At 41.6% G+C, this 110942-nt stretch overlaps 2 protein-coding genes and 1 long non-coding RNA gene across 6 annotated transcripts; 1 reads left to right on the forward strand and 2 right to left on the reverse strand.

The window, feature by feature from the left end:
* Positions 1 to 3929: 3929 nt before the first annotated feature.
* Positions 3930 to 31736, reverse strand: ESCO2 (establishment of sister chromatid cohesion N-acetyltransferase 2). Of its 2 annotated transcripts, XM_005209856.5 has the most exons (11): positions 31681 to 31736; positions 30261 to 30321; positions 28685 to 29510; positions 26497 to 26590; positions 23410 to 23467; positions 19984 to 20110; positions 18722 to 18853; positions 17567 to 17656; positions 16748 to 16891; positions 8271 to 8446; positions 3930 to 5192 (listed from the first exon to the last, which is right to left on the reverse strand). In XM_005209856.5, the coding sequence occupies exons 2-11, from the start codon at positions 30311 to 30313 to the stop codon at positions 5060 to 5062; spliced, it is 1833 nt and encodes a 610-aa protein (XP_005209913.1). In that variant the 5' UTR covers positions 30314 to 30321; positions 31681 to 31736; the 3' UTR covers positions 3930 to 5059. The 2 variants fall into 2 exon arrangements, with proteins under 2 accessions (XP_005209913.1, NP_001094652.1); NM_001101182.2 differs by lacking the exon at positions 31681 to 31736 and having other exon boundaries at positions 30261 to 30323.
* Positions 31737 to 34287: 2551 nt separating this feature from the next.
* On the forward strand, positions 34288 to 67479 carry CCDC25 (coiled-coil domain containing 25). 3 transcript variants are annotated; one of them, NM_001035044.1, is given in 9 exon segments: positions 34310 to 34389; positions 39613 to 39660; positions 42858 to 42897; positions 46285 to 46336; positions 52115 to 52190; positions 56366 to 56469; positions 56661 to 56863; positions 60283 to 60328; positions 64264 to 64385. In NM_001035044.1, coding segments are annotated over 9 exon segments (627 nt in total). In that variant the 5' UTR covers positions 34310 to 34361; the 3' UTR covers positions 64294 to 64385.
* A 6473-nt stretch (positions 67480 to 73952) lies between these two features.
* On the reverse strand, positions 73953 to 74421 carry LOC132345922 (uncharacterized). The gene is made up of 2 exons (XR_009495510.1): positions 74179 to 74421; positions 73953 to 74101 (listed from the first exon to the last, which is right to left on the reverse strand). It is a non-coding gene; the product is annotated as an uncharacterized lncRNA (long non-coding RNA).
* Positions 74422 to 110942: the final 36521 nt, after the last annotated feature.

Genomic DNA, 110942 nt, shown 5'->3' on the forward strand with positions numbered 1-110942 from the left:
GGGTGTGGACAAAAGGGAGCCCTCTTACAATAGGTGGGAATGTAAATTGGTGCAGCCACTATGGAGAACAGTATGGAAGTTCTTTAAAAAAAAAAAAGATTTACCACCTGATCCAGCAATCTCACGCCTAGGCATATATCCAGAGAGGAGAAAAACTACTTAAAGACAAGCACCCTAGTGGTCACTGCAGCACTATTTACAATAGTGAAGACATGGAAGCAACATATATGTCCATCAACAAATGAATGGATAAAGTATATATATATATCATTTTATGGTATATATTCATATATGAAAGCCATAAAAAACTGAAATAATGCCATTGGCAGCAACATGGATGGACCTAGAGACTATCATACTATGTCAAAGAAGGAAAAATATATCACTTATATGTGGAATCCTAAAAATGGAACACGTGAACTTCTTTAAAAAACAGACACAAAATACAGATTTATAGTTACCAATGGGGAAAGGAAGGGGGATAAATAAATATGAAGTAAAATACATACTCCTATATATGAAATAGATAACAAACAGGGACTTCTATAAAACACAGGAAGCTATATTCAATGTCTTGTAGTCTATAATGGAAAAGAATCTGAAAAATATACAACTGAATCACTTTGCTATATACCTGAAACACTGTAAATAAAGTGTGGGAAAGTTGCTCAGTCGTGTCTGACTCTTTGTGACCCCATTAACTATACAGTCCATGGAATTCTGCAGGCCAGAATACTGGAATACTGGGTAGCCTTTCCCTTCTCCATGGATCTTCCCAACCCAGGAATCAACCCCAGGTCTCCGGCATTGTGGGCAGATTCTTTACCAGCTGAGCCACAAGGGAAGCCCAAAATCAAGTATACTTTGGTAAAATAAAATGGGAAGAAAGATTTAATAAAAAGTAAGAACTAACACCCAAAAAAGATGTCCTTTTCATTATAGGGGACTGGAATGCAAAAGTAGGAAGTCAAGAAACACCTGGAGTAACAGGCAAATTTGGCCTTGGAATACGGAATGAAGTAGGGCAAAGACCAATAGAGTTTTGCCAAGAAAATGCACTGGTCATAGCAAACACCCTCTTCCAACAACACAAGAGAAGACACTACACGTGAACATCACCAGATGGTCAACACTGAAATCAGATTGATTATCTTCTTTGCAGCCAAAGATGGAGAAGCTATACAGTCAGCAAAAAGAAGACTGGGAGCTGAGTGTGGCTCAGATCATGAACTCCTTATTGCCAAATTCAGACTTAAATTGAAGAAAGTAGGGAAAACCACTAGACCATTCAGGTATGACCTAAATCAAATTCCTTATGATTATACAGTGGAACTGAGAAATAGATTTAAGGGACTAGATCTGATAGAATGCCCGATGAACTATGGATGGAGGTTCATGACACTGTACAGGAGACAGGGATCAAGACCATCCCCATGGAAAAGAAATGCAAAAAAGCAAAATGGCTGTCTGAGGCGGCTTTACAAATAGCTGTGAAAAGAAGGGAAGCGAAAAGCAAAGGAGAAAAGGAAAGATATAAGCATCTGAATGCAGAGTTCCAAAGAAAAGCAAGGAGAGATAAAGCCTTCCTCAGTGATCAATGCAAAGAAATAGAGGGAAACAACAGAATGGGAAAGACTAGAGATCTCTTCAAGAAAATTAGAGATACAAAAGGAACATTTCATGCAAAGATGGGCTCAATAAAGGACAGAAATGGTATGGACCTAACAAAAGCAGAAGATATTAAGAAGAGGTGGCAAGAATACACAGAAGAACTGTACAAAAAAGAGCTTCACGACCCAGATAATCACGATGGTGTGATCACTGACCTAGAGCCAGACATCCTGGAATGTGAAGTCAAGTGGGCCTTAGAAAGCATCACTACAAACAAAGCTAGTGGAGGTGATGGAATTCCAGTGGAGCTATTTCAAATCCTGAAAGATGATGCTGTGAAAGTGCTGCACTCAAATATGCCAGCAAATTTGGAAAACTCAGCAGTGGCCACAGGACTGTAAAAGGTCAGTTTTCATTCCAATCCCAAAGAAAGGCAATGCCAAAGAATGCTCAAACTACTGCACAATTGCACTCATCTCACACGCTAGTAAAGTAATGCTCAAAATTCTCCAAGCCAGGCTTCAGCAATATGTGAACCATGAACTTCCAGATGTTCAAGCTGGTTTTAGAAAAGGCAGAGGAACCAGAGATCAAGTTGCCAACATCCGCTGGATCATGGAAAAAGCAAGAAAGTTCCAGAAAAACATCTATTTCTGCTTTATTGACTATGCCAAAGCCTTTGACTGTGTGGATCACAACAAACTGTGGAAAATTCTGAAAGAGATGGGAATACCAGACCACCTGATCTGCCTCTTGAGAAATTTGTATGCAGGTCAGGAAGCAACAGAACTGGACATGGAACAACAGACTGGTTCCAAATAGGAAAAGGAGTACGTGAAGGCTGTATATTTTCACCCTGCTTATTTAACTTATATGCAGAGTACATCATGCAAAATGCCAGGCTGGATGAAGCCCAAGCTGGAATCAAGATTGCTGGGAGAAATATCAAGAACCTCAGATATGCAGATGACACCACCCTTATGGCAGAAAGTGAAGAGGAACTCAAAAGCCTCTTGATGAAAGTGAAAGTGGAGAGTGAAAAAGTTGGCTTAAAGCTCAACATTCAGAAAACTAAACTAAGATCATGGCATCTGGTCCCATCACTTCATGGGAAATAGATGGGGAAACAGTGGAAACAGTAGCTGACTTTATTTTTTTGGGCTCCAAAATCACTACAGATTGTGACTGCAGCCATGAAATTAAAAGATGCTTACTCCTTGGAAGGAAAGTTATGACCAACCTAGATAGCATATTGAAAAGCAGAGACATTACTTTGCCAACAAAGCTCCGTCTAGTCAAGGCTACGGTTTTTCCATTAGTCATGTATGGATGTGAGAGTTGGACTGTGAAGAAGACTGAGCACCGAAGAATTGATGCTTTTTAACTGTGGTGTTGGAGAAGACTCTTGAGAGTCCCTTGGACTGCAAGGAGATCCAACCAGTCCATTCTGAAGGAGATCAGTCCTGGGTGTTCTTTGGAAGGAATGATGTTAAAGCTGAAACTCCAGTACTTTGGCCACCTGATGCGAAGAGTTGACTCATTGGAAAAGACTCTGATGCTGGGAGGGATTGGGGGCAGGAGGAGAAGTGGAAGACAGAGGATGAGATGGCTGGATGGCATCGCTGACTTGATGGACATGGGTTTGAGTAAACTCCAGGAGTTGGTGATAAACAGGGAGGCCTGGTGTGCTGCGATTCATGGGGTCGCAAAGAGTCGGCCACGACTGAGCGACTGAACTGTACTTGAACTGACTGAATGACATTATCAATGTGTAGATTATTTTAGAATTTTTTTATATACTTTTGTGTGACAAAAATAAAAATTTATTTTGGAAACAAATTTCTAATCAAAATAAAATACTATTAAAGAAATAAAGTTGCAAGATTAGAAGGGGGAGCTCTCATGCATGCCCTATTAAGACAGATGAGCCCAACAAGAAGCGGACTTTCTCTCCTAGCAACTGCTTAGCCAATGAGACAGGGTCACAACTCACCCAGCGCTAAGTGCAGAACTGTTTACTACTGCCCTCCCACTTCCTCTTTCTCTCTTTAAGAGTTCTCTCCATGTTTTTGCTGAGGACTTGAACATGGTCAAATATGGCTGCAGACCCTGAATTGTAATTCTTTGCTGATCTTGAATAAACTCACTTTTGCTAGAAAGCTATGTGGCAGTTTATTTGTTTTAGGTCAGCAGCTGCTATAAGTATCTGTGCAGGTTGTTGTGTAGATATAGTTTTTTTATAAAGAGCATGTACTACTTTTACAACCACAAACTAAAATGAAAATCAGTGCATTCAACTGAATAAGAGAATAGAAAAATAATACAGAAAAGAATTTTAATTGATTCATCATAAAGGCATCGAGCAAAGTAATGTTAATGAAGTTTTAAAATAAAATATTTCAGACAATTTTTAAACACAGCAGTACAGAAACTAGCATTAAAATGTTTGGAAAATTTACACACATTTTAACACTTTCACAGTCTTTTGAGAAACCAAACTTTAAAATTTTAGAACTATTAACTTAAAGGCAAATAAAAGAATGTAGAGGAACAGATTCTACAGAGTTATGACCTGGACACTACTTCCCTAGAGTCTTACTGCCAGAGTGAAGCTACATGACTTTATAATAATAAAAAAAGCTGAATAATTCTGTTTTTCAAAGTATCCATGAATTATATTAGAAAAATGTATCCATATTTAGGTATATTTACATAAAGTCATCATGTTCTGTGGCCCATCAGCCTAGACATATTTATTAACCTTGGTTCTGTTAAATTTTACATCTGTTAGGTTTAAAATCTAACCATATGAATCATCTAATCCAAATGGGTATCCATTTTGTTAGACACCAATCACCAGTAATAAGTTCACTAAAGAAAAGTAGCACAAACACCAAAAATTAATGACAATAGTGCAATTACAAAGTTTAATTATTTCTGAAGTGTGCTTTCTGAATAATGATTTTTAAAATGAAAAGTATTTAGCTATAAATTCTGTTCTATACAAAAGGACATCTGTCCCCGGTACAAATTGGGAATTCAGAATACTTTAACTATACTCAAACTGAGTTGCTACAGCCAAGTACCTATAAAATGAGAATTTTGTGTATGAAATCAGGCGTTACTTTTAAAAAATGGTGATGGAAATTTGCCTATCTTTAAACTTTCTGATCAGGCATGAAGTAATTCTGGCCTCAAAGTTTACTTTATAAATAACTGGTAAAATTTCTGTGAAAAACCAATGTTCTTACACAGAAGAGAAATAATTTTCCAGCTATAGCTACAAAGTTTCATAATTAAGGATTCAGAGTGCTAGTCAGTATACATTAAAGATTTTTCCTTTCTTTGTATCCCTAGATACTTGCTATTTGTTAAATAGTTTGTATTTTATGATAATAGGCTGTCAGAACTCATTCACACAGTAACTGTTCTATAGTTGAAATTGGTTTCAATTATTAAAATTGTATACAAGGAAATTAGGTGTGTTGCAGTACTTGGTTGCAAATAACTTGCCATCTGGTGTTGGGTCAGAAAATGCTATTTCATTAGTGCTGAGAAAACAGCCAAACATGAAGCAATTCCTAAAAAAAGAGGAAAAGACAATTTAACAATGGAACCAACTTTAAATTTTGATTAAACATGAGCACAGTATTTTAAAGCAATCTAGTTAAAAAAACTTCAATCTCTTTGTTTTTCAGTCACTAAGTCGTGTCTAACTTCTTTGCGACCCCATGGACTGTAGCCCTCCACGCTCCTCTGTCCATGGGATTTCCCAGGCAATCCTGGAGTGGGTTCACATTTCCTAATCCAGGGGATCTTCCTGACCCAGGTATCGAACTCTTGTCTCCTGCACTGGCAGGAATGAGTTTTGTTTTTTTTTTTAAAACCACTGAGTCACCTGGGAAGCCCCTCAATCTTTTTAAATATTCTTAGTTAAAATTATTTTATTAAGTGGTAAAATGACTCAATGTCTTATATTTCAGGGGGTGGAAGTTTAATGGTATCATTTCACAGGTGAGAAAACTAAGGCCCATAAAAAGTTCTGCTGAGAGGCAAAGAGAACCATACAAACCATCCAGTTGACTCTAGGTGATCCATGGTAATAATAAGCTACTGATATGAAATAGTATTGCTAACTAAAAGCCACAGATAATTACAAAAAAAATATAACACCAACAATTTTAACCAATAACTATCTTCTTTTTAACTACATCACACATTCAGAGCTTTAAGAAGGCAAAACCTAATTTTGCCTTTTGACTACATTTTGACTGCATTTTGACTACAATTCTCCTTGATCCAGCTCAACTGGGATTAAAAGCAATAAAGTGAAATAGCTGAAAGAATTCAACAAAACTGAGGGATATTCTATGAAATAACTGGCCTTAGTCTTTAAATTCGTCAAAGTCCTAAAAGACAAAGAAAGGCTAAGTAACTTACAGGTTAAGGAAGATGAAGACTAAAGAGATATTATGACTAAAAGCAATGTGTAATCCTGAAGAGAAAAAAAAAAAAATGATATGAAGGGCATTTGAGACAAATAACAAAACTGAAGTATGAACTATACTGCTGCTGCAAGTCGCTTCAGTCGTGTCTGACTCTGTGAGACCCCATAGACGGCAGCCCACTAGGCTCCGCCGTCTCTGGGATTCTCCAGGCAAGAACACTGGAGTAGGTTGCCATTTCCTTCTCCAATGCATGAAAGTGAAAAGTGAAAGTGAAGTCACTCAGTCGTGTCCGACTCTTAGCGACCCCATGGACTGAAGCCTACCAGGCTCCTCCATCCACGGAATTTTCCAGGCAAGAGTACTGGAGTGGGGTGCCATTGCCTTCTCCAATGAACTATACATTAGATATTAAATATCCTAAATTTGGTAACTGAGCTGTTCTTATATAAGAGAATATACTTGAACATACTGAAAAACTAAGGGGGTAAAGAGGCATATTATATGTAACTTACTTTAAAATAATTCAGGAAGAAAATAAAAAAGAATCTGGACAAAGATACTGAGGGTGTTCTTTTTACTATTCTTCCTATTCTTTCATATGTGAAATTACTTCAAAATAAAAAAGAATTGGATTCAATGAGAAGTTAAGATATCCGCTTCAAGTATACTTACTATATAATTGAATAAAAAGTGTATTGCTATATATACTAGACTCCAAAGCAAAATATTGATTAAGCAGTTCTCTTTGCTTCATGAATGATGGTATGAGCTACAGAAAAAGTATTATTAGATCTGTGGCTTTGAGTCCTAACTCTCCTTTTACTATCTCCATCAGTGTAATCTGTACTAATAATCCTATCTGAGCCTCAGCTGCTTCTGATGCAAAACAATTAGGAATAATACTGTTCACTTGTGAGGATTTAAAACATACATTGTCTGTAGAGAGAGATGATTAGGCTCCTCACATACAGGAGAGCTGCCAATTACGTTACCTGTATCTCCAACCCAAGTGTGTGAGAAGATATGTTCTCAAATGATTGTTTTATATTTCTCCTTTGCAACTTTATTTTTATCACTGCTTACAATCCATTGCCTTAGTATTCAAAGTATTACCTATATACCAGCAATGTTCAGCATCAGCCAAGAGCTTGTTAGAAATGCAGCATCTCAGGCCCACCCCAATCTACTGAATCACACCTGCATTTGAGCAAGATCCCCAAGTTGGTCACAGGCACTTTCACATTTGAGAAGCACCGGACTACTGCCTGGTAGAACCAGGTTAAATACTGGTATTCTCCATGGCCTTCCGTGGTGGCTCAGATGGTAGAGTGTTCCTACAATGCAGGATACCTGGGTTCAATCCCTGGGTCAGGAAGATCCCCTGGAGAAGGGAATGGCTAACCCACTTCCAGTATTCTTGCCTGGAGAATCCCACGGACAGAGGAGTCTGGCGGGCTCCATGGGGTTGCTAAGAGTGGGACAAAACTGAGTGGCTAACACACACACTTTCTCTCTCTCCATACCAAATTTATGTATCTCAATAAAAAATAAAGAAAGTGGAGGTTATTTCACAATTAACTACAAACAAAAATCTTCATAGACACCAACTTTTCTCACTGCTCCCCTTTTAAGGTATGTGTGAGTGAGAGTTCTCTTATATATGTTAGATATACTGGACTTTTACTAATTAGATAAATGATTTATAAATAACTATTCTCTGGGTTGTCTTGCTAATTCACTTTTACATTTAGTTACATTTGTGTTACAGTAAGTCTATTAATCATCTAGTCACACATCAGTAAACATACAATTTCTACAATTCTTTTAAACCTCTCTTTTGTTTTTATAGGTTATATTTATTTAAATTAATTTTACATCTGTTGAGTCAAAAAGTTGGACTTGTATTTTCCATTTGTTTGCCTTCTATTTCCTAGCAATTTATCTTTACTTTATCTTATTAATGTGTTGGTCTATAACAAAATCCAGTCTTTGACTACAGGTAGTTTGAAAAGCAATGGTCTAGAATATTTCACACTTGGAATACTGTATGCAAAATTGAGTACACCTAGTACTTTTTTTTCGTTTCAGTGTCAGCACTCCCTCAGCCTGACTTTGGTAGTATTTACACAGACCAACATCATTCCCTTTGGCTCATGAGTGAGGAAAGCTTCTGGGAGAGCTAACCTGGGTCTGACCAATTGTACTTCTTACCTGAGCGTGTCTACCAGTCGTCGTGCAATGCGCTTTCTTCTTTTCAGTCTGAAGACCCAGATTCTACTTATCCCACACACTGCAGGTTCTGGTACATCTGAACATTGCCAAGCCCTCTGACATTCTTTAGAGCTTGGGGTTTCTGGGCCAGTTGGTTCAGACAGGACACGGAAGGCCTGCAGTGATGCAGAGGCATTAGAGCTAATGGTACAGCTGAGTTCACATTTCTTTTTAAACAAAACTTAAGTATCTAAAATAAATCTTATTCCACCTTCACAAAAATGTTTAAGTTCTTTGCTATTTCTTGAATTCTTGCCCAATTATATTCACTTAATGCAGAAAAATGATAGTAGTGTTGAGATATTCCCACATACTAGTGTATTATACTGGAGAAGGCAGTGACAACCCACTCCAGTACTCTTGTCTGGAAAATCCCACGGACGGAGGAGCCTGGTAGGCCGCAGTCCATGGGGTCGCTAAGAGTTGGATGCGACTGAGCGACTTCACTTTCACTTTTATGCACTGGAGAAGAACATGGCAACCCACTCCAGTGTTCTTGCCTGGAGAATCCCAGGGACGGGGGAGCCTGGTGGGCTGCCGTCTATGGGGTTGCACAGAGTCAGACATGACTGAAGCGACTTAGCAGCAGCAGCAGTGTATTATACCAATGTGAAATTTCCTTCTTTTATTGATTTAAAAAAATGATAAAATTCAGACTCTTAATAAAGCACATAAGCTTCTCCCATTCTTTCCATCCTAAAGTGTATATAAGATACCCTAAAAAAATTAATAACACTAAAGGTTTTTGCATATAAACTATGAAATTGGTATTTTAATTCTTATTTTGAAATCATTGTAGATTCAGAGGAAGTTGACAAATGGCACAGAGAGGACGTGTATCCTTCACCCTATTTCCCCCAATGGTTACATCTTCCATAATTGTAGTACAATACCAAAACTGAGAAGTTAACATGGGAACAATGTGGGTAGGACAGTTCTGTGATAATTCATCATATCTGAATATTGATTTAACCATCACTACAATCAAAATATAAAGCTACTGCATTATCATGAAGCTCTTCCTCTTGTACTTCTCTATAATCACACCCATTTTCTCCCCTCCACCATTGCTAAGCCGTGCAACCACAATCTGTTCTGTCTAAAATTCTGATATTTTGAGAATATCATATAAATGGACTCATACAGCATGTGATCTTTTGAGAATGGCTCTTTTTCACTCAGCAATATGCTCTTGATAACCTGTCCAAGTTGTTGCATATATCAACAGTTTGTTCCTTTTTATTGCCAAGTAACATTCCACTGTATGGATATACTAGCGTGTTTAATTAATCACTTACTGAAAGACACTTTGGTTGTTTCCAGCTACCGGCTATTACAAATAAAGCTGCTATAAACACTCAGCTACGGGCTTTTGTGTAGACATAAATTTTCATTTCTGGAATAAATGCCCAGGACTATGATTGCTGAGTCATATGGTAAATGTATAATTAATTTTTTAAGAAACTGCCAACCTGTTCCCAGAGTGGCTGTAGTATTTTACATTCCCTCCAACAATGAATGAAAAAACCTCATTTCCCTGCACCCACACCAGCATTTGCTATTGTCACTGTTTTCCACTATAGCTGTTCTTAGGTGTATGTGAAACTTTAACTTCCATCAAGAACACTTTGCTTTTGAAATGAGAATGAACAGAAGAGTACATGTAGGAGTCAGTTGGCTATACAGATCTTCCTCAACTTACAAAGTTACATCCTGATAAACATAGGTTATAAGCTGAAAACACTATACCTTGAAAAGAAGTGCACTTAATACACCTAACCATCGAACTTTATTTTTTTGGGCTCCAAAATCACTGCAGATGGTGACTGCAGCCATGAAATTAAAAGACGCTTACTCCTTGGAAGGAAAGTTATGACCAACCTAGATAGCATATTCAAAAGCAGAGACATTACTTTGCCAACAAAGGTCCGTCTAGTCAAGGCTATGGTTTTTCCTGTGGTCATGTATGGATGTGAGAGTTGGACTGTGAAGAAAGCTGAGCGCCGAAGAATTGATGCTTTTGAACTGTGGTGTTGGAGAAGACTCTTGAGAGTCCCTTGGACTGGAAGGAGATCCAACCAGTCCATTCTGAAGGAGATCAGCCCTGGCATTTCTTTGGAAGGAATCGTGCTAAAGCTGAAATCCAGTACTTTGGCCACCTCATGTGAAGAGTTGACTCATTGGAAAAGACTCTAATGCTGGGAGGGATTGGGGGCAGGAGAAGGGGATGACAGAGGATGAGATGGCTGGATGGCATCACTGACTCAATGGACGTGAGTCTGAGTGAACTCCGGGAGTTGGTGATGGACAGGGAGGTCTGGCGTGCTGCGATTCATGGGGTCGCAAAGAGTCAGATACGACTGAGCGACTGAATTGAACTGAACTGAACCTGCGAAACCTCATAGTTTAGCCTAGCTTACCTTAAATATGCTAAGAATGCTTACATTAGACTACAATTTGGCAAAATCATCAAACACAAAGCCTAATTTATAATAAAGTGCTGGAACTTCCCTGGTGGTCCAGTGTCTGAGACTCTGAGCTCCCAATGTAGGGGGCCCGGGTTGAATCCCCGGTCAGGGAACTAGATTCCAGATGCTTTCACATCCTGCACTGAAGATCCCTCATGCTACCACTAAGAGCTGGCACAGCCAAATAAATAAATATAAAATTGATAATTAAAAAAAAGGAAAAAAAAAGCGCTGAATATCTCATGTAATTTACTGGATACTGTACTAAAAATGAAAAACAAAATGGCTGTATGTAGAGAACGGTTGTTAAGTATACTGTTTGTTTACCCTTGTGATCGCCTAGTAGACTACAGCTGCCATTCTTTGCTGCTGCCCAGCATCACAAAAGTGCATATGGCTAGCCCAGGAAAATATGAAAACTTGAAGTAGTTTCTGCTGAATGTCTATGGTTTTCACACCATTGCAGAGTTGGTAAGTTGTAAATCAGAGACAACCTGTATTGTCTATTATCACTACATAAACAGCGCACTTAAGATCAAAGAAAGAAAAGGCCAAATTGATTACTTTTAAAGTCCGTAATACAAACCAACTGCTTTTCTTTCTCTACTCATATATATGTATGAGATGAAAAGCAGAAAAAAACAAAAAAGGAAAATAAGAAAAAGATGGTAGAAATGAAGGGGGAACAGGGAAAAGGGAGGCATCTATAAAAATGAGTAAGAACTGGAGAAGGAAATGGCAACCTACTCCAGTGTTCTTGCTTGGAGGATCCCAGGGATGCGGGAGCCTGGTGGGCTGCCGTCTATCGGGTCGCACAGAGTTGGACACGACTGAAGCGACTTAGCAGCAGCAGTGGCTATATAACATCCAGCTGAAGACTAGCAGAGGGGTACTCTTTCTGCCCCCTTCTGATGCCTATGTCAGAAGCTTTCTCTGTCTTCTTTATACTTTAATAAAACTTTATAACACACACACACACAAAATGAGTAAGACCAATTTATGCTAGCATCATTTCAAGATGTCTTAAAACAGGTAAGTATTTTTAAAAGTAAAGGGACATAAGTGTGGGATATTACAAAGTCAGGTTAAAAGAACACATTTGAGCTATAATTCTCTCTAGCTTAAGACTACTCTGTAAGCTCCTTGAAGGGCAAAAACTATTATCTCTATTTGAGAAGAAGGGTTGGCAAACATTTTCTGTTTGGGACCAAACTGTAAATACTTTAGGCTCTTTGGGCCATGTGGTCTCCGTTGCACCTACTCAACCCTGCCACTGTTGCACAAAAGCAACCACAGATAATATGAAGAGGAATGAGCATGGCTCTGGGGCAATAAAAATTTACAAAAAAGAGGAAGGCCACACTTAGCCCATGGGTTATTATTTGCTAACTCCTCTGCCAGAACACTGCTAATTAGTATCCAAAGTAGATTCTAATTACCAGACAAGTAACAACCTTTCCAATTTCCTATTGATGGGTGGGGCTGTGCTCCCTCCCTGTTGTTTGACCTGAGGCCAAACTATGGTGGAGATAACGAAGATAACCCTGACCTCCTTCAAAAGGTCCCCTGCTGCACTGCTGTACTCAATACGTCCAACTCTGCAGATCACCACCAATCCAGCCTCTGCAGAGACTCCTGGACACTTACATGCAAGTCTGGGTCAGTCTCTTATGGGGTTACTGCTCCTTTCCCCTGGATCCTGGTGCGCACAAGGTTTTGTGCAAACAACTTTGTTTGCCCAGTCCTGTTTTAAGTTCTGTAATCAAATCCCACTGGTCCCCAAAGTCAAAATCCCTGGGGCTTCTCATTCCCTTTGCCAGATCCCCAGGTTGGGCAATCTGTTGTGGATCCTAGAACTTTCTTAACAGTGAGAGAATTTCTTTGGTGTAATTGTTCTGCAGTTTGTGGGGCGTCTGCTCAGTGGCTCTACGGTGGGGTTAATGGCGACCTCCTCCAAGAGGGCTTATGCCACAGGCTGTGTGACCTAGGTCTGCTGCATGCAGAGCCCCTGCCCCTGCAGCAGGCCACTGCTGACCCGTACCTCCACAGGAGACACTCAAACACCCAAGGGCAGGTCTGGCTCAGTCTCTGTGGGGTCTCTGGATCCTGGTGCGCACAAGGTTTTGTTTGAGCCTTCCGAGCGTCTCCGGTGAGTATGGAGTTTGCTTCTAAACATGATTTCACCCTTTCTACCGTCTTGCTGGGGCGTTTCCTTTGCCCTTGGACATGGGTATCCTTTTTTGGTGGGATCCAACATTCTCCTGTCGATGGATGTTCAGCAGCGAGTTGTAATTTTGGAGTTCTCGTGGAGAAGATGAGCGGATGTCCTTCTACTTTGCCATCTTTACTGAGCATGGCCCCACCCATCAGAACAAGACCCAGTTTGCCCCACAGTCAGTTTCTCCCATCAGGAAGCTTCTAAAAGTCTCTTATCCTTATCCATCAGAGCGCAGGCACCCACAATGAAAACCATAATCACAGAAAACTAATCAAACTGATCACATGGACCACAGCCTTGTCTAACTCAATGAAACTATGAGCTATGCTGTATAGGGCCACCCAAGATGGACAGTTCATAATGGAGGGTCCTGACAAAACGTGGTCCACTGGAAAAGGGAATGGCAAACCACTTCACTATTCTTGCCTTGAGAACCCCATGAACAGTATTAAAAGGCAAAAAGATATGATACTGAAAGATATGATACTGATCTCCCTAGGTCGGCAGGTGCCCAATATGCTACTGCAAATCAGTGGAGAAATAACTCCAGAAAGAATGAAGGGATGGAGCCAAAGCAAAAACAACACCCAGTTGTGAATGGGACTGGTGATGGAAGCAGGGTTCGATGTTGTAAAGAGCAATACTGCATAGGAACCTGGAATGTTAGGTCCATGAATCAAGGTAAATTGGAAGTGGTCAAACAGGGGATGGCAAGAGTGAACATCAACATTTTAGGAATCAGTGAACTAAAATGGACTGGAATGGGAGAATTTAATTCAGATGACCATTATATCTACTACTATGGGCAAGAAACCCTTAGAAGAAATGGAGTAGCCCTCGTAGTCAACAAGAGAGTCTGAAATGCAGTATTTGGGTACAATCTCAAAAACAACAGAATGAACTCTATTCGTTTCCGAAGCAAACCATTCAATTTCATAATAATCAAAGTCTATGCCCCAACCAGTAATGCTGAAGAAGCTGAAGCTGAACAGTTCTATGAAGACCTACAAGGCCTTCTAGAACTAACACCCAAAAAAGATGTCCTTTTCATCACAGGGGACTGGAATGCAAAAGTAGAAAGTCAAGAGATACCCAGAGTAACAGGCAAAAATTTGGCCTTGGAGTACAAAATGAAGCAGGGCAAAGGCTAACAGTCTTGCCAAGACAATGCACTGGTCAAAGCAAACACCCTCTTCCAACAACACAAGAGAAGATTCTACACATGGACATCACGAGATGGCCAACATTGAAATCAGATTGATTGTATTCTTTGCAGCCAAAGATGGAGCTCTATACAGTCAGCAAAAAGAAGACCGGGAGCTGACTGTGGCTCAGATCATGTGCTCCTTATTGCCAAATTCAGACTTAAATTGAAAAAAGTAGGGAAAACCACTAGAGCATTCATGTATGACCTAAATCAAATCCCTTATGATTATACAGTGGAAGTGAGAAATAAGATTCAAGGGATTAAGTCTGAAAGACAGAGTGCCTGAAGAACTACGGATGGAGGTTTGTGACATTGTATAGGAGGCAGGGATCAAGACCATCCCCAAGAAAAAGAAATGCTAAAAGAGAAAACAGTTGTCTGAGGAGGCTTTACAAATAGCTGAAAAAAGAAGAGAAGCTAAAGGCAAAGGAAAAAAGGAAAGATATACCCATTGAATGCAGAGAACAGCAAGGAGAGATAAAGCCTTCCTCAGTGATCAATGTAAAGAAAGAGAGGAAAACAATAGAATGGGAAAGACTAGAGAGCTCGTCAAGAAAATTAGAGATATCAAGGGAACACTGCATGCAAAGATGGGCACAATTAAGAACAGAAATGGTATGGACCTAACAGAAACAGAAGATATTAAGAAGAGATGGCAAGAATACACAGAACTATTAAAAAAAGATCTCATGACCCCAGATAACCACGATGGTGTGATCACTCACCTAGAGCCAGACATCCTGGAATGCGAAGTCAAGTGGGCCTTAGGAAGCTTCACTATGAACAAAGCTAGTGGAGATGGAATCCCAGGTGAGCTATTTCAAATCCTAAAAGATGATGCTGTTAAAGTGCTGTACTCAATATGCCAGCAAATTTGGAAAACTCCGCAGTGGCCACAGGACTGGAAAAGGTCCGTTTTCATTCCAATCCCAAAGAAAGGCAATGCCAAAGAATGTTCAAACTACCACATAATTGCACTCATCTTACACACTAGCAAAATAATTCTCAAAATTCTTTAAGCCAGGCTTCAATAGTACATGAACCATGTACTATTTTCCAGATGTTTAAGCTGGATTTAGAAAAGGCAAAGGAAGCAGAGATCAAATTGCCAACATCCACTGGATCACAGAAAAAGCAATGGAGTTTGACAAAAACATCTACTTCTGCTTTATTGACTATGCCAAAGCCTTTGACTGTGTGGATCACAACAAATTGTGAAAAATTCTTCAAGAGATGGGAATACCAGACCACCTAACCTGTTCCTGAGAAATCTGTATGCAGGTCGAGATGCAACTGTTAGAACCAGACATGGAACAAGAGACTGGTTCCAAATTGGGAAAGGAGTTATGTCAAGGCTGTATATTGTCACCCTGCTTATTTAACTTCCATGCAGAGTACATCATGCGAAATGCCGGGCTAGATGAAGCACAAGTGGGAATCAAGATTGCTGGGAGAAATATCAATAATCTCAGATATGGAGATGAAACCACCCTATGGCAGAAGGCAGGGAAGAACTAAAGAGCCTCTTGATGAAAGTAAGAGGAGAGTGAAAAACCTGGGTTAAAACTCAACATTCAGAAAACTAAGATCATGGCAACCGGTCCCATCACTTCATGGCAAATAGATGGGGAAACAATGGAAACAGTGGCAGACTTTTATTTTGGGGGGCTCCAAAAATCACTGCAGATGGTGACTGCAGCCATGAAATTAAAAGACGCTTGCTCTTTGGAAGAAAATTTATGGCCAACCTAGACACCATATTAAACAGCAGAGACATTACTTTGCCAACAAAGGTCCATCATAGTCCAAAGCTATGGTTTTTCCCAGTAGTCATGTATGGATGTGAGAGTTGGACTGTATAGAAGCTGAGTGCCGAAGAATTGATGCTTTTGAACTGTGGTGTTGGAGAAGACTCTTGAAAGTCCCTTAGACTACAAGGAGATGAAACCATTTAATCCTAAAGGAAATCAGTCCTGAATATTCATTGGAAGGACTGATGTTGAAGCTAAAACTCCAATACTTTGGCCACCTGATGGCAAGAACTGACTCACTGGAAAAGACCCTCATGCTGATAAAGACTGAAGGCAGGAGAAAGGGATGACAGAGGATGAGATGGTTATATGGCATCACTGACTCAAGGGACATGAGTTTGAGCAAGCTCCAGGAGTTGATAGACAGGGAAGCCAGTCCAAGGGGTCACAACAAGTTGGACATGACTGAGCGATTGAACTGAACAACCATTTTGCCAATATATTAACCTGCAGTAAGCCACATGTTCAATAACTGAGCTTGCTTAAAATACTATACTTTATAGTTCAAGTATATAAAAGACTTATATGAACTTAAGACTGACTAATCCTGCTGATATAAGCCAAAATATCAGACATAATAGAAATAAATGACTTCAATTATCTAGATGGTCAAGGATATTTTAGAAGGAAAATGATCATTAATGGTAGCCTTCTTAAATGCTTGAGACTTCTCCTGACTACAATTTTGCAATTTGTAAGACAGCATACCATACCTGTTTGATGGGCTCTGCAATTAAACACCCAACTACTTTCTTTTCATCAGAGATAAAGAGCAAGGTTTTGGTTTTGTTTGGATATTTGGGAACAACTTGCTGGAAGCCCAATTCATTATCAACAAGTTCCTGGACATCTTCAACCTAATGATGTCAAAAACCGAAAGAGATAAATTTGTTTTTAAAAATATAACAGAATATATATATATATATATTTACACACAAAAGTATGCTTATCAGTTTAACCTCTTTAGTCTCTATTTCTTAAATTTTCACAACCCCCAAATTATTCCACTACTGAGGAATGTTTCTGCCACTTCGGAAACAGGGTTTTAAGAAACTATTTTAAACATCACTTTCAGCACCCTTGAGTGGAACAGGGAGTAGGAAGATTCTGTTTCAGCTTTATCCCTTGTCTACTGGGGCGAAACATCCAGCCTGAGAAACAAAGGCAATACCAACCTAAGAATTAGACCCTGGAGCTGTTAATTTCTCAACCTTATAAAGTTTATTTTTCACAAATGGAAGATGTAGGCAAGCAATACAATATGGACTCTTAATCTGTTTTCTTTAATCTCTTTTTGACACACCTTTACTTGTTTTGTAAGTTTAATTTTGTATGAACTACTTTGAAAGTCATCCTAACACCTGTACCAATGTACAGTGATTATCTATAAACAAAGGTGTTTTATATAATACTTCAATATAGGTCGATTTTTTGGTGGAGAATGGGGAGAGTAGAAGGAAAACAAAGACTGAAAAACTAATATTGTAAAGCAACTATACTTCAATTTAAAAAGAAAAACTAATGTTTCATACCTTTCTGATAGCATAACTCGGGTCACGTGGCAGGACCAACACAATTTTCCCATCCCAAAACTCTGCTACAACACGTTCTTTTTTCCAGCCCTGCCAAAGGGGGGAAGAAAATCACATTTTGATCTAAAGTGGAAAAAAAATTAAATAATGTGGTCTGGAGAAGACAAAAAAGATGAACAAATGAATGATATAAAAAAGATAAAATTCAACTACGTGAATGTGGCAAAGGAAATAAAAGATGACTGAAACAAAGCTCCTGTCTTCAAGGGGCTGACATACTGTTGGGAGACAAATAATCTATTATAAAAGAAAGTGAAAGTTGCTCAGTCATGTCCGACTCTGAGACCCCATAGTCCATGGAATTCTCTAGGCCAGAATACTGGAGTGGGTAGCCTTTCCTTTCTCCAGGGGATCTTCCCAATCCAGGGATCAAACCCAGGTCTCCCGCATTGCAGGCAGATTCTTTACCAGCTGAGCCACAAGGGAAGCCCGTTATAAAACAAGACGAAGTCAAATAAGAGCCCCTTGTAGGAACACAGAGAAAAAAAACCATGAATTAGCAGTGTGAAAGTGGGGGAGGGGCAGGATAAGAAGAATTTTAATAAATCAGGCTAAAAATATTATGAAGGCATGAATTACAGCAATAAAAACATGAAAAACGGGGATGCATTTGAGTAGCAGGTACAATCATAAAGATAAGGCCAACAACACGCTGTATATGGAGTAGGAAGGTATTTCATGAAGGTGCTTCATGAAGAGTAAAGAAATACCCTGGAGGAGTCAAAGAAAGCCGTTTTTCTAAGGTTATCTAGAAAGAAGAAACTGGAGTGAGAAAAGGGGAAACTCCTCAAGTCTTTGAGTTTTCTACCATGACTGCTCATCTCTGCTCCAAAAGCTAGAGGTAAGGATGCACGGTGTTCATTCAACCAAGAGCAGTAACTTCTCTTATATTAGCACATGAAGTTTGAAATGGCACATCTATTAAAACTAAAATACCATCAGTCTCAAATATTAAACACACAACAAAATTACAGATGATAAAATATTTCTGGATATGTAAACCTTTCTATATTTAGGCAAAAGGAATGTCTCTTTTAAAGCATTTTCACTTTTAGAACAAATGGAAACAACCCTTTTTTTTTTTTTAATACTTACTGTATATTTGATTCCCTCCACAAATCGGTGGTGATGCTGAACATGCTGCAGTTCATCCTCGGGGTTGGAAGCAGCGTAGATCATGCCACAGGACTTACACATGGTGGCTCCGAAATGTTTCTGACCTGCATCCTACAATTGGAAGAGGGAAAATAGCCCATCTAAACACATCACAGATAGCTCTACATTTAGTTCATGTAAATTTGTCCATTCATTCAAATTTGTCCTTATTTTTCTTTTATGCTGGTATAGGTGAAACATAAATGAAAGTCTGGTTACTCTTTCTCTCTACCCATCAACAAAATAGAATAAGAAGAGCCTAACATGCCATCGTGATAAAAGTGAAATTGCCTCTTTGAATGGACAGCAGAAAAAAAACACACCAAGATTCTTTAGCTGGACCCATAGTTCTAAGAAGGAATAAGATGCAATCATAAATATTACAGCTAAGATGAAAAATGCAACATCCTTACTAAGCTCTTATATGAGAGGCCTAAAAAAGCCTTATTTCAAAGAAGCAGAGCAAAATTTCAGGACTTATATAGCATTAGATAGCATTTTTTCCTTAAATGGTTAGGAAAAATTAATTTAAATTAAATATTAAATAAATTAAATTAACATATTAATAAAATTAAAAAATAAATATTAAAATTCTTTTCCCCAAGAGTTGATGAAAATTAAGTACAATGCATAGTAAAAGTTCAAGAAAAGCATTGATAAATTAATAGAGAATTCAGGGATATTCAGTGTCAAGGCTTATTAATTCCTATTCTGTCTCAAGGCACTGCTTAAGGCTACTGATAACACCAAATTTTGAACTGTCTATATAGGTGTTTGCAAATTTTCTGCCAAGGGCCAGATAGTAAACATTTTAGGCTTTGCAGGCCACATATATTCTTCTCCTTTTCTTCCCAACCTTTTAAGAATATAAATGCTATTAGCTCAAAGGCCATGGTCCAACTTTGGCCCACAGGTATCATACGCCAAACCCATATCTAATGCAGTGTAGCTCTTCTCGTTAAGTCTTTTTGATTCCGAGACAACTCATTCATCAACATTCTACTAAACTGCCAGCACTCCCCAACACTATCTGTTCAAAAATATCCTTGACTAGCTTTAAATGCTGCCACAACAGCAAAGGTAGCATTTACAAACTCAGAACATCTGTAACTCCTGGTAACTAGGCTAAGACCACACGTCAGACTTCAGGTTCTATACATGAGACCCACGTACAGGAGGAGCTTTGTTTTAAATTTACTCACAATGATGAGCTGGTCTTTTGTTTCTTTGTTTGAATCTCTGGTATTAGTACTCTTCTGTATGTTGACTTGTTTTAAGAAGTTAGTAGATGTGGTGGATCCCACAGAAGACTGTTCTTCAACTAGAGATCTTGAAATAGAAAGGTGGTAATTGTTATTTAATAATTTTAACACGTTTGATAAATTATAATGAAAAGAAAACATATGTAGATAACATTTGCAGAGGACTTTGCAATTTTTAGTGCTTTCTATCAGTAATAACTTGAAGTAATAGGGCTAGAAACAATGAGAAGCCTGAGGCCCACTCAGACAGGATAGGTAGTCAACTCAAGATAAAGTAACTAGGGAAGAATGATGGAAAGACTCAAATTCCTGTCTTCTAACTCCAAGTTCAAAGGATTTCATCTATAGTATCAGATGCATATGGGTTTCCTAGGTGGCTCACAGGTAAAGAATCCACCTGCTAAGCAGGAGATGCTGGTTTGATCCCTGGGTCAGGAAGATCCTCTGAAGAAGGAAATGGCAACCCACTCCAGTATTACCTGGGAAATCCCATGGACAGAGGAGCCTGGGGGCTACAGTTCATGGGGTCACAAAGCATCAGACATGACTTACTGATTAAACAACAACAACAAATCAGATGCATATACATAGGATTTCTTCATAAGTTGATGTCACCTTTAAAAATTAATCTTTTCTTGCTTTTTAAATCTTAAGACAATATTTACCCATGCAGGCATAAAGATATTCATGGAATGCCATAGCAAATAAGTAAACACTATACTGGATCTCACAGACCCACAGGAAGTCAGTCACCAGCAACCAGCATATTACAATCCAACAACTTTTTACTGGGGCATGGGGAAGTGAGTGAGCTGCTGCTGTTACTGCTAAGTCGCTTCAGTCGTGTCCGACTCTGTGTGACCCCATAGACGGCAGCCCACCAGGCTTCCCTGTCCCTGGGATTCTCCAGGCAAGAACACTGGAGTGGGTTGCCATTTCCTTCTCCAATGCATGAAAGTGAAAAGTGAAAGGGAAGTCGCTCAGTCGTGTCCGACTCTTCGCAACCCCATGGACTGTAGCCTACCAGGCTCCTCTGTCCATGGGATTCTCCAGGCAAGAGTACTGGAGTGGGGTGCCATTGCCTTCTCTGCACCCTACTAGTCTCAAATTCTTAGACAAAAAACAATTTAGCTGGATAGATGTTGAGGCAATCTTTTCCCTTTAGGAGACAATGCTGGGGCTGGCTTATAGAGGTTGCAAACTGGAGCTTATAGGCCAAATCCAGCTACCAGATATTCTGATTGGCTCACACAGAGTTTGGATTAGCTACGAATATTTTAAAATCTAGAGATTTCACTTAAAAATGTGTATTTCCAATATTGCAAGAGACACTGGAAGATCATTAGACTTGTTCACCAAGGAATCTAAGAGTTGGAGCCACTGGCACAGGCTCTTTTAGATGGAGTGTGCTTCTCCAGTTGGCTGCAGTCTCTGTAGGCACTAAGTTTATAACCCTTGCCTTACAATGAAATGACTTCCTTCCAAGGATCAAAGAAATAGAAATCTCTAGAGTAGAGGCAAGGGGGTGTGGGTGGGGGAACAAGTACCCAAAGCAAGAAGTTCAAACAGAAACTCACATTGATAAATTAAAAAAAAAAAAACTGGAAAAATACCCTATGTAATGCTTTATGCTAACCCAATCTGTCCTCTTATCATCTGACTAGAAAATAGCTTTTATAATGACTTGACAAACCTATGGTGAGAAATATATTTCACATCATGACCAATGCAGATACACATACATAACTGGGAAAAAAGATTCACTAAATACACTTACTATGTGAGAGATGTATTATTCCATTAAGAAAAAATGCTAGATGTGATGCCCTTAAATTTTTATTGATGTGACAAACTATCAATACTAATAATACCAACAATATAAAAAACACTTATCTAGGTCACTGACTCCTCTATGCCTTATACAACCTTTGCTAAGTAACTCAGCACTTCCCATCCTTGCATTTTTACTTCTAGCCTAGCAATGTTAACACTTTATTATACACATTTGTTTAAATGTCTGTCCTCTTCTAACCATGACTTCCTTGACAGCAGAGCCATGTTGTACTTATCTTCACATCTCTAAAATTCAGTGTAGTTCAACATCACACAGTATTGTATAAATGTTCGCCAACTGTAAGAGTACAAACCCAGACAATCTGTGATCTACCTAAAGTAAAAGTCAGAATAAGCCACAGGAAACTGATGATATCTGACTTTTTGGGTCCTACCTAATGAGCAAATTTCAAATGATTCAACCAAGTCTCCTAACATCTCCCTGTGCTAGGTTAGTTTACACACTGTTAGCTGATTGTGATAGGTTTTTATCCTCATAAATAGAAGACAGATGAGAAAAGGGAAAGGTGAAAGAAATTAGGAATATGGTCTCTGAAGGGGAAAAGCTACCCACCCGACCAATCTCCAAGACAATTTATGGTGAGATGCCCTAAGAGCAGGAAAACTTTACTAGGAAGTTCCCTGCTCATTATCTTCAGATGTTTATCATCAAACAGGGAAAAAAGAAACAAAGCTGCTTACTGAGCAGCTCCCTAGAGAAGGAAATGGCAACCCACTCCAGGACTCTTGACTGGAGAATCCCATGGACAGAGGAGCCTGGTGGGCTATAGCCCATACGGTCTCAAAGAGTCGGACACAACTGAAGTGACTTAATACTGCCTAGTGAGGTGTTCAAACTGTTAAGAAACTTCGTTCTCAGAGCTTTTTTGCATATACTTATAAGCACCCATGCCTCCCCCAGTTCCAGTTTTAGTTTTGAGCAGGATAGTGTGTAGCTTCAGCTGGAAATTATAACAGCATTGAGTTGCTGCAAGTTACTTATTCCTCTGGCCAGTCTCCTCATCTGTAAAATGGGGTAATGATGGTATCCACACCATGAGATGCCAAGTGCCCATTAAACATGAACTATTATCAGTATATTATCACACAAAGGAGGCATTACAGCCTAATGGGCTTTGATTAATCATGGATTCTAGTCCTGGCTTTGTCATCTAAGAGCTGTGCAACTGTGGCTGAATTACAAGGTTTTCTCTGCTGCAAATGGTAATAATGATATCAAGCTTCTGGGTTGTTGTGGGGATAAGTGAAAGAGTGAATATAAATTATTATGGGTCAGGTATTATACAAAAATTGAAGAAATTACTGTTATTCCAGCCCATAAAGGTCTTTTCCTTCTCTTAATTCTTCAAGTTCTTATGAAGTTTCTATGAGAGGGTCTAATTTCATCTCCTATTCTAAATATTTCAATGGGGAAGAGAAAAATGCTCTCCAAATTAAATAGTATATGAAAAAAAGAGAGATCCAATGGACTCATAATTAAACCTTGAACATTAAAATAAGAGCAACCCTTACCTTTTTGTGTTGACTGAAGACATAGTGAAGATGGGATAGACAATGGACTCAGGAGAAACTGGTAAGGGAAAAAAGTGAACAATAATTTGTATCCCAGAATAAACTTAAAGCTTTAAAGCATAAGGTTTTCAAGATTAATAAAACAAAAATACTCACAATACTTGATTTTAAGACTAACAGTAATTAAGACAGTACGGTATTGACAAACAGATCAATGTAACAAAATAGAGCCCCAAAACACCCACCACCTATAGTCAACTGATTTTTAACCAAGAAGCATAAGTTAATTCAATGGCAAAAAGATAGCCATCAAATTATGCTGGAACAATTTGACATCCATATACAAAAAAATGACAAAACTCACATAAATTTAACTCAAAATGGATCACAGATCTAAATGCAAAATGTAAAACTATAAAACTTCTAGAAGAAAATTCCACATGAACCTGGGTTTGATAATAAGTTTTTATGTACATCACCAAAAGTACTCCAGTAGCAATAGGCACATCAAGTCCAGAACCTGGTTTCCAAATAATATTCCCCAACAGAAGGGACCATGTTCCTTGGAGAAATGGCTGAGTCTAGGACTAGGTTAGGGAAAATGCAAGAGGAGCCTATAGCCTTTTGTAGTGCCAGAAAGTAATAAGTAAGTGCTCAAAAAGCAAAAGAAGGGGACATGTCAAAGAGAACTGACCCAATGGTCAAAGCTGGAACAATATGAATGACAGAATAAATCATGTAGTATTAGACTTTAATCCCAAATATAAAATATTCATGAGTGCATACTGGTGAATATTCAGGAGTCTATTTATTTACTTACAAATTGAGTACATAAATGGGAGAGAAGAGATAACTCTTCCTAACAGAAGGATTCCAAATAATATATGTGAAAATTTCCCCCTCCAGGAGATGAAGCTTAATCCCCATCCCTCCCTGAAAGGGTAGGCTAGACTCAACGACTTACTTCCAAAGAACAGAGTTTGGCAAAGGAAAAAGGGTAACTTTTACAGTGGAGAAATTGGGCAAACCTGACCAACCAAGTGATAGAGATTAAGTTAACATCATCTATAATGTCATTTAGACATCGCACCCAAAGTGGTGAGAACGGCATTCACCTCAGTGGCATTCTTCCTCCAAACCTATAACCCTGGTCTAACGATGAGAAAAACATCAGACAAACCCAGGTGCAGGAACATCCTATAATATAACTGGCCAGTACTCCTCAAGAATGTCAAGGTCATGAAAACAAAGAAAAGACTAAGAAAATGTCACAGACAAGAGGAGACTATGGAGACTCGGCAACTAAATACAATGTGATGCCTAGGCTGGGTCCTACAACAAAAAGGGGATGTTAATGAAAAAAATCAGTCAATTCCAGATATAGCTTAGAGCTTATTTAATAATATACCAGTAATTAGTTTCTTAGTTTTGACAAAAGTATAATAGTCATACAAGATGGTAACACCACCTTACCTGTCTCTGAGAAACCTACAGGTCAAGAAGCAACCAACAGTTAGAACAGGACATGGAACAAAGGACTTGTTCAAAATTGGGAAAGGAGTATGACAAGGCTGTATACTGTCACACTACTTATTTAACTTCTGTGCAGAGTACATCATGTAAAATGCTGGGCTGGATGAATCACAAGCTGGAATCAAGACTGCCAGGAGAAATATCAACAACCTCAGATATGCAGATAATACCACTCCAATGGCAGAAAGTGTAGAAGAACAAACAAGCCTCTTGATGAGGGTCAAAGAGGAGAGTGAAAAAGCTGGCTTAACACTCAACATTAAAAAACTAAGATCACGGCATCTGGTCTCATCAGATAAATAAAAAGAGGAAATAGTAGAAGCAGTGACAGATGTTACTTTATTGGGTTCCAAAATCACTACAGATGATGACTGCAGCCATGAAATTAAAAGACACTTGCTCCTTGGAAGGAGAGCTATGACTAAACTAGACAGTGAATTAAAAAGCAGAGACATCACTTTGCCAACAAAGGTCTGTTTGGTTAAAAATATTGTTTTTTCCAGTAGTCATGTATGAATGTGAGAGCTGGACCATAAAGAAGGCTGAGCACTAAAGAACTGATACTTTCGAAGACTCTTGAGAGTCCCTATGATTGCAAAGGGATCAAGCCAGTCAATCCTAAAGTAAATCAACCCTGAATATTCATTGGAAGGACTGATGCTGAAGCTCCAATACTTTGGCCACCTGATGCAAAGAACAGACTCACTGGAAAATAAGACCCTGATGCTGGGAAAGACTGAGGACAGGAGAAGGGGAGACAGAGGATGAGATGGTTGAATGGCATCACTGACTCAATGGACATGAGTTTGAGCAAACTCCAAGAGACAGTGAAGGAAAGGGAAGCCTGGAGTGTTGCACTCCATGGGGTCCCAAAAGAGTTGGACCTGACTTAGTGACTGAACAACAACAATAGGGTAAAGGGGGTAAGACAGGTACAACTTCTCTGTAAATCTAAAATTACTACAAAATGAAAAGCTTATTTAAAAAAAGAAAAGAAGTGGGAGTTCCCTGGTGGTCCAGTGGTTACGATTCAGTGCTTTCATTCCCGTGGCCTGAGTTCATTCCCTGGGTCCAACCTCTTACTTGAGAGATCTCTTCCCTAGATGACACTTAATCACTGGCAGACCCAGACAAAACCCAAAACTCCTGATGCCAAATCCAGTGCCCTCTTATGGCTTAGTGAATTCTGCTTACAATTGGGCTTTGATCACAGATATATATATTTTTCACTCCCTCCTATCATTTGGGGTAAAAGCATAGGTATGATGAGAACACCTGGCTCTAGATAGCTTAAGTAACTGGGCCATATCTCACAGACCAATTAATCAGAGTATTTTGTCTTAAGTTCTCCCATAAATTCTCTTTGTCTCCTCCTCAAAATGCACTGCACTGCTTATCATAGAAAACAGTGTTACCGAGAGCAACACAAAGTCACGGATACTGAATATTTTAAAAAGCCAAAATAGTATTGTATATAATTTCATATTGACACATGTAATGAAGCATTATTACATGAAAAAAACTCATTTTGAGAAGAAAAGTTCTCTTACTTACCTGCTTTGTTCTCACTGAAAGACTCCTCTGAAGGACAACTTTTATTTTCATCAGTTTTACATTCCCTTGAAGAAATGACTCCATCTGATGCATCCTGAAAATAATGAGTAAAATTAAAGAAACCTATAATTCTTAATCATCACACATTTAGCCAATGAATCCCAAGAGATTCGTTTCTAAAACAAAATATGTATTTTCATCATGAATTACATTTCATGACTTTAAATCTTCAATTTTCAGCTTGTTTTAAGGAAAATTTCCTCTGTATTTACTAAATGTAATACTTTTAAAGTAAAGTATTACATTTATATAGAGTGTGCATATTTAAGTTTATACTTTGTCATCCTGTCAAAAATGTATTATTTCCTGATAAAGATGACAGAATGAAAATCATAGAACAACCTGTCTACAAAAATAAATTGAACAACAGAAAAATCAGTAAAAATGGCAAAAATTTCCCTAGGAGCCGCCAAACTGAAAAGAGCCAACCCTTTGTCACAAGCTTTAAAAACAGGGAGCAAAGGAGAGAAAAACATCCTGGAGTAGTTGGAGAGGCTTCTAACTCCCACTTTTTGAATAGTAGCAGGGAGGTGGGAAAAACAAAGGAGAAAAACTTGTTACAAATTTCAGTAAACACTACTTATTTGATGAGACTTAAGAGAACATACAGCTTGGGGGAAAAGGAAAAAACTTTTGATTAAAGAACTCCTATTCAAAATCATAACTATCTCAGAAGAACGGGGGACAGGCCATCAGTTTGCCATTTCTCAAGGCTCCACAGAGTTGGGAAAAGGTTATGCACGCTCTAATGAAAACAGGATTTACCCTTAGCTGTGCTGTGCTTGGTTCCTCAGTCCTGTTGGACTCTTTGCAACCCCATGGACTGTAGCCTGCCAGGCTCCTCTGTCCTTGGGATTCTCTAGGCAGGAATACTGGAGTGGGTTGCCATACCATCCTCCAGGGGATCTTCTCAACCCAGGGATCAAATCCATGTCTCTTATGTCTCCTGCACTAGCAGCAGGGTTCTTTACTGCTAGTGCCACCTGGGAAGCCCCTAAAAACACTAACTATCAAATAAAAGTTTCTCTGAACCACAGTCATGAAGGAACTTAAATAGCTACCTCCATAATACCAAAACCATATTACCAAAAAAATGATGGTAGGCTTCATTAAGCCAAAAAAGGGAGGAAAATCCTATTTTTCTACTCTGCCTCAAAATTCTTTATAATTATGATAGTATTATGGCTTCATAAAAGCAGTCCTCCAGACTGTAAACAAAATTTTGTTCCCGTATGACAGTAATCTCAGGGAACAAAGTATCAGGCTACCACTTGACAGGTCTTCATTTCCTTCCACTAAATCAATGTATGGAAACATATCTAGATCAGACCAGTTTTGCTGCTAATTTTACTTACTTTGTAAACATTTAAGTTTGCAGTTACCACTGTCAATGTTTTTTCCTGTCTATCAAGTATTACCAAGTATATTGCTAAATGGAACATGGTCTTGCTTGCCTAAGCCATAAGAGCAATTCTACTAATTATTTATACTGTTTCTGACAAAAAAAAAACACACAACTGTATCTTGACAGGGGTTTTAGTTACATGGTATGTGAGTTTATCAAAATTCAGACTATATATCTGCACAATTCACTGTATATAGATACATGTCAATTAAAAAAAATAAGGGGCACCACTCAAGCTAAAATTAATTCTCAATCCATGTGTGTATATTGGGGGGGGGGGTCTTCTGCATTTCTCATCTTATTAGCCTTCTCCATGTCTATTTGATAATGAAGAGACAGTCTTGTTAAAACGACATGATGATTTCTCAGCAACATTTCTTTCTTTTCTGAGCTTCATTTTAAGGGACTAGCTACACACACACATACATACTTACCTACCTACATACATATAGATATGGTTTTCCCTGGTAGCTCAGTCAGCAAAGAATCTGCCTGCAATGGAGGAGACAGGGGTTCGATCCCTGGGTTGGGGAGATTCCTTGGAGAAGGAAATGGCAACCCACTCTAGAATTCTTGCCTGGGAAACACCATGGATGGAAGAGCCTGGCAGGCTACAGTCCCATGGGGTCACAAGAGTCAGACATGACTTAGCAACTAAACCACCACCACCACCATATACAGAGAGAGCCAACTTAGTTTTAGAAGCTATGAATTTCCATTTACCTTTATTAATTTCTCTTCACTTTTACTTCTTTCACTCAACAGCTCAACGTTCAGTTCTTTTTCTACTAACACACACTTTGGCGCTTGCCTTGTCTCAAACCTTCTTTCATTGACAGTCTCTCCATCAGACTCTTCAATAACTTCTGATTTATTTTTCTGGGTGAGTCCCAGTAACAGCTTATCTTCCAGGGATGATTTTCTCAATGAGGGCTTTTTCCTACTAACAAAAAAAGCTGCTCCACCCTGGAAGGTAACTTGTGGTTTGACCTTCTGGCTTAGAACTCGAGGAGCATTCAGATTATTTTCAGCTGAGTAACAATTATTCTCCACAGTTGGCTTATAGGTCACTCGGTACTGCTTGGAATTTTTAGAATTCTTTGACACAGGCTTGATGCATTTATATCCCACTTGACACTTAGCAGTTAAACTCTTCTGTGGTTTTTTGTTCATCTTCTTGGAGCAGACTGGTTTTCCTTGCATTTTTTCTGTCATATAGGAATACGATTTATCCTCATTATTAGTTTTTAGACCAATGGATCTACTCTCTTTTATCAGCTTTCTCTCCAATGGATTGAGGTACCACTTATCTTTGTTGTAAAAGGATACAACAGACACAGCAGATTTAAATGGTGAACCTTTATTTGCAGATGGCAATCCATTTTTAGTTGTTCTGAGTGGACTTGAAATCAAATGGCCTTGTTGAGAGCAATGAATCTTTCCTTCATTTTTATCACTGGTTTGGCAAATGTGCTTTTTATTAGGTAATGGAAATACATTTTCAGTGAAGTCCAAAATTAATTTCTTTGATGGAATATCTGATAATGGGCTATGAAAGGAAACAGTCCATTGATAGTTATTTTGGTTCAGTTTTTACGTCAATTTACTACTAAGCAATAAACAACTTCACCTGGAAGGCATATTAAAAATATATCTCCAAAAGCATCTATCTACATACACTATTAGATTAGCAGTAGGAATTCTCAAATTCTGTCTTTACGAAGTATTTGAGTATTTTTCAAAACTAAGACCCCAATAATGTTTGTGAAAACACTTTACAAAGAAGCTTTGAGAAATGTGTGTGTGTGTATGAGTGTTTTAAAACCTATTTCTAAGTTTTGGCCATATACTCTGAAACAAGTTCCCTAAAATGATTAACTATACACAATAAACTGACCACTTAGGGCCTGTAATTTATATCTCTGGTATAACATACACAGAGTACACAACTTTCTAGGATTGCTGTGTATAATAGGATGATCACCTATTATATGCAAAACAGCATGTTAAATATTACATGAGAGAGCAGAAAGAAGCAAGGTAATAAAAGATCTGACACATATTTCCAAGGTAACAGGTAACATAGGTAACAGCCCTTTTTCTGATTCCCTCCAAAGGCACTAAAGAATTAATTATAAAAGCTTATATTATTTCCAGACTAGAATTAGAATATAAAGTATTACTGTAACTACAAGGAGTAGGAAATGAAAGAATGGAAATATTTAGACATAGAAGAGAAGATAAAAAAAATTTAAGATGGTAGATTTTTTTAAGAATTTCCACTCAGGATGAGACTTACATGTCCTGGCTCAAAGAGCACTGCTTCCTTTTTGTTGGCGTTAAAGTTGACATCCTAACTCCTAAAAGCAACAGAACAATAACCAAATAAATCCAATGTGTATAAAAATTGCTATATCAAAACTATGATTTATAATACTGAAACAGTTCTCAGATGGGTGATGGTCCATTAAGATAAAAAAAAAGTGGTTTTTTTTTTTTTTTTAAAGCAAATTACTTTGATAAAGGTTTAAAGCATGAAGGGAAAAAAAAACAAAAACAAAACACTACCTCACAAAGAAAGTGAAGTCTCTCAGTAGTGTCCAACTCTTTGCGACCACATGGACTGTAGCCTACCAGGTTCCTCCATCCATGGGATTTTCCAGGCAAGAATACTGGAGTGGGTTGCCATTTCCTTCTCCAGGAGATCTTCCCCACCCAGGGATTGAAACCGGGTCTCCGGCACTGTAGGCAGACGCTTTACCGTCTGAGCCACCAGGGAAGCCCCTCCACTAATTAAGCAGAGACAGTACAATTTAATTTAAGAAGAAACAGTACAAATTTCAAGCTGGAAAATGGTCCTACCAAAGAGGAAGGATTTTACCCCATTTCAGGACACACTTTCCAGACTAAAACAGCCTGATGAATTCATCTCAAGTTTAATCACTCTATATCCTGGGCAGCTGTCCTTCCCATAGCCCTCACCACCCGCCTCCCCCCAAATCCCAACAGCCCTCCTGCTGTTAGATGCTCTAGCCCTAGGCTTCCAATCCACCCTGCACTTCCTTGGTATCCATTTTGCGTATTTTCTCTTCTCGTCTTTGGCTTGACGGTCTTTCCCTACAGGCTGCAGGTACAATGAAGGCAGAGACCATCTCTAACTTTTTCATCAGAAGCCAGCAAGAAAACAGGGAAGCATAATTCTCTCACATTTTATTAGCTGAGGAGCCGCTTGTTTTCTTATTTACAAAATACTCTGACCTCCTAAGGCTGCGAGTAATAAAAACAATGACGCATGTTAACTCTCGAGCAGATGGTATGTTGCTCAATAAATTTTCCCTTCCCCTTCCTTTCGGATCAAGTGTATTTTTAATACACAAGCATAACTTTCAAGTTATACAGAAAGACCTGAGTCTCTGGAAATTCGTGTCGAGCTGCAGCTTTAAAGATCTTTCTGAGGCTGAATAAGGAAAGACAGGAGAGAAAAGCGACCCTGTCCCCACACGCTGTCAGGGCAAAAGGGCGAGAAAACTCAGCGTCAGAAAGATGGAAACCAGGAGACCTGGAAGCGCGTACACCAGCTCCTCGCTCTGGTCTCCAGCCTAGAACGCGCCAAGCACCGAGCAAAAGCTCTCTTCCTTTGACATTCATCCCCACGTTCCACAGAACCTCCTGATCTCCTGGTTCTTCCACATCACGCCTCGGCCCCACGCAGCACTTACCTGGTAGCACCTCAGACAGGCGACCTCTCCTCAGCCGAGCCCGTGGTCCCCCACTGTATTCAAATTCTCGCGCGCCAGTCCAGGCGGAAACCGCTGCGTTCCGATTCGCCGCTTCCCAGCTTCTCCAAGGGCAGGCTCGACGATTGGTTGTGCACCAGCGCTTGCCCCGCCTCGCAGGAGGTGGTCTCCAAGAGTCTCCCGCCCTTGCAAGACTGAAACCTCTCCCCTGGTGGAAACCACGTCTTCCAGAACCCCTTGGGCAGCGCCGGGCTCCTGTCGGGAGGCCTTACCTAGGTGCATTCTGGGAGTTGTAGTTTTCCGCAGAATGAAGGCGTTCTCTGGTACTGGACATATTGAGGTCACTTGCTGTAAGATTTTTTTTTTTAATAGCAGCCTAAGCTTACTCCTTGGAAGGAAAGTTATGACCAACCTAGATAGCATATTCAAAAGCAGAGACATTACTTTGCCAACAAAGGTCCGTCTAGTCAAGGCTATGGTTTTTCCTGTGGTCATGTATGGATGTGAGAGTTGGACTGTGAAGAAGACTGAGCACCGAAGAATTGATGCTTTTGAACTGTGGTGTTGGAGAAGACTCTTGAGAGTCCCTTGGACTGCAAGGAGATCCAACCAGTCCGTTCTGAAGGAGATCAGCCCTGGCATTTCTTTAGAAGGAATGATGCTAAAGCTGAAACTCCAGTACTTTGGCCACCTCATGTGAAGAGTTGACTCATTGGAAAAGACTCTGATGCTGGGAGGGATTGGGGACAGGAGGAGAAGGGGACGACAGAGGATGAGATGGCTGGATGGCATCACTGACTCGATGGATGTGAGTCTGAGTGAACTCCAGGAGTTGGTGATGGACAGGGAGGCCTGGTGTGCTACGATTCATGGGGTCGCAAAGAGTCGGACACGACTGAGCGACTAAACTGAACTGAAGATTCTCAAGTTACTTTTCACATTTGAAGCTATAATGTTGGCGATCAGTCACTAAGTCGTATCCGACTCTTGGAACCCGATGGACTGTAGCCTGCCAGGCTCCTCTGTCCATGGGATTCTCCAGGCAAGAATACTGGAGTGGCTTGTCATTTCCTTCTCCAGGGGATCTTCCCGACCCAGGAATCCAACCAGGTCTCCTTCATTGCAGGCAGATTCTTTACCGACTGAGCTACGGTTACTTTTTTTTTTTTTTTTTCCCTAGTGGTGTTAGGGGAGAAGGCAATGGTGCCCCACTCCAGTATTCTTGCCTGGAAAATCCCATGGACGGAGGAGCCTGGAAGGCTGCAGTCCATGGGGTCGCTGAGGGTCGGACACGACTGGGCAACTTCACTTTCACGCATCGGAGAAGGAAATCGCAACCCACTCCAGTGTTCTTGCCTGGAGAATCCCAGGGACCGGGGAGCCTGGTGGGCTGCCGTCTATGGGGTTGCAGAGAGTCGCACACGACTGAGGTGACTTAGCAGCAGCAGCAGCAGCAGCAGCAGCAGCAGCAGCAGTGATGTTAGGTGAAGCAATTAAAAATTTTTTTTTCAAGTTAAATAAAAAATTAAATCACGGCAGTAACATCGACATGCCAGGTATTCATGTTTTAGTATTTTATTTCATTCACCACAGCCTATGGGATATGTACCATCATTCCCATTTTATAGAGAATAAAACTGAGGGCCTGAAAACAATTATTATTCATAGGACAGTGTAGATTCTTCCTTTGGAAAGCCCAAAAGTTCCTAAAGTACTCGTTTGTTATTAGCTACGTTATTTTGTGTACCACCTCCTAGTACACTCTCTGGCACATTTCTTAGTTCTAAAAAATTCAGTTAAGTGATGCGCTTAACTTCACATAAGAAGATAATAGAAATAATCAGGTTAAAGCGAAATGCTGATGGGAACTGAGTCAGATCATTCCCACTTTACAGCCGGAAGATGTGAGGTTCCCTCAGCCTCCTAGGTAACAGATGGCAGATCTTGGATTTAAAGGTGGAACAGTACGAGTCCAAACGCAGAGAGGCATACTGCCTCCGGTGAAACTATCTTTAATTCTGGAGTGTTCACCACGTCCTAAACCTTTTATACCTATTAACTTACTTACCCTTGGCAAAATAACCTGTTTATTAACCGCTCCATTCATACTCATTTTGCAGCTAAGTGCAGCAACCGAAAGTGCCCAACAAGTGATGGAACTAGAATGAAAATAGTGGAGGAATTTGGGTTCATTTAAAATTTAATGAGCTTCTATACTAAGTTCCAAGTACCGTGATTAGTTCAGTGAAAGCGTAGCCGTGAAGAAGGCACAAGGTTTCTACTTTCGGGGAGGCCAGATGCGGGTGAAAAGCGGCAAATGAAACCAACCTGATAGCCCACAGGGTGGAGGTTCTAAAAATAAAGCCAGGCAGTGGCATTTCTCTCTTAAGATAGTTCCCCGCATCGTTTTCCACCCACCAATGCTCCTGCCTCCATCCTCTTCCCTTTGACCCCCAAATAAATTGAGTTCCGAGGGCGCCGACACCGCCTCCTCAGCAGAATTGGAGATGGCGCCGGCGACAGGCGTTATGACGCGACCCGACGTCAGCCGGAAGTGCGTGGAGCAGTTCCGGGGAACGCGGCCTCCGCGCTTCCGGTATCCTGAGCTTCCAAGTTTGAGTACTGCTGCTGGGCGCTGTAGTTGTCCCACCGCCGCTGGCATCATGGTGTTCTACTTCACCAGTAGTAGCGGTGAGTGGTCGCCGAGACCTTCCGGGTCCCTATCTTGACTGTGGGGCTCCGAAGCCGGACCTCGAGGCCACCGCTAGCCTGGTCCTTAAGTGCCTTCTCGGCAGTGAGTGCCTCTTCCCTCGTCCCGATGGTCTCTCCACCGTGTCCGTCCCAGTCCTCCCAGTGTGCCTCCTCGTCAGTGCCTGGTTTGGGGGGAGGGAGCGTAGAGGGTCCATCCCCAGTGCTCTCTTTGCCTCCGGTCGGTTTCCCTTTTCCCTTCAGAAAGACCTGTCGCTGCCTGAAATCAGGCAGTTTGTGGACTTACTCACACTACCATCGTGAAGTCTTCTCTTCCCCACCCACCCCCGTAACATTTAATCTTGCTGCTCTCTGGTAAGAAAGGAGACACCTGCCAACAACTCTGCCTTACAGAAAGGGCGCCTTACCCTTCCAGGAAAGGGTTATTGGGTTTGGATGCTACCGAAAGACTCTGGAGTGGCGAGACATACACTCATTGGGCAGAGTTAATGTCCCAGATTTTGAAAAGTGACATGATAGTTTCTGATTTGTCTTTGGCAGGCAAGAAAAGGGTGTGTTTAGTCCCCAGGAACTGCGGTGTCTTCGTTTCTCTATTTATATTTTTCTCTTTGCCTTAAATCAACCCCCTAGCTAGCTGCTCCTCCCCAGAGACAGCCCTCGCCTATCTTTTCCAAATGCCTTTCTTTCCTTGTTCCCACCCCAGGATTGCTTAGGTATATCTCTTGGGGGAATCCCCTTAACACAATGTATACGTTCAGCATTGCACTTAACATATGATGTTAAACTTTTGTCTGCTTGAGATAGAGTGTAAGCCCGTTGAAGGCAGGTACAGGCTCTCCTTGTTCCGCTAGCATAGTGCCTGGCTCTTAATAGGAACTCAATAAATACTTACTGAATAAATGAATGCTATTTTTTGACTTCTGGCACACTCTATTCTATTGCTACTCTCTGCCTACTTGTTAAAGGTGAAATTTAAGTGAAACTAGCAATAGTGGTTATGTGGGTTTGAACAGGGTGGCACTTGCTCTTTAGAGATGAGCAAGTTGAAGCCCAGGAAAGTTGTAACTCACAGAGACCTCCTCTGCTACTCCGTCACACTGTCACATCTCATTTTTCTCACTAGTTTAGGCTTCCACAGTGTGCTATAAGCCATTTCTCTGTTTCCGTGGACTTAGTTTTTTCTTATCCATATTATTAAAATTACTAGAAACAAAATTCAAACTAGCCTGAAAAATCATTCTAAGCTCCTAATTGCATTTTTATCTGCTGTCTGTCCTGTTCTGCCCCTCTGTCATAATATAACAGAAGCATCTTTTTGTAGCTTCTCCACTCACAAGAGTCCTTGACAACATAGTTATCCATACAAGTCCAACAATGGAATGACAAATATAGGCAGGGCATGTTGTTGTCCTTCTTTAGTTGCTAACTCCTGTCTGACTCTTTGAGACTCTGTGGACTGTAGCCTGCCAGGCTCTTCTTCCCAGGCAAGAATACTGGGGTCAGTTGCCATTTCCTTCTCCAGGGGATCTTCACTGACCCAGGGGTCAATGTCTCCTGTATTGCAGGCAGGTTCTTTACTGAGCCACCTGGGAAGCCCGAGGCAAGGCATATAGGTACTAAATGTATTTTACACAGGCTACGTTATTCTCCTTAAAGCAATTCTAAATTCTTTGAGTGCCAGTCATATATATGGAGATGCCCCTAATAGAGTAGAGGGCTTCAGTTGATTTGTGGGTCATTTTTTTCTCATTGGCTTCCATTGCAGCATCAGAACTGCTTCCTGTCGGAAAAATATTTGGCCTCTTAGGTCTAATAAATCTACAATTGTGCAGCTTTTAAAATTGCAGAGTAATATAGTAGTAAAATTTTTTACATATTCCAGTATGGAAAACAATTTGAACATACAGAATCTTCAGGAAATGACTTCAGATAGATAGATAGATAAGCTTTTCAACCAACTGATGGTTTACTGCAATAAAACCCCCCTTTAAAAAAAAAAAAGTGGGCTGGAAATCGCAGTAGAAAATTTTTGCCTTCTCTTTTAAAATTAGTATCTCTGATTAAAATCTGCTTATTCTTTCATGCTCCCATAATAGATTAAGAAAACAATAACCTTGCTGTATTTTCAGTGTCAAATTCAAGACCCTCTGATTTATGGATTCCTCCACATTAGTGCATTAAGCATGTTAAGTTCACATATGTTTTTAGTACCTTTTACCAGTGTCCTTCTCAATATAGACGGTTCTGTAAATTATGAAATTATCACAACACCTCAAAAGTTGGGTTGATTGCTACACCTGAGTCAGGAGTCTTCAAGACAACTAGTTCTCTTACTAATCACATTATTTGGGTGAGAGTTACAAGAGTACTAGAATAATTCAGTTTACTCTTCCTTTATCCCTCTAACATGGAAAGGGAAAGTTGCTCAGTCATGTCTGACTCTTTGTGACCCCGTGGACTATACAGCCCATGAAATTCTCCAGGCCAGAATACTGGAGTGGGTAGCCTTTCCCTTCTTCAGGGGATCTTCCCAACCCAGGGATTGAACCCAGGTCTCTCACATTACAAGCAGATTCTTTACCAGCTAAGCCACAAGAGAAGCCCAAGAATACTGGTAGCCTATCCCTTCTCCAGGAGGTCTTCCCAACCCAGGAATCGAACAGGGGTCTCCTGCATTACAGGTGGATTCTTTACCAACTGGGCTATCAGGGAAGCCACGGAGGAGAGCTTAATTCAGACTTCTTACTCAGAAGTCATGCTTCTTTTTTAAAAAATTTTATTTTCTATTTTGACATTTCAGTCTTTCGGAAAAGTCACAGGAATATTAAAAGATTTCCTTTATAGCCTTCTCTCAGATTCCCCAAATTCTAACATTTTTACCACATATGCCTTATCTCCTTTTCCCTTCTTCTTTTTCCACGTTTTCCATCTCCCTTTGCCCCACTCTGTCTCTCTGCACACACACAAACACACTCACAGGTGTTTTTTTTTTTTTCCTGAACCATCTGTAAATTGTGTCTTACCCCTAAATACCTCAGGGTATTTTTCTTAAAATCAAGAATATTCTGTTATCAGAAGGCATTGTTCACTATCCAAATTAGGAAATTAACATTGCAGTGATACTATTACCTAGTCAGCAACTTATATCCAGTTTTCATCAGAGTCCTAGTAATGAACTTATCACAAAAGAAACCTGCAAATCAATTGTTGCATTCTGTTGTCATTCATTGCTCTCTGGAGTCTTCTGATCTGGAGCAATTGTTCAGTCTTTGTCTCTCATGACACTGTCTGTTGAAAAATTATTCTGTAGAATGCCCCTCAGTTTGGGGTTGTAGCAGTTATGTTATTAACCACCTCATTTTATAGGTCCGCCATCCATTATCTGTCATTCTCTTGGCAGAAGCTTAGCTAGCTTGCCCTGCAGAGACAGCTTTGTTTACTTCAATCATTTAAAAAAAAAAAAAAAAAAAAAACCTTTTTTTCTGATTACAAAAACCATCTATATGTTTTGTAAGCAAGTAGGTAAGGTCACTGTTAACAGTTAAATATATATGTATCCTTCCATAGTATAAAGAAAATGGGTGTGTGTATTAGAAACATAGGTAAGCATGTTTATATGTACAATTATTATTTTTTTTTACATATTGAATCTTACTGTTTATAGATAACACAGAAATACTGTTCTGCTAGTTATTCACCTACTTTTTATTTTTAATGGATCCATGGCATTTTGTTTATGTGTTCTATATTCTTAATTAACGCCTGTTCAGTTTGTATGAAGAGCTTCATTGCTTGGTGAAGTGTTAATCAGTAGGGTATGTACTCTTGGTGGTGACATTATAGGATCAAAAGGGTGTACAAATATAATAGCGCCCCAAGTGAACATCTGAAACACTTTTTAGTTGTCCTGCAGTTGGTATTTGTCCAAAGCTGTGCAAAGGGCTTATCAGGATAATATAATACTTAATTATAGACAGATCTGTCAACTAGTCAATACAAACATTCTCTCCTTTCAGACTTCTCTCAACTACTTCCAAGTACTTATGGATGGTAGTCATCATAACTGCTCACTAAAGGAATTGGGAGTCTTCTGTTCCCAAGAAGGGCAACTATGCTTGATCATTTAAGGAGCTTTTCATTTGGAAAGTACAGGCAACCCTGAATTTACGAATCTACAAATGAAAGAGTTCAGAGGTCCACTTAATAGAGTAGTTCCAGCTCTGGAGCGACAACCAGCAGACCACCTAGCCCAACCTTAACACCTGTCAGCCAGGCTTTGTAGACAGAGACCCAGTGGCTGTTAATTCAGGAGTCTAGATCCAAATGGGGTCTAACAGATTTTGGTAGACTAGCTCAGAAACTCAGGACCCCGTTAGGATTTCAAAACCTAACTGATGGCAGATGGAGGAGCCCACAGCAAAACACACTAGCTCAGGAAAGCCAATGTCATTTCTAAGGTAAGCCATACCCGGAATATCCAGTTTGATTTAGGGTAGGAGCTAACACTGATTTCACATTAGAAATCGCTATAAAAAGAGATCTTTTAAAAAAAAAAAAAAACCAATCCCCAGAGATTTGGATTTGGTTGGTCTTAGGTGGAGCTGGAGCAAAATTAGGTGATTCTATAAACAGGGTTCAGTGTCACTGCTGAGAAGAAGCTTGAGAGCCATGTTGCCCCTGAATGTGGTAGGGAGCCAGGTGTGATTTGCAGCACCCCTGGAATGCAACTAAATCAAATCATGGAAGATAAACCTTACCTAGGTATTGGAACCTATTTTTAAATGGTTGAGGTGATGAGTTTGGGTGGTTTTTTGGGGGAAAAAAAAAAAGTACATATATATATATATTTTGAAGAAAGCAAAAGTAGATGATGGAACTAGAATTGCATTGTGCTACCTCCCTGAGAAAGTAGGAAAGCAGCCATTTTTAAGAGGATTGGTCAACGTTTTACAGATTGTCAGTATTTTAGACTTTGTGAGCCACATACGGTCTCTCTAGCTTATTCTTCTTCATTTTGCTTCTTTCAACCCTTTAAAAATGTAAGAATCATTATGAGCTCAAGGGCTGTCCAAAAACAAGGCTGGATTTGGCCTACCAGCCATGTTTTGCCAACCCATCATAAGCATTTGTCCCTTGTTTTTCCCACCAAATAGGTGTGTCTGTAATGATGTTATCTAACTATGTCTTATTTTTGTTTTGTCTTAGTTAACTCGTCTGCTTACACTATTTACATGGGAAAGGATAAATATGAAAGTAAGTTTTCAAAAGCATTTGATTTTAAAATTTCCAGCAGGTAAGTGTTAATTGCCTATTCTCTCCATGGTTTGTTGGATGAGTTTTTAGTTAACTACTATAACCCATTAGAAGGAATTCCAAATGATTAATTTTCTTATAATGTAGTTGTATCAAGTGATAATTGAGAGAATTAGACCATTTGTTGCTGATTAGGAACTTACATAGTTTTGTGGTATCATTTGATTTATGGGTGATAGGAATCAGAAGTTAACCTTTGCTAGTTTTCATCAAATAAAAATAATCTGTGGCTTAGACTTTTGCAAAGATCCTTTTCTGTACATTTTTACCTCATTTGAGAAACATATCTTGGTTTTTTTGAGGCAGAAGATGGTTCTTTTTGAGTTGAAATGTGAACAGTGTTTTGAAGCTTTCTTGACCATTCTCACACATATATCTATATCTTTTTATATATATATACACACACACAGACACATCTATCACATAAAATGTATATAACATTATAATTATGATGATGTGGTAGTTATATAACAATATAATTATAAATCAGATCTATACAACTGTTTTGAACTCTGCTATAATCATAAGCAGACTCAGTGTAAGCAAGACTATCACATCCTAGCCAAGAGAAAAAAACCGTATAGCATAACTCATTTTTAAACAGTTTTTCCTTATAATGAATTTATGCCATTGACTCTGGGTGTGACTTAATGGAAAAGCAGTGTGCAGTGTATTAAAACTTGAGTTTTATATTTCTCCTTGTAATCCATGAATGTCCTGGGTAAATTTTCTCATAGCATCCTCCTGATGAACGTAACTAAGGATGCTGCTGATACCTCCCTGTATTACACTGAGCAATAAGGCACAGGTATATCTCCCGGAGTTTGCTGAAACTCATGTTCATTGAGTCGGTGATGCCATCCAACCATCTCATCCTCTGTTGCCCTCTTCTCCTCCTGCCCTCAAGCTTTCCCAGCATCAGGGTCTTTGCTGATAAGTTGACTCTTCACATCAGGTGGCCAGTGTATTGGAGCTTCAGCTTCAGCATCTGTCCTTCCAACAATTATTCAGGGTTGATTTCCTTTAGAATTGACTGGTTTGATCTCCTTGCAGTCCAAGGGACTCTGCAAGAGTCTTGTCCAGCACCACAGTTTGAAAGCATCGATTCTTCCGCACTCAGCCTTTATGGTCCAAGTCTCACATCTGTATGTGACTACTGGAAAAACCCTAGCTTTGATTATACAGACCTTTATTGGCAAAGTAATGTGTCTGCTTTTTAATATGCTAAGTTTGTCATAGTTTTTCTTCCAAGGAGCAAGCATCTTTTAATTTCATGACGGCAGTCACTGTCCACAGTGATTTTGGAGTCCAAGAAAATAATATCTGTTACTGTTTCCACCTTTTCCCCATCTGTTTGCCATGAAGGGGTGGGACCAGAATAGGGGTCAGTTTTTCTGTGAACCTAAAACTGCTCTGAAAAATAAAGTCTGTTAAACAAAAGCAATGCAAAATGAGATAATATTAACAGCAGACATACAGAGAGTAAATGTGATCAGGGAGAGCCAAGAAGGCTTCTTAGAGGAGTGGGTTAAAGTGGACTGGCTAGATTGTGGAATCCTTTAAACCTCAGTTGTAGGAATTTCTTTCTATAGATATAAATCTAGATACAGAGTTTACACCTCCGGATGTAAATTTAGATTCTACCCGGACCCCATTGGAGTGGTATTTCACTGTTGTTAAAGTATATGTAGGAAAAAAACCTGTCGTGTAGGACATTTTTTCCCCAGGTACTTTTAGAGTCACGCACTCTCCTAGTCTGCTGTTAAAATGGTATCACGTTTTTCAGGTGCTATGTTCTCTACGGTGCCTAGCACATCACATTTACTTCTAATAGTCTTGCTGACTTCTGACAAAGGACTGGATGGAACAAAAAGGAATTTTAAGTTGGACAGTTTTCTTTCAGTAAAAAAAGCTTTCTGATGCGTTCTTTATTAGCCAGCAGGTGTCACCAGGGAGCCAGACATTGCCCAAATGAAAAGAAGTTTTTATAATTTCCTTTTTCTCATCTTTCTGATTATTTGTTGGAGGTTTGCTCAACTTTTTACTTGCACTTATAGAAAACTCTTCAGAAAACTCAAGGTGTATGCATTTGCTTAAAGTGCCCTCATCCGAGAGGGTACTCTAGCATCTTTTTGCTTTTCTGGACAATAAATACCTCATTCAAGTTAGGTAGATTATACTTGAGTACATTTTAAATCATCATATGTGAATCACTTTGTTTACCTTTTTTTATCTTTTTATCTAATATCAATACCAAGTAATGCTTCTGTATTAAACACAGTTAGTTACTAATTATTGATATGATTCACTGGAGGTATATATTGAAATAAAATATACACACATGGGAATTCCCTGCCAGTCCATTGGTTAGGTCTCTGCACTTTCTGCTGTGGCCCAGGGTTCAATCCCTGGTTGGGGAACTGAGATCCCACAAGCCATGTGGTATGGCTAAAAAAAAAAAAAAAAAGCATACAGTTTAAACAAATACTTCACCTTTGTTCACTTCACCTTTTGAACAAATGCTTCATGATTGTAATTGTTCAATTGTAAAACCTGTTAAAAGTGTTTTTAAAAAAAGAAGGTTAAGTGAAATATGCTAAAGTTTACTGTAAGTTGGGAAGGGAAAAAAATACCAGTCTTTTCCACAAAACTTTTTCTCTCTCTTAATGAAGAAAAGTGTAATTCAAAAAGGCTTTGATGATGGAAAATTAAAAAAAATTTTTTTTGAACAGTTTTTGTTTTATTTAAAAATTATTTATTTTTTATTGAAGTATAGTTGATTTAAAATACTACTTAAGGGAATTCCCTAGCAGTCCAGGGTTAGGACTCAGCACTTTCATTGCCAGAGCCTGGGTTCAGTCGCTGGTTGGGGAACTAAGATCCTGAAAGCTGTATGGCATAGCCAAAAAAAAAAAAGAACCAAAGAATAATTTTAAAACTGAATTAAAATTTTAAAAATAAATATTATATTAGTTTCATATGTACAACATAGTGATTAGGTATTTTTATAGATTGTACTCCATTTAAAGTTCTTACAAAGTAATAAAATTTAAAGTTATTACAGCTATATTTCTCTGTGCTGAACAGTATATCTTGTTGCTTATTTGTTTTTTCTTTGTTCTCTTCTGTCTCTGCAGATGAAGATCTGATAAAGTATGGCTGGCCTGAAGATATTTGGTAGGTAACAAATTTTGGTTCTGCTGTTTACAGATCGTTATTTACTTTCTGAGACTTGGCCAACCACCTGACTCCTGTGATTAAAACTACAACTCATGGTTTGCCATTTGTTTATGACTGTTCAGTGGTAAAAAGCTGACCACCAGCTCCCTTCACTTATAAGTACCACGTTAACTGGGAAGGAGGCCTCAGAGATGGACCTCAGGCCTGACTGAAAAGGTCTTCAGAACATAGGCTTACTTTTACTGCCTGTGTGTCTCCTCAGAGTAGGTGGCTGAGACCGCCACACTGAAGCCCCAGAGATCTCCAGATCTGTCATGCAAGAGATAAGAATGATTATATATGTTATGTAGTTACCTGCTGTAAGGTTTGGGGCAGACATACCTGCAGAGAAATGATTACATATTCAGATGCACTATGAGAGGCAATTCACAACAGCCTTTTACCTGACATTAAAAGAAAAAAAGTAAGTGGAAGAGAAATGTCCAACATTCAGCCTACATCTCCCGGAGTGCACTTACTGAACTGGTGTCTACAGATGCCTGATACCCATTTCAACACTCTGAATATTAATAATCTTGAGATTTAATGTCTTGTTGGAAGTGATTGACTAGTACTTCCAGAAGCTATTTGAGGTCTGATGTGAGCTGGCATAGCCCTAAATTTCAAGACCTGTTCCAGTTCATAAACCATTAATCCTGGAAACATTCTGAGGCATACAAAAAATGAATGAGTTAATCTGCATTCCAGGGCAGATTTTCAACCTGGGTCACCTTGACGTAGACTCTGGAACTGAACCTCTGGGAATGTCAACATCTGAGTTTATACTAGGAAACCTCCTATAGTGCTTGGAAGCAAAGAATTTTTCTAGGATTAAATGAGAATGGAACTAAACTCATTTTTTAAAGTCTTTATTGAATTTGTTGAAATATGGCTTCTGTTTTATGTTTCTGTTTTTCTTGGCCGTGAGGCATGTGGGATCTCAGCTCCCCAACCAGGAATCAAACCTGCACCCCCTGTATTGGAAGTGCAGAGTCTTACCACAGAAGTCCACCATGGAAGTCCCTAAATTCTTTTTAAACAAAGGAAAATAGAAAAAGTGTGTGTTTACTGCCTCCAGACTCCCTGCTACTGCTACTGCTAAGTCACTTCAGTCGTGTCTGACTCTGTGCGACCCCATAGACGGCAGCCCACCAGGCTCCCCCGTCCCTGGGATTCTCCAGGCAAGAAAGAGTAATATATCCAGAGACCCCACTTGAAGAAGTAAAATTACCCAACTTTGGGTGCTCTGCATCTCTACAGTCTCAGGTCAGGGATGCTCATATATTCAAGTTTCTAGTCTCTGTATTCAGTGATTAAGCAGGGAGAGGAAAGTAAGCAGAAGAGAGAACTAGGGAACTAGTGGGCATAATTTAAACTTGGAGTGAGCATTTGGGACGTTTGTTAAGGAAGCTTGCTCCAAATCGTTTACAGAGCTGACGTTTTTGTTTGTTTTACACTTCAACCAAAGCCCTGAATATCTGTACATTTCCCCTGTCCTTTGTAGAGGTGTACCTATAAGCCTGAAGTTCAGGTAGATCAGCAGTGGTATTGCTGTGTGTGTTTTAGTACTTTGCCTGCCTGTGTATGAACCCAGTATATATATATGTTGAACTATATGTGTATTTCTACTGACAAAATTCCACATCAGGGACCTGTAAGGGAAGTGAGAATACAGTCAAGCTACTATGGGTATGTAGAAAAGAGTTGTTGTAAATAGAGAACTTTAAATTGGAATGGGAGAAGTTTTCTCAATTGAGCTTGCTTATGAATGGGGTATTTTTCTAACATCCTAAAACAGGGTAGTAAGATATAATTTCTAGATTTTCAAGAAGCTTATTTTCTGGCTGGACAGTGCCGAGCAGAAGAAAATCAGTAGGAATCTCTTACATGAGAATGCAAATGAATAAATGAACCTGAAGAAGGAAAATAAACCAAGATGTTATGTTCATTTCTGGCTGTCAGTATTTGTGAGGAGTAAAAGCTAGAGTCATCATAGACTGCCAAAAAATGTGTAAAACTTTTTTGTATTCAAAGTCACTAGCAAGATGCTTCACCTTTTTGAAGAGGGCATTACAAACAGCATAATCTTGACCTTTAAATAGAATCACACTGTCTACATCTTGGAGTGGGTATAAATGTGTAACCATTTTCAGTTCTAAAAAATTCTTTAATGCTAATAAATTATCTAGAGAAATATATAATGGGCTGTGATGTTGTTCCCTTAAAATTTTATTGAACATTCTTCAGTCTTGAAAGGACTAAGGAAGAGAAGACTGAAGTTAACAGAATCAGGAGTGACAGCTGTGTGTTACCATTGTTTGCTAGCATTCTGAAGTCATCTTTGGGTGTTGGGAAGAGAGATCCACCTCATTTGGTGATTTCTAAAGGTGAATAACTTAAAATCCCCAAATGTTGGGTTATGTGAAAAAAGGACATTTTAAAAAGATTTAATTAAATTAATGAAAGATAGAACCTTAATGAAAGGTAAATGCAGGACTTTGGGAGTAAGAGGGCTTTCTAATACTTTTAGGACAACATCATAAAGGGCAATCACCATGCTTTCCCAGGAATCGAGTGTTAGTGTCATTGTTAGATGTAAGGCTAAGTGAATTGGGTTTTGGAGTTTTTTTAGTTTTGTTTTTTCTTTTAAAATTAATTTTTACTGGAGTATAGTTGCTGGATGAATTGCTAGTCTGACCCCTAAAGGGTCCATTTACTGCTTCAGTCCTTACTTGACTCTTCTGTCTCTGATTGACATCCTCTTTGGATTGTTTTGCCATTGCTTGAAACTCAGGATGTCCTAAACCAGACCTGTCATCTTTCCCAGCTGGCTCCCTCTGCAGCTGTAAGATGTGTCTGTCAGTGGTCCTGCAGCTTTCCCAGGCTTGCAGCCCTGGAGTCTTGATGACTTCTTTCATTCCCTTCTCTTCCCTCCTCAAATTCCTTTCCCATGTTTGTATACATCCCATGCTTCAGCCTGGGACCCTCCAAATCTCAGTTCATCAGTGAATCCTTGGGTCACTGATAGCTCTTTCTCACTTGGTCACTGATAGCTCCTTCTCACCTGAAAAATCACACTTCCTGGGCATTTAATGTTCGTCACCTCCTGTACTCATTTTGGCACTTAGTCTTGCACAGCTGCAGAACTCTCCATGTTTTTCTCACCTCTCCCGGTTGAAAGTGAGCCCTTCGGAGGTGGTTGGCTGTGTTTTCTGCTCACCATGGTGCTCAGCATGCAGTAGGCAACTGAATTCACATTTTTGGCCTGGAGTGCTTTCAACACAGGTGGCATGAGGAGATGGGTGTCTTGTACCTCTTGCTAAAAGTGGTTTTCATTCTTTGTAGGTTTCATGTGGACAAACTCTCTTCGGCTCATGTGTACCTTCGATTGCATAAGGTAACTGGATTTAAACGTGGATTCAAAATTTTTTTCTTCAGTGATAAGCATCCTGTCTTGTCCTCTGTCCTTTTTTTTTTTTTTTTTTGAAAATAAATTGCTTAGAGTAATAAATATGTACAAAAGTCTACAAATTAGCTGATGAAGAGATGTCTTCCCCTCACCTAGGAAATCACTAAGGGCAAATCTGGTAACTTGAGGTTTGGAAGGGGAGCACAGCACACGTTTTCCAGCTAGAAGCACTGTCTCGTCCCGCCAGCTGAGGTGTGCTGTGTGTCACCTCTGCTCTCTCCCTGTCATTTCAGTTGACACTCCCGGACTTCCTGTCTTCTTCTGGGGAGATCACATTGTTGTTCCTCTTTCTCAGACTGGTGATTCTCCTGTCTCACCAAGGGCACATGTACCTGTTACCCGGGGCTTCTTCAGGAGGTTTAAAACAGCATTATCATAGTAAAGGGAAAAGATTCCATGTTCCCTAGTCACATAAAACTGTTTTTCTAATCTGTCTTTATATCCATGTATTTTGTATAGTTGAATCATAGGGTATAGATAATTGTTATGTGGAGTTGGTGATGGACAGGGAGGCCTGGCATGCTGTGATTCATGGGGTCACAAAGAGTCGGACACGACTGAGTGACTGAACTAAACTGAACTGATATTTATTTTGGGATGATTTTAGATTTATAGGAAAGTCGCAGAGGTAGTACGAGTTCCTGTACACGCCATGCCCAGTTTTCCCCACTGCTAACATCTTACATTACCATGGTAGGTTTGTCAGAACTACGGAGCCACGGGTGCAGCACTGGTCACTAACCTCTGGGCTCTGCTTTGATTTCTACAGTTTTTCCATTAATGTGCTTTTTCTGTTCCAGTATCTGGTCCAGGATCCCACACTGCATTTTAGTTGTCGCATCTGCCTAGTCTCTGGTCTGTGACAGCTTCTTACTCTTTCTCTTTTTGTCATGACCCTGACAGTTTGAGGAATACCGCTCAGGTAGTTTATGGAATGGCACTCAGTGTGGGTTTTTCTCATGACTAGACTGGAGTTACGGGTTTAGGGAAAAAGTAGCACAGAGGTGGAGTGCTCTTATCCCATCATGTCAGGGGTATGTCTATTCACAGGACTTAGCACTAATGTTGTTAACCTTGGTCTTCTGGCCAGGGTAATGGTTGCCAGGTTTTTTCACCAGAGAGTTGTATTTCTCCCCATTTTCATACTTTATTATTTGGAAGCAAGCCATAAGTCCATCCTGTACTCAAGCAGGGAGAGGATAGAACTAAGTCCCACGTCCTAGAGTAGGGAGTATTTGCATGTATTGTTTGGAATTCTTCTGTAAAGATTCGTCTCTTCTCCCCCATGTATTTAATGTATTCATTTACTTATATCAGTATGGACTGTGGCATTTTATGGCTAAAATCATCCCTGCTTTTTGACTCTTCCACCTCAGCTCCTGTGTTCCTCTGACATGCTCCTGTCGTTTTGGTTTTAGAGTCCTTCCTTACTTTCTGACTTTCCTAGATGCTCCAGGCTCATGTATTTTCCCTGCTCCAGCCCTAGAATCAGCCATTTCTCCAAAGAACCTTGGTTCCTTTTATTGAGAAATGGTATTTAGAAACCAAGACCTGGACTCTGGGAGTCCTCATTGCTACTGGAGTGTCATTGCTTCTAGGCCCTCTCATGTGACAGAGCTAGGAAATATGTGTATATATATATATTAATGGCACCCCACTCCAGTGTTCTTGCCTGGAGAATCCCAGGGACGGGGGAGCCTGGTGGGTTGCCGTCTGTGGGGTTGCACAGAGTCGGACATGACTGAAGCGACTTAGCAGCAGCATATATATTAACCCATGTTAGTAATTTGTGTAAATAATTGTTTCTGTACCTACAGTAAGCGAAACATGAGCTCCTACTGATGTCTCTGGTGAATCCATTACTGTGGGGGCCTTTCTCACCTTCCTTCCTTGCTCATCTGTTATTACTTCATTCTTAGACAATGGGAAAGGAGACCTGGCTCCCACCATCATTTGCTTATTTGAATCCAGTCTATGTGGAAGTGGTTTCAGATTTGGTGACCTGTATACCCATAAGAAACAACTTTGTCAACTAGAGTACAGTGTTTATGTGCAATTATTTTTGGTTCTGCCTTACAGTTTCCATTCAAAATGCTGTTTTTCAAAGTTACTTGTAAGCTGCTTTCTCTGCGATGCCTTGCAGTGACATTTGTCATGCACTTAGATTCTCTCGTCTCAGTCTGCATTCCTCCTTGGCATCCCCTCGTTGATTGTATTACGTGACCATGTTATTTTTATATTTATTGTTTTGACTGGCTGCTTCGAGTTGACAGTATGCCACAGTTAATTTGAAAGCTCCCTGTCAGAATATAAGTTGTTTACAGCATTCAGTATTATGAAACCCCAACAAGAAATGTTTTTTATGAACTATTTCCTTTTCTTCTTTTGATTTTTTTTAAGCGTATTATTGGGTCAAAAGATATAAACATTTTAGTAACTCCTTTTATGCCAGATTTCCCTTTGAAAATATTGTGCTTATTTAAAATGCTACCTGATATGTATAGGTTTTCCAAAAACGTTTTGGGGTTTTATAACTTAAGAGCAACCTTTTGACTATTTTTAATTAAAAAAAAATGATTTCATTATGCTGATAATATTTACTTCTCAGTGTACTAACAAGATAAAACATGCTACCCCACCTTTACTTATTCTGCTTGTGTTTTTGAGAACTGTATTGTAAAAAAGAAAAAAAAAAAAGTTTGTGAACTCTGTGCTGGAACAAAATTCTGAATTTTCCTAGGCAACTTCTTGCCATTCTGAAACTATTTTAAGTTTAGAGAAAATAAAGAATGGTGTTCCCAACTTTCCTTTTGGTTCAGATTAAGTTTTTTCCTTTGGATTCTGCTGTGTCAGAAAATGGAAATAATGGTGATAGTCCCAAGTTCACCTTACCACCAGTTAGTACTTGTCTGAACAGGAGTTCCATTTCATTTTCTTTTGGAATCCCTTAATTGTGCTCAATAAAAATCTGTGCTCCTAAAGGAACTTCTGCCTGGTTGATGTCCTGCAGTAAAGGCCATCAGTTCAATTCAGTTGCTCAGTCATGTCCGACTCTTTGCGACCCCATGGACTGCAGCATGCCAGGCCTCCCTGTCTATCACCAACTCCCGGAGTGTACTCAAACTCATGTCCATTGAGTTGGTGATGCCATCCAACCATCTCATCCTCTGTCATCCCCTTCTCCTCCTGCCTTCAGTCTTTCCCAGCATCAGGGTCTGAGTTTCTGCTTCAGCATCAGTCCTTCCAATGAACATTCAGAACTGATTTCTTTCAGGATGGACTGGTTGGATCTCCTTGCAGTCCAAGGGACTCTCAAGAGTTTTCTCCAACACCACAGTTCAAAAGCATCAATTCTTCAGTGCTCAGCTTTCTTTATAGTCCAGCTCTCACATCCATACATGACTACTGGAAAAAGTAAAGGTTGTAGCCCTTTGTATTAATTAGTAGGTACCAAGTAAGCGTTGGAGATGCAGTGAGACTAAATAATTCAGAACCTAGACTCTGGAGCTGGACTGCTGGCTTCAAATCCTGGCTGTGCTCATACCAGCTGTGCACCTCTGAGCAAGTTATTCAGCTGTGCCAGTTTCCTCTGTAAAAGGGAGCTCACAGCCCCTGACTCACTGGGTCATTGTAAGGATTAAATGAGCTAGCATGAGTGAAGTTTTGTGTTTTTTTTTTTTTTTTTTTGCTGCACCATGCAAGATCTTAGTTCCCTGATCAGGGATCGAACCCTTGCTCCCTGCATTCAGAGCTCAGAGTCTTAACCACTGGACCACCAGGGAGGTCCCAACTAAAACATTTCTAATAGTGCCTGGCACTTGCTTAGTGCTATGTGTGTTTCTTCTTCTTTTTTTTTTGTCAATTTCAGGTGAATTCAACCCAGGCTTTAAAGCTTATGGATATTCATCAAGTGTTTGGCTTTTTTTCTACACTTCTTTGATTTTTTGAAAACCTATAGAAAAGTCTCACTTATCAAGAGGTTTCTTATCTCATTAACACAGATGGCACAAAGCCTACAGTCAAAATTCTGGCCTTTACCTTAGACTCCCCATGCGTTTTGTTTACTCTGACTTAATGCATAATACTAAGCCAAATGATTTTATTTTATTTGGTCTGCTCATATTATTAGAAATAGCAAAACAAGAAGAGGGGATTGCTTCAGGAATAGCAATAGCTTTAGGTAGTAAGAAGGACCATTGGTACATAACCTGATATTAAGGGCCAAGATAACATTTCCACAAAAACTCCATAAGCACCGTACTCTGGGGCCAGTTGTTAGAGCATGACTTTAATCCTGGGTTCATCCCTCAGCTCTGACATTCACAAGACATGGAGGATCTTGGCCCAGTTACTGAACCTCACTAAGCTTCATTTTTTCATTGGTAAGGTGAGCATAATGATACTATCCATTTCATATGTCTGTTTACTTAGTGCTCCTACCATTCAAAAAGTGAATATTCCTAAAGCGGTTCCTAATTTGTTCTTTATTATTCATTTGATGTGTTTAGTATAGGGTCAGTCAGCGTCTCTGAATGTTAGAAGCCCCTGACAGCATCACCATCACTATATTGTAGCCTAGTGTAGTGGTTGATATTCATGATGATGACATTGTGTTAATCAAGTTGGTAAATTCAGAATCCTGTATTTAAGTGAATAAGTCTATTCAGAGGATGAGATAGGGTTTAAGTAGTTACACTTAAATCACTTATTTTTTAGTCAAAATTTAGGTATTTGAGAGATTCCCATTTTGAAACATTAAGGGGAAAAAAAAATAGAACAAACTTAATTTTTCAAATAGGTAGATAAAACATTTCACACCTGGACAGAAGTGCTTCTGTAATCCCATGCCTAACAGCCAGTGCTGAGCTGATTTCCACTAGCTCTTGCCTTTGACATATTTTTGTTCTTTTGGAATGGTTTTGCTATTCAGCTTTGACTTTGATACTGTATCTGTAAAGTGAATGAATCGATATTTTTTTCTCCCTTACGGTGGAAGGTTATATGTAACACACCAGGAGCTTGGTTCCTGACTAAAGCTGAGGGTAGATGACCTACCAGATGATTTGAGACCCAAAACTGTAAGATGCCTCATGTGTGTGTGTGTGTTTTAGTCTCTCAGTCGTGTCTGACTCTTTGTGACTCCATGGACTGTAGTGCGCCAGGCTCCTCTGCCCATGGGATTCTTCAGGCAAGAATACTGGAGTGGGTTGCTATTCTCTTCTCCAGGGATCTTCCCAACCCAGGGATTGAACCCAGGTCTTCTGGATTGCAGGCAGGTTCTTTACTGTCTGAGCCATTGGGGAAGCCCTTGAGAGGGATGTCTCTTGAAAGGGAGGTTATAGGGACCTCAGCTAAGAAATCTTCCCATTCCAAAAACAGACACCACTTTTCCACAAGGTTTCTAAAATTATGAATGAGAAGAAAGAAGGAAAAAATTACTCAGACATAAAAACGCTTAATATTTTGGTGGTTTTATTTTCATACCCTGTTTTTTATTTACCTATTAAGTATTAGTATTTTCCATATTACTGCCTTTTCTTAAACATTTCCATAATTGACTTTATTTTCCAGTGTCTTGAAATACAGTTGAAGATCCCCTTGCTTTTAGTAAAATTGTGCCTAGTAAGGTAGCAAAGCCCTATAAAAGTGTTCCATTATTGCTCAGAAACAAGGTGGTGGGCCATTTGGTTTATTTTTGTGTTTCAGGGAGAGAAAATAGAAGATATTCCAAAGGAGGTGCTGATGGACTGTGCCCATCTTGTGAAGGCCAATAGCATTCAAGGTCAGTTTTCCTAGAGGTGTTTTCAGAACTCACACCACTTTGTGTCTGAAATGGATTACATCATAGAGAACATGTTACTGACTTTGGCTTGAGTCTGGAGAATAACATGTATATAATATGCCTTTCCCCTGTTTTGTTTTTTAAGATGGCAATCTCGCTACCTGTCAGAAAACTGAAGACTAATCTCATGGCCCATTTCAAGTCTTTTTTTTTTTTTTTTACCCTGTTTTCTTTCCCTTGAATAGAAACTTGTCTAGACTTGCCTACCCTTAAGATTATTTGTGAAAAGACTTTTGGAAATTAGGTTATATTAAAAGCCAGGCGACAGATGTGTCTCAGGTCTTTATTTGTAATGTTGTTGGATATCTTTATTTTCATTATTTGTTACTGTTTTCTTGGCCAAAAAGTTCTTTGGAGGTTTTCCATAAGGTGTTATAGAAAAATCCAAATGAACTTTTGACCAACCCAATACATTCTAGAATTCAAGTCTCCCATTTGCTCTTTCCTACTTTTTCTTTCTTCTCTCCTTACAGACTTTTTTCTCCCTATGAATTTTACAGATATCAAATACACTGATCTTGTCGTCTCCCAGAGAATTTTAAATAATTGGTCTGGGGTGATAGAATCAGTATTTTTATAGTGCTCTCCAGATGTTTCCAATGTGCAAAGAGTGTTGGGACAGTCCGCATCTGTGTTTTAAGTAGGACCTGTAATACTGGGCTTGGTGCCTGTTGGGTTCTACTGTACAGGATTTAATTTTTCAATGGTCACTGTAGGTCAAGAAGGGCAATTAATGGAGTGGAGGTGGCAGTTATAAAGGAGTGTAGGGAGATGGTGTTCTCCTGAGAATGATTGAGCTGATGGACTAGATTTTAGTTGTAGGACATGGACCTAGATAGGGTTGAGGTAAGTTTGGGTTCCTTTGAAGTTGAGGGCCGATCCAGAGGGAGGAGAAAAAATATGGTTTACATAGAAGATAAGCATGGGGCAGACACAGAGCTGACAGCAGGTCGCAGAGGTCGGTGATTACTGGAAAAGAGCTGGAAATGAGCCCCTCCCGTACCTTTTAGCCTGCGGATCTCACGCAGGCAGCTTTCCTGGGTCAGGGGCCTAGCCAAAGAAACCGGAAATCTTGTCCCACTCATTTTCAGCTCCATAAATCATTAAATTGTAATTCATTTTAGGACATTCCATTTTTATGAGTAGAACCAAGTTGCTAAGATTTCCAGGTAAGATCTCTGGTTACTGAAATAAAAATAATAAAAATTGAGACTGTCATCATCCTCTTGCCTTGTGTGTTCCAACCTCTTTCACGTATTCTTGTCCCCTTCCCACGCCTCTGGCTGGCAGAGGCAACTTTGTTAAAGGAGCCTTGGCCTTGTTATTCTTGGCCCAGCCTCTTTCTCCTTAATCCCTTTGTAGTTTACTAGTTCTAGAGAAAACAGAAAAGAGAAGTCATTGAATCACTGAATCGTTAGCCTCTCCTCTTCAGCCTTCCACAGGGATGGCTCACTTAGCAGAGGAAGGAGCTGAGCCCAGGCATCTCACTATCAGGAGTTAATAGCAGAGGATGCTGAGGAGTGAAGAAGATTGTCTTTGCTGTGGGATTTGCTGAGTGCACTCCATCTGTGTCACTTTGGCCTTAAAATATTTTCCTCCCTGGCTGACCACCTCCCATGCTCTTTGTCCTCATGGAATCTGGTCAGCCTCTTCTTTATTCACTTTATAATCTCTTGCCAGATTATACTGTCTGAAAGCCTGGACACTTTCCATGACACCCTACACCTTGTCCATACAGTTAAATCCAGACTTCCTAAGCTGGCATTTAAGCATCTCAGATCTGACCACAGACTCTGTTTCCCTTCGTATATTTCACACTCCAGCCAAAGCAAATATCTGCTGTTTTCTACCTTGTGCCTTTGCTTCTATTGTTCCCTCTGCCCTCAGTGTTATACTCCTGCTCAGTCATCACATGTCTGGATCCAAGCTAAGGCTGAGGGTTGACACAGTAGTTTTAATAGTAAGATCTGCTACTACTGCTGCTGCTTAAGTCTCTTCAGTCGTGTCTGACTCTGTGTGACCCCATAGACAGCAGCCCACTGGGCTCCCCCGTCCCTGGGATTCTCCAGGCAAGAACACTGGAGTGGGTTGCCATTTCCTTCTCCAATACATGAAAGTGAAAAGTGAAAGTGAAGTCGCTCAGTTGTGTCCGACTCTTAGTGACCCCATGGATTGCAGCCTACCAGGCTTCTCCATCTGTAGGGTTTTCCAGGCAAGAGTACTGGAGTGGGGTACCATTGCCTTCTCCAGTAAGAGCTGCTAACATTGACTGTTAATTACATGCCTGGCACTGTGCCAGAAACATCACACATTATTCATTTGTCAACTCTACTGAATTAAGAACGTTATTTTCATTTTATAGATGAGGAAGCCAAGATTAAACCAATTAAGAAATAAGGAACTTAACCTCTTCTGTGGAATCTTTCCCTTTTTCCATCTTTGAGTGACCTCTGCCCTCCCTGAACTGCCTTAGCGCTTTACCTGTATCTTTCCATATCACTTGACAACGTCTCATTTTACTTGAACTTATTTATCTGACTCAACAGAAATGAGTTCGAGCAAACTCCAGGAGATAGTGAAGGACAGGGAAACCTGGAGTGCTACCCTTCATGGAGTTGCAAAGAGTCGGACGCAACTTAGTGACTTAACAACAAAAAAAATGTATTTATCTGTCCTCTTTTAATCTTAGAGGACAGCATCCATTGTCTGAGCCATGTTTCTGTCTCCCACAGTGCCTTGCATGTGGAGATTTTTTTAAACTTAATTTTGAAGAAAATTTCAAACCTGCAGAAAAGTTGTAAGAAAAATACAGCTCTCATCTGCCTTTCATTTAGAGTCAAGAATTTTTCCATATTTGTTTGCTCTTTCCCTATGATATACTCAATGGTTTTTTGTTCTTTTTTTTTAGCTGAACCATTTGAAAGAAAATCACAGCCATCACGACCATTCAGTGTGTCCTAAGGACACTGCCTAAAGTAACTGTGTTACAGTGTTAAAGTCAGGAAATGTAACGTGGGGAGAATACCGTTACCCACTTCTGTCACTTTATAGCATCTCTTTTTCCTCACCCAGGATCCTGTATTCTATTCACTTGGCATGTCTCTCTGGTCGCCTTTAATCTGGACACTTCTTTGTTTTCAGGACTTTGACACTTTTAGAGTGGAGGCCACTTTGGCCTCCTGATGCTTCCTGTTCAATAGGATCAAATTTTCTGGCAGGAATACTATGCAAGTGAAGCCTCCTGCATTACAGTCAGGAGGCACCTGCTGCCAGTTTGCCTTGTTTTTGGTGATGTTAACATTGATCGTTTAAATAGGGCTGTGTTCCCCAGATTTGCCCAGTGTATGTGGTCATTGAATATAAACACTGACATGTATCACCATCAGTTTCAGAAGGACCTCCGGGAGCACTGAACCAGTGATTAAACTGGGATTCTTGGAGCTGCCTGGGAGGCGGTTGGCGTGGAGGGGCGCATGAAGTGGGGGCGGTGAGGGCACAGGAGGCGTGAACAGGGCTCCTGCCACCCCTTTTATCCAGAGCATCTTTGCTTTGACTACTTTGACATGTTTTCTTTGGTGAAAGACGTTCCACTGCTAAAAGAAACAAACAACAGGAACGCTACTAAACGAGTCCAGCCTCCTCATATTTCAGACAAGATTCCAGGAGCCATGGGGACTTGCCCAAAGTGAACCAGCTGGTTTGTGGTATGCCGGGTAGGATTCTGTCTCCTGAGTTCCTTTATCTTGCTGCTTAATCTTCATTAGGTCAAGGGCTCCTTTGAGAATCTGAGAAAACCTGTTTGGTCCTTTTCTCTTTAAAAACACATACAGTAAATGTTGTTCAACTTTAGAAAGCCTCAGAGTCCCTGAAGCTGATCTCTAGACCCCTGCTTTCCATTGGAATACTTTAGCTTGAATTATTTGTGGCCTTTACCATTTGTCTTTGTAGGGGGCTTCTTTTTTAAAAAGACAAAATATTTTGTGGTTTGAAACACTCCGTGGCCTGTTCATTCTCAGCCTTTTCCCCTGTCGGATTATGGTGACTTAATCATGGGTGTGGGCACGCGTTGCTCAGCGTTCCCCTGCCCGCATGCTGAGGACAGTCTCTCTCGGCAGGCTGCAAGATGAACAATGTGAACGTGGTGTACACCCCGTGGTCAAACCTGAAGAAGACGGCCGACATGGACGTGGGCCAGATTGGCTTTCACAGGCAGAAGGATGTGAGTGTGCCGACACCGGAAGCGGTGGCGCCCTCGTGCTGAGGGGCGTCTGTCTCTGCTGTCCAGGGCTCTGCATGTCTGTTTCCTAAAGGGAGTCCACTTGGGTGGCAGAGGAAAGCTTCTGCCCTATTCTGAGGGGGAGGAGAGAGCCATAAAGATTAAGTATCTTTTTTCCTACATCTCCCTCAAAGGTGAAAATTGTGACAGTAGAGAAGAAAGTGAATGAGATCCTGAACCGATTAGAAAAGACCAAAATGGAGCGGTTCCCAGACCTAGAGGCAGAGAAGGAATGCAGAGACCATGAGGAGAGAAATGAGAAGAAAGCCCAGATTCAGGAAATGAAAAGGAGAGAAAAGGAAGAGATGAAAAAGAAGAGGGAGATGGACGAACTTAGGTATGCTGGAGCTAAGACACTCACATTGACCTTGGACAAGTTCTCACTGCTGACTTAATTGGGAATTAACCCTTAGGAATGAATGGTAGATTTAATTTGTGATACATGTACCAAAAAAGTTACTGATTCCTTTGGGAAGGGTATAGGATCAACATGAGCTGTCTTGCCCTGTCCTGACCCAGTTTCCTTGGAATACTCTGGATTATTAGCAAGATTGTTCAGCCAGAATGGAGGTATTATGATCAAGCACTGGTATTATCGACATGCACATGTCCCTGTTGGGAGTTCTGCTAAAAATACGTTGCATGGTCTTATTTATAATACCGTATTCAAGTGGAGAAATCTGGAAGTGTTACCCCAAGTTATAGCCTGCCAGCGTGAGACAGACTATTGCAGAGACTTAAACATTCAGTTTGATGTAGAATTGTGAGTCTCTCTTGTGTTGTGAACGAAAGAACAATTAGCAACACCATCGGTTTAAAAAATGTGTGGAATTTTGAGTGATGCATGATTTAGACTATTCTTTTTGTTTTCAATGTGCGGTGGAAAATTGAAAACATACCTTTTTGTGCATTTTACAAATCTACCATAATTTTGTTTAGAAACATAATACTGTATGTTAGAAATATGAAAAAAAGTGAAAGTGTTAGTAGCTCAGTTGTTTCCGACTCTTTGCCACCCCATGGACTGCAGGGACCCCATGGAGAATCCAAGCAAGAATGCTGGAGTGGGTTGCCATTCCTTTCTCCAGGGGATCTTCCCAACCCAGGGATCAAACCTGAGTCTCCTGCATTGCAGGCGGATTCTTTACCATCTGAATGACCAGGGAAGCTCCCTTGATAATGTCACTTAATTTACTTAGAATATTTAATAAGAAAGGTTAGCTAACATGTTTGGATACTTGTCATCTTCCCAATACTATATTGTGCTTTACTGCATTATCTCATTTAATCCTAACAATAGTCATGTGAGGCAGATATTTTTTATCATCTGCATTTTGTAGAAGAGGAAAATGAGAGACTGAGTAACTCACCCAGAGACATGCAGCTCATCTCAGTCTGCTTCTCAGTCTCACACACACTGTTTCCACTCTCTTCTGCCCTCTCTTCAGTCTGTTTCAGAGTTTTAGTGAAACTCCAACAACAAGCTCTAAGCTCAGGTTTGTTTTATAACCTGTCAGTGCTAGAATCACTTTAATTTCTGTCTTTGACTCTTTGACCCAAGAGATCCAATGCTATGCCTACAAAATCTTTTCATTCTAAAGCCCTTCACTTGCCTTTCTGACATGGCAAATACCATTAAATTTCACCAACAGTGGATTCATTTATTTGGACCATCTGCTAAGAAACGTCTGCTGTGATAGCTGAAGAAATTGATGTTTGAATCTTTGGGGAATTCTGCAGATAAAGTGAGAAGACATTCTCACCCTGGACGGTATCTGCAGTGCTTCCAAATGGTTTCAGGGAGGAAGTCCTTCATAGCCTCATATCTTGGTGATGCCCAACTTCTTCCCAATTCTAATGCCATTGTTTAGACTCTAAACTCCCTTTTTCAACTTTCTGAATGAGAATGGCAATCAGATTTTCATTTCTAATTTCTATCAGGAGAATAAAAAAGGATGGAATTGCCATTGTAAAGTCTAGGTTCTTTAAGCTCTAGTCAGGAGTCTATCCATCAGCCTTTAGCTCAGAACAGAGCAAAACCCACGACACAGAAGGCACCAGCTTCCTTCTCAGATAAGAAGAGCAGCAGTCCCTAAAGACAGAACTCCATCTTGTTCTTACAAATACGTGCTTTACCTACCCTGTCCTCAGTGTGCAGAAATTCCAGTAATCTGATACTCTGAGTAGGTCTATGTAAAGATCATTCTTTGAGGTAGTTTTCTTAAAGAAATATTTAGATTGTTGGGAGAACGCTGAACTGTGAAGGTTATACCAGTATATTTTGTTGTTGATCAGTCGGTAAGTCATCTCTCTGTGACCCCATGGACTGCAGCACACCAGGCCTCTCTGTCCATCACCAACTCCTGGAGTTTACTCAAACGCGTGTCCATTGAGTCGGTGATGCCATCCAACTGTCTCATCCTCTGTTGTCACCTTCTCCTCCTGCCTTCAGTTTTTCCCAGCATCCGGGTCTTTTCCAGTGAGTCGGTTCTTTGCATCAGGTGGCCAAAGTATCAGAGCTTTAGCATCAGTCCTTCTATTAACCATTTTATTCATTTACACAATAATGAAAAATTCCTCTTATTTAGACTCCACATACTAATTCTCACTTACCATCTTGTTCATTAGCTCTTTAGACTAAGTGTGAGCTTTTTGGCTCACACTTGCCCTATAGGTTAACATCTAATGGGATTTTTGTGTAGAGAATCTTTGTGTAGGGTTACCTGTAGAGAGGAAGCCTTGAGTGACATGTTCCTTCCTTACCTGCTGTGCTGTAAGCCACACTTAGAGTAAGGATGTAGCAGAAGAAACGTAGCCTAGGTTCTGAAAGTAGTCGGAGTCTTAGAAGTGACCTTGCTTGGAAAGTGAGAGAAGCAAAACAGCTCCTACTCAATTTCATGTGGATTTTGGAGTGCCCTTAAACAGGTACCTGTGAGTCTCCCAGGGGACACCATCGTTTATTGACACACACTGGAGAGGAGTGTCTGTAGTTCCCCCGCAGTGTGTCCAAGTCAGTTTCATCTCCGTAGTTGGATTCCTGGTCATAGCCTGCTCACCTGCTCTGTTAGAACCTTGCATAACTTAACTTGGCTTTTGTCATACTGTAACAAACTTTTATTAACATTGAAGTCTAGCTCACCATGTAAACATTGAAACTGGAAGGAATAAGCAGCAATCAGAAAAGGAGTCAATAGAGAAGTGTGTGACAGATCAGAAAAGACCAAGGGTAGGACCTCAGTCTATCTAAGGTGGGGATGTTTCAGAGTTGGCAGCTTCAGAGATCAGAGTTGAAGCCCAAGGTTCAAGTGATTGAAGTTAGAAAAGAACAAACCCCGGTGAGATGACAAGTCACAGCTGCTGCTGCTGCTAAGTCACTTCAGTCATGTCCGACTCTGTGTGACCCCATAGACGGCAGCCCACCAGGCTCCCCCATCCCTGGGATCTCCAGGTGAGAACACTGGAGTGGGTTGCCATTTCCTTCTCTGATGCATGAAAGTGAAAAGTGAAAGTGAAGTCGCTCAGTCGTGTCTGACTCTTAGTGACCCCATGAACTGCAGCCTACCAGGCTCCTCCGTCCATGGGATTTTCCAGGCAAGAGTACTGGAGTGGGGTGCCATTGCCTTCTCTGCAAGTCACAGCAGAGATGCTCTTTTCTTCAGAAGGCCCTCAGCATTGCTAGATACTTGGTAAATGTTCATGAAATACTTGCCAGCCAGAAAATCTTACTTAAAATGTGTTTTTTTTTTTTTCTTCTAGGAGCTATTCATCACTAATGAAAGTTGAGAATATGTCTTCAAATCAGGTACATTCAAGTTATTCACTCTAATTTTGTGCCTTGAAATAACTCACTGAGTTTGTAATGATTGAGTTTCTGGCCAGTGTTGGTTGACATGTTGAGGCTGGCTTGACAATGGTTTGGCAATGATTGAACACTCAGGTGGATTCTATTAGACACTGCTCACCTTCCCTGTGGACTTCATCACATGTTTGTTTTCAAGAACTTTTTCATTCCCTCTTTCCCTCTTTTCCGGCAGGCATGCCAAAAATGCCTTTATTTATTAATGTTCTATAGTAATGTGACTGCAGATTCTATGTTTTAATTGAGTGAGGACAAAATTATCACCTTCAGTTAAAGTAAATGAAAGATCTTAACTGTAGTCTAAGCACCAACATTGGTTGTCTTCATGTTCCTCAGGACCTAAGATAGAGAAAGATGGTGATCCACATTATAGTGTAGAAGGGGTCTTCTTAGCATCAGCAAGCACATCATTATTTTATTGGAACTGTGGCAGGGACTTACTGTCCACAAGTGCTGTCTTGCCCAAAATTTATTTTGAAGTGGCATAGTTAGGCCATTATTAAACAGTCTGTGCAAAAAAAAATGAAGTTAGACAGGTGTATTTGCTTCTATGTTGCGTGTTTATAGTATAGCATATGATGCTTTAGATGTGTTGTCCCTTGCACTGGGCACTCTTTGCATGTGGCTATTTAAATTACATTTAACTTGATTTAATTTAAAAACTCAGTGTCTCAGTCACACTAGCCACGTGTGTCTAGTGGCTATGCTATTGGATGGTATAGAAGTAGGTCATTTCCATGACAGAAGAAAATACTGTTAAGCAACACTGCTTTAGATGCTTAGAAATAACAGAACTTAAGTTTCCTTAAAGGTCACCTCACCAAACCCCATATTCAGTGCGTGAATTGTAATTGTAGGATTTTCCACCTTGTTCGTCTGTAAATGTCCTTCTAAAACTTGATGAGAACAGTAGTCTTATTCCTGTCCCTTTGGAGAACTAAAGTTATGGTGCTCCTTATGAGTCAGAGATGTACCTTTATAATTTATTCGTGAAAAATTCCAGAGTAGTATTAGGTAATTAAATAGAGCCTTGACGTTGAAGTTCTGAGGCTTGAACTGCCATTTACTAATTGGATAAGACTAATAAAGTTACTTAACCTCTCTGAGGGAGTATTCATCAGCAGTAAAGAGAGACATATTATCTCATGAGGCTGTTGTAGAATTTAAAGAAGGTCATGTGTGTGAAAGTTCCTCCTTGACTTAGACAACTCTATGAATATAAACAGTCATTATTATTTCTTATCCATATAGTCCTTGGTTGTTGTTTATCCATGGAGCATCAGTATCAAGAGATGAAGTGTATTTAATCCCTTCTGGAAACTACTCTGAGAAACAGTTTAACAGTTGAGCAGAAGTTGTTAACATAACCCAGGTCTGATGTCTTTGCTATGGTTGTTGTTGCTATTGAAGTTTTCTGTTATTTAGAGACAACTTCCCAGCAGAAATCTGGCATGTATATTGTGTATGACCTTAGCCATTTTCATTATGGATTTTCAAAGTTTGGATGTTGTTTTGGAATTAAGAAACACATACACACACACAAATATACATCTTTGTATAGACACTACCCGATGAGTGACATGTTAAAAGTTCCAGGATTAGAAAGTCAGGTTTGTAGACCAAAGGATTACTAATCTTCCTGCCTTTCCTCTCCCTCCGTCACTCCTGCTGCTATTCCCATGCCGGAACCAGGTTCAGACTTCCGAGGAAGTTTTGTGCTGGGTGTTTCTGTTCTCTCACAGTGCAAGGACTCACGTAGCTCTTCCTCCTTCAAAAAAATGCACTTTCATTCTCCTTGTAACCATCTTCTGTTAAAGGGACGCAGACATTTTTGAATCCACAGCTTGGTCAGTTGATTTTCAGCCAAAGACTGGTGTTTACCTAAGACACAACTTAATTTTTAACTTAGCTTACACAAGTTCATCAGGAAAAATATTAAGTCTTCCACCCTGAGGTTAGTTTTAATTTTGAGTTTTTGCTCTCCTGTTTAGAATAATTTTCTTCCATCTATCATTTCTTTCTAATTTCTAAATTTGATATCAGGAACCATGGACCGTTTCTTGTGACATTTTATTTGCTTATCACTTTTTAAGTGGATGACGAGAAACCTGTTTTGCTCCACTGAAAAGCATGTTGACTCTTGTTTAGTCACTAAATTGTGTCTGACTCCTTTGTGCCCCCATGGACTGTAGCCCACCAGGCTCCTCTGCCTATGGGATTTCCCAGGTAAGAATGCTGGAGTAGGTAGCCATTCCCTTCTCCAGGGAATCTTCCCCCAAAATATTTTGACTCTTAAAGGGAATCTAAAATACAGAAATTGTCCAAGTCAAGTCTTGGATTGCAGCTATATATTTAAAAGTTACTGTAATTCCCAAAAAACACAGATCCCCTGACACATGGGAACTCCACAGATCTAACTCATAGGTTTTATTGGGAGTAATTCACTTTGATTGGCACCAAGCCACATTATCTTAGTGAGTTTTGGAGACACAAACATCCTCAGATCATCCTTGGATTTCAAGCTGACCTTCGAAGATATAGGATGACTCTTTCAACATCTCTGATACTATTATTTCAGTGTAGAACTCTTGGGCAGTCAGAGTTCGTGTGCGTGGATAGACTATAAACAGTAGTTTGCATTTTGTATAATTATCCAAGGCATTTTCACTGTGGCCTGAATTCCTTGTGCTAATTGAAGCGGGCACAGAGAAGCCTGCTGAATGGAAATCAAGCCAGACTTCCCAGAAACCACTGTTTTCTACCTTTTCCCCTGTTTCCCTGCCCATCTTTAACACAAGCTATTAAGGAGAAAAGCATGTTGCGTACCTGTAAGCCTAAGTCCTCTCCCTCTCTATCAAGGCAGGTATAAAGCATGGGAAAGAGAGAGAAGCCAAAACAATGTTGTGTTCAGGTTACGACATTTTCACGCAAATGTACCAGAACTCACAGTATTAATGAATGTTGGCGTCCAGAGGAGTTGTCTTAGGGTATGCAGTAGCTCAGAAAGCAACTTCACAGTGAAAGTCGCTCAGCTGTGTCCAACTCTTTGCAATGCTCTGGACTTGAAGGAGCTGTCAGGCTCCTCTGTCCATGGAATTCCCCAGGCGAGAATACTGGAGTGGGTTGCCATTCCGTTCTCCAAGGTATCTTGCCGACTCAGGGATGGAACCCGGGCCTCCTGTGTTAATTGCAGGCAGATTCTTTCCTGTCTGAGCCGCCAGGAAAGCCCAGAAAGGAGCTCCGGGGTTCGCTTTTGTGCTTGGTCTCCAGGGCTTGTCTATACACAATAAAATCAGTCCTTACACAGGTACCACTGCCATGTGAGGATTTTTTTTTAACAAAAACTTGGCAAGCCAGCTAACTTGGTAACTAGCCTGTAGCTTCTGGATGACTGTTTCCATTTTAAAAAAAAGAGAGATGCCACCTTGTGAAATAACAAATACATGATACCCTGAGGCCCAAAATAATGGAATTTAGATGAAACATATTTTTGCATATTTATAGCTTTGTTGACATTAAAACATCGAGGCAGTATTTGTTTTGTTTCATATTGTGGCCTGTTTGTTGAAGGAGGAGTCATGTTTTCTGCACCCTATAGTAAGTCATTGGGCCTCACTTCACAGTCTGGAACTCATTGGTCTCTCATTGCCGGGCAATCCAGGCCATGTAGTGATGACACCTTAGAGAACACAGCTGCTCTTGTCGCTGTTCTAAACAACTAACAATTTAAGATAGAGAAGAAATGATTGAATTTAATTATTTTTTAATTGAATTCTATAGTTCATCATAAGGAAGCTTGTTACTTAATACTCTACAGTTTTTAAATTGAATTACTTATTTTGAAGGCTTTTATGGTTTCACTGTTTTGTCTCTTACAGGATGGCAATGATTCAGACGAATTCATGTGAATGGAGGAAAGGACCTTTTAAAGATGTGAATTTGGGGCAGTGTGCAGAAGTTTTCATCTATGTTCTGAGTCATAAAAAAACAACCAACCAAAATTCTGCCTTCATAATATTCTACAAATATTACCAACTTTGGAGTTTAAAAAAAGTGTTCCCTTTTTTGCTGTCAGCAAAGGATCAGATGAGTGTATATGTGTATATAAATGTGTATACAGTATAGTTGGACTTCAGTAGAGCATATCACTTTAGGAAAGTGAAAATATTTTTGCCAGAACATGCCTTGGAACCTCACGAAAGTTGGCCGCCCCTGTTCTTGGAATAGACTCTAGAACGAACCAACTCTGGAAAGTATTTCTATTACTGCAGTCTGTCCTGAAAACAGATGTCTTGAAAAGCTCCTCATATTCTTAAAATAGTCTCAGTTCTGTTAAGAAGAACGTATTGATAAGCAATATAAGTGAATGTTCCTCTCACCCCTGACTTCCTGGTTAAGGAAAAAAAAAAGATATGGGTTTTGAAAGTGATAGTGATATTTTCAGAAGATAACTGGCTTCCCTGGTCATGTCCCATTGTGCCATCTGAGTTTGTTAATGGATCTGCCCTCATCTCTCAGCTTCTCCAAGCTTCCACCTGCTATATCCTTCCTTTTCCCATTGACAGCCTCCACCCAGGCACCATCAGACTTAAGAAAAAGAATAGTCGATGTTAATCAGATTTAGGCCTTATGGCAGTTTTTACCTGAGCCCCAAGTTGTATATTACAGCTTCCGGCTCCAAAGTCATTTCTCAGCATTGAGGGAAGAAACAGGAAGGAGTGCTCTGTGAATTCCTTTGAAGATGTAGGTTACCTGGTTTCTGTCTTGGGATGTAGCATAAAGCCCAAGTCTACTTGGCAGTTACGGTTTAGAAAGACTAAAGCATGTCACTTGCCAGCCGAGTAGTTTGTTATTTACTTTGAAATAATATTTATTTTGAGTGGTAATCCCGGAGCTCAGATTCCTCAGTTGTAGACTCAGTAACTTAATAGGTAACAGTCCTGCTCATCTGAACCACCTGTCTTCCAGGGTGACTCTGAATAGAAGAGAGATCTCTGTGACAACCTGTAAAGAAACCGCTATGGAAAGAGACAAAACAATGAAAAGGAAAGACACAAAGTCTGTGGGTCAGAAGGCAGAGAGGTTCACACTTTAACCCCACCCAGAAGTCTTAAGCTCTGTTCCAACCCAGCAAAAGCTCCTCCTCCAACAGATACTCCACCTGTAATAGTGGAATAGAAACAAGACTTATTTCTGTTTATCCCAAGTTGGTGTGTGGGGTTGAACTGGAAAACGTCTTGGGCCAAATTCTGAGAGGGTGCAGAAGATGAACGCATAGATTAGTGATTATCTCTGTATATATGTCTCATGACAGCCTGGAACTCTGTGAGTTGGAAATGTAACAATAAAGACTCATTTTTATTTGGGAGGACAGTAATCTATAACTTCTTAGAATTTGCTCGTTAGTTCCCTCCCTAAGCTGGTTCTTAGGGTAATCAGGCTGTGAAACCCTTCTCTGTCACGTGGGCTTAATCTGACAGGTTCTCCAGGGGTGATCTTCCTCCTTCACTGACAGATGTGTCTGTCCCAGATGCCCGTGGGGGCCAGAGTGGACGACCTTTCTCAGGCACCTTCTTGATTCAGTGTAAATCAGCAACTGTGCTTCTTCAATCAGATAGCCCTCCCACCTGGTGACTGTAAATGAAGTGCTGCAGCTGTCTAGAGTGGGGAGACTGCCTCTGGCATTGCCTGTGTAACCTCATCTCTCTGCCCCATGTTACAGCATATACAGGAAGAACTTTGGAAGAATACATCTATTTTTACTGTAGTGTGAGAGATCCTGGGGTCCACATGGTAAACTCTTAGCTGACACTGGTTTCAAATCCCTGGCCCTCGACCCTTTCTAGCTGCTCTTTGCTGATTGCCCCTCTTCCCCCTCTTTCTGTGCGATGGGCAGGGTTTTTGACCAGCTCCCATGGCCCCAGAGGAAGCATCCTCTTTTTCTTCTGAGAACATTGGCTCAGTGCCAACAGGTCAAACTGTTGGCATTGAAGTCATCTCATTTCTGGCTATTGGCATGTTCCCTCAGCTTTTTATAGGAAAATTCCAGACTGTTGGCATTTCTGTAAGCTGTGCCCTTGATCAAATCACACACCGTGAGCATTTCTCTTTTCCACTCCGCCTCCAGTCTCCCTACTCCGATCTGTGTGCAGGTGAGGGTCACATGATTATTTACTTAACAAACTGTCGTATTCCTGTAGCTTGAGAAGTTATTTCTTATCCACCTTTTTTGACCTGGAGTCACAATCTTTTGGGCAAGGGAAGTTTGTCACAGTGCATGGGATAGAACAGACTTCAGGGAGTTGACCAAAATAGGGAAGGTTTTGACCTTTGCAAAGTAGGCGCTTAGCTGTGGTGGATCCCCTTCAGTATCTGTTTTTGTTGCTGTGCTGTGTTGAACATTGTCTAAAGCCCAGATTTTGGTGAACCTTTGAACTGTTCCTTCCACTTGGGAAGGAAGGTGTGAGCCACACATGTAGCAAGATTAGAGAGGGAAGTAGGTTCTGGCCTCTTTTTTAAGACCAAAGCTGTTCCTCCCACATTTGTATCCATCAGAGACAGAAAGCTCTCGTCTTCCAGGCTGGAACAGGTTATGGGAAAAACTGAGCAGGATGGAGAAATGGAAAACACGTTCCAATTTTTGCTGACCTGTGGTCTTGAAAGCCTGCTTTTCTCTGTTTGATTTGAAGGACAGCGTTGTGAATAATAAATCCCACACTCAGAATGATCACAGTAGAGTGAGTGGGCAGCATCTTGATTCTGAAGTAGGCTGGGAAATAGTCCAGCTGTACTCAGCACGGTAAAATTAGAAACTTCAGTTCCAAGCTAAATGTCCATCTCGACCCATCTAACTCCAGGGAGTGTGTAAGAGCTGGGAAATGAGGACAGCACATCCGGTGCCCCAGCAGGCCACCGTTCAGGGTGGGCTTCGTGAGAGCCCTTTCCTGCCTGGTGCACGGGGGCCCAGCACAGGGCAAGTGACTTGTGTGCATCACGTCATTTCATGTTGAGTATGAACGATGCCACCCATGTACGTGTCGTGTTCTGGATGAATGACATGTAAAATAGAATAAAAGCTTATAGTTTGAGAAGAACCAAGTGTGCGTTTGGGCTTTCACTTTCCTTTCCTCCTCCATGACGCAGTCTCATTGATGGGCTGTGTGTACTTTAGACAAGTAGGTTCTTGGCTACGTGGGATGATGCCCTTCGAACAGTCAGTTTTGCTCTTTAGCAGGAAGAAGAGAACAATGTAGAGCAAAGGGGAGATGCCCAGGGATTTCAGGAAGAGAACTGAAGACCTCGTAGTCTCGGGGCTGTGATCTCCGTGCACCAGAATGTGAAGTCTACAACTCAGTTCCCCACCCCTCTAGAGTTCCTAGGGGTCTGCCTGAGACCCGGACCCCTGGATGAGGTGTGAACTGCAGACTTGTTGGAATGGTACCCTTGATGAAGGTGGTAGCTCAGGGCCAGTGCTCTGTTAACAGAGCCAGCCCTTCTGAGATCCTGTGTTGTCACTACTGGCAACACATGTTACCCAGTGTGTTGGCAGGAGGTGTCAGGGTAGGAGGAACCACAGAAACAGACTTCTTCTCTCCCAGCTGTAAAAAGCATATTTGACTTCTTAAATGTTTATTAGAGCAGGGGCCCCCGTTGAGGAAGTCCAAGCACAGACTGGAAAAGGATTTCCAGACACACAGCATTTCAGAAGGGAGTGAGTTTATTAGAACAAAACGTGGGCTCCGTGAGTGCAGTAGGCCGACCACCTGACAGACCAGGGAGAACCATCGCTTTTCGTGGGTTAGTAACCAATTTTTATAGCCTCAATACAAAATTCCTGCTGGAAGGTTGGCATTAGGTGATTGGTTAAGGTCTGTAGGGTGACTACCAGGGTGGGCATTTTTGCTTAATTTGGAGTCAGGAATCCTGTTAGTGATGGTCACAGGGGCTTTTGGCAATGATTACAAAGGGGCTTAGTCAGCTTTGGAGGTGACTTTGGTTCTGGGCTCCACTTCTCTGGCCTTGGTGCAAAGCCTTGTACCTGTGTCCTTGGGGCAGGACTCAACAGCCCCCAACCCCTGGGATCTAATGCCTGGTGATCTGAGGTAGAACTGACCTAATAGAAATAAGTGAGGGGCTTCCCTTGTGGCTCAGCTGGTAAAGAATCTGCCTGCAATGTGGGAGACCTGGGTTCGATCCCTGCGTTGGGAAGATTTCCTGGAGAAGGGAAAGGCTACCCACTCCAGTATTCTGGCCTGGAGAATTCCATGGACTGTAAATAAACTGCACAATAAATGTAACATCCTTGAATCATCCCAAAACTATCCCCCACCCCACCCCATCCTAGTCCAAGGAAAAGTCGTCTTCCGTGCAACCAGTCCCTAGTGCCAAAAAAGGTCGAGGACCGCTACATTAGAGGATACTGGGTTTTGTTTCTTACTAGTCAAGGCAAACCTGCATTCTTTTGGTTTTAACTGCCTTAGCTACTAGAATTCTGGGGTTTAAGTTTTTGAGTCAGTCAACCTATCTGAGGAATGTAGGTGGAAACAGAATTTTCACATAGAGAAATGTAGATTCATTTATATTCTTCAGTTCAGTTCAGTCACTCAGTCGTGTCCGACTCTTTGCGACCCCATGAATCGCAGCACACCAGGCCTCCCGGTCCATCACCAACTTCTGGAGTTCACTCAGACTCACGTCCATCGAGTCAGTGATGCCATCCAGCCATCTCCTCCTCTGTCGTCCCCTTCTCCTCCTGCCCCCAATCCCTCCCAGCATCAGAGTCTTTTCCAATGAGTCAACTCTTCGCATGAGGTGGCTGGACTCAAAAGTACACAAAATACTGATACCTAACACTGTGTGTTAACCATGGCTTACCATTAGAATATACACACCCCTGTTTTTCTGTCTCACAACTGATTGCTTCGTTTGTCTTGCTGAATTCACGGTATCAGTTGTTGGAGGGATGCCAAGCTCTCCACCTTAGTGATGGTAACTACAGCTCTGCACTCTGCCGGATGAAATAAGAAACAGGTCTCTGTGTTGGCAAGCGCCAATGGGCCCTGACTAGGCATGTTCTGCCTTTGTTGACAGCCAAGGAATGGAGGCTGGGAAATGAACGCTCACCCTGGAATCCCATGTAGCTTTTGCTAGTTCCCAACCCTGGTGAGTGGGTGTCAGTATTTAAGGGTTAAAAAAAAGGGAGGCGGGGAGGAATTCTCTAAACTCAGTATTGTTTTCCAATCCCACATCAGCCCCATCCTTTGTAACCACTGCATTAAAAATATAAGATTAATGGCCTGACATTTTACATCCTGCCTAGATGAAGCCTTAGATGTCTGCGTACTTGCTGGTATTTTGGTTTCTGCCTCAGCGGTTTGCCTTGTAAAAAGAAGGTCAACATTTGCTTATGATTTCTGGGATATGCTTATGAGAACAGGATCTTCCAGGTGTTGAGGGCTAGTCTGTTGATCTTGAACCATTTTACTCTTAGTCAAAATGCAGGGTCAACAGGTTAAAATTACAGACTGAGAAATATAAAGGGAAAATATTATTCGAGGCAATGGTCTTCTATCCAGCTCAGCCTTACCAGAATTGTCTTCAGTTATGAAGCCTATTGCTTCATTATATTATTCAATCATCCCTTCAGAACTCTGAAATTTTTGTTCCTTGGTTAACATAGTCAGCACCCAATAAGGTTTACATAACTTACTCCAACAATAGAATGGGAAAGACTAGAGATACCAAGGGAACATTTCATGCACAAATGGGCACAATAAAGGACAGAAATGGTATGGATCTAACAGAAGCAGAAGATATTAAGAAGAGGTGACAAGAATACACAGAAGAACTGTACAAAAAAGAGCTTCATGACCCAGATAATCACCATGGTATGATCATTCACCTGGAGCCAGACATTCTGGAATGCGAAGTCAAGTGGGCCTTAGGAAGCTTCACTATGAACAAAGCTAGTGGAGGTGATGGAATTCCAGTTGAGCTATTTCAAATCCTAAAAGATGATTCTGTGAAAGTGCTGTACTCAATATGCCAGCAAATTTGGAAAACTCGGCAGTGGCCACAGGACTGGAAAAGGTCAGTTTTCATTCCAATCCCAAAAAAGGCAATGCCAAAGAATGCTCAAACTACTGCACAATTGCACTCATCTCACACGCTAGTAAAGTAATGCTCAAAATTCTCCAAGCCAGGCTCCAACAGTACTTGAACCATGAACTTCCAGATGTTCAAACTGGTTTTAGAAAAGGCAGAGGAACGAGAGATCAAATTGCCAACATCCGTTGGATCAGCAAAAAAGCAAGAGAGTTCCAGAAAAACATCTATTTCTGCTTTATTGACTATGCCAAAGCCTTTGACTGTGTGGATCACAACAAACTGTGGAAAATTCTGAAAGAGATGGGAATACCAGACCACCTGACCCGCTTCTTGAGAAATCTGTATGCAGGTCACGAAGCAACAGTTAGAACTGGACATGGAACAACAGACTGGTTCCAAATAGGGAAAAGAGTATGTCAAGGCTGTATATTGTCACCCTGCTTATTTAACTTATATGCAGAGTACATCATGAGAAATGCTGGGCTAGAGGAAGCACAAGCAGGGAGCAAGATTTCCTGGAGAAATATCACTAACCTCAGATATGCAGATGACACCACCCTTTATGGCAGAAAGCGAAGAAGAACTAAAGAGCCTCTTGATGAAGGTGAAAGAGGAGAGTGAAAAAGTTGGCTTAAAACTCAACATTCAGAAAATTAAGATCATGGCATCTGGTCCCATCACTTCATAGCACATAGATGGGTAACAGTGAAAACAGTGACAGACTTTATTTTGGGGGGCTCCAAAATCACTGCAGATGGTGATTGCAGCCATGAAATTAAAAGACGCTTACTCCTTGGAAGACAAGTTATGACATCACTCTATACAGACTATACAGACAACGAAAGTCTGTATAGTCAAAACTATGGTTTTTCCAGTAGTCATGGACAAATGTGTACAAATGCAGGACATAAATAAGGCTGAGAACTGAAGGACTGATGCTTTCAAATTGTGGTGCTGGAGAAGACTCTTGAGAGACCCTTGCACTGCACAGAGATCAAACCAGTCATTCCTAAAGGAAATCAACCCTGAATATTCATTGGAAGGACTGATGCTGAAGCTCCAGTAGTTTGGCCACCTGTTGCAAAGAGCCAACTCATTGGAAGAGACCCTGATGGTGGGCAAAATTGAGGGCAGGAGTAGAAGTGGGTGACAGAAGGTGAGATGGTTGGAGGGCATCACAAACTCAATGGACATGGGTTTGAGCAAACTCCAGGAGATGGTGAAGGAGAGGGAAGTCTGGCGTGCTGCAGTCCACGGGGTTGCAAAGAGTTAGACATGACTGAGCGACTGAACAACAACAAAGGGTAAAGGAAACATACAGACCCTCCCTCGCTTCAGCGTGCCCTCTCCTTCCTCCAAGCAGCTGTGAATTCCATGGATCTCCCAGGATTCGGAGTTGGGAAGAATATTTAAAGTGTTTTCTTTGATATGAGTAGGAATTCAGAATTTGAAAGGAAAAGAAGGGCACAGGTGTTTTAGAGCAGTGAAACTCTTTGGATAGTACTCTAATGGTGGATACACCTCTTTATACATTTGTCCAGACTCAGAATGTCCAGCCCCTAGCGGACCCCAGAGTGAACCCAACTGTAAACTGTAGACTGTGGGTGATAATGACAAGTCCTGTAGGCCCATCAACTGTAGCAAATGTACCCTCTGGTGTGGGAGGGTGTTGATAGTAGGGGAGGCTTTGGGTATGGGTGTGGGGGCAAGAAATACATGGGAAATCTCTGTATCTTCTCAATTTTGCAGTGAACCTGAAACTGCTCTAAAAACTAAAGTCTATTTAAAAGAGAAAAAGGGTATAGAATGATAAATGTTCCCAGTTCCCCTTCTTGGAGGCAACCAGTAGTACCAGTTGGGTTTTGTGTTTTTTTTTTAATTAAAGGCAAATGTCTAAACCTGGACTTAGCTCAATCTGCCTGCTTCTTGGACTGGATGCAGCAGGGGCTCAGCGAAAGGTGGTGTGTATGTTTGGTGTGTATGTGTGTAGGGGTGTGTGTGGGCAGGGGTGCTTCTCTATGCTTTTGCCTCTTGGGGCATTTAATCCAAAAGAAAATGCCCAACCCCTTCCCAGAGTCACCCCTGGCTGGGGCCGAGGGAATGGTCAGGAGCTCAGAAATGGAGAGGAACAAGAAGGTGGGCAGTGGCCTGGTGTCCTTCCCCATGAAACAACCTCTGCCGGGACAAGGAGGTACAGGATGGGTTCTCTCTCAATGAACTCATGTGTTCTAATTAAAATCTGACCTTAGTGGAGCACAAACAAAGGAAATGAAGACAGCTTCTTCACCTCGGTTTATGCTTGGGGGTGGGGAGGAGGTGGGAACAGGACTGACCTCAGGCGTCTTGTGATGTCAGCACCCCAGCCCCTGCTTTGGTTCTCTGCCCTTAATACCTTAGCCACCCGCTGCCCCAGTGCCTCCGCTTACTGCTGCAGAAAGGATGGCGGGGAGGATCCAGTGTGGGTGAAGGAGGGGGAGCCATTCACCCTTTTCATCCTAGATCTTACTTTTAGGAGTGTGGGTTTTAGGATATAACTCAGTTCCTTTTCTGTGTGACTTATGGCAAGTCACATGTCCCCTCTGGGCCTTATGGTACCCAGGGGAAAAGGAATAGGAGCAAAGGAGGGCTCTAAATCCTAGCTCTGTGGGGGGCAGGCAAGTGATGGGACTGAGGGCCGCTGGGGTGGGGTGGGCAAGTGTGTGCACAGCACATGTGGGTAGCCCTTCTAAATGGGCGGGGGGTGGGGTGGGGGGGCTGCGGTGCTGCTGCTCAGCCCCACCTGAGAGTTGTCACGGGGAAATTGAATTCCATAGGATAAGCCAATGAGTAACCGATTCATTGAAGGTTGAACTTGGCAATGTAGGGAAAAAGAAGGAGCTTTCCCCTCCTCCCCGCCCCTGCAAGATTTTGGTGTTTTTTGATGTGGCCCATGTTTAAAGTCTTTACTGAACTTGTTACAATAGTGCTTCTGTTTTATGATTTGGTTTTTTGGCCACGAACCATGTGGGATCTTAACTCTCCAACCAGGAAATGAACCCACACCCCCCCTACATTGGAAGGCGGAGTCTTAACCGCTTACCCCACCCACCAGGGAAGTCCCAGGGCTTTTTATCTTTATCATTTTCAACAATGGTTTGATTTCCCTACCGTTGGTGGATACTTTGGATGAATAGGCCAGATTCTGTGATTTCTGACCCACTTCCCAGGATAGGAACAGTTCCATCTTAAAATGGCAATTTCCTTTTATGTATTAAAAACTCCAGTCTTACATAGAATGGATAAACAAGGTTCTACCACAGCACAGGGAACTATATTTGATATCCTGTGATTAAACCATAATATGAAAAAAATATGAAAAAGAATGTATAGATATATATAACTGACTCTCTTTGCTGCACAGCAGTAATTAACACAACATTGTAATTCAACTCTAATTCAATAAATTTTTTTAAAATTCCAGTCTCATTTAAATCCAAACTTTAATTACAAATAGGATTCCAAACTTCAGCCCACCTTCTGATTCATGTCTGATTCTCCCCTCTGCCTCTTCCAACTTCTCCATGCTCCCCTTGCCACCAGCAGCCAGCTCCTCTAGGGGTGGGGCCAAGGCTAAAAAGACAGATTTTAGGAGGCTTTCTTACCGCTTGGTCTTCCTGTATAGTAGCCAAGAGGAAGGGGATACGCACCGTTGTAATCTGGCTATTGGAGTGTCTTGCAACTAGAAGGTGGATGTGCTCAACTACTTACTGCTCTCAGTTTTGAGACTTCATGAATATCCAATAGCAAATGACATCACAAATCTCATTTTCAGTCAAATTTCCAGATGTGTATATGAGAGCTCAAAATTATTCACTACTGCTGGATCCAATCAGACCCGCCCATCACCTATGGGCTATCAGTTTGAAAGCTTTGGGTTAGCAGAGTTCAAAGGTCTCTTCCTTAGAGAGCAACAGTTAAGAAAGCAACAGTTAGAACTGGACATGGAACAACAGACTGGTTCCAAATAGGGAAAGGAGTACGTCAAGGCTGTATATTATCACCCTGCTTATTTAACTTCTATGCAGAGTACATCATGAGAAACGCTGGACTGGAAGAAACACAAGCTGGAATCAAGATTGCCGGGAGGAATATCAATCACCTCAGATATGCAGATGACACCACCCTTATGGCAGAAAGTGAAGAGGAACTCAAAAGACTCTTGATGAAAGTGAAAGAGGAGAGTGAAAAAGTTGGCTTAAAGCTCAACATTCAGAAAACAAAGATCATGGCATCCAGTCCCATCACTTGATGGGAAATAGATGGGGAAACAGTGGAAACAGTGTCAGACTTTAGTTTTTTGGGCTCCAAAATCACTGCAGATGGTGACTGCAGCCATGAAATTAAAAGACGCTTACTCCTTGGAAGGAAAGTTATGTCCAACCTAGGTAGCATATTCAAAAGCAGAGACATTACTTTGCCAACAAAGGTCCGTCTAGTCAAGGCTATGGTTTTTCCTGTGGTCATGTATGGATGTGAGAGTTGGACTGTGAAGAAGGCTGAGCGCCAAAGAATTGATGCTTTTGAACTGTGGTGTTGGAGAAGACTCTTGAGAGTCCCTTGGACTGCAAGGAGATCCAACCAGTCCATTTTGAAGGAGATCAGCCCTGGGATTTCTTTGGAGGGAATGATGCTAAAGGTTAAACTCCAGTACTTTGGCCACCTCATGCGAAGAGGTGACTCATTGGAAAAGACTCTGATGCTGGGAGGGATTGGGGGCAGGAGGAGAAGGGGACGACGGAGGATGAGATGGCTGCATGGCATCACTGACTCGATGGACATGAGTCTGAGTGAACTCTGGGAGTTGGTGATGGACAGGGAGGCCTGGCGTGCTGCGATTCATGGGGTCGCAAAGAGTTGGACACGACTGAGCGACTGAACTGAACTAAAGGTCTCTTCCAGCCCTCATCATCTGTGAATTTATTCTTTTCCTAGATTTAGTAAGAGGCACTGGAAGTCATCCAAGCTTTTCCCCTTATAGGAAGGGTCCCTCCCCAGAAGGAATTCTGGGTGTCATGTGGACACCTCCAACAACCTGGAGAAGCAGGAGGTGAAGGGAAGGGCCAGCAGGTGGCAGGAGAGAATAGCACAAGTTCCAGCTTCTGTCCATCAGTTGTGATTCCGGGGATCGCTCTGAGCCCCTCTTGTGTTCTTGCAGCTGGATGGGAGGTTGAAACAGGACCTCAGGAATCTCTCCAGCACCAAGAATCTGGAAGCACATCTGGAAAAGTGATGTTTCTGTTGGTGGTGATAGGGTCTCAAAGCCTTTGGCCATTGAAATCTGAGAAATGCAAGGTACCAATAATATTGATTTTATTTTTTATATATTTTTAAATTTAAATTTATTTATTTTAATTGGAGGCTAATTACTTTACAATATTGTATTGGTTTTGCCATACATCAACATGAATCCGCCACGGGTGTACATGTGTTCCCAATCCTGAACCACCCCCCTCCCACCTCCCCCCCAATACCATCCCTCTGGGTCATCCCAGTGCACCAGCCCCAAGCATCCTGTATCCTGCATCGAACCTGGACTGGTGATATGTTTCTTATATTATATTATACATGTTACAATGCCATTTAATGGTTTTAAAAGAAAGTGTCTGTCAACCAGGACCTACTGTATAGCACAGGGTACTCTGTGTTATGTGGCAGCCTGGATGGGAGGGGACTTTGGGGGAGAATGGATACATGCATATGTATGGCTGAATCCCTGTGCTGTCCACCTGAAACTATCACAACATTGTTAATCGGCTATACCCCAAAACAAAATAAAAAGTTTTAAAAGTCATGGAATAAAAAAAATAAAAAGGAAGTGGTTGTCAAAACATAAGGCTTATATTTGAAAACAAATCTGTCTTATTTTAGAATCAGCCTCTTGCTTACCTTCCCAGGCATAATGCACAAGTCTCACAGAATCATGAAACTGCATAGAGTCAGAGCCTGTGGCAGTTGCAAGGGACCTGAAAGGTCATTTAAACCAATCACACTCTTCTATGTCCTTTCCAACTACCTGTTAACAGAACTCTCCCAGGCTCTGCATGAATGCATCCAGAGATGGGAAGCTCATGACCTGTCAAAGCCATCTGGCTATTAGAAAGTTACTTGATGGAGCCTCACAGTGGCTTCTACATCATTTTGTCTTCTGGAGCCTACCTGGGCAAGTTGAATTCCTCTTCCATATAACAGCTTGAAAGGTTTGAAGACAGCAGTCAACTACACCCGTGAATCCTGCTAAACTCGTATTAGCAGGAAAAGCAGGCATCTGAGGACAGACAATGACTCTTCACATCTCCTGGGTCAAATTCCCTTCCTCCCAGGGAAAGAACAGTTCCTCGACTATGCAAGGTCGTTGGCCAGGACCCCAGTCAGTGGCTCTTGATTACCTGAGTCTTTGACTTTCATTATCAACTAAGTCCCCTAACTCTTCCATACATCACATTGATTAGACTATTAGAACTTTGGGGTAGTTTTTTAGACCAGAGGACTGTAGATTTATTCCTTTCAAAAATTTTTTTACTGTAAAATGTAACAAACACTCAAAAGAATGCATTCATTTGCAAAGATAATATAAATACTGTGTTTCATCACCAAGGGCTTCCCAGCTGGCACTAGTGGTAAAGAACCCATTTGCCAATGCAAGAGACATAACAGACACAGGTTTGATCCCTGGGTCGGGAAGATGCCCTGGAGGAGGGCGTGGCAACCCATTCCAGTATTCTAGCTTGGAGAATCCCATGAACAGAGGAGACTGGTGGGCTACAGTCCATTGGGTCGCAAAGAGTCAGACAGGACTCAATCAACACCCCATCTCCCAAGGTAAGAAATTACAAAGTATCCCCTACAGACCCTTTGTTCCTTTCCCTGATCACGTCCCCTCTTCCCTTCCAACTTTCCTGGCTTCTCTGATGATTATTCCATTGCTTTTCTTCATGGTTTTTATCTCCTACATGTATTCCCCAAAACAATACACTGGTAAGTTCCACCTATTTTGAACTATATATAGAGGAATCTTATAGTGATTTTTTTTCTATGACTTGCTTCTTTCACTCAATATTAACGTGTTTACTTTTCCCTATTAAAGATATCTTGTTACAGTCCAGTTAATTCTGGCTTTAATTATTCCCTCTAACATAATTCCCTTTATAGATATTATCTACGTATTTGTAAGTACTCCTTCTATATTATCATCCAAAAAATCTGGGGCAGTATTGAATGGGTACGTCTCAGGGTAGTACCTTCAGCAAACTTCTAGAAACATACTTTCTGACTGAGATGAATCCATTATTTAATACTCTTTGAGTATACTCACCCAGTAATGAATTCTCCTAGTTTTACTGTAATTCAGACTTTATTTTTCTACTTGCTCAGATGATTATCAAAAAACGCCTTGCTACTACATATAAAATAAACAGTAAGGACCTACTATAAAGCACAGGAAGCTATATTCTGGGAAAGAATATATATATATATATGGCTGAATGACTTTGCTGTACACCTGAGACTAACACAACATTGTAAATCAACTATATCTTAGATCTTAGTTTAAAAAAAAAAACCTTGCTTGAAATCCAGATAGACTATATTTATGGCATTTTCCTGATCTACCAGTTCAGCAACCTCATCAAAATGTGTATTGGTTCCAAGTAATTGCTCTACTGCTTTCTAAATGGCATAAAACAGTCTTGATTTTTATATTTTTGTATGAGATTGAGAAATCTCATATGCAGGTCACGAAGCAACAGTTAGAACTGGACATGAAACAACAGACTGGTTCCAAATAAGGAAAGGAGTATGTCAAGGCTGTATATTGTCACCATGCTTATTTAACTTCTATGCAGAGTACATCATGTGAAACACTGGGCTGGAGGAAGCAAAAGCTGGAATCAAGACTGCTGGGAGAAATATCAATAACCTCAGATATGCAGATGACACCACCCTTATGGCAGAAAGTGAAGAGGAACTAAAGAGCCTCTTGATGAAAGTGAAAGAGGAGAGTGAAAAAGTTGGCTTAAAACTCAATATTCACAAAATTAAGATCATGGCATCCGGTCCCATCACTTCATGGCAAATAGATGGGGAAACAGTGGAAACAGTGACAGACTTTTTTTGGGGTGGGGGGCTCCAAAGTCATTACAGCCATAAATTAAAAGACTTGGAAGAAAAGTTATGACCAACCTAGGCAGCATATTTAAAAGCAGAGACATTACTTTGCCAACAAAGGTCTGTCTAGTCAAGGCTCTGGTTTTTCCAGTAGTCATGTATGGATGTGAGAGTTGGACTATAAAGAAAGCTGAACACTGAAGAATTGATGCTTTTGAACTGTGGTGTTGGAGAAGACTCTTGAGAGTCCCTTGGACTGCAAGGAGATCCAATTAGTCCACCCTAAAGGAAATCAGTCCTGAATATTCTTTGGAAGGACTGATGCTGAAGCTGAAACTCCAATACTTTGGCCACCTCATGCGAAGAACTGACTCATTTGAAAAGACCCTGATGCTGGGAAAGATTGAACGCGGGGGGAGAAGGGGACGGCAGAGGATGAGATGGTTGGATGGCATCACCAACTCAATGAACATGAGTTTGAGTAAACTCTGGGAGTTGGTGATGTACAAGGAGGCCTGGCATGCTGCAGTCCGTGGGGTTGCAAAGAGTCAGACACAATTGAGCGACTGAACTGAAGTGAACTGTTGAGATTGATGGCAAGGTCACCAAGCCTATACTTGTAGGAAATTACCTTCGACTTTGAAAAACCAGAATTATGCTTTCTGATCTGTTGCTTTCCATGATTTCTCGAAGTCCACAAACAGCACCAGGAGACCTCCCTTCACACGTTTTCAGTACCTGGAGCGCCTTTGACCTGGACCAGGAAATTAGACTTGGAGAGATTCAGAGGCAGCTAATCCCCAGAGATAAGAAAGGCATGTTTACTGCAAAGAAGGAAAGAAGACAAAGCTCTTAAAGACTGGCCTCCAGAAAGTGGTAGGTGAAGTAATTTTAAGAAATTGGCAGTAGGAGAAGTATTAAGAATTTGAGGGTGAAAAGCCAAGGTTGAGAGAGTCCCAGGGTAATGAAAAGCATAAAAACATGTGGGAAAGGGATCAGATTGTGGAAAGGAAGTGGCAGAGTTAAAATGATTTTGTAGCTGGTCCATTTAGCATGGAATGATAGCTTTCTTCACCAGTCAAGGGCCAGGAGAGGAGAGAAAGAAGACAGGACAGTTTGGGGCTGAGGGGCAAATTGAGATGAGTTAAGGCCGTTGGCAAGGGCTCCTTCCAAAAGGCTGACACCATCCAAAAGGCTCCAGCCCCCAGGGGAAGGAAATCAGATGGCGTGAAGATGGTGTGGCTGGGTGGGGGGTAGGGGGGACATGGGACAGGTGGTATGATTGGGGGTCTGAGGAGAGGTGAGTGGGTTGTGGTTATGGTAGGAAAGGGAAGCCACCGAGGGGCCAGGCGGATGGACACGCTGAGTAGGTGATGATATGGGCCACGGAAGGGGTGCTTCTTGCTGCTGAGGTTCACCCCAGGGAGTGACATCAGTAGGGTTGGAGCAGGCTCAGGTGAGGCCTCCCCAGGCAGGTGAACATCATGGACTAGATCAGGGCACATGGCCCATGTTTGGTGCCAGAGCTGCTGGAGGTAACGAGTAAAGGACAGAAATAGATGGCGTGAACTTCGGAGAAGGAGCAGAGGACGGTGATCGGCCTGGAGGCTGCTGTACGGGTGGAGGCCGAGTTCCCTACACTGCCATAGAGCGGGACGGGAGTGGAAGACGCCCCCAGGGGACAGGGGAGAGCCACTTTGGCTAGGGAGGAGGGCGAAAGAGAGGAAGGGTTTGAGAGTGAACGAAAATTCATTCTCGGAGGCACAGCCGGAAGGTCACGCTTGTTGCCAGCAGCTCTGGGAGTCAGGTTTTTAGGAGTGGGGTGGGACCCATAGGTGAGTGTCAGGCTGTGACAGTGGACCTGGTGGGTTGTTTTTCAAGGAGCGCTCTGGATAATATCGATGAAGGCATCAAAAGTTGGGAGGTCTGTGTGAGGACCAGCAGTGATGTTGCTAAAGCCTTAAACTCCGCTATGGGATAGTCCACGAATAGGATCTTCCTTCTAGAGAGGTGGAAGCCCAGGGTAGATGTGAGCAAAAACAATGAGGGCTCTGCACCCAGGGCCTGTCTGGGTCTTCATTCAATTTCATGTCCACAGAGCACCTGCCTCAGTGGGTGGAGGTCATTATCAGGGAAGGTCACTCACTCAGCACAATTCCTCCAAGTTTTCCAGAGCAGACAAAAATGTATGAGACCTTTAAAAGCAGGGATGGGTGGGACTTCCCTGGTGGTCCAGTGGTTAAGACTTCACCTTCCAGTGCAGGGGCCGGGTTCAATCTCTGATTTGGGAGCTAAGATCCCACATGCCTAGCGGCCAAAATACCAAAACAGAAAACAGAAGCAATGTTATAACAAATTCAATAAAGACTTTAGCGGGAAAAAAAAATGGTTCACATCAAAAAAAGTCTCAAAAAAAATAAAAAGCATGGATGGGCTTCCAAATTCAAATAGAAACCAGCACACGAATACATGTTTAACTGATGTCTACAAATGTAGTACTGGTTGCCATCCTTGTGCTTGCTGCTGCTGCTGCTAAGTTGCCTCAGTCATGTCCAACTCCGTGTGACCCCACAGATGGCAGCCCACCAGGCTCCCTCATCCCTGGGATTCTCCAGGCAAGAACACTGGAGTGGGTTGCCATTTCCTTCTCCAATGCATGAAAGTGAAAAGTGAAAGGGAAGTCGCTCAGTCATGTCCGACTCTTAGCTACTCCATGGACTGCAACCTACCAGGCTCCTCCATCCATGGGATTTTCCAGGCATGAGTACTGGAGTGGGGTGCCATTGCCTTCTCCGTTCTTGTGCTTAGATATAGCATATAAACATTTCGTTTCAAACTCCTAAGTTAGCAATGCGCATTGATGACTGAGAAATCACACCCAGCTGCAAACTATTTGAGTTAACAAAGTCAAACAGCATCTGAATCATGCCTGAATTGAGATTTGAGCTCCAGAGTCCTGAGTGTGCTGGCAAGACCCCCAGTCTTGCTGACTTTTATCATCAGAGGCCACCACTGATCCAGTTGTCTTTCATCCGTCATTACCAAAGGTCAAAACTGACTGCCAAACCCCAGGGCCTTTATATGCAATGAACCAGCCCCAGCCCCATCTTTGGGGGCTTCCCAGATGCTGCTAGTGGTAAAGAATCTACTTACCATCGCAGGAGACACAAGAGACACGGATTTGATCCCTGGGTTGGGAAGGTCTTCTAGAGTAGGAAATGACTACCCACTCCAGTATTCTTGCCTGGAAAATCCCATGGACAGAAGAGCCTGTTGGGCTACAGTCCAGAAGGTCACAAAGGGTGACACAACTGAAGTGACTTGGCATGCACCCATCCCCATCTTTGCTTTCTTTTTAAGTTTTTTCCTTTTTTTTTTTGCTTTTAAATCTCTTGCTTTATTTTTCTCCATGTGCCACAACATCTAATTTTTGTATCTGCTTGTTGGGCTCCATTCCACATAGTTGCCATACAGTCAGGGGTTTTTGTTAACTCTGTACCCTAATATCTAGAACAGTGCCTGACTCCTCATGGCCTTGCAGTACAGATGTGCTTAATGAATGACATTTCCCAAAGTGAAGAAAACACTTCGCTTTGTAAAAACAACTTCCAAGTTTTACACAGCCAAATATATATTTAATGGGTTTATGTTCAATTAAATGGGCTTCTCTGGTGGCTCACTTGCTAAAGAATTAGCCTGCAATGCAGGAGACCAGTGTTGGATTCCTGGGTCAGAAAGATCCCTGGGAGTATGAAACAGCAACTCAGTCCAATAATCTTGCCTCGGAAATCCCATGGACAGAGGAGCCTGGTGGGCTGCAGTCCATGGAGTCACAAGAGTCAGACATGACTTAGCAATTAAACCACTGCCACCAGCATGTTTAATTAAATACATTTGTTTAATGTGAGATGGACTAGAGTTTCCAAAAAAGAGAACAAGGGCTTGATTGACTTTTCAATGGCCTTGTTCCTGAAATGATGAAGGAATAAAGCTGGAAAGTACCTTAGAGATCAGCCAGAACAGAGTTATGCCCTGAACGGATTATTCAGGGCAGAGACTGGACTAGAATCAGGGTCCTAGGCTTATACTTACTCTTTCTGCAACCCACCCCCACCCCACCCTACAGTGAGGGGAGGATGTGGTGTATGTCTTAGCAGAGAAAGGCTCACCATGAAACCAATGTTGTGTAGGGTCAGCTCACTTGCACAGAGCCCCTTCCAAGGTCTGTGTCAATTTTTGCATTTGTAAGGTTATATTCTTCCTAAAGAGGCCCTCCTGGTGGATGGTATCAGCTTCAGACTGCCTCAAACTGAGATCTACCAGTTGTAGGCACAGACAGAATGGCCTAGGCTCATCCCCCACTCCTCTCTGGTACACACATCCATACATGATTGAACTACCTCCCAGGCCCTACACTTGGAGAACAATACAAGATTCCCAACCACAGCTTAGAAAGGACCTGCAGGGACTTGACTGGAGAGGTTGAAAATAGGCCTCTTGGCGAGGGGTGGGGGTGGGAGTGGGGGGGCGGGGGGGGGGGCACGGGCAGAACTCTCTCTTCTTCCCAGAGGAAGGGGTGACACCTTTGGCATTGCTGGAGAGACCCAGGAAGGGACAGGCCCTGACTAGTGCTGGGATTAAAACAGGAGGGAACTGGGCAGGGTACAACTTATAAAAGAATGATGTAGTCCGGAGGATATGACATAAACTGGTGAGAGCCACTAAGGCCCAAGGTGCTGAAAGATTCAATTTCCAGGAGACCTTGAGCCTCATTATATACTCATTGCAGTATATTAGCATATGCTAAGTGGCACACCCAAGGGCGCTATGACAGTTCCAAGACTGACAACAGAAGGCCAAAAAGTGGGTGGTGGCCCAGTTCCTGGAGATCCTTGTCCCTTCTCCAAGGTGGTTGGAGTAATCCTCCCCTTGTTAGCCTATGAAATTACCCAGCCCATAAAAACTAACCACCCTGTGAATCTGGGGCCATTCTCACCTTTTGAGATGGTCCATGCTCAGATGGAGCATGTATATCTTGCTTAATAAATCTTTTTACATACAGACTTACTAGGTCTACAGTAAGTGATAAATGTTACATAATGATGAAATATCCAATATATATTGGGAGGGCTTCCCTTGTGGCTTAAGTCATTAGGATTCTGCCTGCCAATGTAGGAGACACAGATTCGATCCCTAGTCAGGGAATTAAGATCCCACAGGGCTCGGAGCAACTAAGCCTATGCACCACAACCATTGAGCCTGTGCCCGGAGCCCAAGAACCGCAACTACTGAGCCCATGTGCCACAGCTACTGAATCCCGAGCACCTAGAGCCTGTGCTCTGCAACAAGAGAAGCCTCCACACTGAGGAACCCTCATAATGCAACTGGAGAGTAGCCCCTGCTCGCCCCAACTAGAGAAGACCCTGTATAGCAACAAGGACCCAGAACAGCCAAAAATAAATAAATAAATAAAATTATTTCTTAGATTTATAAATATATATTGGTAGATACTGGGTAGTTCCTCTCCAAAGACATTGTATGGTTATTGTGGCTTTTCAATCCTTTCCTATGAAAAGGACTAACTTTTGGGACCTCTCTCTTCTATCTTTCACCCATCCTGTTCTTTCTGCCAAAAATTATTACCAACTGAAATCTCTATTTTCCTTCTAGAAGGGTATTAATCGCTCAGTTGTGTCCAACTCTTTGCGACTCTGTGAACTTTAGCCCACCAGGCTCCTTTGTCCACAAAATTCTCCAGGCAAGCATACAGGAGTGGGTTGTCATTTCCATTTCTCCCTCTAATTATCCCTAAGATGCAAAAAAAAAAAGAAAAGAAAAGAAACTAACAAGCATAATATACAACTGCATTTTGAGTTGGAGGTTTAACCACACTGAAAGTAATTACTTTAAACTACCTAAAACACAGTAATTTGATTGTACAACCTGGGTAGCGTATTGAAAAGCAGAGACATTACTTTGCCAACAAAGGTCCATCTAGTCAAGGCTATGGTTTTTCCAGTGGTCATGGATGGGTGTGAGAGTTGGACTGTGAAGAAAGCTGAGCGCCAAAGAATTGATGCTTTTGAACTGTGGTGTTGGAGAAGACTCTTGAGAGTCCCTTGGACTGCAAGGAGATCCAACCAGTCCTTTCTAAAGGAGATCAGCCCTGGGTGTTCTTGGAAGGAATGATGCTAAAGCTGAAACTCCAATACTTTGGCCACCTCATGTGAAGAGTTGACTCATTGGAAAAGACTCTGATGCTGGGAGGGATTGGGGGCAGGAGGAAAAGGGGACGACAGAGGATGAGATGGCTGGATGGCATCACTGACTTGATGGACGTGAGTTTGAGTGAACTCTGGGAGTGGGCATGGACAGGGAGGCCTGCTGCTGCTGCTAAGTCGCTTCAGTCATGTCCTACTCTGTGCGACCCCATAGACGGCAGCCCAGCAGGCTCCCTCGTCCCTGGGATTCTCCAGGCAAGAACACTGGAGTGGGTTGCCATTTCCTTCTCCAATGCATGAAAGTGAAAAGTGAAAAGTGAAAGGGAAGTTGCTCAGTCATGTCCGACTATTAGTGACCCCATGGACTGCAGCCTACCAGGCTCCTCTGTCCATGGGATTTTCCAGGCAAGAGTACTGGAGTGGGGTGCCATTGCCTTCTCCCACAGGGAGGCCTGGTGTGCTGCAATTCATGGGGTCACAAAGAGTTGGACACAACTGAGCGACTGAACTGAACTGAACTGAACTGACACCCTTAGTGGGAAATACCTTACGATAAAAAGAACTCACTTCATGGCAAACAGAAGGGGAAAAAGTGGAAGTAGTGAGTTTATTTTCTTGGGCTCCAAATGACTGTGGATAGTGACTGCAGCCATGAAATTAAAAGACGCTTGCTCCTTGGAAGGAAAGCTATGATAAACTTAGACAGTATATTAAAAAGCAGAGACAACACTTGGCCAACAAAAGTCCGTGCAGTTAAAGCTATACAGAATGGCTACCCAACTCCAATATTCTTGCCTGGAGAATCGCCCTGGAGAAAGGAGACTGGTGGGCTACAGTCCATGGGGTCTCAGAGTCGGACAGGACTGAAGTGACTTAGCACAGCACAGCACAGCACAACCCAATAAATAAATAAAGAGTGCTTGTGAGGCTCAAATGTCTGAGAAAATACGTACAAAAGAGCCTGTATGTAGAAAATGATATGTAAATGTAAGGCAAGATTGCTTTTATTTTCAAACCCTTCTCCTAAACGGAATTTTTCTTGGCCCAAAGCTGTAAGAATATAGGAAAAACAAGTATGATGGGATTACTCAAGCCTAAGAGAAGTCTCTCTTTGATTTCTGCAGCCACATACCACTGAACTTGCTGACCCAGGGATCTTGATATCTGTGTCCTAGGGTGGACTGCCTGGACCAGTCCATCAACCGCAGTCAGGGAGAGAGGTCTGGAGGGAGGGAAGGAGGGAGAGTTTGGGATGGGATCTTGTCCAAGTGATGAAGCGTTATGAGTCAGAGTTGGCTGGAACCAGGCATCAACACTAGGTTGGCCACCCAAATGCCAGCTGGGTTGTCTGGCTCCAGTCCTGTGCCAACATCCCATGCCTCTGGGCATATTTTGGAGGGGATTTTGGGAAGCCAGGCAGCTGCCCATCTGACACAGAGAGCTCCACTGCTCCTCTGGGTCTGGGGGAATCCTAGGGTGGGCAGGTGAGTCTGAGCTGGACTCCATGGGTCTTGAAGCACCTGCTGCCCCAGCCCTGAATCTCAACCTGTCCAATGAGGTACATGGTTGGAGCTTCCTGGGCTGAATGGGGTACATTGAAGAGAAAACCTGGGTGGCCCGATGGGTGTGTGGAGACCACAGTACTGTGGGCAGGAGGCTGGGCCCTCGACCAGTCATGCTTCTTCCTGGCCTAGTCACTTACTCCTCCCTGGGCCCCAGGGACTCTAGGTCTTGAGTCGGGCCCATAAACCTTTTGTGAAATCTTCTCAGTGACTCTGATGATCATACAGGTTAGAAACCATGCACTTGAGGCTACACTGGTGGTCCAGTGACCAACTCCATGCTCCCAATGCAGGGGGCCCAGGTTCAATCCCTAGTCAGGGAACTAGATTCCATATGCAGCAGCTAGCATTTCACATGCCACAATTAAAGATCCCACATGCCAAAACCTAAAAAAAGAAAAGATCTCATGTGCTTGGATCAGGAATATCCCTTGGAAGGGAAATGGCAACCCACTCCAGTATTCTTGCCTTGGAAATTGAACAGAGGGGCCTGGCATGCTGCAGTCCATGAGACTGCAAAAGAGTTGGACATGATTTAGCAACTAAACAACAACAAAAACAAGCCATGTGCCACAGCTAAGACTTCACATGGCGAAACTAAAAATCTCACATGCCACAGTGAAGATCAACGATCCCGAGTTTCGCAACTATTATGAAGACCTGGCACAGCCAAATAAATACATAAATGTTTTTTTAAAAAGAGAAAGAAACCACATACTCCTCCAAATGGTCACTAAATCATCTCACTTTGGTTTTTAGAGTCTGTTCCTGCCTGATCTTCTGCTTTTCTCTGAACTGTGTTCATTTAATTTAAAAAAAAACAAACACCCATATATATGGGAAGTGCATATTCAAGTAGGGGAAGAAAGGAAAACTGACATTTCTTAAGGAGGTAGTCTGTACTGGGTGCTTGAACAAGGTCACCTCTGTGTGGCCTGCCCGGAAGACAACTTTAGACTATAGATGAACTTTCAAATAAGTTGCCTTTCTCCCTCTTCCTGACTCTGAAATGCAAGGGCCACTCTGCTAGGGAGCTCCTCACACTCTAAGAGAGGGAAATGAGATGGGAACTTACATTTAGTTTTTGGCTTTTTTGTTTACATTTAACTTTTTAAAGCTAAAGCAATGTATAAAAGGAATATCTGTGTGTGTTTTTAAAGTCTGTAAATGAAAAATAGTGAGAGTTTACCTCTCACCACATTCCAAAAATTGTCCCCTTACCCATCACCCACATAACCAACTTTAGTGTTTTCTTTTGGCATTTATTTCTATAATATGAAGATTACATGTTTATACCGCTTTCTCTCAGTTTTAGACAGTGTATTTATTGATTTTTCTGTTATGATAATATATGAATATGAGCTTTCTTCCCACCACCTACCTGTTGTATTCCCATTCTCTCAATATAGATGAATCACTATTTTTTATTTTATGGCAGTAATCAGGGTTTACATCATTAAGAGTTTATAAAGCTTGTTTATGACAAAGTCAAGTGGCATACTGCGATTGCATTCTTTTTCCAATATAGGTTTTGTTATTTTTTTTCCTGGAGTTAATAATTGCTCTTCTTTTACTAGCATAATTTTCCATACTTCCGTCTTTTTTTGTTGGACGATGCTGGGTCTCAGTTGCAGCACGTGGGATCTAGTTCCCTGACTAGGGGTTGAACCTGGGCTCCCTGACTAGGGAGCACAGAGTCTTAACCACTGGGCCACCCAGGAAGTCCTTCCATACTTCTAAGAGCTCCATCATATAATCAACAGTATTGTTTATGTTATCGAGTCTAGGTGTTTTCTAGAGAGCTCCTTTTCAGAGCCCTTCATCCTTCTCCAGTCTGGACAGGTCACTCCCTAGGTGTGCTGTTAAAGTATCCTTTTAGATGTCTTTTCACTACTCCTCTGAGTTGCAACTTCATTTCTGGGAACTTGTGACTGATTCTGTCTGAGTTTACCTTTTTGTTTTGCTGATACCTATTCTCCCATAGTTTCCCAAGACAATGTGAATGGAACTGAATTTTCTGAGTCTTTGCATGTTTAGAAAACATTTCTGCTCTCACACTTGGCTGATTGATTAACTGGGTACAGAAACATAGACTGAAAATAATTTTATGTCATAATTTTAAGATATCAATACATTTGATCAGGAGAAGTCAAATGTCATTCTTATTCCTTTGTGTGTAATTTTTTACTTTATTCTATCTCTAGAAGCTTTAAAATTCTTGGCTTTATGCTTGGCGTTCCGGAATTTTTGGATCAAAGACCTTTAGTTTAGGTTTAGATCTTTCAAAATTTTTTGTTCTTGTCCCTTGGCAGGTTCTTTTAATCCTATGAATATAGCCCTTAATTCTTGGGAAATTTTCTATATTATTTATTTGATAATTTCTTCTTTTTCATTTTCTCTCTCTCTTTCTGGAATTTCTGTTAGTCTTTGAACCTCTTAGGTTGATCCCCTGATTTTCTTATGTTTTCTCTCTTATTTCTTATTCCTATGTTCTGTTTTCTGGGGAATGTCCTCAATATTATCTTCTAACCCCTTAACTGAACGTTTTATTTTATCTGTTAATTTCCAAGAACTCATTCCTGTTAAATGATCATTCCTTTCTCATAGCACCTGTTCTTGTTTTATGGCCTCTCATGTTTCTATGAACATATGAGATTGGTTGTTTATATTTAACGATGAAAAACTACAGAAGTTAATTGGAAACTCTGTGTTGCTTATCACTTTAAAGTGACTGGGTTGAGACTTTTCCATTTCTTTGGAAGACTGCTCCCTCTGAATATTAGTATCTGGAGGCTCTTTTCTTAAGGACTGTTCAGTTTCTCTAAAGAATCCTGTTTTCATGTGTATGTGTGTGTATGTATGCTCAGTCATGTTCAACTCTCTGTGACCTCATGGACTTAGCCCACCAGATTCCTCTGTGCTTGGAATATTCCAGGCAAAAACACTGGAGTGGGTTGCCATTTCCTACTGCAGGAGATTTTCCCAACCCAGGGATCAAACCCGTATCACTTACATCTCCTGCATTGGCAGGCGGATTCTTTACCACTGTTCCACCCGGAGAAAAGATTCCCATCAGACTGTCAACTGATACTTCCTTTTCAGCCCTGAATCTCACCCCTACAATTTGGTGCCTGGAGTCCCCAAGTTCATAACCTCTTCTGTTCTCTTTCTCCTAAGAATAAATCCTGTCTCATGCCTAAGGAGTAAGAATCTGGCTGCTCGTGTTCTGAATGTAGGTAGGTTTTCTACTTATGTCCCCCTTTTCCCCCCATACCTCACCTTACCCTCCTTCTTCAAGTTCTGAGCTTCTCCAGGGCCTATGAAATGAACTGGTTCTTTTCTCATAGATTCTCAACTAGAACATTTCTCCTCCTCCTTGATGCTAAAATAGTTACCACACCTCTCAGCATCCAAGCCTCCTCTTCTCCTGCAAGATCCATTCAGTCCCCCAGTTCCGCTGCTTCTTCCTCTCAAGACCTCTCACACTTCCCTGCTTTCTTTCCCCTTCTCTGTATTACCACCAGCACTAATCTCAGCTGCTCCTTCCTGGGTCTGCCAAGGTCCTGCCATAGCCTCCCAGCAGCCAAGTGCCTGTGATAAAGGACAGAAGCCCCAGAAGGAGGCAGTTGGGGTCAACCTCGTTCAGTCCCAGGCTGAACCTTCCTTCCCTCCTCAACCCACCTCAGCACTCATTTTCTCTACCTCTGGTACCCTGAGGGACTCAGACCATGAGGATTTTCATGGCAATGGCGGGAGGGAGGAGTGGGGGTGGAATGTGCAATTAGGAAACAGGAAGGAGGCAGCCCCCTAGCACCGTCACTAATCGCTCTCTTAAGGAGCAGAGGTGTGGGTTCCATTTTGGCCCAATTCAGAGGATACCGCCCTCTGGGGAGCAGTCTGGGGCTGAAAGTTCAGATTATTTTGCAGCTTTTGCAGCAAACATCCACTCAGAACACATGATGTCACCAAAGATGGCTTGATTAGCCTGTAGGGTGCTGGCAGCAAAGACACCCCACTCCCATATCCAGCATGTCTTCCCTCAGTAGGGAGACAAAAACATTCATTTCAAAGCAGGAATGGGCTCCCAACGGGAGCTGGCCCAGCGTCGTGTGTGTGTGTGTGTGTGTGTGTGTGTGTGAGAGAGAGAGAGGCGGGGGGGAGAGACCCAGAAACCAGAGATGGGAAACAAACCCCACACAGGGGCTGTGAAAGGCATTGATGAACAATCTCTGCAGCTATAACCTCAGCCAGTTCAGGAAGCTTTCCCCCAAGTCCAGCTCAGCCCAGGCTCTTTACTGTTGACCCAGAAAGTGAAGGGGCCCCCGGCTAATGTTTCTTCTGCTCCTCTAATGCCTTATTCTTTGAGAACCCAGCATGGAGCCCCAGGAATCTGCGAGGGGAATGTGAACTCTTCATGTCCATACCTTCTGGGGCTTCGCAGGTGGTGTGAGTGGTAAAGAATCCGCTTGCCAATGCAGAAGATGCAAGAGATGCAGGTTCGATCCCTGGATCGACAAGATCCCCTGGAGGAGGAAATGGCAACCTGTTCCAGTATTCTTGCCTGGGAAACCCCTAGCGCAGAGGAGCATGGCCACACATTTTCCCTTTCTCCCTTCCTTCATCCACTCCTTCTCTTTTTCCTTCGATTCTTTCCTCATTCTGCATATTCCTCTTTATCCTTTTTCTTTTCCTCAGCTTCTTCTTCTCATCTCCTTCTCACGTAAAACTAGTAACATCTAACATTTATTTATCTGCGAGGAGGGGCCAGCCCCTCATTTTGCTAAACACCTTATGGATTGTGTGTCATTTAACAATTTTTTTTTTCTTTAAATGTTTTACAAGAGTAATCCTTGCTTGTTGTAAAAAAAAAGAAAAAGAAAAAAGAAAGAAAGAAAGTGCAGGTGGACTAAAATAAAAAAAAAAACCAAAAACTTAAAGTTCCCCTCCATAATCACATCTTTGACTTGGTGGTGTATGTTCTCCCAGATTTTGCTATAAGAACGTGTGTGTGTGTGTGTGTGTGTGTGTGCATACCGTCGTGTCTGACTCTTCACAACCCCATGGACTGTAGCCCACCAAGCTCCTCTGTCCTTGTGGTTCTCCAGGGAAGAATACTGGACTGGTTTGCCATTTCCTCCTCAAGGGGATCTTCTCGACCCAGGGATCGAACCTGCATGTCTTGCATCTTTTGCATTGGCAGGCAGATTCTTTACTATTTGCGACACCTGAGAAGCCCACTGTAAGAATGAACCCTTCCAGATCTACTAGGAGATTCTTTAGAAGTGAGGAGTCTGCAGCTGAAGCTCGGCTTTGAGTGAATCACAGCCCCTTGGCCTTCTACTGGGGGCTCAGTGTCCCCAGGCTGTACCTGCATCTTAGGAAGAGGCCTGGCCCTGCCCATTGGTACCACATCCAGGTCGAGAGACCAGATATTCTCTCAAGAAAGCTCCAGCCTATTCCTTTAGCCACCATTCCGAGGATCAGACCCAGATTCCTGGTGTGGCCACACACCTCCTCTGATCCCCTTGAGCCACCCTGACTTCTTGGCTTTCACTCTTTCTGCCAAGCCCTTGGCAACAGCAGGGCTCCTTGTTCCCTCCACCTGCACCAACAGGCGGAAAGTGCTGGCCCAGCACTGTGTCCACGTGCTCAGCGTCCTCTGCCAGGCCCAGGCGCACCATGGACCAAGTGCCCCGGGAGGCTCCTCTTTGGGTGGCTCGGGGCTGTCTGTTCCCCGGCGTGTTACAGCCAAGTTTCCATGGCCCTGCGTGCAGGGACCAGGGGCCAGGCCTGTGGGTGTGGGCAGCCTTGGGTTCCACGTGGGTTCTGGACAGGAAGAGCTTTCATGTGGATGCCAGCTGGACTCCTGAGCCCTGGCTGGGCCCGGAGGAGGGAGAGCTGCAGCGAGAAAAACACGTTGTGTTTGGGAGTCGATTGGTGGGAAGGAAGGATGGAGAGGCAAAGCGTTTGTCCAGGCCGAGAGGACAGAGACCAGTGGGAAATTAGAGCCTCTTCCACTGAAGAAGCGGCCTTGGCAGAGACCTGGGGAAGGAACGTCTCCCGGGTGGGGATTTTCAAGCCTGCCTTTGCAGTCTCCTTCTCACTGAGCCTAATCAGGTCAAGCGTCCAGCTCCTGCTGCCAGACAGGGTGGCATTGTTTCAATCCCCTACTCACACCCCTTCTCCCCTCCACTGAGAACTGAGTTCTGACAAAGGAGGCCCTGAGGAACGGGCCTGGGAGTGCAGAGCCCAAGGTCTGGGGAGGCGGGTCACTCCCTCAGTCTCCCTCCTCCCTACCGTTGGTTATTTTTCTGCCCCGGGGACTTAAGGAGGAAAACAAGGCTGCCTCTGGAAGACCTGAAGGCTGTTTTTGTTGACATAAAGGCACTTTCTGAGCAAACTGCTCCCTGAAAGGTCAGCCCTCATCCCAGGCAGCCTGGGACTCAGGGTGGGTTTGGGAGGTGTGGGGAGAGAGGAAACCGCGGGCCACTTGGGGTCAGATGACTTCACCAGAGTGGGGAGGGGAGCTTCCTGGAGATGGGGCCCTGGGAGACTCCCGAGGCTCCTTAAAACTTAAATAAGGCTTGTTTATCTGTCTTCCAGAACACCCCGCAGCATGGCAGAAAGGCCAGAGCTGTGGGCAGGATGCAAGTGAACCTGGCATCTGGGCCTGTATCCACTGCCTCTGGCTTCACCTCTCGGGGCCTCAGTTTGCACGAGGGCACCAAGTTGAAAAACCTTGAGGGACTTCCCTGGTGGTCCAGTGGCTAAGACTCTATGCTGCAAATGCAGGGGTCTGGGTTTGATCCCTGGTCAGGGAACTAGATCCCACATGCCACCACTGAAGATCCTGCTTGCTGCAACAAAGACCCAGCACAGCCAAATAAATAAATAAAAACAAATATTAAAAAGAAGAAGAAGAACTTTGAGATCCCCTCAACCCAAACATTCTAGGTGTTCAGCGGAAGTTTTCTGAGTGTACACCCTTATGCCTGGCATAAAGCTAAACCCAAGGTCCCAGGTAAAGTGATCAAGAGACCTGGTTTCCCTGGGATTCTCTCAGTTTTAGTACTGAACACCTGGAGGCTTGGTTGGGCTAGCCCCACACCTCAAGCAGCTCGTGATCTGGAAACAATGACAGTGGTATAATAGCATGTGACGAGGGGCCAAAGGAAGAACATACAAAGGCACGCAACTCAGTGGAGCCACAGGCAAACTCTTAGAACCAGAGCTGGGAAATTTTACCATGATGACATCTGTGAGCAATTAGGAGCGATGGGTGGACTTCTTTTTTAATCAGCTGTATTGAGGTATAATTTATACACAACACAATGTACATACTTCAATGTACAATTCAACTGATTTTTAACAAATATATATATTTTTTAACATATATATATATAACAAATATATATCCATATATTTATATATCCATATCTATATCCATATATATATGGGCTTCCTTGATTGCTCAGCAGGTAAAGAATCTGCCTGCAATGCAGGAGACACAGGAGACTTGGGATGGGTCCATGGATCAGGAAGATCCTCTGAGGAGGGCATGGCAACCCACTCCAGTATTCTTGCCTGGAGAATCCCATAGACAGAGAAGCCTGGTGGGTTATATCAATATAGAAAGTGTTAGTCGCTTAGTTGTGTCCAGCTCTTTTGCAACCCCATGGACTGTAGCCCGCCAGGCTCCTCTGCAGGATTCTCCAGGCAAGAATACTGGAGTGGGCAGCCATTCCCTTCTCCAGGGGGTCTTTCCAACCCAGGGATCAAACCCAAGTCTCCTGCATTGCAGGAAAATTCTTTACCATCTGAGCCACAAGGGAAGCCCTATCCATATATAAATCCATGTAACTGTTACACCTGTGAGATATCTACATTGCTCCAGAAAGTTTCCTGGTGCTCCTTTGCAGTCAATCCCATTCTTTCCATCCCGTCTCAGGTAAGCATTTACCTGACTCCTAACCACAGATTAGTTTTACCTGTTCTAGAACTTTGTATAAAAGGAGTCACTCTCTTAATTGTTTTTATTTTTCGGCTGTGCTGTGCAACACGTGGGATCTTAGTTCCCCGACCAGGGATTGAACCTATCTCCGCTGCAGTGGAGCACTCGGAGTCTTAACCACTGGACTGCCAGGGAAGTCCCAGGAGTCACACTCTTTAGAGTCTGACTTCCTTTGTTCAACATCATGTTTTTGAGCTTCACTCAATGGATATACCACAATTTGTTTATCCATTTACTAACTGATGAACATCTGAGTCCTTTCTAGTTTTTTTGTCATGATGAATAATGCCGTTATGAATATTACATACAAGTCTTTGTGTCTCTTGGGTAAATACCTACAAGTAGAACTGCTGGATCATTTGTTAAGTACATGTTCCTATCTATAGAAATCCTCCCAACTTCTCCAAAGTGGTTGTACTATTTTACATTCACACCATCAACATCTGAGAGTCCCAGTTGCTAGACAACCAACATTTAGTTTTGTAAGTTTAAAAATTTTTAGCCCTTCTAACAATATCTCATCATAGTTTAATTTGCATTTCTCTGGTGATTAGTGAAATTGAGTACTTTTCATGTACATCCATGTCATTCATCTATCTTATTTTGCAAAATGTCTGTTCAAGTCTTTTATCCCTCTTCAAACCAGGCTGTAAGTCTTTTAAAAATTTAATTGTAGAGTTATTTATATATCCTGAGTGCAAATCCTTTGTCTGACACATCTATTGCAAATACTACCTCCTGGTCTGTGGTTTGCCTTTTTATTTTATTTTTTTAAGATTTATTTTGAAGAAGACAGGGCTTTAATTTTTATATTAAGAAATCTTTGCTTACCACAAGGTCATGAAAATTATCTCTCCTGCTTTCTTTTAGAAGTTTTATAGATTTAGTTCCAACATTTAGCTTTGTGGTCAATATCAGATAAATTTTTGTGGGAAAAAATCATTTGTTGAAAAGACTTTTCTTTATTTATTGCAATTCTTTGGTGCCTTTGAGGAAAATCAATTGATAATATATAAGTGGCTCTATTTCTGCATTCTCTATTTGGTTCATTTAATGTATATATTTATCTTTACACCATTATCATACTGTCTTGATTATTGTTTCTTTAGTCTTGAAATCAAGACTACAACTTCACTCTCCTTCAAAATTCTGTTGGCTTTTTAGGTCCTTTGCAATTTATACACACATTTTTTAGCGTCAATTTGTCAATTTCTACCAAAACATCTGCTGGAATTGTGTTGGGAATGAATAGCATCTATAGAATCAGAGGGAGAATGGACATCTTAATAATATTGAGTCTTCTTATATATGAACATAATATATATACCCACGTGTAAAGATCCTATAAAATTTCTCTCAGTAATGCTTTGTAATTTTCAGCATAAAGATCACATACATCTTTTGTACATTTCTCCCGATGTATTTTATGACTTTATATTATTACTGGATCATTTTTTAATTTTTATTTTTCCAATTATTTTGCTCCTAGTTATAGAAATGCAATGACTATACATTGGCCTTCTATGTTTTGACATTGATAAATCCAGTTATTAATAATTGTTTTCATTTGATTCCTTAGGATTTTCTACATAAGCAACCATGCTATTCATGAATAAAGACAACTTTTACATTTTTGTTTCCCGTATTTATCTTTTTATTTGAATAGAGGTGTAAGTCCTCTAACTTCACAGACCTCAGCCTCTGAGCTCTGTCTCTTAGACATCTTTTAGAGCTTGGCTTTAGTTTTTTGTTTTTTACGGTGGAACTATGATCGGCCTTAGGCTTCCCTGGTGGCTTAGATGGTAAAGAATCTGTCTGCAATGCAGAAGACCTGGGTTTAATCCCTGCGTTAGGAAGTTCCCCTGGAGGAGATCTCCAGTTAAGGCCTTGCCCTCTGGTGACTTGATCCTGCTGGAACCTGAGGAGACAAACAGATGTGTTTAATTCCTTTGGGTCAGTGTTACCTCCTGGCAGTTCATAAATAGGTATTAATCTCTCTCTTTGAGACTATTTTGCATTACTCCTACATGTCAAATTCACAAATTAGACCATGAGTAACCTGTACTGTGGAGAAGGCAATGGCACCCCACTCCAGTACTCTTGCCTGGAAAATCCCATGGACAGAGGAGCCTGGTAGGCTGCAGTCCATGGGGTCGCTAAGAGTCAGACACGACTGAACGACTTCACTTTCACTTTTCACTTTCATGCATTGGAGAAGGAAATGGCAACCCACTCCAGTGTTCTTGCCTGGAGAACCCCAGGGATGGGGGAGCCTGTTGGGCTGCTGTCTAAGGGGTCACACAGAGTCGGACATGACTGAAGCGACTTAGCAGCAGCAGCAGCAGCAACCTGTACTGGCCATATTAAGGAGATAAGCTTCTTATTGATGGAGGCTTCATTTACTTCTTATTCCCATACGTCCCTCCCTTTCTCCTGAGCTGCCTTTTTTATTCTGTATGTGTTTTTCCACTCTCTATTTCTTTTTTAGATTAATTTTTATTGTGTATAGTTGCTTTACAATCTTGCGTTAGTTTCTGCTGTACAGCAAAGTGAATCAGCTATACGTACATATACATCCCCTCTCTTTTGGATTTCCTTTCCATTTAGGTCACCACAGAGCACTGAGTAGAGCTCCCTGTGCTATACAGGAGGTTCTCATTAGTTATCTATCTTATGTATAGTAGTATATATATTTGGGCTTCCCTGGTGGCTCAGACAGTAAAGAATCTTCCTGCAATGTGGAAGACCTGGGTTTGATCCCTGGGTTGGGAAGATCCCCTGGAGGAGGAAATGGCAACCCACTCCAGTATTCTTCCCTGGAGAATCCCCATGGACAGAGGAGACTGGCAGGCTATACTCCAGGGAGTTGCAAAGAGTCAGACACGACTGAGCGACTAAGCACGACACAGTATATATAATGATATGTCAATCTCAATCTCCCAATTCATCCAAACCCCACCTTCCATCCCTGGGGATCTATATGTCTGTTCTCTATGTCTGTGCCTCTATTTCTGTTTTGCAGATAAATTAATCTATATCATTTTTCTAGATTCCACATATAAGGAATATTATATGATATTTGTTTTTCTCTTTCTGACACTTTATTCTGTATGACAGTCTCTAGGTTCTCTGTTTCTTATTAAATATTTTTTTCTTGGGTCATATGAATTTGTATATATCTTTGTGTAAATCGATTTCCATGTACTTATATAAATAAATTCACATACATATATATGATTTACACACACCTGATGGAGATCAGGTGCTTCTGTTAGTGAGAACCTGTGTGGCGTAATTTCTGAGGAATGACGTTGGCAAAGTGAGGTTGGAAAACATCCAAAGGCAGAGAACTACTATTTACTAAGCAGTGACTCTGAGTCAAGGCACTAAAATAGACCGTTTACATACAAAGTTCATTTAAACCTCATTACTACTCTATGAAGTAAGTATTCGTAATACTTATTTTTCAAATGGAAAGCTGGAGCTCAATGAGGTAAATTTAACTTCCCCCAAGATGCAGCTGGCAATCAACAGAGCAAGGATTCAAAGCAACATCTCTCTGGCTCAAAACTGGGTTCTTTTCACTATACAATACTTTGTCCCTAGAAAGATGTCTCAAGGACTTCCCTGGTGGCTCAGTGGTAAAGAATCCGCCTGCCAATGCAGGAGACACAAGTTCAATCCCTGATCCAGAAAAATCTCACATGCCCCTGGAGCAGCTAAGTCCGTGTGCCACAAATTCTGAGCCTGCACTCTAGAGCCTGGGAGCCGCAACTACGGAGCCCACGTGTTGCAGCCACTGAAGCCCTCGAACCCTAGAGCCTGCGCTCCACAACAAGAGGTCCACGCAAGGAGAGGTCCAGGCACCGCAACTAGTCAGCAGCTCAGCTCTCGGCAGCTAGAGAAAGGCCCACATGGCAACGAAGACCCAGCACAGCCAAAAATATAAATAAATAATTTTTTAATTTTGAAAGATATCTTAAGTGATCAAAGGGCATATATGGTTCCCTGGCCCCTGGGGATGGAGTGAAGGGAAGAAGATGTACAGGGAATAGGCCTGTGGTCCCAGCATCGCCCTGATGGAAATGGTCAGAATTTAGGGGTCCTCTCTAATAATCTCCCACTGGAACCTGAGTGATCTTTGAGGGTTTGTGATCAGACACAGGAGAGCAATGAGGGTGGGAGAATTTAGCTGAGGAAATCAGAGATTTAAGTAATGGAAAACTGCAGAAAAGGAATCATAGGACTCACAAGGAAAGGGGTCCAGAATCTAAGAGGAGAAGGGATTGAGGATGAGGTCAGAAGGAGAACAGAACCTTGGGTGACCAAAAGGTCATCCGATACTGAAATTTACAGGAATCCACGAAGGCGGGATTAATGGAGCAGGCAGACAGCCTTCCCAGAAGTCACTCACACGTGGACAGACAGGAACTGGGTGAGTGCAACCAGTCTTGCCTGGTCTTGGCAACAGTGCCAGTATCATTTATAATCAGGATGAAACAAGAGGTCTAGTTAGAAATGTTACCATGTTACGAAAGTCTAAGGAAATGAAGCATAATGTCCTGATGAATGCAAGAAGGGGAGGAGTTAGAGCGTTTGAAAAAAAGAAGAAACTAAAGTAAAGTAAGAATATCTCAGATATTCTGCTGTTCTGGGCAAGGGAGCCTAAACTGGGAGGTTTGAACATGGGGTGACTAGAAAGGTGTGTTCTGACGAGTCCTGGCAATTTGCTAAGCTCACCCCAGTCTCCCTCTCCTGGAGAGAATGAGATGGTTGGAGGGCATTACCGACTCAATGCACATGAGTCTGAGCAAACTCCGGGAGATGGTGAAGGACAGGGAAGCCTGGTGTGCTACAGTCCATGGGGTCACAAAGAGTTGGACACGACTAAGCCACTGAACAAAAACCCCAGTCTCAATTAAATGCGAATACTCCTCACTTTGGAAAGGCAGCTTAACATCTTTACTTTTTCATATTGTAAATTAAAGATTGCTTAACACATGCAGAGGATCCAAAACGTGCGAAAAAAATAAACAGAAACATAGGTGTCCTGGCTACCTCTGTCACCCACTTCCCCACTACCTCTTTTCAGAGGAACTCCTATTATCAGACTTCTTTGGTTCCTTCCAACGAGATTTGCAGCGTTTAAAAACTGCTATGTAAATATTGACATTTTTCATACAAATACCACACTCTACATGTTTTTTTGAACTATGCTTTTTACAAATTTTAACTTCTTGATTAAAAAAAAAATTATTCCTTAGTTGCAGCATGCAGGATCTAGTCCCTTACCAGGGGTCGAACCTGGGCCCTCTGCAATGGGAGTGTGCAGTCTTAGCCAGTGGACCACCAGGGAAGTCCCTGGAAATACTCCTTACCAGTTCATAGAGAACTGCCTATTACTTCTTAAAAGCCACCTAATTGTCTATCTTCTAGATGTATCATAGTTTAACTAGTTTCCTATTATTGGGAGTTCAGGTTAATTTCCAATCTTTTGCTATTATATACTGCATACTGGGCAGTAAATATCCTTGAACATACATTACTCTGTGTATGTGTGTATATGTGTGTGTGTCTGATATGTGTGTCTGGTGTGTGTGTGAGGGAATGGGGAGGACCTAAGAGTGGAGGTGGAAGATCAAAGGATATGTATGTTTTGAAATACAGAGAATGTTTGCTCCCTTCTTGAGATGCATGCTGGCTGCTCACTTGTGAAGCCATCTGACTGATGGTAGAAAACAGATCAGAGATACCATTATATTAATCCATGCCCTTTGTTTCAGGTCTTCCAACAATCCTGTGAGGTGTGGAGGCAAGTCGTTCCTATATTTTGTCCAAGAAAGTGGAGTTCAGCAAGGTGCCAGCAACCCCATAGTAACTCATTAACTTCAGATCAGTCTCTCAGGTACCCTAGCAATGGGAAAGGTTGCAAGTCTCTGGAGAAAGGATAGAGATACTAGGGCTTTAGAACTATGCATCCTTCATGATAAAAAAACCTAAATCAGCTTTCTGGTCCAAACTGGTCTTAGGCATGGGCGGGGGTCATCTGCCGGGTCCAGCTCAGCTTGAGCAAAGCTAAGAGAGCACACTGGGCCTGCTCCTGCCCCACCAGGTTCTGCGATGTCTTGGGGTCCTGAGACGACCTCAAGGCCGGGTCACCCCCAAATACAGGATTCCCCAGATTCTAGAGCATTTGGGTATCTTTTGAGTGTCCAAACACCCACACCCAAACGCAAGAGGACTTTTGTTCTTTTTTTTTTTTTTTTAATTTTTATTGGAGTATGCAAAGATGGGCTCAATAAAGGACAGAAATGGTATGGACCTAACAGAAGCAGAAGATATTAAGAAGAGGTGGCAAGAATACACAGAAGAACTATACAAAAAAGATCTTCATGACCCAGATAATCACGATGGTATGATCACTCACCTAGAGCCAGACATACTGGAATGTGAAGTCAAGTGGGCCTTAGAAAGCATCACTACGAACAAAGCTAGTGGAGGTGATGGAATTCCAGTTGAGCTCTTTCAAATACTGAAAGATGATGCTGTGAAAGTGCTGCACTCAATATGCCAGCAAATTTGGAAAACTCAGCAGTGGCCACAGGACTGTAAAAGTCAGTTTTCATTCCAATCCCAAAGAAAGGCAATGCCAAACAATGCTTAAACTACTGCACAATTGCACTCATCTCACACACTAGTAAAGTAATGCTCAAAATTCTCCAAGCCAGGCTTCAGCAATATATGAACTGTGAACTTCCAGATGTTCAAGCTGATTTTAGAAAAGGCAGAGGAACCAGAGACCAAATTGCCAACATCCGCTGGATCATTGAAAAAGCAAGAGAGATCCAGAAAAACATCTATTTCTGCTTTATTGACTATGCCAAAGCCTTTGACTGTGTGGATCACCATAAACTGTGGAAAATTCTGAAAGAGATGGGAATACCAGACCACCTGATCTACCTCTTGAGAAATTTGTATGCAGGTCAGGAAGCAACAGTTAGAACTGGACATGGAACAACAGACTGGTTCCAAATAGAAAAAGGAGTACGTCAAGGCTGTATATTGTCACCCTGCTTATTTAACTTATATGCAGAGTACATCATGAGAAACCCTGGGCTGGAAGAAGCCCAAGCTGGAATCAAGATTACTGGGAGAAATATCAAGAACCTCAGATATGCAGATGACACCATACTTATGGCAGAAAGTGAAGAAGAACTGAAAAGCCTCTTGATGAGAGTGAAAGAGGAGAATGAAAAAGTTGGCTTAAAGCTCAACATTCAGAAAACGAAGATCATGGCATCTGGTCCCATCATTTCATGGGAAATAGATGGGGAAACAGTGGAAACAGTGTCAGACTTTATTTTTTTGGGCTCCAGAATCACTGCAGATGGTGACTGCAGCCATGAAATTAAAAGACACTTACTCCTTGGAAGGAAAGTTATGACCAACCTAGATAGCATATTGAAAAGCAAAGACATTACTTTGTCAATGAAGGTCCATCTAGTCAAGGCTGTGGTTTTTGCAGTGGTCATGTATGGATGTGAGAGTTGGACTGTGAAGAAAGCTGAGTGCTGAAGAATTGATGCTTTTGAACTGTGGTGTTGGAGAAGACTCTTGAGAGTCCCTTGGACTTCAAAGAGATCCAACCAGTCCATTCTAAAGGAGAGCAGCCTTGGATGTTCTTTGGAAGGAATGATGCTAAAGCTGAAACTCCAGTACTTTGGCCACCTCATGCAAAGAGTTGACTCATTGGAAAAGACTCTGATGCTGGGGGGTATTGGGGGCAGGAGGAGAAGGGGATGACAGAGGATGAGATGGCTGGGTGGCATCACCGACTCAATGGATGTGAGTCTGGGTGAACTCCAGGAGTTGGTGATGGACAGGGAGGCCTGTCGTGCTACAATTCATGGTGTTGCAAAGAGTCGGACACGACTGAGCGACTGATCTGATCTGATCTGATAGTTGCTTTACAATGCTGTGTTAGTTTCCACTCTACAGCAAAGTGAATTAGCTATAAGTATACGTATATCTGGCACCCCACTCCAGTACCCTTGCCTGGAAAATCCCATGGACGGAGGAGCCTGGTAGGCTGCAGTCCATGGGGTCGCTAAGAGTCGGACATGACTAAGCGACTTCACTTTCACTTTTCAGTTTCATACATTGGAGAAGGAAATGGCAACCCACTCCAGTGTTCTTGCCTGGAGAATCCAGGGACGGGGGTGCCTGGTGGGCTGCCGTCTATGGGGTCACACAGAGTCAGACACGACTGAAGTGACTTAGCAGCAGCAGCAGCAGCAACAGCAGCACTCCTTGGAAGGAAAGTTATGACCAACCTAGATAGCATATTGAAAAGCAGAGACATTACTTTGCCAACAAAGGTTCGTCTAGTCAAGGCTATGGTTTTTCCAGTGGTCACGTATGGATGTGAGAGTTGGACTGTTAAGAAAGCTGAGCGCCGAAGAATAGATGTTTTTGAACTGTGGTGCTGGAGAAGACTCTTGAGAGTCCCTTGGACTGCAAGGAGATCCAACCAGCATTGTAAAGGAGATAAGTCCTGGGTGTTCATTGGAAGGACTGAGGCTAAAGCTGAAACTCCAATACGTTGGCCACCTCACGTGAAGAGTTGACTCATTGGAAAAGACTCTGATGCTGGGAGGGATTGGGGGCAGGAGGAGAAGGGGAAGACAGAGGATGAGATGGCTGGATGGCATCACTGGCTCGATGGACGTGAGTCTGAGTGAACTCTGGGAGTTGGTGATGGACAGGGAGGCCTGGCGTGCTGCGATTCATGGGGTTGCAAAGAGTCAGACATGACTTATCGACTGAACTGAACTGAAGGAAGGGCTTCGGAGCTGCCAAGGAAAGCCTCTTAAACTACAGAGTTCCCCACACCCCTTTTTAAAATACGTTCAGACAAGTATAAAATACTTGTACAGACAAGTATAAAATACGTTCAGACAAGTATAAAAACATACATTTACAGTTTAAAACTAAAATTAATACCTGCACTCATGGAACCTTCACCAGGCACAGACATGCAATATTAACAGTGCTCCAGAAGTCCTCCCTTGTGACCCCCACTTCTCTATATCTTGTGTGGAAATTCAGGTAAGTGCTTTCCTGATAAACAAACCTGAGAAACACTGAGATGTTTTTCCAGAATGCCCCTCCCCCCATACTCGCAGCATCCAATCACACACGGTCTTCTTGCGAGATGATGAAGCTCCAGAACTTGGCTCGTATCCCACCCTGCCTCCTAGTCCACTGATGGGTTAGAAGAAGTGTTTGTAGGTAAGAAAAAAAAAAAAAGCTTCCCAGATAGACTGTATGGTGAGGGAGAAGTGGTTTTCTATGGTAAATCTTCCCTTTGCATTTTTTTTTTTTTTGGAAACTATTTTTTTGATTGATTGATTTGTTTTCGGCCACTATGGATGACTTTGACAGTTTTTTTTTTCCTTTATCCTGTGTCTTTTCTCTCCCTTTCCTTCCCTCCTTCCTCGTCATATGTGATCACTGAGCATCAGCCATCAGGAGCACAACACAACATCCACTCTTGTAGATGGAAATAATTTTAGAGTGCAAACCACACATAGGTCACTGATTACAGATACAGTGACTGGTCACAGAATCCAGTTCTGGCCATCATTTTTAGTTAGAATTCCTGAAGGACAGGGACATTCAATAAGTATTTTTAAATGATTAAAAGTTTCCTGAGTTGCTGTATCATTCGGGATGCACTCAGAAGCAGAAATCACACCGATTATTCAGATAGAATTTAATATAAGGAAGTGCGGACTGGTATAAAGTGGTCCATCAGAGAAAAAGGCAAGAAGAGAACCCAAAGGTGTCACGAGGCAGCAACTTCAGAAAGCAGGGCTGGTGAACAAAGGGTCTAGACTGAATTACTGAAACTCAGAAACTTAAAGGAAGGGCCCATGAGGCTGAAACGCAGATGTCTGAAGAGAGGGCAGGGGGCTCGGCTCAGCTGACCTGGTATCTCCAAGCTCAGAGAAAAGGATCAAGACCTGTGAGAAGGGCCACCAGTTAGTTATCTGGTGTCAGTGTTTCCAACAGGAGAGGGGAGGGGAATGCAATCAGGCTGTTTCTGTGTTGGACAAACTTTGAACTGGATTCAGCTGCTGTTACTGGTGAAGAAGGGAGATTCAAGAATGAAAGCTCACAGGAAGCAGATGGGGAGGAGAGAGTCTTTTCTCCTTCTCCAGACTTCGATTTCTGTCTAGTGGCCCCTCTCTCTCTGGGCAGAGTATAACTGGAAATCAGGTGAGGAAGCGAGTCCCGGCATTACACAGCAGGCGTTGAGCAGAGTGCAGAGTTTGAAACAAAACGACAACAGCTTAATAACTGATTCAGTAGGTCTGACAGGTAACTCAGAACTGACTCTCCTGAGACCACTGTGTGATGGTTTAGTCACTCAATCATGTTGGACTCTTTGTGACCCCATGAACTGTAGCCTGCTAGGCTCCTCTGTCCATAGGATTTCCCAGGCAAGAATGCTGGAGTGGGTTACCATGCCTTTCTCCAGAGGATCTTTCCAACCCAGGGATCGAATCTGGGCCTCCTGTATTGCAGTCTCTTGCCGTCTCCCCCACCCCATTCTCTCTCCCTCTTTCTCTTCCTCCCTTCCCAGAAAAAAGGTGTTTTGTTCATTAATGTGCAGGAAAATTGTGGGGGAAACTGCTTTGCAGAGAGAGAGTGTGGCTCTATTCAGGGATTATGACATTGAGATCAGGCTCTGAGTTTCTGCTGTCTTATGATGGCTTCTTTCCTAGGCAGGATCTTCTTGCATTTTCAGGCAAATGGCCCCAGCCACTCCAGGCTCTTCAGTCTTCTGACCTTCTGCTACCCCATAAAGAGAAAGTGCCTCTTTTCTCATATGTTCAGCAAAAGTCTGGGTGCTGATGCTGTTTGGTGAATAAGTCCTGCCTGGGTAACATGTCCATTCCTGCAGAAGGTGTGTCCAGAGTAGTGGTATTCTCACTGGTCACACCTGAGTCACTGGTCCACTCTGGGGGAATGCGGGTGGTGTGGTCAACCCTATTTGAACCACATGGAGTGATTAAAGGTGTTTATCCAAAGGAAAATAGGTTGTTGTTACCTGAACAAGAGGCAGTGCATGCTCGGTAAACTAACGCAACAGCTATGTGCTCTAGGCAGCAGAGGTGCTGAATTTGCAGGTTGAAGCCGCAGAGACCAGCAGGAAAAGAATTCTGGGAGAAAGAGATGGTAAAAGCATCAGCCTTGGAGGTGGGCTTGAGACAGTTTATCTAGCAGCCTGGGCCTCCATGATGGCTCATGAGGCCCCATAATGTCCAAGGAGGAGAAGGGCCTCTTGCCCTCTGTATTCTTTTTAAAATAACATTTTCATCATCATCACCATCACCATTATTTGTCTTTTAAGTTTTTATTAGCAAAGATTTTCTATTACTCAGCTGTAAAAAAGGACATAATGCCATTTGCAGCAACACGGATGGACCTAGAGATTATCATACCCAAGTAAGTGAGTCAGACAGAGAAAGACAAATATCAGTTCAGTTCAGTTCAGTTCAGTTGCTCAGTCGTGTCCGACTCTTTTCGACCCCATGAATTGCAGCACGCCGGGCCTCCCTGTCCATCACCAACTCCCGGAGTTCACTCAGACTCACGTCCATCGAGTCAGTGATGCCATCCAGCCATCTCATCCTCTGTCGTCCCCTTCTCCTCCTGCCCCCAATCCCTCCCAGCATCAGAGTCTTTTCCAATGAGTCAACTCTTCGCATGAGGTGGCCAAAGTACTGGAGTTTCAGCTTTAGCATCAGTCCTTCCAAAGAAATCCCAGGGCTGATCTCCTTTAGAATGGACTGGTTGGATCTCCTTGCAGTCCAAGGGACTCTCAAGACTTCTCCAACACCACAGTTCAAAGGCATCAATTATTCGGCGCTCAGCTTTCTTCACAGTCCAACTCTTGCATCCATACATGACCACAGGAAAAACCATAGCTTTGACTGGATGGCCCTTTGTTGGCAAAGTAATGTCTCTGCTTTTCAATATGCTATCTAGGTTGGTCATAACTTTTCTTCCAAGGAGTAAGCGTCTTTTAATTTCATGGCTGCAGTCACCATCTGCAGTGATTTTGGTGCCCCCCAAAATAAAATCTGATACTGTTTCCCCGTCTATTTCCCATGAAGTGATGGGACCAGATGCCATGATCTTAGTTTTCTGAATGTTGAATTTTAAGCCAACTTTTTCACTCTCCTCTTTCACCTTCATCAAGAGGCTTTTGAGTTCCTCTTCACTTTCTGCCATAAGGCGTTGCTTATATATGGAATCCAAAAACATGATACAGATGAACTTATTTACAAAACACAAATAGACTCATAAACATAGAAAGCAAACTCATGGTTCCCAGAGGGGAACTGGAGTAGGGGGAGGTGTAAATTAGGAGTCTGAGTTTAAAATATGCACATTCCTATAAAAAAAAAAAAAGATAATCATCAAGGACCTACTGTGCAGCATGGGGAACTATACTCAATATCTTGTACTAACCTATAATGCAAAAGAATCTTAAAAAAGATTTATATGTGTGTATAATTTTAACTGAATCACTTTGCTGTAAACCTGAAACTGACGCAACATTGGAAATCAACACTATTTCAAGAAAAAATTTTTTTAAATTAAAAAAAGAGAAAATTTCCAACATACACAAAGGTAAAGTGAATAGTGAACTCCATGTTCCCATCACCCAGTTTTCCAATTATCAAGTGTTTTCCCAATAGTGTTTGATTTGTCATATCCCATGGAGTATTTTAAAAACATATTTATTTATTTGTTTGGCTGCTCCAGGTCTTAGTTGCAGCACACAAGATCTTCAATCTTCATTGGGACATAAGACTCTTTGTTGCAGCACGTGGGATCCAGTTCCCCAACTAGGGATCGAACACAGGCCCCCTGCATTGGGAGCACAGAGTCTTAGCTACTGGACCAAAGGGAAGGCCCTCACATGGAATATTTTAAAGCAAATCCCAGACATCAGATCATTTCATCTCTAAATATTTCAGATGTGTACCCCTGAAGAAAACCATAATCACAATATATTATCACAAGTAATAATTTCTTAAATGGTCTAATCGTAAATCTGTGTTAACATTTCTATGATTAAAAAAAATGTCTTTATAAGTTAGTTAGTTTGAATTAAAATCTGAAGTCCACGCATTGCATTTGGTTGATATGTCTCTTGAGTTTCTCTTTTCATTACACTTTGACTTGAAGATGAATTTGAAGTCTTTTTAAATCTGTAACATTTCCTCTTTGCTTTACTTTTCTTGAGCCATTTGTTGAAGAAGCTGAGTCATTCTGGCTTTGACTGGCTCGACATGTCAAGATGATGCAGAGAATATTAACATGTGTCTTTACAGCTATTGTATGTAATGTGGGAGATGGACCCAAAGGCTTGATTTTAATAAGGGTCAATGTTTCCCCTTTTCTTTCTACCTTTCTTGTTTGTTTTTTTTCTTTTTTGACAAGTTTACTTTATAGGTGGAACTATGTACTTTCTATTGCCTCGTATCAGGAGGTGTGTAATATCTGATTCTCTTAAAGGAATAATTTCTTTTATTAAAATTTGTATTGGAGTATAGTTGATTTACAATGTTGTATTTGTTTCAAGTGTACAGCACAGTGAATCAGTTGAACGTATATTAAAGGGAATACTTTCAATGCAATCTTTATGAAAGATTTTGCTGTAGACTTTTCAGGGTAGATACTATCTTTTAGGTATAAAAGTTCCCTTTTATTCCTAGTTTGATAAGATTTCTTAAGTCAGGAATGGATGCTTAACTTACTAAATCCTTTTTCTGCATCTGTTTATCTATGTTCTTTTCTGGTTTTGGTAACAAGATTTTCTCTCCTCCTAGGATAAATTGGGGAATTCTCCCTATTTTTTCTGTTCTCTGTAAGAGTTTGTGTTGGATTAGAATTGCATGTTCTTTGAATGTTTTCGTTGAATTTGCCTCTAAGTCTTTCTGCGTGGGTTGAGTGTTTTCTTTGGGGGGGGGGTATTTTAAACCACTGATTCAATTTATTTAATGGTTTCTGAATATTCAGGCTTTTGACTTCATAAGTCAGTTTTGGTGAGTTGCACTTTTCTATGAATTTGTTTGTTTCATCTAAGTTTTCAAATTTATTGGCATCAAATGTTCATAATACCTCCTCTTTATGTCACCTTCTTCATTCCTAATATTCTTTATTTATGTCTTCTTCCATTTTCCTTGATCAATATTGCCTAGTGTTTATCAATGTAATTAGTCTTTTAAAAGATCTTCACTATTCAACTGTCTTTTTGCAATTTCATTAATTATTGCCCTTTGTTATTTCTTTCTTTCAGGTGGCAAAAGTGATAAAGAACCTGCCTGCCAGTGCAGGAGACACAAGAGATATGGGTTCGATCCCTGGGTTGGGAGCATCCCCTAGAGGAAGAAACAGCAACCCACTCCAGCATTCTTGCCTGGAGAATCCCACGGACAGGGGAGCCTGGTGGGCTGCAGTCCATGGGGTTGCAAAAAGCTGGACACGACTGAGTGCATAGCACACTCTGTATGTGTATTTCTGTGTACATCTTCAAACTTTTTAAATTGGACACCTGACTCATTAATTTTAGCCTGTCTTTTTTTTTCTATTTTTAATATATGTTTAAGACGATTTATTTTCCCCCCAAGTACGTCTCAGCTACACTCCTCAACTTCTGAGACTTAATCTTTTTATTATCAAATAATTTTAAAATAGTTTATTTCAGTCCAGTCTTTATTATACTTCTTTTTTTGACTCATGAGGTTTTGGAAGTGAATTTCTACTTTTGTATGATTTTTTAAAAAATGAGTGTCAATTTACATTCAGTGAAAAGCACAGACCATGTGTATATAAGTTTTACCAAATCCATAAATCTGTATAGATTACACATTTATCAGTATATAGACCATGGCCGTGACAGCAAAAAGTTGCCTTATGCTTTTCGCATCAATACGTGCTCTTCCTCTACACAACATAAGGCAGCAACCCTTCTCATCTTTTAGCATCATACAGCAGCTTTACCTCTTCTAAAATTTACTATAAATGGAATCACACTGTATGGATTATTTTTTGGTGTCTAACTTTTTTCTTCAATATAGCGTTTTTTTTAGTGTTCCTATGATGTTGCTTGTAGTTTTGTTTGTTTGTTTTGCTTTCCTTTCCTCCTTGTCTTAATCCTCATCCCACGCCCTCTCTCCACTCCTTCTTTTGAGTGGTTTATATTCCATTGCATGAAAATACCACAATTTATTTATCCATTCCCCTGTTAGTGGATATTTGGGCTGTTTCCAGTTTTCAGCAATTATGATGAAGGCTGCTATGAATGTTTTTGTTTAAGTCTTTTTGTGGAATATGTTTTTCTTTCTCTTGGGTAAATATCTAGGGATGGAGGTGTTGAGTCATAGAGTAAGTGCTTGTTTGCCCTCACAGGAAACTGCCAGTTTCCCAGAGATGTTCTTCCATGTTCACACTCCCACCAGGAACACCCTCACTAACACTGGATGCTCTAAGTCTTTTTATTTTAAAAAATGTATTTATGTATTTACATGTTTGGCTGCGCTGGGTCTTCGTTGCGGCATGTAGGCTTTCTCTGGTTGTAGCGAGCGGGGGCCACTCTTTGTTGCGGTGCTTGGGCTTCTCATTGCAGTGGCTTCTCTTTTCGCCCATCACGGGCTCTAGGGTGCGAGCACTCAGTAGCTGTGGTACACGGGCTTAGTTGCAAGGCAGCGTGTGGAATCTTCCCAGACCAGGGATCGAACCTATGTCTCCTGCATTGGCAGGCGGATTCTTATCCACTGTACCACCAGGGAAGTCCCAGGCTTTTTAATTATTTTAGTGAGCAAGGTGTGGTATTCTAGTTATTTTTTTTAATCAGTTTTATTGATGTATGATTTGCATACAATAAAATGCATACATTTTTAAGTATATAATTTGATGAGTTTCGACAAATGTCTACAACTGTATCACCACCAACCCTAATGAAGATATACAATATTTCCATCACCTCACAAAATTCCTTCATGCTCCTTTTCAGCCAATTACACTCTATTTCTGCTCCAGATAACACTACACTGATTCCTGTAGCCTGCCAGGCTCTTCTGTCCGTGGAATTCTTCAGGCAAGAATACTGGAGTGGGTAACCATTCCCTTCTCCAGGGGATCTTCCCTACCCAGGGATGTAACCAGGGTCTCCTGATTTGCAGGCAGATCCTTTACCATCTGAGCCACCAGGGAAGCCCCAAGCTTATTCCTACCACTTTTGATTTGTTTTGCCAATTCTAGAATTTCATATAAATGGACTTATACATGAGATAGTCTCCCTCTCTTTTTTGGTATGGCTTCTTTCACCCAGCATAATTATTTTCTTTTTTTATTGCTGAATGGCATTCCATTGTATGGATGAACCACAACTTGTTTATCCAGTCTCCTGAGAGTGGATATTTGGTTTGTTT

Source organism: Bos taurus, chromosome 8 (assembly GCF_002263795.3).
Source record: "Bos taurus isolate L1 Dominette 01449 registration number 42190680 breed Hereford chromosome 8, ARS-UCD2.0, whole genome shotgun sequence".
Classification (NCBI taxonomy): domain Eukaryota; kingdom Metazoa; phylum Chordata; class Mammalia; order Artiodactyla; family Bovidae; genus Bos; species Bos taurus.

Coding starts and splice junctions, on each gene's coding strand:
- ESCO2 (XM_005209856.5), bottom strand. CDS start 30,313: ATGTCAACTTTAACGCCAACAAAAAGGAAGCAGTGCTCTTTGAGCCAG. Junction 26,591..28,684: donor GTGAAGAGAAATTAATAAAG/GTAAATGGAAAT, acceptor CATTATTTTCAG/GATGCATCAGATGGAGTCAT. Junction 20,111..23,409: donor TCTTCAGTCAACACAAAAAG/GTAAGGGTTGCT, acceptor TTCTATTTCAAG/ATCTCTAGTTGAAGAACAGT.
- CCDC25 (XM_059888988.1), top strand. CDS start 52,151: ATGGACTGTGCCCATCTTGTGAAGGCCAATAGCATTCAAG. Junction 56,470..56,660: donor GCTTTCACAGGCAGAAGGAT/GTGAGTGTGCCG, acceptor TCTCCCTCAAAG/GTGAAAATTGTGACAGTAGA. Junction 56,864..60,282: donor AGGGAGATGGACGAACTTAG/GTATGCTGGAGC, acceptor TTTTTCTTCTAG/GAGCTATTCATCACTAATGA.